This window comes from Gopherus flavomarginatus, chromosome 21, assembly GCF_025201925.1.
Source record: "Gopherus flavomarginatus isolate rGopFla2 chromosome 21, rGopFla2.mat.asm, whole genome shotgun sequence".
Taxonomy (NCBI): Eukaryota; Metazoa; Chordata; order Testudines; family Testudinidae; genus Gopherus; species Gopherus flavomarginatus.
Window position 1 is genome coordinate 21426347 of NC_066637.1, and position 122849 is coordinate 21549195.

General features: G+C 52.1%; 2 protein-coding genes across 5 annotated transcripts; both read right to left on the bottom strand.

Annotated features, from left to right (window-relative positions):
- Positions 1–16992: 16992 nt before the first annotated feature.
- LOC127038595 (uncharacterized) lies at positions 16993–40582 on the bottom strand. Of its 4 annotated transcripts, XR_007770712.1 has the most exons (5): positions 40115–40582; positions 32673–32893; positions 29123–29184; positions 20569–20735; positions 16993–17153 (listed from the first exon to the last, which is right to left on the bottom strand). XR_007770712.1 is itself a non-coding variant. In XM_050931288.1 (4 exons), exons 1-4 carry the CDS (start codon positions 37997–37999, stop codon positions 28585–28587), a joined length of 606 nt encoding a protein of 201 aa, XP_050787245.1. In that variant the 3' UTR covers positions 28557–28584. The 4 variants fall into 4 exon arrangements, 2 of the variants coding, with proteins under 2 accessions (XP_050787245.1, XP_050787246.1); XR_007770713.1 differs by lacking the exon at positions 20569–20735; XM_050931288.1 differs by lacking the exons at positions 16993–17153; positions 20569–20735; positions 40115–40582 and adding exons at positions 28557–28717; positions 37810–37999.
- A 24298-nt stretch (positions 40583–64880) lies between these two features.
- CELA3B (chymotrypsin like elastase 3B) lies at positions 64881–75004 on the bottom strand. Its single transcript, XM_050931286.1, has 8 exons — positions 74965–75004; positions 74063–74148; positions 72374–72471; positions 70188–70322; positions 68765–68901; positions 67836–67981; positions 66674–66826; positions 64881–64967 (listed from the first exon to the last, which is right to left on the bottom strand). The coding sequence occupies exons 1-8, from the start codon at positions 75002–75004 to the stop codon at positions 64947–64949; spliced, it is 816 nt and encodes a 271-aa protein (XP_050787243.1). The 3' UTR covers positions 64881–64946.
- Between the last annotated feature and the right edge of the window lie 47845 nt (positions 75005–122849).

A 122849-nucleotide genomic window follows, 5' to 3' on the forward strand; every position in this document is an offset into this window, starting at 1 on the left:
TTGCCTGATGTGAAATAAACTGGTAATCAAAACAAGCTACTTCATCTTCTTACCTGTTCCACGCTTTATGATGATGCAAGCAATCTGTTTTGTTATTCATTAGTTCCTGATGCAGTTCATCCTGGTTGTAGTTCAGTGTGTAATTAAGTCCCATACATATTTTCCTGTTTGCTGGCTATTGAGAGGGTGACATTCTTCACAGGCTAAAATTTCATTCTCATAATCATAGTTTTTGGTGAGATTATATACAACTTTCTCTTATATCCCTTTGTTTGTTTTTCTTTGTACACCAGTTTGCCAGGTTCGTCCAGCTCTTCTTCCCTGTGCTTTGTTTCATGGCCTCTCTTCATGGTTGACAAATTTTCCTGAGAAAAGCACCATCAAGACTCAGTTGTTTTCATAGAATCATAGAATATCAGGGTTGGAAGGGGCCTCAGGAGGTCATCTAGTCCAACCCCCTGCTCAAAGCAGGACCAACCCCAACTAAATCATCCCACCCAGGGCTTTGTCAAGCCTGACCTTAAAAACCTCTAAAGAAGGAGATTCCACCACCTCCCTAGGGAACCCATTCCAGTGCTTCACACCCTCCTAGTGAAAAAGATTTTCCTAATATCCAACCTAAACCTCCCCCACTGCAACTTGAGACCATTACTCCTTGTTCTGTCATCTGCCACCACTGAGAACAGTCTAGATCCATCCTCTTTGGAACCTCCTTTCACATAGTTGAAAGCAGCTATCAAATCCCACCTCATTCTTCTCTTCTGCAGACAATCCCGGTTCTCTCAGCCTCTCCTCATATGTCATGTGCTTCAGCCCCCTAATCATTTTTGTTGCTCTCCGCTGGACTCTTTCCCATTTTTCCACATCCTTCTTGTAGTGTGGGGCCCCAAACTGGACACAGTACTCCAGATGAGGCCTCACCAATGTCGAATAGAGGGGAATGATCACGTCCCTTGATCTGCTGGCAAAGCCCCTACTTCTACAGCCCAAAATGCCGTTAGCCTTCTTGGCAACAAGAGCACATTGTCGACTCACATCCAGCTTCTCATCCACTGTAACCCCTAGGGCCTTTTCTGCAGAACTGCTGCCTAGCCATTCGGTCCCTAGTCTGTAGCAGTGCATGGGATTCTTCCATCCTAACTGCTGAACTCTGCACTTGTTCTTGTGGAACCTCATCAGGTTTCTTTTGGCCCAGTCCTCTAATTTGTTTAGGTCCCTCTGTATCCTGTCCCTACCCTCCAGTGTACCTACCACTCCTCCCAGTTTAGTGTCATCTGCAAACTTGCTGAGGGTGCAGTCCACGCCATCCTCCAGATCATTAATGAAGATATTGAACAAAACCGGCCCCAGGACCGACCCTTGGGCACTCCACTTGATACCGGCTGCCAACTGGACATGGAGCCGTTGATCACTACCCGTTGAGCCCGACGATCTATCCAGCTTTCTATCCGCCTTATATTTCATTCATCCAGCCCATACGTCTTTAACTTGCTGGCAAGAATACTGTGGGAGACCGTATCAAAAGCTCATCCACAGACCCAGTTATCTCCTCATCGAAGGCAATTAGGTTAGCCAGGCATGACTTGCCCTTGGTGAATCCATGCTGACTGTTCCTGATCACTTTCCTCTCCTCTAAGTGCTTCAGAATTGATTCCTTGAGGACCTGCTCCATGATTTTTCCAGGGACTGAGGTGAGGCCGACTGGCCTGTAGTTTCCCAGATCCTCCTCCCTCCCTTTTTTTAAAGATGGGCACTACATTAGCCTTTTTCCAGTCATCCGGGACCTCCCCCGATCACCATGGGTTTTCAGAGATAATGGCCAATGGCTCTGCAATCACATCCGCCAACTCCTTTAGCATCTTTGGATGCAGCGCATCAGCCCCCATGGACTTGTGCTCGTCCAGCTTTTCTAAATAGTCCTGAACCACTTCTTTCTCCACAGAGAGCTGGTCACCTTCTCCCCATGCTGTGCTGCCAAGTGCAGCAGTCTGGGAGCTGACCTTGTTTGTGAAGACAGAGGCAGGCAGAGTACATTGGCTTTTTCCACATTATCTGTCACTAGATTGCTTCCCTCATTCAGTAAGTGTCCCACATTTTCCTTGACTTTCTTCTTGTTGCTAACATACCTGAAGAAACCCTTCTTGTTACTCTTAACATCTCTTGCTAGCTGCAACTCCAAGCATGATTTGGCCTTCCTGATTTCACTCCTGCATGCGTGAGCAATAGTTTTATACTCCTCCCTGGTCATTTGTCCAATCTTCCACTTCTTGTAAGCTTCTTTTTTGCGTTTAAGATCAGCAAGGATTTAACTGTTAAGCCAAGCTGCTCCCCTGCCATATTTACTGTTCTTTCTACATATTGGGATGTTTTTTTCCTGCAACCTCAATAAGGATTCTTTAAAATACAGCCAGCTCTCCTGGACTCCTTTCCCCCTCAGGGGATCCTGCCCATCAGCTCCCTGAGGGAGTCAAAGTCTGCTTTCCTGAAGTCCAGGGTCCGTATTCTGCTGCTCTCCTTTCTTCCTTGTGTCAGGATCCTGAACTTGACCATCTCATGGTCACTGCTTCCCAGGTTCCCATCCACTTTTGCTTCCCCTACTAATTTTTCCCGGTTTGTGAGCAGCAAGTCTAGAAGAGCTCTGCCCCTAGTTGGTTCCTCCAGCACTTCACTAGGAAATTGTCCCCTACACTTTCCAAAAACTTCCTCGATTGTCTGTGCACTGCTGTATTGCTCTCCTAGCAGATTTCAGGGTGATTAAAGTCTCCCATGAGAACCAGGGCCTGTGATCTTGTAACTTCTGCTAGCTGCCGGAAGAAAGCCTCGTCCACCGCATCCCCCTGGTCTGGTGGTCTATAGCAGACTCCCACCACAACATCACCCTTGTTCCACACTTTTGAACTTAATTCAGAGACTCTCAGGTTTTTCTGCAGTTTCATACTGGAGCTCTGAGCAGTCATGCTGCTCTTTTACATAGAGGGCAACTCCCCCACCTTTTCTGCCCTGCCTGTCCTTCCTGAACAGTTTATATCCATCCATGACAGTGCTCCAGTCAGGTGAGTTATCCCACCAAGTCTCTGTTATTCCAATCACATCATAGTTCCTTGGCTGTGCCAGGACTTCCAGTTCTCCCTGCTTGTTTCCCAGGCTTCTTGCATTTGTGTATAGGCACTTAAGATAACTTGCTGATTGTCCCACTTTCTCAGTCTGAGACAGGAGTCCTCCCCTCTTGCACTCTCCTGCTCATGCTTCTCCCGGTATCCCATTTCCCCACTTACCTCAGCGCTTTGGTTTCCTTCCCCCGGTGAACCTAGTTTAAAGCCCTCCTCACTAGGTTAGCCAGCCTACTTGCGAAGACGCTCTTCCCTCTCTTCGTTAGGTGGAGCCCATCTCTGCCTAGCACTCCTCCTTCTTGGAACACCGTCCCATGGTTGAAGAATTCAAAGCCTTCTCTCTGACACCACCTGCGTAGCCATTCGTTGACTCCCATGATTTGATGGTCTTTACCTGGGCCCTTTCCTTCCACAGGGAGGATGGACGAGAACACCACTTGCACCTCAAACTCCTTTATCCTTCTTCCCAGAGCCACGTAGTCTGCAGTGTTCCGCTCAAGGCCATTCTTGGCAGTATCATTGGTGCTCACTTGGAGAAGCAGGAAGGGGAAGCGATCCAAGGGCTTGATAAGTCTCGGCAGTCTCTCTGTTACATCGTGAATCCTAGCTCCTGGAAAGCAGCAGACCTCTCGGTTTTCTCAGTCGGGGCAGCAGATAGATGACTCATTCCCCCTGAGGAGGGAGTCCCTGACGACCACCCGCCTCCTTCTCTCAGGAGCTGTGGTCGTGGAACCCCATCCCTAGGACAGTGCATCTCATGCCTTCCAGTCAATGGAGTCTCCTTCTGCTCCCTTCCCTCAGATGTATCATCTAGTCCACTCTCTGCATTAGTATCCATGGAGAGAACATGAAAGCAGTTGCTTACCTGTATCTGCATTGCTGGTACATGGACGCTCCTCTTTCTTCTTCTGGAGGTCACATGCTGCCAAATTTCTTCACCGTCCTTCTGTCCCCACTGCGCAGCCTGCTCCGATTCTTCAGAATGTTGTGTCCTGGAAGCATATCCTGATGTCTGTCCAGGAAATCTTCATTTTCTCTTATGCAGGGTTGATACTTGTTTCTCCAGACCTTGAACCTTCTCTTCCAGTACGGAGACCAGCTTGTACTTTGTACAGACAAAATCTTCTTCCCGAACATCCCACCAGCTAGTGTAGGATCTTCTTAGCTGGTCACTTAGGGTATAGATGCCTTTTTGAAAAGAATGACCTAATTCTTCACAGTGGATTTATAGGAGTCATCAGAGGAATCAAAATGAGCTTTCTCTTAGGCCACCGTGCCCTTGGCCGGATATGAATGGTTAGGAGAGAAGAAGCTTGGTTCAGTGGAGTAGCTCGGAAGACTTGAACCCAGGTCTTTGCTCCATCATGGACTCACTGTGTGACTTTGGGCTAGCTTCTTGAAGGTGGGATCCATGACAGAACTTTGGTGTTGCAATGCTGAGCGTCACAGTGCCCTGGTAATCCCAGGAACAACACTGATTCACAAAGCCACCTAAGGACCTAGGTGCTCTGTACAGAATGATCGGTGAGAGATAGGGGCCTTAGACCAGGATGTGCAAAAGCCAGCATGCTAGGTGGGGAGCCACCTAAGCTAGGCAATGGGAAATGCTGACAAGGAGGGTGTTGTGCCTAGCTCCATGAGAAGGGTGAGGCTTTTGTCCCTGCTTGTGTTACAGGAACCAGCTGCCTGGAGTCCAGGCTTTAGGTACCTACATTGTTTCCTGCAGGAATGAGTGAGGAACCCACCTCGCTCCATACAAAACAGCTGAAGGAAAAGGGGGGGTTCCCACCTTGTCACTTTGGCCCAGTGGCTGGCACACTCACTGGGATGTGAGAGACCCCAGCAGTGGCAGATTATCCATGGGGCCCATGCCCAGGGGCCCCAGCCACTTGGGGAGCCCCAGAAAAATGGGCACCCCAGCAGAAATCTGCCGTGGGGTGGCAGAAGCCAAGAGCCCTGGCAGAAGCCATGGGGTGGGCAGGGGAAGCCCTAGCACCCCAACCCCAGCAGAACTGACAGGTGGGCAGGCCAGGGGAAGCCCCAGCTCCCTGACCCCAGTCCCCAGTAGAAGCGCTGGCAGGGGAAGCCCCAGCACCCTGGCACTGGAGGAGCTCTTGCTCCCTGCCGTGGCCCTGGGGCCATGATGCGGGGAAAGGGCTTTTCCAGTCTTGGGGCCTCAGTGGGGGGTTGCAGAAAGGAGCAAATGGGTTTGGCCACAGTAGGGGGGCAGAATGACAGAATGGGATGGGACAGTGGGTGGAATAGGGGTGGAGCTGCGGGGGAAGGGGCAGAATGATGGCAGGGCCACAGGTGGAAGAGGTGGAGCAGGGCCATGGTTCTGGCTCCATGACCCCCCCACTTACTGTGGCCACGAAAGCTTATGCCCAAATAAATGTGTTAGTCCCTAAGGTGCCACAAGGACTCCTTGTTGTTTTTGCTGATACAGACTAACCCGGCTGCCCCTCTGAAACTGTTACCTTACGCAGTTTACTTCTCAAGTAATCCCATGAATATCACCTGGACTATTTGAGAAGTTTACTACTACTCAGGATTAGTTAGAGCATCACATCCTAGCTCTCTGGGTTCAGTATTGGGAGAAATCTGTGCTGACTACTTCAGCATCATGGGACCATCATGTTAAGGTCCTTGTTTCTTCACCACCTTCTCTCACCAACACTTCATGACCTTCTGCTGCAGTCAGTTCTGCTCCCACGGAGTGCTTCAGAGGCTTGTTCTCATGGACCGCTCAACAGTAGCCTCTGTTCTGAGGTTACTATGGAGGTGTATATCCATTTTGGCTTCTCTATCTGACCTTTGGTATATGTCCATTCATATTCGACCAGCTCCTGAGCCCCTTCCTCTTTTTCATAAAGTACAATACTCCATCAGCGGTGACACGTTGGAGAGACACAAAGTGGGGCACCAGCTAAGGGGGGGGCACATGACCTGCACATTAAGGACAGCTACAGGTCAGTTGCGTCTGTCCCATTGATGATTGGAGATAATTTTCAAGTCTTCTGAAGCTGGAGAATGAGTTCAGATGGTACAGGCACAGCGAGAAGGATTCTTATACATTTGCAGTACTCTGGAAACATAGTGCTTCCAGAGTACTGAAAATGAGTCCAGGATCTCTTTCTTGATGGGTAACAGCTCATTTAGGAACCATCATTCTGTATGTATAGTTGGGATTATATTTTGCCATGTGCATTACTTTGCATTTAACATTGAATTTCATCTGCCATTTTGTTGCCAAGTCACCCAGTTTTTGTGAGATCCTTTTGTAACTCTTTTCAGTCTGTTTTTTACTTAACTATCTTGAGTAATTTTGTATCATCTGCAAACTTTACCACCTCCCTGTTTACCCCTTTTTGCAGATCATTTATGAATATGTTGAACAGCACTGGTCCCAAACCAGTATAGACCTCTGGGGACACCTCTATTTACTGAAAATTCTGAAATTGGGCCATTTATTCCTGCCCTTTGTTTCCTGTCTTTTAACTGGAGAGCCTGGTGATGCTTTCAGGATCATCGAACTATCCTTCATTTAATTTAATGACAAGCCTTTTGTTATCTTAATCACCCTGCCTCTGTTTATAAACAAACTCCCCAGCTCTGACTTCTGGGTGCTGCTGGGCCTTTGCCTGCCCCTCCCCCCCAGGCGATTGGGGAGGGGCATGTGACCCTTCGGGGGCCCCTCCACGCGTCTCCCCACATTGATAGGATTAGGATTATACAAGGCACTGGTGAGACCTCATCTGGAATACTGTGTGCAGTTCTGGTCTCCCATGTTTAAGAAGGATGAATTCAAACTGGAACAGGTTCAGAGATGGGCTACTAGGATGATCTGAGGACTGGAAAACCTGTCTTATGAAAGGAGACTCAAAGAGCTTGGCTTGTTTAGCCTAACCAAAAGAAGGCTGAGGGGGGATATGACTGCTCTCTGTAAATATATCAGAGGGATAAATACCAGGGAGGGAGAGGAATTATTTAAGCTCAGTATCAATGTGGACACAAGAACAAATGGATATAAACTGGACACTAGGAAGTTTAGACTTGAAATTAGCTGATAGAAAGCTGGCTAGGTTGTCGGGCTCAACGGGTAGTAATCAATGGCTCTGTCTAGTTGGCAGCCAGTATCAAGCGGAGTGACCCAGTGGTCAGTCCTGGGGCCGGTTTTGTTCGACATCTTCATTAATGAGCTGGATGATGGGATGAATTGCACCCTCAGCAAGTTAACGGATGACACTAAGCTGGGAGGAGAGGTAGATACACTGGAGGGTAGGGGTAGGGTCCAGAGTGACCTAGACAAATTGGAGGATTGGGCCAAAAGAAATCTCATGAGGTTCAACAAGGACAAGTGCATAGTTCTGCACTTAAGAAGGAAGAATCCCATGCACTGCTACAGGCTGGTGTCCAACTGGCTAAGCAGCAGTTCTGGAGAAAAGGACGTGGGGATTATAGTGGATGAGAAGCTGGATATGAGTCAGCAGTGTGCCCTTGTTGCCAAGAAGGCTAACGGCATATTGGGCAGCATTAATAGGAGCATTGCCAGAAGATTGACGGAAGTGATTATTCCCCTCTATTCAGCACTGGTGAGGCCACATCTGGAGTAGTAGTCCAGTTTTGGGCCCCCTACTACAGAAAGGATGTGGACAAACTGGCAGCGCAGGGCAATGAAAATGATCAGAGGGTTGGAGCACATGACTTATGAGGAGAGGCTGAGGGAACTGGGATTGTTTAGTCTGCAGAAGAGAAGAGTGAGGGGGGATTTGATAGCAGCCTTTAACTACCTGAAAGCGGGTTCCAAAGAGGATGGAGCTCGGCTGTTCTCAGTGGTGGCAGATGACAGATATTAGGAAACACTATTTCATTAGGAGGGGATGAAGCACTGGAATGGGTTACGTAGGGAGGTGGTGGAATCTCCATCCTTGGAAATTTTTAAGGTCAGGCTTGACAAAGCCCTGGCTGGGATGATTTAGTTGGGGATTGGTCCTGCTTTGAGCAGGGGATTGGACTAGATACCTCCTGAGGTCTCTTCCAACAATAATCTTCTATGATTCTATGAAATGTCTCTCTTCTTTGGCCTCTCCAACATTTTCTTGATGCTTCTCATTTTCAGTCAACACTGGTGACTGAACACCTCCATTCCCTTCCCACTAAACCTTGTCTGGCTTTTGCCAAGATGCTCTGAAGGGATCGTTGTCCCAGCATTTCAATCACCTTAATTATAAATCCATTTAAATGCCAAATTCCTGACCTCCCTGGATTCCATCACTTCCTGAGGAGACCTCACTTCCTTCTCTCTAAACCCTGTGTAACTTCTGAGATCTGGATTGGTGATGTCCGAGCCACTTCAGAAATGGAGGTGGACTTCCCAAACCATCTCCATTATTCATTCCATCCACCAGGAACAGTCAGTGATTCCATTCTTCACAGGTTTTTTTTTTATCAGCTAACATAATGTGCCTTTACCACGATGGGGAAATTTCTTTCTCTGAACCCCAAAATATCCCCAGATTGTTTTTTAAATGCACCCGGAGAGTCCTTGCCAATACAGCTAGGAAAACGAAAGTATTTTAGATTATTTAGCCATAGGGGACAACTTAGGGACCTAAGCTTCAGGTCTGAAAATACATAGACGGGCTGTTATCTGGCAGGGCTAGTGAAGCCCTTCATCTTTCTGAAGCAGAAAAACTGATTTCCATGCAATTTATTCTGTGGAGCTCTTTCGGGTGAGATCTTGAAAAACTGGCTGCTCTGCATGGATATTAAAGCTCTCCTGGCCCTTTTTGTAAGGGCATGTGTTTGCCACACTGTCCTTAGGCAAAATTTCCCCTTCTCCCATGGGGGTATGTTTTTCTGAACACAACCGTCTGCCTCGCTTAGTGCCAGCTGTCTGCTGGATGGGTGGTTCATCTTAGCAATCACTCAAGAGACCCCAGAATTTACTCTGCTTCCCAGACCCCTTTCTGTTGCAATTTTAGCAGGACAAAATGGCCCTTCCCTTGTAGAGTTCCAGTGCAAAAGAGTGCTGCTGGACCCAGATGGATCACTTGCTCTTGAGAACTGAAACAGCTAGTACAATTATTTGACTCCAAAAGGTATGTCAGCTTCAAGGGCAATGAGTCTTACTGGGAATGTCCCCATTTTGCAGGACTGCAACACCCGGCTAAGCATTCACCAGCGCACTTTACCAAACCAAACCTGTAAATAAATGGAAGCCTATTGACTCCCAGCTGGGACCATCTCCCCAGTGAGAGAATGTAAATTGACTCTGAATTGGGACCATCTGTGAGCAGCTGCCTTTTGCTGACTGTGATTGCCCGAGTACATTCCTGCTGATGGCAGGCTGAGGCCATCTGGTGAGGTTTGGGGAGTGTGTAGACATTAAACTGAGCTGGTGAGGCCTTAACTCCCTGAACACAAAAGGCTGAGGTTCTGCCACCTTGTCCTGTGTGTTTATCAAGAGCTTTACTAAATGAAGCCCAGAAGTGAGTGTATTCCTATTGATTGCTGCTTGGGATCCTTGGGTGAGTTTCTGTAACTGTAGCTATGTAATAATAATACCACCACCTAGCTCTTGTGTAGTGCTAATCACAGACCTGGAATCTCAGAGGAACCGAAAAATACCCACCAGCAGTGAACCATAGCTGACCTGGTAAACGATGGGTGAATGACAAGGAGCTTAAGGCAGTTTGGACAAAGTGTGGGACTTGCAATGTTATGCACAGGTAAGTTCATCTTGATTCCTCATTGCCTCGGGGAGCTAGCAGTCCTGGGTGAAGACAGTGCTGGTACCTGGCAACCCCTGCTACTAGATAGCTGTTGATGTGGGGCCAGTCTGAGCAGAAGCACCCGCTTAAGTAGGGGTCTAATTTGTGTGGGCCTATTTTATCAAGCATTCTTAAAACTACAATACCCACCTGGGGAAGTGAGGAAACAGACTGAGCGAGACGGGTAACCAGAAGTCACCTATTATAGGACATGCCCAACAAGGAAAATAACAGAAAACCACTGGCCGTTACATATAGCCCCCAGCTAAAGCCTCTCCATTACATCATCAACGATCTACAACCTATCCTGGAAAATGATCCCTCACTCTCACAGACCTTGGGAGACAGGCCAGTCCTCGCTTACAAACAGCTGCCCAACCTGAAGCAAATGCTCACTAGCAACTACACACCACACCACAGAAACACCAACCCAGGGAACAATCCCTGTAGCAAACCTCATTGCCTACTCTGTCCCCACATCTACTCTAGCAACACATCAGAGGACCCAACCACATGAGCCACACCATCAGGGGCTCATTCACCTGCACATCTACTAATGTGATATATGCCATCATGTGCCAGTAACACCCCTCTGCCGTGTACATCGGCCAAACCGGACAGTCTCTACATAAAAGAATAAATGGACACAAATCGGACTTCAGGAATGGTAACATACAAAAGCCAGTAGGAGAACACTTCAATCTTCCTGGACATTCTATAACAGATTTAAAAGTAGCCATATTTCAACAAAAACCCTTCAAAAACAGACTTCAAAGAGAAACTGCAGAGCTAAAATTCATTTGCAAATTTAACACCATTAATTGGGGCTTGAACAGGGACTGGGAGTGGCTGGCTCACTATAAAAGCAATTTTCCCTCTCTTGATATTGCCACCTCCTCATCAGTTATTGGGAGTGGACCACATCCACCCTGATCGAATTGGCCCTGTCAACGCAGGTTTTTCACTTGTGAGGTAACTCCCTTCTCTTCAAGTGTCAGTATATTTATGCCTGCATCTGTAATTTTCACTCCATGCATTTTTTACCCATGAAAAATTATGCCCAAATAAATCTGTTAGTCTCTAAGGTGCCACCAGCCTCCTCGTTGTTTTTGTGGATACAGACTAACACGGCTCCCCCTGATACTTTAAGATCTGCTAACAAGCTAGAGCCCTGTGCTATTTTGGCCCTTTTGGCAGAATAGAAGTGTTGACAGTGTGGTGGGGGGGCTTACAGAGCATAAGTAAAATCCAGACGTCCCGATGGTATTGCCTGTTCTTGCTTGGATGTTGTGATTTCCTTGGTCTCTCTAAGTCAATACTGGTGTGATTAGTTAGTCCTGCAGCAAAGAAGTGTGTGAGAAATGACACATGGAGCTGGAAGAGGCTAACAGAGCTAGCCAGCTGCAGTTCATTCAGTGCAGAGGATGCCCAGCTTATGGCCTCGGGTCAGAGCTAGTTGAAAACTTTTGTCAAAACATTTTCTTCCAATGCAAAATGGTTTTTGAAAGAAACAAAATTTTCAAGGACAAATTTGATGTATTTCAAGATTTTCAGTTTTTCAACTAAAGGAAAAATTTCAGATTGTTTCCTATTGAAAAATTGTGTATCACTTTGAAAACGCAGAAACATAGAATATCAGGGTTGGAAGGGACCTCAGGAGGTATCTAGTCCAACCCCCTGCTCAAAGCAGGACCAATCCCCAACTAAATCATCCCAGCCAGGGCTTTGTCAAGCCTGACCTTAAAAACCTCTAAGGAAGGTGTCATAAACAGATAGTTAAGGGTTAATAGAACAGAAGTACTTCATGTCTCTTTTGCCTGTAAAGGGTTAACAAGATCGGTGAGCCTGGCTGTCACCTGACCAGAGGACCAATCATGGGACAGGATACTTTCAAATCTTGAGGGAGGGAAGTTGGTGTGTGTGCTGTTAGAATTTGGTTGTTGTTCTCTCTGGGTTCTGACAGTGACCAGACGTTCAACCAGGTTTCTCTCCAATCTCCCTGATACTGGTTCTTATAAGTTCAGAATAGTAAGTACTAGGTGATAAGGCGAGTTAGGCTTATGTTTGTTTTCTTTATTTGCTAATGTGTATTTGGCTGGAAGGAGTTCAAATTTGTATTTTGCTGAAAGGATTTTAATTTGTACTTGTATACTTAGGCTGGGAGGGTGTTCCCAGTGTCTATAACTGAAAGACCCTGTAATATATTCCATCTTAAATTTACAAAGATAATTTTTACTGTTTTTTTCTTTCTTTAATTAAAAGCTTTTCTTGTTTAAGAACCTGATTGTTTTTTTTTATTCTGGTGAGACCCCAGGGGACTGGGTCTGGACCAACCAGGGAATTGGTGGGGAGAAAGGTTAATTTCTCTCTGTGTCAGGATTACTTTCTCTCTCAGGGAGAGTCTGGGAGGGGGATTGAGAAGAGTGGGGGAAGGTGAATATTCCTCTCTGTTTTAAGATTCAAGGAGTTTGAATCACAGTGATCTTCCAGGGTAACCCAGGGAGGGGAAGTCTGGGAGAGGCAACGGTGAGGGAAAGGGTTTACTTTCCTTGTGTTAAGATCCAGAGGGACTGGGTCTTGGGGATCCCTGGGCAAGGTTTCGAGGGGACCAGAGCATACCAGGCACTGGAATTCCTGGTTGGTGGCAGCGCTACAAGTACTAAGCTGGTAATTGAGCTTAGAGGAAATCATGCTGGTACCCCATCTTTTGGACGCTAAGGTTCAGAGTGGGGAATTATACCATGACAGAAGGAGATTCCACCACTAGGGAACCCATTCCAGTGCTTCACCACCCTCCTAGTGAAATAGTGTTTCCTAATATCCAACCTAGACCTCCCCACTGCAACTTGAGACCATTACATCTTGTTCTGTCAACATGCATAGGAATGGGCATCATTTGGATTTTTCAAACCCTTTCCCCTCCATCTCGGAAAGGGAGGGGAAGCCTCAGATAGTTGCAGACAATTTTTCAAAGGAAATTTGGAAATAAAAGTTTGAAATTTTGAAATTTCCTGGGAAAACCCCCAGCCCTACTCAGGGCAATGTGTGTGAACACCTGCCAGGAGCCAGGCAGCATCTCGGGGTGGCTCACAGCTTTGAGGGCCCCGATAAGTGCGTCAGTCTCATGGCTAAGAGCATGCAGCACATATAGAAAGCTGCACACGGGTGACTGTGAAGCTATCCTAGGGACCATGCTGGAGATAATTAGATGCTGGGAATCACTCAGACAAGGCAGGCAGGATCCTGGCTCAAGGCATCAGGAGCTGCTTCCATTAAATGGGACCCTCCTTGGAGAACTCTGGGGAGGGAGGTTTATTCACTACATACTAAGGGTGTATTAAAAAGGGACAGTGTTTGATACAGGAAATATGGGGACTTGGACTTTCCTAGGGAGTCCTAGCAGTGCAACATCAGGAGGGCCCCTTTCACCTCCTTGGCTTTGTAATCTCCCGCAGAAGGGGCAGAATCTGACAGATGAGTTGCAGGCTACCAAGAAGAGCAGCAAGGCAGCCCCGCACTGCTCTTCCAAACCCCTCTGGATGGAGTGCTCAGGCAGTAACATGAAGGCCTCATGTTCTGTTTGAGAAGTATCACAGATCGTACACACTGGCTTGGGCATTCAGGTTATGTGGGCACTTAAATCATGTCTAAAAATGGCTCCTGTTGGGTATTTACATGGCTGGGGGCTCCACCATTGACACACAGAGTCACTCCCCCGAGCTGGCTTCACAGCGTGAAATGGAGGGAGGCAGTTGTTTGCATAGTGACTGCATGAGCTCAGCGTTTGTGACGGGACTCGGGTTTCACGCTCTGTTCTGTTCTGAGCTCTCGCTCAGAGGCATGTTCTGATCACACCTACAGCTGATGACAAACTGTCCGCTTGGAGCCTGTCCGGTTTGGCCTTGGCAGCCTCCAGAAGAGGGCTGGATATCCTGACACCAGCTCGGACACTGACTCTCCCTGCAGCTTTTGCTGGGTCACATGTAGCTACATTTTCCAAAGTGGCCACGGATCTGGGGGTTTAGGGCCTAATTTTCAGAGGTGCTGAGCATAAGCAGCTGCCCTTGGCTTTAAAGGACATACAAGCTTGGGATCTGGAACAATGCCTTGTCAGTTCAGCTGCTCACTCAAGTCACAGATCCTCTGCTGTGTCTAACCTTCACATCCAGTTCCACATGGGCGGACCCGTTATCACTGGGCTGCTTCTCATCACCGTGCTCCTGTTCAGAGCTCACAGCTGTCTTCACCCACAAGCATGCCTTGACTGTGGTGGGCTTTACACTTCAAGCTCCTCTTCTTGTCCCACAACAGCTCTGACCTCTCATCTCAGAGTGAATGTACAAAGGCTTCACCCTGCCTCTTGAAACGTTGACTGTGGGCTGGCTGGGGGGCTCACTGGCTCTGGGGCTGGCCAGCTGCAATCCCTGAATGGATGGCTCAGTCCCAAGCTTCATTGGCTCCAGTGCCAGTGGCAGGATTGCCGGGTTCCAGCATGGACTGGCAGCTTCCTTTCCTGGCTCCTTCGCTGATGGCTGGGAATGCTGGCACCAGACCTGCCTGCACTGCCCCATGAAAATACTGGAGAACTAATCTGCATAAATTAAATGTTTGATATTTGCATACAATTTGCATACTTGTGGCTAATGCCCCACATCTATGCCTCTTGCCCCTTTTCCTCTCTGTCTCCTTCCCTTCACCTTGACTTTCTGAGAGCCCTTCCCTCCATCCTGAGCCACACTTTGCCTCTCCCTCCCCAGAATGCCATAATTTGTGACTAGGCTCTCCAAAAGAAAAACATCCTCATTATACCTACGATGGCACGTGGTCAGTAGCAAAAATCCCAACAGCCAGTGAGGACACTAGGTGGGGCAGGCTCTGAATTACTACAGAAAATTCTTTCCCAGGTGTCTTGCCCACATGCTTAGGGTCTAATTGATCACCATATTTAGGGTCAGGAAGGAATTTCCCTCTGGGTCAGGTTGGCAGAGATCCGGGGGGGGAGGTTTGCTTCCTCTACGGGATGGGGCACAGGTCACTTGCAGGTTTAAACTTGTGTGTCGGAGAAAAACTGAGTTTTTCTCCAACAAATGTAAATGGTGAATAGAATCCTAGAATCTCAGGTTGGAAGAGACCTCAGGAGGTATCTAGTCCAACCCCCTGCTCAAAGCAGGACCAACACCAACTAAATCCTCATGGTGGATTCTCTGTAACTTGACATCTTTAAACCACAATTTGAGGTTGTCAGTAACTCAGCCAGAGGTTAGGGGTCTATTACAGGAGTGGGTGAGTGGGGTTCTGTGGCCTGCAACATGCAGGGGGTCAGACTAGATGATCACGATGGTCCCTTCTGGCCTTACAGTCTATAATGGGGTGGCCAAACTGCAGCTCTTTGACGTCTTGTGTCTGACGAAGTGGGTATTCACCCACGAAAGCTCATGCTCCAATACGTCTGTCAGTCTATAAGGTGCCACAGGACTCTTTGTTGCTTTTTACAGTGAAACTGCGGCTCCCGGAGCCCCCCAAACACCCTCCCCCATTCTCTGCCTATCAGACTGGGCAGGGGCGGGGGGGGTAACTTGGGGCTTCTGCCCTGCAGTGGGGTGGTGGGGCTAGGGGCTTCTGCCAGAGACAACTGGTGCCTGCTAAAGTATGTAGGGGGGGCACAATTTAAAGGTTTGGGTGCCCCAATAGCTTGAATCAGGCAGGCCGGACTAACTGTTAAGGCCAAAAAGTGTCAAATAGGCCAAAACAGAGTGACTTACCTGGGACACCAGGTGGGTCGAGGAACCATAAACCCCCTACAGGCCAAGGTGGATGCTATCCAAAAGTGGCCTGTCCCAAAGTCCAAGAAACAGGTCCAATCCTTCTTAGGCTTGGCCGGGTATTACAGGCGATTTGTACCACACTACAGCCAAATCTCTGCCCCACTGACCGACCTAACCAAAAAGACCCAGCCAAATGCAGTCAAGTGGACTGATGAGTGTCAAAAGGCCTTTACCCAGCTTAAGGCGACACTCATGTCTGACCCTGTGCTCAGGGCTCAGGACTTTGACAAACCATTCCTAGTAACCACAGATGCATCTGAGCATGGTATAGGAGCAGTTCTCAGGCAGGAAGGACCGGATCACAACTTCCATCCTGTCGTGTTTCTCAGCAAGAAACTGTCTGAGAGGGAAAGTCACTGGTCAGTCAGTGAAAAGGAATGCTATGCCATTGTGTACACCCTGGAAAAGCTACGCCCAAACGTTTGGGGACGGCGGTTCCAGCTACAAACTAACCATGCTGCTCTAAAGTGGCTTCATACTGCCAAGGGAAACAACAACAAACTGCTTCGATGGAGTTTAGCTCTCCAAGATTTTGATTTTGAAATTCAACACATTTCAGGAGCTTCTAACAAAATAGCTGATGCACTCTCTCGTGAAAGTTTCCCAGAATCCACTGGTTGAAATTTGTCCTTAAAATGTAGAAAGTCTTGTAGTTTACATACTTAGTAGTATATGTAAAGGTGCATGTGTTGTATTAACCTGTTTATTCTAAAGTTATAGGAAGAAATCATCGCCAGTGAGGTTCTCCACTGTCTGCGATTTGGGGGGCGTGTCATAAAGAGATAGCTAAGGGTTAATGTCTCTTTCACCTATAAAGGGTTAACAAACAGTGACCTGCAAACACCTGACCAGAGGACCAATCAGGAGACAAGATACTTTCAAATGTCGTGGAGGGAAGCCTTTGTTTGTGGGTTTGGGGTTTGGCTTTGTTCTCTCTGGGTCCTGGACGGAACTAGAGGTGCAACCAGGTTTCTACCAATCTCCCTGCTACAGTCTCTTATCTATTCAGAATTGTAAGTAAGAAAAGGCGGTCATAGCCTTTTAATTTGTTTTTTTTTTTTCATTTACATATGTGTACTTGCTGGAAGTAGCTTAAATTGTGTTTCTGCTGGAGAAAGTTTCTTTCTATTGTTTGAAAGACCCTGTAACTGTTTACCATCTAAAGTGCAGAGATAAACCTTTTACTTTTTTCTTTCTTTTTTATTAAAAGTTTTGCTTTTTAAGACCTGTTTGATTTTTTTTTTCTCCTAGTTAAGCTTCAAGGGAATTGTGTCTGTACTCACCAGGAAATTGGTGGGGAGAAGAGAAGGATAAATTTTCTCTTTGTGTTATATTCACGCAGCTTGTATTGCCTCTGGGTGAGGGGGAAGGTAACACTCCTCTCGGTGTGGTGATTCAGGAAGTTGAATCAGGCGATCTCCTAGTGTTCCCAGGGCGGGAAGGAGCTGGGAGGAAGAAGGGAGGGGGAAGGGAATGGTTTATTTCCCTTTGTTGTGAGACTCAAGGAATCTGGGTTTTGGGGTCCCCTGGGAAGGTTTTTGGGGGGACCAGAGGGTATCAGGTCCTAAAAATTCCTGATTGGTGGCAGCACTACAGAATCTAAGCTGGTAATTAAGCTTAGAGGACTTTATGCTAGTACTCATATCCTGGACGCTAAGGTCCAGATTTGGGAATTATACTTGACACACCCCCACCCAGACACACACCCCTTCTTATCCTCAGCGGTCCCTTCCTGCGCTCCCAGGTGTTAGTTGTGTGGAGAGGCAGCAGAAAACAGCTGGGAGCAGCAGGGAGGGGGCTCTGCTTTAGCTCCTTGGGGAGAGGCAGCAGGAAAAGCAGAGGCTCTCTCTGCAGCTCCCAGCTGTTTGTCACTGTCTCCCCCAATGGCCGGCTGCAGCTCCCAGCTTGCCAGCTTTCCCGTCCACTCCTGCCCAGCAGCTTAGGACGTGAACCCTTGTGGTGGGCAGGACGTCGAGCTTGGGCAAAAATGTCTGGAAGCCACATGAAAAGCCAGGTTTGAGTAGGGATGTGGGAAGAGCTCAAGATCTGAGCCCAGAGCTACTGTCTCCATCCAAAAGCCAGGTCACTCTGGGAGGGCTGGCTGGCTGAACGACTCCCTGCTGGGTTCCTGGCCTCTCTGGCTGCTGAGCCGAATGGCTGACTTCTGAGGAAATGCTACAAGTACTAAGATGTGGCTGGCTAAATGTCTACGGGACGTTCCAGATTGGATTAACGTGCCTGGCAGCCACACACACGTTTTACACTGAATTATTTGGCGTTTTAGGTCTCAGTAATGAATCCCCTTCAGGATCAGGAGAGAAGAAACTCCCCTGCACAGGGGTTTGTTCACTGTAAAGTTTGTGTGGTGGCACTCCTATCTACTCCACTTGTGCCAAGACTAAAACAGGGTTCAAAGAAGAACTAGATAAGTTCATGGAGGACAGGTCCATCAATGGCTATTTGCCAGGCTGGCAGGGATGGTGTCCCGAGCCTCTGTTTGCCAGAAGCTGGAAATGGGGGTACAAGGGGCCTCTGGGGCACCTGGAATGGGCTACTGTCAGAAGACAGGATACTGGGCTGGACAGACCTTTGGTCTGACCCTGTATGACTGTTCTTATGTTCTTAATCCTCCCCCTGCTATCCCACCTGGGTTGGCCTGTCTGTCCAGCTGGGTGCCCTCCACAGCTTTGGGGTCATCTTGACTGGATGTCAGCTCACTGTTTAAAGGCTGACATGCAGCCATGTGTGCCCCTTTTCAATACCGGGGAATGGTTTACAGACAGCCGGAGTCATATACCCATTATAGCAGCCATCCCCACCCCACGACTGCATGGAGCCCGCTGGAGCTCCTGGACTCGAATGCCCTCTTTGGATTTCTGCCTGTCCAGTCCCACCTACCAAAGAGTCACTGAAATACTGACGTCTACAAGACACCGTGAGAGCAAATGGAGATGATGGCCACGGTCCCAGGGCCGAGGAAAATCAAAAGAGCTCCAGCAGAGGTACCTGAGGGCCTCTGGTAATGCTTCCACTGCCTCCTGCCCTTACCCTGAACACCTGGACCACACTTCAAAGGCAGTGCCATCACTACACCCAAAAATGAGGTGCTGGATGGTTTTCCACAAAGCTCCCTGCACCGCACGGCAAGGGCCATGACTTGGCACTCGGCGATTACACAAGAACCCATTGCAGACAGTCAAATGCCGTGGAGCTCTGCCTGTCAGCATGACGTGCTGTACAGCAATACAGCTGCATAGCAGGAGTCTAACAACTTTTTTCCAGGTGCTGGCTGCCTGCCGCCGTGCCAGTGGAGCCAGAAACCCCTCTCCACCTGCTCGGCTTATAACCCCCCACCTGCGCTCGTCATGCTGTGTGCACTGGTGACAGAAAACTATAAGGATTTGATTTTCCTCAAAACTCAACAACCATAGGCCACCTGTGTCACGTCCACACCCCTTTTGCAAACAGCCTGGACTGTGCCCGCCCCCCCAGACACAAGCGGAGGGCACCACAGACAGGTTGCTTGGCAAGCAGGTGTCATGCAGCAGCAGAACAGAGACAGAAAAGGGCACCTTGCGCCATAGCTGGAGCAATGTACTGAGATTCCAGCTACAATTACATTTTATGAGGTAAATTGCCAAAATTAGGCACAGGAATTGCACATGGCATTTTTAATCAGTGCTGTTAACTTTTTACTGCAAACCAGTTCCTGCAAAGATGTATTTGCTTTGCAGTGCATTGCAAGCTGATCTACAGATGAGATAAAAGAATTGCAGGCAAAGGTTGTGCTCTCTTTTCGCACACACACTGCAAGGCAATGCAGCTTCTGGGGCCATCCATATACGTGATATTTCCCTTCCACTCCTGCAGCAATGGGGGGACACTATCTGACTAAATAGCAGCCATGTTGCTTATTACCCTGCTGTGCCCACAGCCCATGCGTAAAGAGCCGTATCATCCACTGACAGGCTGGCAAAGGCCCGGAGGTAAGGGCAGGGTTACGGTCCGGTGTTAGCAGGTGGACCCCCCATGTAGGCTGGCCCTTGGTGTCTAGGTCTGGATGGGACAGTGGTAAACATGTCACGGCCCATTCTAGCTGAGTGCTCTCACATTTGGTAGCACTGGGGACCTGCACTGGCAATTATGTATGGTGGATTCTGATCCACTTGGGATTAGAGCAGGGCTGGGGGATCCAGCTAGCCCCCACCCCAGGCTGCTTCACTTCTGCTGCCTCCCAGGCTTGCGGCACCTAAGCTGGTTGGCACCGCAAGCCTGGGAGGCGGGAGAAGTGAAGCAGTGATGGCGTGCTCGGGATGCTCGTGCTCGTAGCAGGGTGAGCTGGGGTGGGAGGGTGCCTCAGGGCGGAGGGTGGGGAGCTGCTGCAGGGGGTGGCGCTTCAGGGTCGGGGCTTGGGGACAGGGGAGGGCACAAGGTGGAAGTTTTACCTAGGGTGCGAAACATCCTTGCACCAGCCCTGGAAGAGACGGCCCAGCCTGAGAGTACGTGAGCCCTGGAGCTGGGGGTGCCACTCTCATCTCACTTGCTCTACAAGTGGAAGGTAGCCATGGCAGCGTGAGTGGTAGGTGCTAGCCACCCCGAGCCAGAGGCCAAAGACACTCCTCCTGCTGCTCGCCCTGCTGTGGCTACCCCCTGGGGTTGGTGCGCGAGCTCGCTCAGAGCTGGTGTGGATGTTTCCTCGAGCTGGGACTCACAGTGCGAGCTCCAAGTGCAGACATATCCTTAGTCCCAGGCCAGCTGATTTCGCAAGGAAAGTGCCTTGCCACTTGATTTGCCTGCTTTCGGTTTAGCCTCTCTCCAGTCCCAGCATGAAGTGGCATGGTTAGCTGGATGAAACCTCACCTGAGTCACAGCCTGCTAAGATATTGCCCAGAGCAAGGGGCACTGCCTGGCAAGCACTGTCCCTGCCAGGCCTTTAACAGGAGCAGTGACATGTCTCGTTCTTGGCTGAAAAGAAGGTGGTGGCCATGAAACGTCATCACTCCAGAATCTCTTGGCACTAACAGCACCTATAAAAAGCAGATGAGTAATGGAAGTAGAGTCTTGTTTTTAAACCATGTAAGCACTTGGAATGTAAGAGGGGTTTAGAGCTCATTTTTTTCTATAGTAAGCAGTATAATGACACATAAAACAATGTTTGGGGCTGCAGACCTTTGGCCAATGAGAGAGAAAGAGGAACTGTAAAATGATTACATTAAACATCATCAGGATGAAACGCAGCCACCTGAAATTGCAAAATTGAGTAGAACAGTGACTGTTTTCTCTCTGCCTTTACAAATGTGCTGGGCCAGATTCTGATCTCATTACTCTGGTGTCAACCTGCTGAAGTAACTCAGTGATTTCAATTTCTGTAAATCTGACATAACCCCATGTAATAAGATCAGGATCTGGCCCAGTGCTACAGCAGAGTCTGTAGGCTTGTGACTGGGTGTATTGCCAAGTGATAGGGACACACAGCCTGGGTTCTTTTCCTGCCTGTGCCTCTGACTTCCTATGTGACCTTGAACTAACATTCACCTCCATGCCTCAGTTTCTCCATAAGAACAGCCATACTGGGTCAGACCAATGGTCCATCTAGCCCAGTGGCCAATGCCAGGTGCTTCTGAGAGAATGAACAAACCAGGTCATCCAGTGACCCATCTGTGTAATCTGTCTGTTTCACAAGGGACTGTGTGGCTTAATAAATTGGTAGCTGTAAATGATTTGAGCCCCCCGCCCGCTGGTGCAAACTTGTTGGTTTTAATTTTGTTCCCTTTTTAAACTGAAGCCAAAAAAACCCTTTTTTTCAGGATGGGCTAATCACAGCATAACCTGAAATGCATCTGTGGTAGAGAGCAATGGCGGAGGGTTACCGTATAACTTGTTCACTCGTTAATTTGATTTTCTGTTTTATCTTATCAGGAACCAATTCATTTCATGGTACACACCAAAACAACTGCTGCCCCTTACGCTTAAGGCTTTTGGCGAGCGTAAGTGGCTAATTTGATCAGAACCCACCATAAATAACTGGCAGGAAAATTTATTCAATATGCACTTCCACCTCTGCTATTTTGTTTATTCCATTTCAAACTCCTGGTCATGGGGTATATATTGCAAATCTCTCAGATAAGAGAGAGAGAGAATCACACTTCAGCCTTGTTTCCCACACTAAGATTAATCACCACCAGCTATGCCCTCCCTATGGAAAACGTGGGTTCTGAATTCGGGTCAGCCAGCTTGGGTTCAGATACAGTGAAAACACGGCAACTCGGCTTTACACTTGGTTTAGCAGTTCAAGTTCACCCTCAGATTTTAACTTAAGCCACTAACCCAAGTGCAAAGCCAAGTGAATGTGTCTGCACTGCTGTTTGAACCCAGCTTAGCTGACCTGAGCTAAGAACACACTTTGCATCTGCAGTGAAGACACACACGAACCCAGGACTGGCACTAGGGGTTTGAGCACCCTAGGCGCACGGCAATTTTGCTGCCCCGCGCTCTGGTCCCGCGGCTCCAGTGGAGCTGCCGCAGTGGTGCCTGCAGAGGGTCCGGTGCTCCGCGGCTCTGGTGGAGCTGCCACAGTGGTGCCTGCGGAGGGTCTGCTGGTCCGTGGCTCCAGTGGAGCTGCCGCAGTGGTGCCTGCGGAGGGTCCAGTGCTCCGCGGCTCTAGTGGAGCTGCCGCAGTGGTACCTGCGGAGGGTCTGGTGCTCTGTGGCTCCGGTGGAGCTGCCGCAGTGGTGCCTGCGGAGGGTCCGCTGGTCTGCGGCTCCAGTGGAGCTGCCACAGTCGTGCCTGTGGGAGGTCCACTGGAGCCGTGCGAGCAGCCGACCGTCCGCAGGCACGACTGCAGCAGTTCTACCAGAGCCACGGGACCAGCAGACCCTCCACAGGCACCACTGAGGCAGCTCCAATGGAGCTGCCTGCCACCCCCTCCGGCAAAACGGCACCCACCATTTATTCTGGCGCCCTCGGCGATTGCCTAGGCTGCCTAAATGGTAGCGCCGGCCCTGCACGAACCACTCCTGCTTGGCTGTTGCCTAACCCTGGAGGTGCCGAAATTCACTCGGCACCTAACTGTCCACTGTAAAAATTCCCTTGATGCCTCGGTTTTAGACCCTGGGGCATGTGCGCTGCTGCCTCCTCTGGGCGTCTGGACCTAATCTCCCAGCTGATCCTCAGAACGATTTGCAGATGAGGGTGAGATAGGTGTCTGGCCGCCTAGGTCCTCTGACCATGCCTACCAGTTTGGCTCCCACCCAGAATCCAGCTGGAGGAGGAGGAGGGGATGAGTATTTAAACAGTCATTAGGCCAGTAGAGGACTGGGAGGAGGGTGAGAGCAACTTGCAGCCTGTCACTAGGGCACCCCTGGGAGATGGGAGGCCCTGGTCCTGGTCCGCTGCTCCAGCCAGCCTGTCATGATCTATCCAGAAAGGAACAGCTTCACCAGGAGGGACTGAGCAGGCCCCACAGCAGAGGCTCTGTAGCCTGGTGGTTACCATGCCTTCCTGAGAGGTGGGAAACCCTGCTCAAATCTCTTCTCCCTGTCAGGCAGAAGGAGGGGAATGCAGCCTGGGTCTCCCACATCCTAGGAGCATGCTCTAAGCACTGTGATGCAAGTTACCAGGTGCTGTCGCTCCTCCTCCAGTCATTTTGGGTGGGGCAAGGTAGGCACAAGAAATGCCTTCGGTGCCTAAACGTCCAGACTCCAGGTAGCGGGTTTCCAAGCAGAGCTAGGTGTCTATCTCTGAGGGGGCAGGGCTTAGCAACATCCCCCCTCCCCGGCCAATCAGCATCTCTCCTTGGCTGGTGTAGGCAGCCTCTGCCTAGCTTGCTGGCTTTGGGGATCACATTCTAAGGTGCCTGTCTCTCCCCCTTCACGGTACAGAGAGCCCACGCGCCGAACTTGGCTTTGTGGCTCACGAGATGGTCCTGTGATTTTTCTAGGCACCGAAAGATCAGGCACAGTGATGCTCAGGGAATTATAGAGCAGTCACTTACCTTTGGTGCCCAAAAAGATAATAAAGCAAATAATCAAACAAAATTTGTGAGCATCTAGAAGATATTGTTATTATTGGTAGTCCATTGCTGACGATGATGACAATAGATGTTAATGGGATGAGAGTTGCGAGAAAACCTGTGTGGGAAATTATTGTGTGAGAAAGCCGTTGCACAGGGGCAGTCCCACTCTCTAGCTGTGGAAGCCAGATTCCAGCAGCACGAAGAATCTTTACGCCTGGGGATCTCCTTAGCTGCAGTGGGTGACCAGCACATCTTCCATGCACACAGCACATTGCTGAACCGCCTTCATGGCCGTTGAATCACAAATTGATTTCCTCTGCCCAGTCCACTGGAACAGTCATCATATGCTAGAGGAAGGCCATTGTGCAGGGGCACTTGTGAGACTGGTACTGAAACAGTATGGACAGTTCGGGGGGCTGCGTTTTTAAAGGGGTGTTGAAAAGTTGAGCTGGGTGCAGAAAAGAGCTGAGAAAAATGGGGGCTGGAGAAAATATCTGACAATGAGATCGAGCTTTTTAAGTCCCCGCTTAGCTTATCAAAAAGGGTATAAGGACTTTCACTGGGAAAAATTACTGAGTACTAAAGAGGTCTTTAACCAAGGGGAGGGAAGCAAAAAAAGAACGAACGGCTGAAAGCTGAAGCTAGACAAATTCAAATTAGAAATTAGGAATTAGTGTCTACCACTGAAGGTGATTAAGAGGGGTCTACAAAATTTGCAGCCATGAAAATCATGTCACAGCCCATGAAATCTGGCCTCCCCGTAAAATCTAGTCTCCGGCCCCCAGCTCTGAAGGCAGAGTGGAGAAGTAATGGTGGCATGGTATGTTATTGCCATCCCTACTTCTTTACTGCTGATGGCCATGGCTCTGCCTTCAGAGCTGGGCACCCAGCCAGCAGCCGCCGCTCTCCTGCTGCCCAGCTTCAGGAAGCACGGTTGCCAGCAGCAGCACAGAGATAAGGGCGGCAATACTGTGACCCTCCCACAATAGGCTTGCGACCCCCTTTTGGGTCAGGGCACCCAGTTTGAGAAACACTGTGGAGAAATCACACATTTTTCATGGGTTGGTCACAGCATAAATAGCAAATGTCATTGATGTGAACAGCAAAATGTGCTATTTATGCCATTCGCAACCCCTAGAAAAATGTGTATTTCTCTGTGATTTAAGCAGACCCCTAGGGATTAACCCCTGGAACAAATTCCCCAGGGAAGCAATGGATTCTCCACCTCTTGATGGCTTTCACTGCAGACTGGCTTTCTGGAATGTGCTTTAGCTGAACACAAGCTATTGGGCTCAACACCAGGGTAGCTGGGTGAAATGTAATGGCCTGCGCTATCCCTTCGATCTGTGTGGCACTAGGGAATGCTAATCATTAGGGTGCTATCCACGATGCGACATAAGAGCCTAAACTCCAGAGTTAGGTGCCCAAGTCCCCCTTTGGGGCTTTGGGCAGGTCCCTGGTTACAGTAAGTTCTAGACTATCAGAACACAGGCAATGTTTGTGCCACTAACTTCCACAGATTTGTAATTTTGCAGTCCACCACACTTTCACTTGGAGGGATTTTTGTTATAAGGCCCTTTTCACATTGCAATGTGTGAACGGCAAAAACTGCCCCAGTCTTGCAGAGTCACCCAACTGTATCCACGTTGACACCTGTGCTGAGTGTAAACTGAGTAGAAAGTGGTGCCACTGCTACTCACTTTGCGCTGGTCTCAATGACAACACTGGATGCAGGGTGTGGAGAATCAGGGCATTGATGCAAATGGTGACTATCGGTGGTTTCCTTTAGCTTTGTCTATATCAGACAGGTTTGCTGGTCCAGCTAATTAGATGCAGCTTATTCTGGGAAAAGGGTTCCCCAGATGAAATGAGCTATACTGGTAGAAAGAGTCTGTGCTCACATAACTGTGTCTACGCTAGGGATTTTGCTGATGCAGCTCTGTTGGTAAAATAATTCACACCCTGGCTAACAGCTATGCCAGCAAAAAGTGTTCAGGGTGGAGCAGCCCTTTGTCTGCACTCAGGGCTTGTATCTGTGTGGTTACAATCGTACCTGGAACTGGGGCAAAACCCCACTGTACACAGGGCTTGTAAAGCTGATAGAAAAATTGTCCTTTTTAAAAAAAATAGAAACTTGAGATTTCAACTAAATAAAAGGTCTCCTACAGACAATGTCTCCTTTCCTTTGACATTTTCATTTAAAAAAAAATACCTCAAAGCTGAAAATTTTTATCGCAAACTTGACAGTTATTCTGTTTGTGGCTCAAAAGTTGAAAAACAAAACAAAACCCACAAATGAGTCTGGGGGTTTTCAGTGGGATTCCCCCCTACTCCATTTGTCACAATTTCCCCCCAGGGGAAGAACCAAACAAAAACATTTTCCCATCAGCTCTTAAAACAGCATGGTTTTTACTGGGTGAAAAGTGTCTCGTTGCTATTCTCAAACACGACCCCAAGCAACAAAACAGCAGGGCCTTTGGGGGTTTTTTGTTTTTATTTTTAAACTGGACCAAATTTTTCAATATTAAAATAAATCATGCTGAGGCTTTTTGAACATGGTGTCAAATATCTCATGCAGTCCTGTCAGCCTCTCCAGCTGTCCCCATTCCTGCTCCCACGGCAGTCAGTGGGCCCAGTTCTGCGCCCCTGCACCTCGTGTCACACCGCTGCCAGCCTGGCAGAATGGCAGTGCTCTACATCCACTTTGTGCAGCTGCAAATGGCATAACATGGGTGGCCCAACAACAGGGAATCGGCCTAGTGTCTTGCCATGGCTTCAACAAAGCACAAGCTGGCAGGCTGCTCGCTGTACAGGACACACGTATGTACTAGATTGCTCTGGGCACTCGCTAGCCTGTCGGGGTAATAAAACTGTACCTCCAGCTCCCAGGTAAATACCATAACAATGAGTGTCCAATCCAGCCAAACCCAGCACAGATTGATTCATGGTTTATGAGGGGACTAAATGCACCAGTCATGCACATCACAACAGAACACACAGTAAATGCTCTGTCCTTGGCTTTTAAACAGCCCTGAAGCAGGAGGTTCCTGGCAGAGGACACTTGTCGATCCACCCTAGGCTGAACTTGTCGATCTGATGCTCCTCTGTGGATTTGGGCTTTAACTTGAGTGAGATACAGGGTTAGTTTGCAAAGCAGCATCTGCCCTAGCAAAGCCACTGTTCGTATTTCAGTAACTGCCACAACTATGCACTGCTCCAGTGCCAGCAACCAGTAAGCACTAGGTAGGTCCGGTGCAGGCATTGCTACCGCGGTCTCACATACAGCTACCCTGTGGTGGTAAAATGCCCAGACCCTGCCTATGCTAGCACCTAGGCCCCTGCTGCCAGCCCCTGACGCAGAGAAATAATGTTGGTGAGGCAGGCCAGGCCTGCTCTGGGAAACTGGAACCCAGAATCCTGCGGCAGCTCCCCAGTGCTAGCTACAGGGAAAGCGGTCCTCAGCGTGGCAGCTCGGGGGCAGGAAGGGTCTTTTTGTTCTGTGCTTGTACAGCCCCCAGTACAGTGGCAGCCTGGCCCATGACTGGGGCTCCTTGGTGCTACAGTAATATAAAGAATAACAGCATTAATGCCGTCATCTAACCCTGAGCCCTGGCTCCTTTAACGCTCCCACCAGGACAGTTCATCAGTGGTGAGTCATGGGCTTCGAGTGGCACCAGTGCTGACACTGTCGTAGGTGATGCCCAGGGATGTCAGCCATGGGTGGCCAGGCCCTGGCAAAGCTCCACAGGTACAACCCCCTTGTGCAGATGTTCTAAACTCAGATTAGCCCTTCTCGGACGTGGGATAAGTTGTGCAGGTGCAAATCCCAGCTCTGGAGTTTGCGCTGTCTGTGACAACGGTGAACACCAGGGGTTACAATCAAGGCAAATCCTCAGTGTAGGCTGGAGATCATGATTCAGTGTTGCTGCCTGTCACAGACAGTCTGGTCTTTTACATTAGTTGTATGACTGTTGTGTCAGTGTGCCCAAAGGCCTGGGTGATGGGCACACTCTAGAGAACGAGAGCAAGCATGGTCGCTAAGGCTGCTAAGCAGTTTTGGTTATTAACCAGCTTTAAGTCACTATGACATTCACCTTTTCAGATGACACTTTCCATGCTCCAGCTCCTCTCCTGTCCTCACTTGCTCACCAGCCCGCGTCAGGCAGTGTATGTGTCTAGCGGGCCTAACAGCAGCAGAGGAGTGGCTTGGCGTAACTACCCATCCTGGGTTCCAGCAGGCCCCATAGCAGCTGAAGTGTCACCTAGCTGTCTGCAGAGGGTCTTCCAGCAACAGGCCTGACCAGTGATGAGCTCCCAAAATCCTAATAACTGGTTCCCTTCTGGGTCCTCAGCAGCACTTCGCGGGGGGGTGTGTGTGTGTGTCTTCACTCGCTCTGGGATTTTCGGTGGCATTTTGGTGGTGAGTCCTTCACCTGGAGCAAGTGAAGACACCCCACTCACTCCCCGCCACTGAAGACCCGGTAGGGAACCGCGCGGTGAGTACAAGTCCCACGTGCCTGTCTCCCCCACATCCGACCCCAACCCACGTCCTGCCTCCGACTGCCCCCCTCAGAACCCGCAACCCATCAACCCCCCCACTCCTTGTCCCCTGACCACCACCACCCCAAGACCCCCCACCCTAACAGCCACCCAGGACCCCACCCCCCACCCAACTCGCCCTGCTACCTGTCCCCTGACTGCCCTGACCACATCCACCACCACCTTGTCAGACCCCTGGAACTCCCACACCTACCCAACCCCCCCGTTCCCCGTCCCCTGACCACCCCTCCAGAACCTTCGCCCCTTCCAACTGCTCCCTGCCCCTTATCCAACCCCTCTTCCCAGCCCCCTTACCATGCTGCTCAGGGTAGTGTATATGGATGCCGCGCGACCCGCTGGAGCTTGCAGGCACATCCCCTTTCCATGCCGCTCAAAGCGGCAGGAGCTGCAGAGCTGCCCAGAGCGCTGGCGCCGGCGGTATGGCACACTGGAGCTCTGCAAGGGGGGGAAGGGAAGTGGGGGAGAGGCCGAGGGAGCCTCTTCTGCTGGCAGCTCAGGTGGGCCGGACAGGATGGTCCTGTGGGCCGGATGTGGCCCGTAGACCGGAGTTTGCCAACCTGCCAGCCCCTTTAATAACCGGTTCTACACTAGTTTCTAAATTTAACAACCGGTTCTTGCGAACCAGTGCGAACCGGCTCCAGCTCACCACCGGGCCTGACACACTAATGCACTAATTACCAGTAATAATAGGAACAAAGGCCAGGACAAGCAGTGCACAAGAACCAGAAGACAAGTCTGGTTGGACTAACTCAGCCCTCCCAGAACAAATGCAAAGAAAAAACACGAGTAGGTAATTTATCACTTAAAAGCCATATACAGCTCTTATTAGCCCTAACTCACCTCGGGCACTGCTCATTGCTAGCACCTCTGCTTGGAAATAGCATCTTCGGGAGGTCAGAACTCTGCAAGAGGAGAGAGGGAGGGCAAAACAGTGAATTTTAAAATTACAGCGAAAATACAGGCAGCGCCATCTCCGCCATGTGGCTCCCAGTAGGAATCAGTATAGAAAAAATTCAGCATTCAAAAATCATGAGTCAGGCCCCCCAAAATCATGAGATTTTTTTAAAGAGAATCAGTGTTAGATTCTCTTTGTTTACCTTCTGGTTTTGAGTCTTTAGGAATCACATTTTCAAGCTTTCCTCGCAGCTAAGTGAGCTAGCAACTTGCTTTAAAGGAGGGGAGGGGGAGGGGCTGAGATTCTGATGTATTCACGTGACTCCTGGAGCTGGGGCTTTAAGGAAAACACCAAATATTATGCAGTGTTAAAAAAAAAAGAAAGAAAATGACAGAGCTGGGCAGTGTTGTTGATCCAGAGGATCGGTGCTACAGACCCAGCTTTGGAACAGTCTCTAGGAGGAACTGTTCAGTGGGCTAGACCCCCTCCCCCAGGGGCCTCACTCTTCCTCCAGGGCAGGGCCCGCTGCCTGACCACCTCCTAGACGGGACTTCTGGGGCTCCACTGGGAGCTCCGTGCAGCGAGTCGCACTGAGCCAGACTCCCATGGAGACTTGTGCCCTGTGCAGGGATTAATGCCCCTCAGCCAGCGCTGTCACATCCGTCGGGTTTAGTCAGCAGCTGGAGCTCAGCATAGGAAGCCCCAGGTTAGCCCAGAGACCTGAAGGTGAAAGCGCAGCCCATCCTGGTCAGTCCAGCCCAGGGCCCAGCCAGGGGAACAGTGAACCCACCGTTCAGGCTTCCGTCTCAGACCTAGTCTACACTAGCAAATTAGCTCCGTTTAAACTACATCGGTCAGAGATGTGAAAAATCCACGTCCCCCAGTAGCGTTGTTAAGCCGAGCTAAGTCCCCATATAGACAGTGCTAGATAGGAAGAATTGTAAGTACTGACATACCCCCAGGGCAAGTCTACACTACAAACTTGCACCGATTGAACTGTCAGCAGGGGGTATTGCAGGACGGCCTCTGAAAGGCAGCACCAGTCGATGTAAGCAATGCAGTGTTGACACTGAGAGCTTGTCTACACTGGCAATTAACACACACACACACCCCTGAGTGCAGCAAGCTGCAGCGCTGTAAAGCGCCAGTGTAGGGAGCTGCGCCCTTTGTTGAGGTGAGGTTTTTAGAGTGCTGGGAGAGCTCTCCCAGTGCTGCACCGCGACCACACAAGGCACATTAAAGCGCTGCCGCGGCAGCCAGTGTAGACTAGCACTGACACTGCATCAACCTCACTACATCGACCTAAGCGCTGCACCTCTCACAGAGTTGGAATTAAGTTGGTGTAGTGCGGGTGTTACATGGTGGGAGCTTCATTTTAGGGCATGTCTACAAGATGAAATTAGGTGGATTTTATAGAATTCGATCTTTAGCAACCGATTTTATACAGTCAGTTGTGCGTGTCCCCACCAAGCACACTAGGTCAGTAGCTATCCCACAGTCTCCTTGCCCCTTGGAATTCTGGGTTAAGCTCCCAATGCCTGATGGGGCAAAGACACTGTCGCGGGTGGGTTTGGGTACATGTCATCAGTTTCCCCTCCCTCCCTCCTTGAAAGCAATGGCAAACAATCGTGTTATACCTTTTTTCCTGGGTTACCCCTGCAGACGCCATAGCACGGCAAGCATGGAGCCCGCTCAGCTGCACACTGCTTTTGTGAGCATTGTCAACACCTCGCGCACTATTCTGTGCAGAGCCTAGCTAGGAGCTGGCAGCATGAGGAAGATTGTGAGGAGGACATGGACACAGATGTTCCTGAAAGCATGGCATGTAGCGACTGGGATATCATGGCGGCATTGGGGCATGTTGATACAGTGGAACACTGATTCTGGGGCTGGCAAACAAGCACAGACTGGTGGGACCGCAGAGTGTTGCAGGTCTGGGATGATTCCCAGTGGCTGTGAAACTTTCGCATGCGTAAGGCCACTTTCATGGAACTTTGTGACCTGCTGTCCCCCGCCCTGAAGCACAGGTATATCAAGTTAAGACCTGCCCTGGTGGGGGAGATGGGAAGGACAAGGCCACATTGCTTATTCTAGCCACACCACAAATCAAAGTTGTTTGAATGACACCCTTCTGTTGCTTGGGCCATCCTCTGGAGTTGAGTGGGTGGGTGCCTGGAGCCCCCCCACCCACATATACACACGTTCTTGGGCATCTGGGTGAGGAGGCTATGGAACTTGGCGAGGAGGGTAGGCAGTTACACAGTGGATGCAGCGGGGGTCTGTACTCTAGTTGCCTTTCCTGCAGCTCCACTAGATGCCTCATCATGTCCGTTTGCTTCCCCATTAACCTCAGCGTCTCCTCCTGCGTGTTCCGATCACACTCACTGGATGCTTTCCTGGCCTCTGCCACCGAATGCCTCCATGCATTCAGCTGTGCCCTATCAGTGCGGGAGGACTGCATGAGCTCTGAAAACGTCATCACGAGTGCGTTTTTTCTAATCTGCGATAACCTCAGGGATGGAGTTGATACAGGGGGCACAGAAACATTTGCAGCTGCAAGAGGGGGAACAAAGGAGAGTAGAATTTAAGATGATACATTTCTGAGAACAAAAGGGAGACTCTTTCACAGTGAAGCAAGCAATTCACAGCAGACAGCACACGTTTTAGGTACAAGGTCGCATTTTGCCTTTTATATTGAGCGCCTGCTGGTATAGTGACACATCACACATGGCTGTGCAACAGAGTTCAGTTTCCAGGCAGCCATGGTAAGCCAAAGGGTACGTGTGATTGGCCTCTGCGTTCATAACATGTGGGAATGGTTTTAAACTGCAGCACCCTCCTTTCCCATAGCAACCAATGCCACTTGGTTTTGCCATTTAAAAGGAGGGCCTGCAGTTGCCATTTAAAAGGAGGGGCTGCGGGTTTCTGGATGGATGTGCAGCACACCTCTCCCTCAACCCTCCCCTGCATGTCTGTTCTCCAGGATGATCCCTTTTAGCTAAGCACAAACAGCCCAGCATGCCCAGGGTTTAATGTGCTGGGGATCACCAAACAGAGGGGATTACTGTTCCCTTACAAAACTTCCCCTATTTCAACCAGGTGAGCATGAATGGTATCTCTCTCCTGAGGCTGACACAGAAAGATAAAGATCAAATGTTGCATGAATGTGACCAAAACCCAGGACCATTCGCTGTCATGCATTGTGCTGCAATGATTCCAGTTCACTTGCTACTGGCTTGGCATGGTAAAGTGTCCTACCGTGGAGAACGAAATAAGGCAGCCCTCCCCAGAAACCTTCTGCAAAGGCTTTCAGAGTACTTCCAGGACAGCTTCATGGAGATGTCCATGGAGAATTCCCGCTCCATCCCCAGACACGCTAACAGACTTTTCCAGTGGCTGTACTGGCCACAAATGCATCCCAGTTCTTCAGGGCAAATCAAACATTAAACACAATTGCTTTTAACCCCTGTAGTGTAGTTACAAATGGGCACTCACCAGAGATACCTTCTCCATCTTCAGGGTCCAGGAACAATTCACCCTGGGAGGGTATTGGCTCCAGGGTGATGAAAAGGTCCTGGCTGCCAGGGAGAACAGATTGTCTGCTTGCCTGCTGCACATTCTCCTCATCATCATGCACAAAATCCTCATCTGTATTGTGTGAGACTCCACCCTTGCGGGTGTCCATGGACAGTGATGAGGTAGTGGTAGGGTCCCCCCTGTGGCAAATTGCTGGCATTATTATGATGGGTCCCACACTTTCTCCTCTTGTGGGGGTTCAGGGCGCCATTTCTCACCCCTGAACTGGGGTATCAACTGTCCCACTAGTGTCCCAGAAAAGGGGAATGGAGAGGGAGGGACCCGGGCCCGCCCTCTACTCCGGGTCCCAGCCCAAGAGCCCTAGGGATAGCGATGAACTTCTTGAACTAGCAATTCCTTCCCCGGGCTACTTCCCTCTCCAGCCCTTCAGCTTGTGGGGTTTCCTAACCTCTCTCCACTTGTGTCTGTAGAGTCCCTCTGCTCTGCACAAGCCAGGTTTCCCTTTACCTACGGCCTTGGTCTTCTGGCCCGCCACAGCACTTCTCCAAACTGCTCTCCTCCAAACTGCTCTCCGCTCCAACACCAAACCACTCCGCTTCAGCTCCTCCAACTATCTGATTGAAGCGGGGGGGGGGGGGGTTAATCAGGTGACTGGCTTCAGGTGCTCTAATTGGCTTAATTGGTTTCAGGTGCTCGAATTAATCTGTAGCAGCCTCTCTTCCCTGTACAGAGAGTAAGGGTCTCATCATCCTGGGGCTTACGTATCTCCCATCGATCATTCTCCTGCTGCCCTCTGCTGTGCTATATCACACCCCCTAGAATGGCATGCAGCTGATCAGAAAAGCGTCATGTCTGAGGCTCTGAAAATAAAGGCCCTGTGTTCATTTCCCCATGACTGCCAGTGCCTGGGCTGAAGTAGAATTCATAAAAATATTGCAGAAGATTCCTACTTCAGCACAGGTAGTCATGGGGAAATGAACCCAGGGCCTTTATTCTCAGTTTTCCAGCACTTTGGCTAAAAAGGATCAACGCTGTTAGTAGTAGGCTCTTACCTTATTTTGTGGACCAGCCACTACAAGGGACAACACGCTTGGCCAGAGAGAAACATCCGCTCGACTGAACTCAAAGGATTGAGTTGAACTGGACTGAACTCCTTCCCACCCGCCTCCACCTTGCCTTCTTCCCTCTTTCACAAACCCTCTGGCCCCACCCTCCACAGACAGCAACCTCCTTTCAAGCTGTGGTTGCTGGTCCAGCTGTCAATGGAGGGGTACTTGGGGGCATTAGCCTCTTTGCTTGTGCCTGCTTGGCTGGCATGTGCTCAGGCATGGCCAACACAGCTCTGAACATAGGTGCTGTGCACTCCCACCCTGCCTGTAGGGGCACACCCCTCCTTTGAGACTGACCTTCATAAAGCACCTGGAGATCTGTAGGTGAAAAGCTATAGAATCATAGAATATCAGGGTTGGAAGGGACCTCAGGAGGTCATCTAGTCCCTACTCCTGATCAAAGCAGGACCAATTCCCACCTAAATCATCCCAGCCAGGGCTTTGTCAAGCTGGGCCTTAAAAGCCTCTAAGGAGGGAGTTTCCACCTCCTCCCTAGGGAACTCATTCCAGTGCTTCACCACCCTCCTAGTGAAATCGTTTTTCCTAATATCCAACCTAGACCTGCCCCCACTGCAACTTGAGACCATTGCTCCTTGTTCTGTCATCGGGTACCACTGAGAACAGCCTAGCTCCATCCTCTATGGAAACCCCCCTTCAGGTATTTGAAGGCTGCTATCAAATCCTGCCTCACTTTTCTCTTCTGAAGACTAAACAATCCCAGTTCCCTCAGCCTCTCCTTGTAAGTCATGTGCCCCAGCCCCCATATCATTTTTGTTGCCTTCTGCTGGACTCTTTCCAATTTGTCCACATCCTTTCTGTAGTAGGGGGACCAAAACTGGGTGCAGTACTCTAGGTGTGGCCTCACCAGTGCTGAATATAGGGGAATAATCACTTCCGTCGATCTGCAGACAATGCCCCTATTATACAGCCCAATATGCCGTTGTGCTTCTTGGTAACAAGGGCACACTGCTAACTCATATCCAGTTTCTCATCCACTATAATCCCCAGGGCCTTTTCTGCAGAACTGCTGCAGGGTTGGCTGCCACCCAAGTGCCCCCTCATGGCTAACAGTTGCTATGCAGTGCTCTGCCCCATTGTCTCCTTCACTGGAGTCCTTACACAAACTCAACAGCCCAAAGGAAGTTCAAGCAGTCCCCATGTGGGGTCCAACTCATTAATTCTTTGAGTACACACTGGCCCTCCTGAACTAGTTCAATGTCTCTCTCCCCTTAGCCGGGGAGTTCCCAGCCCTCTTCCCCAGAGCTGGACACACTGCAAAGTTTCTGCAAGAGCTACTCTTCTTCCTTCTGTCTCCAGCCAGTGTCTCAGAGCTCTGCTACTGCAGCCTCCTGCTGCTCTTTATAGGGACTAAGCTACTCTCCTTTAGGGGTACGTCTACACTACGGGATTATTCCGATTTTACATAAACCGGTTTTATAAAACAGATTGTATAAAGTCGAGTGCATGCGGCCACACTAAGCACATTAATTCGGCGGTGTGCGTCCATGGTCTGAGGCTAGCGTCGATTTCCGGAGCTTTGCACTGTGGGTAGCTATCCCATAGTTCCCACAGTCTCCCCCGGCCCTTAGAATTCTGGGTTGAGAGCCCAGTGGCTGATGGGGCAAAAATCATTGTCGCGGGTGGTTCTGGGTAAATGTCGTCACTCATTCCTTCCTCTGGGAAAGCAACGGCAGACAATCATTTCGCGCCCTTTTTCCCTGGATTGTCCTTGCAGACGCCATAGCACAGCAACCATGGAGCCCATTCAGCTTTTTTTTTTTTACAGTCACCGTATGTGTACTGGATGCCGCGCACAGAGGCAATACTCCAGCGCTACGCAGCAGCATTCATTTGCTTTTGCATGATAGCAGAGATGGTTACTAGTTGTTCTGTATTGTCTGCTGCCAGTGTAAATTGGCAATGAGATGATGGTTATCTGTCCTTCTGTGCTGTCTGCTGCTATCATGGGTGCCCCTTGCTGAGATCAGCTGGGGGCGCAAAGGCAAAACTGGGAATGACTCCCCGAGTCAATTCCTCCTTTATGGTTTCTAAAAATAGAGTCAGTCCTGCCTAGAATATGGGGCAAGTGTACTAGAGAAGCAGTGTATCAGAGAGCACAGCTGCTCCGTGTCAGATCCCGCAGAAATGATGAGCTGCATGCCATTCACAGGGGGTGCCCCTGCAACAACCCCACCCATTGCTTCCCTCCTCCCCCAACCTTCCTGGGCTACTATGGCAGTGTCCCCCCCATTTGTGTCATGACGTTATAAAGGATACAGGAATAAGAAACAGTGACTTGTTAGTGAGATAAAATGAGGGGGAGGCAGCCTCCCCGTGCTATGACAGTCCAGGCAGGACATTAAGCAGTGCGGAGGAGAGGAGCCCAGCATCCCACTGCTATGATAGTCCAGGCAGGACAGAATCTTTTCTTTACACAGGAAAGGAAGCGGTCTGATGGAGCTCAGCCGCCAGTTGCTATGATGAGGACGGTTACCAGCCGTTCTGTCCCATCTACTGGGAATGACCAGGAATCATTCCTATTTTTACCCAGGCACCCCCAGCCGACCTCACCTGAGGCCAGCCAGGAGCACTTACGGGCTGATGGTAACAATGGATATCAGTCATATTGTACCATCTGCCACCAGGGAGAGGAGAGGAGCAGAGCGGATACTGCTCTTCACGGCTGCAGCATCGCGTCTACCAGCAGCATTCAGTAGACATATGGTGACATTGAAAGAAGTCAAGAAACGATTTCTTCCCCTTTTCTTTCACGTGGGGGCGGAGGGAGTAAATTGACGAGCTATTCCCTGAACCACGCCGGACAGTGTGTTTGAACCTACAGGCATTGGGAGCTCAGCCAAGAATGCAAATACTTTTCGGAGACTGCTGGGGACTGTGGGATAGCTGGAGTCCTCAGTACCCCCTCCCTCCCTCCATGAGCGTCCATTTGAGTCTCTGGCTTCCCGTTACGCTTGTCACGCAGCACTGTGTAGCCTGTAGATTTTTTTTTTCAAATGCTTTGGCATTTCGTCTTCTGTAACGGAGCTCTGACAGAACAGATTTGTTTCCCCATACAGCGATCAGATTCAGTATCTCCCGTATGGTCCATGCTGGGGCTCTTTTTGGATTTGGGACTGCATTGCTACCTGTGCTGATCAGAGCTCCACGCTGGGCAAACAGGAAATGAAAATCAAAATTTCACGGGGCTTTTCCTGTTTACCTGGCCACTGCATCCGAGTTCAGATTGCTGTCCAGAGCAGTCACAGTGGTGCACTGTGGGATACCGCCCGGAGGCCAATACTGTCGATTTGCGGCCACACTAACTCTAATCTGATATGGTAATACCGATTTTAGCGCTACTCCTCTCGTCGGGGAGGAGTACAGAAACCGATTTAAAGAGCCCTTTATATCGATATAAAGGGCCTCGTAGTGTGGACAGGTACAGCGTTAAATCGGTTTAACGCTGCTAAAATCAGTTTAAACGCGTAGTGTAGACCAAGCCTAGGAAGCAGTCTGGGCTAGCCCTAGGCCCTCCAGCCATTAAAGGATGAGCTACCCTGTTACAGGGATAAGTTGTATATTTTCTGTAGTGCTCACTCATGCCGGATGAAATTCACCTCTGTTCAGAGAGGACTTAGTCTGCACAAGGGTTCATTCCATCTTTGGCGTGCAATTAGCCACCCACCCATACCTCCTGCTTGTGCCATGGAATAACCACACCCCTGGGAACAGGAGCGCCTCCAAGCTCGAAAGCCCCTATTGCTTTATACAGTATGTCACTCAGTGCTGGAATTGTATGTGATCTCAGCCCTTAAACCAGTCATGCCTATACCTGGTCCCCAGGTTTCCTGTATTGTTCTGGCACTGGTCCAGCTCTTAGTATATCAAGTCTTGGACCTCAATCAAAGGTAATTTTCAAAGCCTGATAAAGAAAGGAATCCACATTACCCTCCCTTAGCTCCTCTCACATGCTTCATAGCACTTACAGGGTAAGTGAGGCAAAAGCCAAGGATAAACACATGACCAATTGTGCCAGCTGGATGGCCTCCGCCTCCTGAGGTGAGGGAAATGCTCTGCTTCCATTGCACTAGGCGCTGTGGCTATTGCACATCCAGTATGTCCATGGGGTGGCATTTCAGCTGGCAGGTCTTGCATAGCGGCAGATCCACCATTCATGCCCCCATCAATCTGCTGAGCTCTGCTGCCCCAAACTCCCCCAGAACTGCCATGGAAGAAGCATGCTCATCCTCCCGCTAGGTGCAGATTTTCTGCCTTTTCCCCTCCTCACTTCAATGGAACGGCACTATTCCTGCTGCCAGTTGGGCCTTAAATCCCCACACAATGGGTAGCCTGTGTTCCTCTGGTGTTCTGCTGTGCCCAGAGGAGCAGAGTCTAAGTAGTATAAGCCAGTGGCGTGCATTGTGGCTGTGCTGGGAGGACCCAGGCCAGCGACTGAGCCTGCAATAGAACCACCCCTTCCTCAGTCCTATTCCAGTCACTCTCCTCTAGCAGATGCTGTTTGCTACATCCCTCCTGAGAAACAACTGGTTTAATTACTACGTGAGCTGCATCCACTCACAGAGGAAGGCGATGGGGTGTTTGGCTCAGTGCCACTGCAGCTGGCTCAAGGTAAACAGACTTGCTCTCCTGTGTGCCGGTAATGTCCTCGGAGAGATGCCTCTGGTGGGAAAGGAGCAGAGATGGAACCAGAGCAAGATTCTACTCTCCATGAGGCTTTTGAAAGAGGCAAGGCCCTTGACTCAAGTCTAGCACCTGTGAGGCTGGCTTGGTTTGTCTGGTGCCATCCACCCTCTATTTGTAGTCAATACCTAATGAGTCAGCGGAAGGCAAACCACTAAATCATCCTTCGAGTGCCCCTAGGGATTATGCAACAAGCAACTGCAGGGGAAAGATTTCTGATTTTCCTTTCTGGCCTTGGCTGATAAGCAATTTATTTCCCAGACCAGGAGCTTTCATTCTCTTTATCTCCGCTTGCATAACTGCCACACCTAAAAACAATAAATGTGATCCACGTGTGGAGAACGTGGGACATACCCGCATTCATTTTATCAGCGTTACCCTGAGCAGCTAGCCAAAGCCTGGGGCCCTGCCAGCTGTTTCTGTTAAGATGAGAAATTGACGATGGGGCCAGTTATCTCTCTTACAAAGAATGTACCAAGTCCTGCTCCCCTGAGCACAAGAGGAACCAAGCAACAGAGACAGTTTCTTTGCTCACAATTTCAAGCTCTTTTCAGCAAGCCGTCTGCCCAAAAGATCCCTCTCTAACTTCTTATTAGGGTCATGCTTTCTGTGCATGTTCAGCTGTGTCTGGCTTTCTGCTGTCACTCTTGTGTTTCTTCCCTTCTCACACACACAGACGCTACTGAGGCAATGCCACCTGCACACAGACTCAGATGTGCCTTTGTTTTGGGTAGTGACTTGCCTGTGTTTTGGATTGAGGCCCATGTTGTTTCTTACCTTTGTCCCAAATGAAAGGGGCCCTACACTCAGGGGCGGCTCTAGACATTTCGCCGCCCCAAGCACGGCGTCATGCTGGGGGGGCGCTCTGCCGGTCACCGATCCCACACCTCTGATGGACCTCCCGCAGGCGTGCCTGCGGAGGGTCAGCTGGTCCCGCGACTTCGGTGGACCTTCCACAGGTGTGTCTGTGGAGGATCCACTGGTCCCACGGCTCCACCGAAGCCGCAGGACCAGCGGACCCTCCACAGGCATGCCGCCGAAGGCTGCCTGCCTGCCACCCTCCCAGCGACCGGCAGAGCGCCCCCCGTGGCATGCCGCCCCAAGCACGCGCTTGGCATGCTGGGGCCTGGAGCTGCCCCTGCCTACACACACAAATATCAGTGACATTTTGCCAGCCCACAGCAATATATCTCTGGGATTTGGTGTTTCTTGTAGTGCTGGCTAAAAGACAACAGAGTTAAGTCTGACCTAGTTAGCTTTGGTCAGCAGGTACCAAAAGACAGTGGCTGTTGACAGCCCCAGTTGCAGATACTCTAACTGACACTATAGGGCAGTGCTCTTCGCTCTTTTTGAAGTAGGGCCACTTTGGCAAAAAACTTTCAGTGTGAGAGCCACACCAGCTACTAAATTAACCCAGTGCGTACAACTCCTTAATGATGTAATGTTACAGAGCCACTCGTATAACTAAAACAGTCTACTTGTACAATAAGACAATACTCCTTTTATACAATAATAACCAGGAGAATATATGGAATTAAAAAGGCACCTCTGCGAAGAAACATTTTAAGAGCAGAAGAATGCAAAACGTACTTTAAAAACTGGATGAGCGGAAGTGTGCCTGTTCCTCCTTGACTTTGTTCACGCAGTATTCGTAATCTGTCATCGCAAGCCCAGTAAGGCAGTTCAAATGTTCGCTGGTCAATTTGTTCCTCTGTTTTCTTTTCATCTCTCTGACAGGGGTGAGGACTCTAGGGTGGAGCTGGGGATGAGGGGTTTGGGAGGGGGCTAAGGGTTGGGAAGAGGGTTGGGATGCGGGGAGGGGGTAAAGGCACTGGCTGGGGGTGTGGGCTCTGGGGTGGGTCAGGGGATGAGGAGTTTGGGGTGCAGGCTACCCCAGGGCTGTAGCCAGAGGACTTCCCCTAGCCCTCTCCCTGCCAGCAGCAGCTAGCTCTGGGGAAGGTGCTTGTCTCTTCCTGCCGGCAGGCAGCACAGAGCTCTGGGGGAGGGGCCCCTCCCTCCCCTCCGGCAGCAGGGAGCTCTGGGGCCAGGGGAGAAGCCCCCAGAACCCTGCATGCCCCAACTTGCTCCCCTCCCCAGTTCCCACCCCGCCTCCCCCCCCAAGTCCCTGCTGCGGGGCTCTTTAGAGCTGCTGCACTGCTATTTGTAGCCTGCCACGCGGCCGCATAGCTGAGGGAAGGTAGCGAGCCGCACTTTGGGTCGACGGGAGCTGCCATGGCTTGTGGGCCCTGCACCGATGTAGGTGCTCATTCCTCTAACCACTAACGTAGGGGCAGGAATCTGACTGGTCCTATGGTGAGCGGGGGAAGACACCAGCTTGAAACCTTGGCCTTTTAGGCAAGAACTGTCATAAACAAAGAGCTGGAAATCAGTTAAAAGCCGAGACTCTGACTGGAGGGCCAGAGATTGAGAGGCACTGACTGCAGCTGCAGCCAGCTCAGTACTGTGGGGACGTGACTGAGGCAAAGTGAGGTTTACCTAAACTTGCGAGGAAAGGCCAATGCACGGGGATGAGAATGAGTGTACAGACCCTTTGTTGTTTTAACCCATTTCCTCCCTGTTGTATTCCTCAGGATAAATAAATCGGACTTGGTTTGGAACAAGTTCTTTGTCCGGCACTGCACTTTCATACTGGTCATGGTCAGTCAGAGGGAAATCTAAGCAGGAGCCAAAACCCAGGTGGAGCTGATGAGTTACTAGGATAGCGAACAAGTGTTCTTTGACCTGGCAGCCCTGTGTGAAAGGGGGGATTGTGGGATTCCACCCTAAGAGAAGTACAGGCATGGACCCGTCATTTGGCACGGGGATTTAATGAGAGGTCAAAGACACAGCTTGTCCTCAAGTGTAACAACTGGTTATAAAATTATATAGCCCTAGTGTTTGCTTGCATGATCTCTGGCTGTAAATTTCCACCAAGGGAATAATATGCAACATGGCCCATTGTTTATCTTGGTCCTGCTTTTCCTGCCCTCTAATCAAACACACTCCCACCTTGATCAGATGTCAGGGCACAGAACAAACAGGAGGGACTCATCAGCATTCTCAAATGTGGAATAACTCAATCGATTCCCCTTTAACACTGTTCCTTTCCCAGAGTGTAGAATCATAGGGCCAGATTGTCGGCTGTGCCATTCCTGGAGCAGGGATTGGGTGGGGCTGGGAAAGATAGCCTTAAAACACCTTTGCACTTCGCCTCGTCTGGGACCTGCCCCCCCATGTAAATTGGAGAAATCTCAGAGTTATTCTAATTTATGGTCCCACGTGCTGCAAACCAGAGAACATCTAGAGTGCAGTGCATTCTGGCCACACCCCTCCTACGCAGCAGAGCAGCCCTTTCGCCAGTCAGCGAGGTATTCCCAGGACGTGTTATTGCCCTGGTTCAGATCCTCTGGATAGACAGTCACTAGGCCACTGTGTTGGGTCCCACATGCTGGGCCCCTGTGCTTTAAGCTTCCCTGAGTCTGAGCAGAATCCAGGCTCTGGATTCTTAGGCACACATTTGGATGCAGATTCTCTTTCTAGCACCCCGTTTGAAGAGCTAAGACCCCAGAGTTCAATTGCTTAGGTCCTGAAATCTCTTCTGGCTCCCCCAGACTCCCCAGTTGCTTAAGCAAACCCTCCCCCAGAGCTCCCGCCTGGGGGGCACTCTGGCTCTTGGTTCACTGCTTCAGGAACACACGCTAGGTGAAGCAAACAGATGCAGGCTTTGCAGAGAGTAACTATAAGTGATCACTAGTTTAGACAGCACAAGAGATATACAGATCCATACAAAATAAGAAACACCTGTACCCCCATTCACTGCATCTGCTTCCTCACCACTCTGAGCATTCTTAAGGGGTTGGTAAGAGTCAGGGAGCCCCACCCCTGCATATGACGTCTCCAAATCATGGAGTCTCTCTCTGACCTCTGCTGTCAGTTTCCTTCAGCTTGGCTGGGCCTGTAGACTTCCTCCTAAGTGCCTCCTTTTGTTTCCCCTTCTCTCTCCCTCCCTCCACGTTTTTAAAGGGATGGCCCACCACCTCAGCCTCTGAGGAAATTCCATTTCTCCAGAAACCCCTTCCTGCAGACCACCTGGTGTAACTGGATCCTTCCCGCTCAGGCATTCCCCATTCTCCTGCCAAAGCAGAGTCACTACAATATTCACGACTCCGTTTGTTTGTTCTGTAGCCTCTCCAGGCAGCAGGGTGTGTGGCAGGTGATAGGGCCCTGGTCAGCCCATGGCTGGTTAATACCCAGAGAGGGCTGCAGCTGGACACAGAGTTCATAAAATGCATCAGAATTCATAAGGTGTCATGTCCATAGAAAAATCATCATAGGACGCCATTTCCACCCATGCTGAGGCCTCTGCAGGCTGCCGTGTAAGTGAGCCGTAGGCCCTACGTCGGCAATCTCTTCTCACTGTGTCCCTCACCCATTCTCCTAACCCTCTTTGGACTCTTATACCACGGCCGCCCATCGTGTGGCATCCGAGCACCGTGTGCAATTAGGAAATTAACATTTCTGCAGCATTGCCAACCCCAAGAACTCAAAAATCAGGAGTGGACCCCCCCAACCCCCCTAGCTCATCAGACTGGCTTAAAATCAGGAGATCTGAAAAATACTTAATTCCAGGTTCTTTCCTTGCCTGTCTGTGGTGGAGCGCTGGGGGGGAGGAGCTGGGGTGTCAGGGTTTCAAGTTTTTCTCCACAACCAGCAGGGCTAGAAATGTTTTTCTTTATGAAGTGAAAGCTGGTATTTTCAGGTAATCAGATGACTCCAGGGGATGGCGCTATACATAGGTGCTAGAACGAGGGATGCTGGGGGCAGGGGGCTGCTGCACCCTCTGGCCTGAAGTGGTTTTCATTATATAGTTTATAGTTTGGTTCAATGGCTCTCAGCACCCCCACTATACACGTTGTTCCAGCATCCTTGGGGCTCTAAGGGATATCTTAAGAATTGGCTACATTGTTTCTGGACATTTTTGATCTTACCTAAAAGACAAGACAACCACAACTGGACAGATCACAGGCAGGAATGGTGCATCTGGCAGGGGATGTCTCCCTCCAGCCTCCACATCTCAAAGAAACTCCCAAGTCTCTGTCCCTTTTTGACCATGTGCTCCAGCTGGGCGATTCTAGAACCTCCTCCCAGCCAGGCTTCTGTGTAGAGAGTCCATTGTTACAGGGGCTGGGCTGGTAGCTGAGAGAGATGCAAAGCTGCTGGCACTAGATTGCTCTGCACTGGCTTCTGAGCCATCATCAGGTCATTCAGCTCCAGGCCAAACTCCTGCTATCGCAGGGAGGTTCCACCATGAGATGAAGGTCACAATCCAAATTGGAGTTCACAGCTGGGTACAGGCATATCCCGTTCTCTCACATCCTTATTCAAGCAAACTGTGGTATTTTGCAGACTGTGTTGAAACTGCAAGTTGTCATCTTGATAGTGTATATAGGGGTGGGAGGTAGGGGGTAGTTTGTGTCCTGCTTTCAGGCCAAGGGGCACTGTAGCAAAGCCTGCGGTCAGACCCAGCCTGGAAAGAACGATCCTTTAAAGCAGGGTGGGGTAAGTTGTGTCATGCTGCCTCAGGGAGCAGCCTGTTTTCTCTCTCCCTGTGTATTTGGGTTCTTATGCGTTCTGAATTCTATGAAATACAGTTGTGTTAGGTTGTAACCTTCCAGCAAGAGTATTTATGTGTTTATCTAACTTCTCGGTATGTATGTCATGAACACAGCATAAACTCCTCATTCTCTACTGCTTTGCCCCTCATAGAGAAAGAGGGAAAGGTCAGGGTGTGCTGGTGAAGGGAAGGGGAAATGCGGGGACAAGCGAGAGAGAGAGAGCAGGTCAGCTGGTAGAGAAAGAGGAGGCAAGGTATCCTGTGTAGCTTAAACCAGAGGGATGGGGAGAAGGCATGGGGGACCTGGTACATTCACTAGCACATATGCTACTAGCCTGGAGAAAAGGTGATCGGACCTGCAGTCCAAGTGCAGTCAGATGTTAGAGGGTTTCCCTTCACCCCCTCCCTGGTCCTTGTTATGCACACAGAAAGCAGAAGACCAGAAGTATGAAGTGCAGGCAATGCGATGTTTATTGGGGTTAGTTCCAAGCAAACATCTCTATAGCTCTACACACCAGCAGAGTCTGTTTCCCAGAGTTACGTTCCCAGCTCTGATGCTACAGAGCATTGCCTGTGTCCCTATTTCCCAGCTCCTCCATACCTGCAATGCACATGCCTCGTCACACACGTTACAACTTATGGTCATGTTCCGTTCTGGAGGGTTGTGAGTCTGGATTCTTCATCCCACCTCTTTTGTATTCCATGGGAGGGGTAAGCAGTGAGGTAGTGCCAGGCTTTTCTTTCACTTTTAGTGTGTCTTATGCCTCCCCCCCAACCACCTTGCCCCTCCTAATTGGTCACTTGACCTTGGCTTGAGAGAGGAGCCAGGCAGCCTTCCACTGTATGCTTCTATATAAACATTTTATAAAGATGATGTTTAAATAATAAAAAAATGGTACAGAGTTTAAGTGTAAATGTTTCTGGTTATAAGGGAATAATGTACAGATTATCAGGGGTGCGAAGTTCGGTTTAAGATCGGATCGTGCAAGGAATACATAATCTGCAATATCCCCAATTGGGGGTAAAAGGTTAATGGGTCAAAGTACAGACACTGAGATAAGAGGGTATGTTGTTCATATAATGGCTATATTCAGGTGTGGAGTATAGTGAGTGGATATGATGATGAGGATGGCTTGACCCTCATTTGGGTAGATTTAACGTTCAGTGAGTTTATGGTTCTAGTTCATATGGTCCAAAGTATAAAGTCTCTCGGTCCCTTTCTCGTAGTTGATGCAGGATGTTGCTCCGGTTCACGCCTCCTGGTACTATTGGTGGCCGGTGATGTGTTTGGTGTAGATGTCCCTGGACCATCGGATGGTTTCTGAGACCATGAGGTGCCTCATGAGCCGTGCATAGGATCGACCGATCCCGCAGGTCCATAGCACACACTCGTTGCAGGGGTCCCAGGCGCCCAGGGCTCCGGTGATCAAGGCGTCCATCTGCACCTCGTAGCCCTTCGCTCTCAGGGTGTTGGCCAAGGGAGCGTACTTTTCCAGCGTACAAGCTCAGGCTTCACAAAAGGCCAGGGTCCTGTTCTGGGCCTCATCGGTGATGATGACGTCAGGTTGCAGCTGGCTTTCGGTACCTGGGATGGCGCAGTTCATGGCGACCTCCCCCAGGGGCAGTGAGATGGCTTTCACCAGGAAGTTCTGGATGGCGTTGTGGCACAGCTGCCAGGCTCTGGAGTGGGGCTTGCAGCTGCACAGGATGTCGGGCAGGATCTCGTTGGAGTAGCTGCACTTCCTGCAGCGCTTGTCTTGGTTCTCGTGGCGGAAGGTTCTGTTGAGCAGGACGCAGTTGCGCTGGGCACGGTGGATGAACCACTAGTTGGCGAAATGGGTGAAGCCACCCCTGGAGAGGAAGTGGTTGCTGGCATCCCACTTGCTGGTCAGCTCGAAGACTTTGCCCTGGTCTGGTTTATGCTTCAGGGTTTCCACATACAGCACACTCCTACCATACCCTGTAACACTTTTAATTGTTCTTACCTGTTCCCATTATACTAACAAACCCGTCTGGCCAGGCAGAAGCAACAACACGTAGTGTCTTTGTCCTTCACACATGTTAATATAAGAGAGAAAAAATCAAACCCCAAATTCTATCTCAGGCTGACAAACAGGCCTAGATACTAACACTGGGGGCAACATGGAGTGTGAGCAGAGGGGAGTGCGGCTGGGAAGCACTGCAGGCCCAGGGGAAGGGGGACACCTGACCTGGCCTGACCCCATTCACTGCCCTGGGAAGGGCCAGCCCACGTGCCCTAGTGAGACCTCTTTCTTCCCGAGCCTGGGAGAGTGAGCAGCATGGGCTAAGTGCTGCTCTCCCTCAATCCAGCAGTGAAAACCTGAAGTAACTCCATCCCCACCAGGAGGGCTGACCGGGGTGGGGCAAGTGAGGCAATTTGCCCCAGGCCTCGGGCCCTGCAGGGGCCCCACAAGCCCTGGCCCGGTGGTGGTCCAGGTCTTCGGTGGCATTTCGGCGGCGGGGTGCCCTTCAGTCGCTCTGGGTCTTCGCCAGGTGAGTACAAGTGCTGCAGCTCCCCTGCTTTGCCCCAGGCCCCCTGAATCCTCTGCGGGGCCCTGCCCACCAGCTGTATGTGGGTGTAGCTGAGAGTGAGGTAAGGCCCTGGGAACACATGCAGTGACAATAACCTCACTCCCCTAGAAGTTCACTGCGGGGGAGGGATAGCTCAGTGGTTTGAGCATTGGCCTACTAAACCTAGGGTTGTGAGTTCAATCCTTGAGGGGGCCATTTAGGGATTTGGGGCAAAAATCTGTCTGGGGATTGGTCCTGCTTTGAGCAGGGGGTTGAACTAGATACCTCCTGAGGTCCCTTCCAACTCTGGTATTCTATGATTAACAGGGTGATGACCTGAGCTCCAGTGCATTGTTGGCTGGGGAGATCCATGGTCAGTTTTGCTCCCCTTGCCCAGACGAGTGACAGTGAGCAGCAGCAACCTGAACTCCACAGCCTTTTGCTGGGCCAGCAGCCCTTCCATCCTCCTGCCAAAGGGCCTGCATTTCATGAACAGCTCGTCACTCTGGGGCCTGCACCTGCCCATGTCAGCCCCATGTGCCATCAGCCACGGACACTTGGGGCCAGAGCATCATCGAGACTCGAGAAAGGAGCCTTTGTTCTCCCGTCATGCATAAGAATCCCAGCGCAGGTTGCATGGAGATGCACAGGGAGAGATTAAAATTAAAGGAGAAACAAAAGAAAGAGACATTTGAGAAGCACTCAGACCTCCCAGCAAGGCTGGCTCTCTCCCAGCAGGGAGGGTGGTAATTTTCCACTCCATGTTATGAGCAGGGAGTGAGGATCTACAAGTGCCCAAGGACAACCTCAGTGTTCCTCCAAAGCCAGTGCAGCTCTACCTGGGGACCCTTCCCACACACCGGTGAGGTTCCGATTATTACGGTTATTTCTGTTATGGCAGCACCTCGGGGCTGGATCCAGGCCCCGCTGGGCTAGGCACAGGTCCCTGCTATGGAGAGCTCACCCCAACACACAGGACCCTGCAGGGGGGTGAAGCAGGCAAACCAGGTGGGTGTGGGTTGGAAGAACAATAGCACAAAATGAGATTTGCAAGCAAATGTCTGGTGTGCAGGAGCTGTCCCGATGAGTCAGTGAGCAGGGGCGCCATTTAGAGGGGGCCAGCCCTCCGCCCACAAGTTTCGTACGGGAGGTCTAATCACCCTAGCCCCAGACTGAGCTCTTCACTGCAAGACAACTTGAGGGTGATATGTGATGAGTTCTGAAGCTGGGAGTGATTATAAACAGAGGCAGGGTGATTCCAGTAACAAAAGGCTTGTCATTTGAAATAAAGGATCATTAGATGATAATGAAAGCACTGGCAGGCACTCCCGTTAAACCATAGGAAACAAAGCGTAGGGACAAGTGGCGAGACTGGAGAGAGATAAATAGTGGTGTCCCCCAGGGTCCGTACTGGGCCTAGGACAGTTCAACATATTCATAAATGATCTGGAAAAAGGGGTAACAGTGAGGTGGCAAAATTTGCAGATGATACAAAATTACCCAAGATAGTTAATTTCCAGGCAGACTCAAAGAGCTACAAAAGGATCTCTCAGAACTGAGTGACTGGGCAACAAAATGGCAGATGAAATTCAATGTTGATAAATGCAAAGTGATGCATATTGGAAAACAGAATCCCAATTCTACTACTCCTGGGGGAATTCTGCGCCCCGGCAAGGGGGCAACCTTCTGCAGACTTCTTGGCTCCCCCAGAGAAAACTGGGGGGCAAAGAAATCTGTGGGGAACACATGCCCCCTTCCCTGGCAGCCCAGGAGCATCTGCTGGGAGCAGCGGGCAGCAGAGAGCAGATCACCGCGGGGGGATGAGGGAGGCTGGGCGTGTGTCTGTGGAGAGACGTTAAGAGGATGGGGCTGGGCACGTGTCTGTGTGCGAACCAGTGAGAGAGATTTAGGGCTTGTCTACACTGGCACTTAACAGCGCAGCAACTTTCTCGCACAGGGGTGTGAAAAAACACCTCCCTGAGCACTGCAAGTTTCAGCTGTAAAGCGCCAGTGTAGACAGTGCACCAGCGCTGGGAGCTGCACCCCTCATGGAGGTGGGTTTTTTAGAGCCTGCTCTCCCAGCACTCGGCCGCGACCACACAAGCCGCTCCTCGCTGTTGCACATCCTGGGCTTAGAGGCGTGGGGCTGTGTGAAGCAGGATCTGTCCCTGAGGCAGAACAGAACTGTAACAACTAATCAGGCAGGCTGCTAATGTTCCCATTGGTAGTGAATTGTTCCCACTCTTAGGGCATGGCTACACTTGCAAATGCAGAGCGCTGTGAGTTAAGCCCACCTTCAGAGAGCGCAGTAGGGAAAGCGCTGCAGTCTGTCCACACTGACAGCTGCCAGCGCACTGGCGTGGCCACATTAGCAGCTCTTGCAACAGCCACAGAGAGCAGTGCATTGTGGTAGCTACCCCAGCATGCGAGCGGATGGGGGGTGGGATGAGGTGGAGTGTGACAGGGAGTGTGTTGTGTGTATGTAGGGGGAGAAAGAGTGGGTTTTGGGGGGGGGGCTGAGAGCATGTCAGCATGCTGTCTTGTTAGTTCAGACAGCAGCAGATCCCTCCTCTCCCCACCTCTCTCTCTCACAGTATTCCACAGTAACAGCTTGCATGGCGGCTGTCAGAAACAGAACTTTGACAGGGCATTTCCACATTCCTACTGGAGTTCAAAACAATGACAAGAGTGGCCACTTGACTTAAGGGGATTATGGGACGTTTCCGGGGGCCATCAGAGTGCAGTAACGCAACACCTCGTTCACATTGATGCCCGGGTGTTGGAGCCAAGGTGCAGCAAAGGTTATTCCTCTCGCCGAGGTGGAGAACCAGCCGCGGAGTCAGAGCGCTCTGCAGGCCTCGTCATTGTGGCCAGGGAGTGAGCTAGGGCACCCGGGGCTCCTTTATTGTGCTGTAACTCGCAAGTGTAGCCAAGCCCTTAGTCAATTAAGGCTCCTTTACCTTGCCAGAGTGGTGTAAAGGACAGTAAGAGAATCCTCAGCTAGAAGGTCTCTGTGTTTTCTTGCTTTTTTTCCTGTGCCAGAGAGGCAGGATGGGGTTAGGTGACAGCTCAGATCTATTTTGCTTACCCATTAAAAAAAGAAATGCAGGGCAACGATTAGCAAAAGCATCTGACTTTCATATGTGAAAGGCTGAGCAATTTAAAGCAGCATTCTACATTACAGAACACCAAACACCAAAATAAAAGTAATGTAATTTAAATGAAAATCCAGTGTAATAACTGGAATGCAGGGTCTTGGTTACCAAGTATTTGTAACTTAACTTTCACGTTTTTAGGAAATGCTGAAGAGTTACTGTGATTTTTTTTCCTGTGTGTTAGTTTAAATAAATTACCAAAATAAGTGAAACCGGTGATTATATTGCATTATTTTGACAAATAAAATATGCAGAATTTTGGTGCAAAATTTTAGATTTTTTGGCACAGAATTCCCCCAGGAGTACTATTCATACAAAAATGAAAGGGTCTAAATTAGCTGAACCCACCAATAAAGAGATCTTGGAGTCATTGGAGATAGTTCTCTGGAAGCATCTGCTCAATCAAAAAAGCTAACAGAATATTGGGAATCATTAGGAAAGGGATAGATAATAAGATAGAAAATATCATATTGCCTCTCTATAAATCCATGGTGCACCCACCTCTTGAACACTGCATGCAGATGTAGTCGTCCCATCTCAAAAAAGATCTGTCTGACTTGGAAAAGGTACTGAGAAGGGCAACAGAAGTGATTAGGGTCTGGAACAGCTTCCATATGAGGAGAGATTAAAAAGACTGGGACTTTTCAGATTGGAAAAGAGACAACTAATGGGGGATAGGATAGAGGTCTATAAAATCATGGCTGATGTGGAAAAATTGAATAAGGAAGTGTTATTTACTCCTTCACATAACACAAGAGCCAGGGTCACCCAATTAAATTAATAGGCAGCAGATTTCAAATAAAGAAAAGAAGGTATTTCTTCACAGTCAGTCTGTGGAACTCTCTGCCAGGGGATGTTGTAAAGGACAAAACTATAACAGGGTTTCAGTAAGAACTAGATAAATGTATGGAGAATAGGTCCATCAGTGGCTATCAGACAGGTTGGGCAGGAATCCAACGCCATGTTCTCAGGTCCAGCTCCAGCCTTTTTGCTGCCCCAAGTGGCGAAGCAAGAAAAAAAAAAAGTTAAACCGCGATCAGCGGCACTTCGGCGGCAGCTCTGCTGTGCCACTTCATTCTTCGGCGGCAATTTGGCGGCAGGTCCTTCCCTCCAAGAGGGACCGAGGGACTCGCCGCCAAAGACCCGGACATGCCGCCCCTTTCCATTGGCCGCCCAAGCACCTGCTTCGTTCACTGGTGCCTGGAGCCGGCCCTGCATGTTCTGCATGTCCCTCACCTCTGTTTGCCAGCAGCTGGGAATAGGCGACAGGGGATGGATCACTCCATGACTGCCTGTTCTGTGCATTCCCTCTGAGACACCTGGTATTGGCCACTGTCGGAAGACAGGGTACTGGGCCTGATCCCGGATACCTTTGGTCTGACCCACTCTGGCCATTCTGATGCTCTTGACTTAGCCCCTTTTGAAATATTTCCCCTCCAGTCTTATTGCCAATGCTCCAGCGAGGGGGCTCCGATCTCTTGCTTCAGAAAAGAAGTTCACGGCTTGATGCATCTCACTGCCAGGATGTTTTTCATTCTAAATGTTCTCTTTTTTAATTCGTTCCTCCCCCCGGAGACCAGCCTCAGTAACTCCTCTCCAGTCTCGAGGCCTACACCTTGCCGATATTGGCAGCCTGTCCCCCTGTGCCTCTTTAGCCCAGCTAAGCAGATTTAGCTCATTTATCTTTCCACACAAGCCAGCCCCCTCCTGACCCTGGATTAGGTTTAGGTTTGTGGTCTGAACTCCCATGGTAACACAGGCTGATCACGTTGGTTCCCTTCCACCGTGGGGGCAATGCCACTGAAGTCAGTGGTGTTGCACCAGGGACGAATCTGGCCCAATGTTCAGAGCCACACTGGGGGATTCTGGCCTCACTCTCTGTGAGCCCTCTCCAGATAACCCCAAGCGTGCACTGCCATATTGTACTGCACGTAACTCCATGCTGAGACACCTGAATACATGGTTGGATCTCCACCAGGGCCGACGAGAGCGGGGGGGAAGCCGGTATAAATTACCGGGGCCCAGCGGTCTGGAAGGGAGCCCGGGGCCTGGGGCCTGGCTTCGTCGGCCCTCTTTAGCTGGTTTGCCCTTGGTGGGGGGCCTGAAAAATTGTTTTCACCGGGGCTCGAACCCGCTCTCAGTGGCCCTGATCTCCACAGGGGCTGTGCTGTGATCAGCGGGGTCCTACCAGAGCTGCACGCGGCCAGTAGCAGGTGCATTCCTTACAGCAGCTGCTTTTCTTCCCCAGGCTGCCTTTGCAACAGCTTGTGCCGTCAGTCACAGACCTAAGAAAACCAATTCCTTCCTACATCAGCAAGTCCTTGGGCTGGAGCGATAGCCACACACTGAGTTCAGTGGGTTGCTGGGTCACTGAGTGCAGAGCTCAGCTCTCAACTAGCTGGATTTAGCACAGCAAAACAATGCCACGTGGCACGCTCCCTGCCCAGCTAGCGGGGGCTCCTTAAGTGAAGGTATCTCCTTTTTGTGCATGGGGATTTCGGTTCAGGATGTTCTTTGCCCATTAGCACCACGTTAGCATAAACAGGATTCTCAGGAGCTGAGATCATCAGAGCCCCTCTGAAAGGGGCCATGCAGTAAGGTTAGCCTTGCCTAATGAGCGCCCCCAGTGACCCTGATGAACAAATACATGTTCCCTCCGCTGAAAGAAATACCAGAGCAGGACATTCTCCACTGGGAATACGGGTTAGTCATAATGATTTGTATGTGCTCTTCACAGGCATTGCTAGGCCAAGACATTTGCTGCAGGTTAACATTGGGTTCTTCCTAGATGTCCCTTTTGAACAGGGTCCCAGCTTAGGCCAGTTCTGAACAGATCATTAATGAGCCCAGCAGGTGGTTCACAGCGTTGTTTCTCTCTGCCAAAGGCCCCTTATAGGGACTTACATTCGGGGACCTAAGACTCTAGCTAGGTTCCTATATTGTGCCTATCAAGAGGGCACCTCCCATTATATTCTCTGGTGTTCCATGTCTCCCAGGAGGACCTGCAGGCCCCACTGAGGTCAGACCCCAGCGTGCTAGGTGCTGTACAAGCATAGAGAGAGAGCATCCCATCCAAACAGACACACAAAGGAAACAGCCTACAGAGCTGGACCTAGAACCCAAACCACTGACTCAGGCCAGAGCTTTAACTACAAGGCCGCCCTGCCTCCCCGAATGCCTATGAGTGCAAACACCCTTCTCTTGCACTTGCCCAAGTTATGAGTTGTTAGCCTAAAGGCCCCATGCTAACACTGTGGCGGTTCTCAGCAACTGCATATACCTCTGTGCCTAGGGCAGAGACAGCCTGACCTCCCAGAGATCTAGCGCCTTGGCATCGCTTCCACCTGGGCAGGTGGGGGTCAAATGCTACCACTTCGAGTTGTCAATGAATATTCCACTCTGGCTCAAAAAATCAAAGAGCGATTGGAACTAAAAGCCAGGGTTAAAGCAGGAAGATGAAAGGCTGGGCAGAGGGGTTAATAAATAACCCTGTGTGGCCAAGTCCTCTCCCGCTGCCAAAGCCCTCAGTACCAAGCTGCAGGCACTACCTGTGTTGCTGTGACTGAGTCAAAGGCCTTGCTGCAGATCTGAACCTAGATGAATATGACAGGCCCCGCCGGGAAGCAGCCGAGCGGGCACTGGACAGACTCTGAGGTGTTCTGGGCAGAGCGCTCACTGCTGACTCCTGAGAATATGTCTCTGAGGCAGTGATGTTTGAGTGCTGCTCCTGGCATGTGCCCCCCTCTGCTCTTCACCCACCCCAACATGCTCTGGGGGGTCCCACAGCTGCAGACTGGGAAGAGGACTCATCGTTTGTCAAAGTCAGGTGGGTCTCTCCTGCCACATAGCAAAGGCAAAAAGCAGAGAGGCACCCGATCGCCGGGAGTACCAATGGCCTCCTAAAGGGGGCCTGATTCCCAGCCCCAGAATACAGGTAAATCCCATTGGAGTCCGTGGGGAGCCAGCCACTAATGGGGTGGGAGAGTCAGATCCCTCTCCCTGATTCCTCTCCATTTGCTCTCCTCCCTTGTTGGTCAGTGCTGGAGTCTAGGCTGCAAGCCACATGTCACATGCTGACACAAGAGTGAGGGGGGATTTGATAGCAGCCTTCAACTCCCTGCAGGGGGTAGGGTGACCAGATGTTCCGATTTTATAGGGACAGTCCTGATATTTGGGGCTTTTTCTTATTTAGGCATCGATTACCCCCCACTCCCTGTCCTGATTTTTCACATTTGCCATCTGGTCATCCTAGAAGGTCAGAACCCCCTCCCACAGCCTAATTCCATCCCAGCGCCTGCACCCCTCACCCACTCCCACACCCCAACCCCCTGTCCCAGCCCTGATCTCCCCCTCTTGGAGCCCGCAGTCTGCACCCTCTACCCCACCTCAACCCCCTACCCCAGGCCCAAAGCCTCTTCTGCACACAAATTTCCTCCTGGAGCCTGCACCCCCCCAAACCCCAAACCTGTCATCCCTGGCCCCACCCCAGAGCCAGCCCCCGCCAGCTGGAGCCCTCACCCCCTCCTGCATCGCACCCCCCCAGCCCCAGCCCAGTGAAAGTGAGTGAGGAGAGAGGGGGGATGGAATGAGTGGGGGCGGGGCCTCAGAGAAGGGGTGGGGGAGGAGATGTGTGGTTTTGTGCAATTAGAGAGTTGGCAACCCTACCACATGGGGGGATCCAAAGCCCCACCCTGACATGCCCCTCCCCTTGGGGTGTCGGCCAGGCAGGCTGGAGGCTCCCTCCTGGTCCTTCCTGACCTGCAGCCAGTCTCTGACCAGGCCAGCCGTCTGCTGGCGCCATCTGCTGGCGAACAGGGCACTGTGTTGAACAGGCCACGGCTTCCCACTGTGCTTGGGACAGGAAATGAATGTTGGGAGTCTGCTGGCAAATGCCTCTCGCAGGGTGACCCTGTGAGCTGCTGGAGGAGCTGTGCTCCCTTGGACACAACAGCAGACTGGCTCCACCCGCCAGGCCTTCACAGCAACATCATTAGACATCTAGATGGGTGTTTGCAGGGGCGGCGAGTAGTATGGGCCTGTGGCGCCTGGGATCTATGAATATTTAGGGCCTGGGGGCCCGGCTCCACCAATGTTCGGGGCCAGATCTCTCCTCCGGCCCCGTCTGCTGCCCCCGCATGGCTCCCGGCACCTCCTGCTGCCCTGGAGGCCTTCAGCCGCTGCCACCACCACTGGCCGCGCAGCGGGACTGCCCGTGTGGGCAGTGTAGACGCACTTTATCGCTGGGGAGAGCTCTCCTAGCGATGAAAAGTAACTGCCCTGAATGAGGGGTGGCAGCTTGAAGGCCGGGAGCATGGCTCCTGGTGAGACAGTGCTGTCTATACTGGTGCTTTTCAGTGCTAAAACTTTTGGCGCTTGGGGGGGGGGGTGTTTTTTCACACCCCTGAATGACTAAAGTTTTAGCACTGAAAGTGGCAGTGTAGACACAGCCTAAGGTGACTTCCTGCCCACCTGCTCTGCAGCCCCAGGGGCATGGGGGGTGGGGGAGTCTCCACACTTTGCCCCCACCCCGAGCGCCAAGCTGCTGCCAGAGGGGTGTGTGGGTCACTTTTGGGAGCTGGTGCTGCCCGAGGTAAGTGCCGACCCCTGACCTCCTCCTGCACCCCACCCTGCCCCCCCTGAGCCCACACTCTACATCCAAAGTCCCTCCCAGAGCCTGACCCCTCACCCCTCCCACACACAAACTCCTCACAGAGCCCAAATCCCCTCCTGAACCCCAACCGTCTGCCCCCCCAAGGGCACACCCCGCACCCAAAGTCTCTTCCAGAGCCTGGCCCCTCACCCCTCCCACACACAAACTCCCTCACAGAGCCTTAGGTGGAGGAAGAGGGGGGACTTGGACCCATTCTGGGCACCATCAAAAATTATCCAAACCTGCTGCCTCTGGGTGTTTGCGATGACCAGGTGAACTGCGTGGTGAATTGCTTGCTGGCCAGGTGTAACAGTTGCAGATCTCTCGAGATATCTAGACAGGCTTATGTGCAGGGCTGGGGAGGAGCTGGTGGTCATGGTACATGTAGGTGCCAATGACATAAGAAAAAGTAGGCAAGAGATCTTGGAGGCCAAATTTAGGCTGCTAGGTAAGAGATTGAAATCCAGGACCTCCATGGTTGCATTCTCTGAGATGCTTCCAGTTCTACCTGCAGGGCCAATTAGACAGGCAGAACTGCAGTGTCTCAATGCCTGGATGAGATGATTGTATAGGGAGAAGGGGGTTAGATTTATTAGGAATTGGGGAACATTTTGGCAAAAGAGGAGCCTGTACAGGATGGGCTCCACCTAAACCAACACGGAACCACGTTTCTGGCATGTAAAATTAAAAAGGTCATAGAGGAGTTTTTAAACTAAATGTTAGGGGGAAACGGAGGAGCACGTGGTTCAGACAGAGACATCCCTTAGGGGAGTATCTAGTAATCAATTAATGGACATTCTCTGTATCCTAGTGAGAAGGAGAGGATTAAAATACAGGCAGGATCTGATGAGAAACAGTCAAATGAAAAAAAGTCCCATTCAATTACATTATGTGATGGCAGACAGCTGAAAAGTGACCAATTGTATAAGTGCTTATGTACAAATGCTAGAAGTCTAAATACTAAGATGGGTGAACTTGAATGCCTAGTATTAAAGGAGGATATTAATAAAATAGGCATCACAGAAACTTGGTGGAATGAGGATATTCAATGGGACATGGTAATACCAGGATACAAAATATAGCGGAAGGACAGAACAGGTCGTGCTGGTGGGGGAGTGGCACTATGTGAAACAAAGCAGAAAGTCAAATACCTGTGTAGTAAAAATCTTAAATAAACCAAATTGTACCATAGAATCTCTATAGATAGTAATTCCATGCTTGAATAATAAGAATATAGCAATAGGGATATACTACCGACCAGTTGACCAGGATGGTGATAGTGACTGTGAAATGCTGGGGGAGATTAGAGAGGCTATAAAGATAGAAAAGTTAATAATGGGGGATTTCAACTATCCCCCATATTGACTTGGTCCATGTCATCTCAGGACAGAATGCAGCGATAAAGTTTCTTGACATCATAAAATACTCCTTCTTGAAGCAGCTAATTCTGGAACCCACAAGGAGAGAGGCAATTCTTGATTTAGTCCTAAGTAGAACACAGGATCTGGTCCAAGAGGTGAGTATAGCTGAACTGCTTGGTAATAGCAACCATAATGCAATTAAATGTAACATCCCTGGTGGGGAGACACACCAAAGAAGCCCACCAAAGTAGCCTGTAACTTCAGAAAGGGGAACTACACAAAAATTAAGAAGTTAGTTCAACAGAAATTAAATGGTACAGTCCCAAAAGTGAAATGCCTGAAAGCTGCATGGAAACTTTTGAAAGACATCATTATAAAGGCTCAAATTAAATGTATACCCCAAATTAAAAAGCATAGTAAGAGAACCAAAAAAGTACCACCATGGCTAAACAGCAGAGTAAAAGAAGCAGTTACAGGCAAAAAGGCATCCTTTAAAAATTGGAAGTTACATTCTACTGAGGAAAATAGAAAGGAGCATAAATTTGGCAAGTCACGTGTAAAAGTATAATTAGGCAGACCAAAAAAGAGCAGCTAGCCAAATACTCAAAAACTAATAAAAAAAATATTTAAGTACTTCAGAAGCAGGAAGCCTGCTAAGCAATCAGTGGGGCCACTGGATGATCGAGATGCTAAAGAAGCACTCAAGGATGATAAGACGATTGCAGAGAAACTAAATGAATTCTTTGCATCGATCTTCATAGCTGAGGAATAAGGATGTGAGAGAGATTCCCAAACCCAAGCCATTCTTTTTAGATTACAAATCTGAGGAACTGTCCCAGATTGAGCTGTCATTAGAGGAGGTTTTGGAACAAATTGATAAATTAAACAGTAATAAGTCACTAGGATCAGATGGGATTCACCCAAGAGTTCTGAAGGAACTCAAATGTGAAATTGCAGAACTGCTAACTGCGGTATGTTACCTATCATTTAAATCAGTCTCTGTACCAGATGACTGGAGGATAGCTAGTGTGACAATTAAAAAAGGCTCTAAAGGCAATCCCAGCAATTAAAGGCCTGACTTCAGTACTGGGCAAACTGGTTGAAACTACAGTAAAGAACAGAATTACAGATGAACAAGATTTGTTGGGGATGAGTCAACATGGTTTTATTAAAGGGAAATCATGCCTCACCAATCTACTAGAATTCTCTGAGGGTGTCAACAAGCATGTGGACTAGGGAGATCCAGTGGATATAGTATGCTTTGACTTTCAGAAAGCCTTTGACAAGGTCCCTCACCAAAGGCTCTTCAGCAAAGTAAGCAGTAATGGCATAAGAGGGAAAGTCCTCAGCAACTGGTTAGAAGATAGGAAACAAAGGGTAGGAATAAATGGACCGTTTTCAGAATGAAGAATTAGATGGTGTCCCCCTGTGCTGTTCAATATATTCATAAATGATCTGGAAAAAGGGGTAACAGTGAGGCGGCAAAATTTGCAGATGATACAAAATTACTCAAGATAGTTCAGTCCAAAGCAGACTGTGAAGACTTACAAAGGGATCTCACAAAACTGGGTGACTGGGCAACAAAATGGCAGATGAAATTCAATGTAGATAAATGCAAAGTAATGCACATTGGAAAACATCATCCCAACTATATATGTAAAATGATGGGGTCTAAATTAACTGTTACCACTCAAGAAAGAGTTATTGTGGATAGTTCTCTGAAAACATCTGCTCAATGGACAGTGGCAGTCGAAAAAACCAATAGAATGTTATACATCATTAGGAAAGGGATAGATAATAAGACAGAAAATATCATATTGCCTCTGTAGAGATCCATAGTACGCCCACATCTTGAATACTGTGTGCAGATGTGGTTGCCCCATCCCATAAAAGATATATCAGAATTCCAAAAGGTACAGAAAAGGGCAACAAAAATTATTAGGGGTATGGAATAGCTTTTATATAGGAGAGATTAAAAAAGACTAAGACTTTTCATCTTGGAAAAGAGATGACTAATGTGATATGATAGGTCTATTAAATCTTGACAGGTGTGGAGAAAGTGAAGAGGGAAATGTTATTAACTCCTTCCCATAACACAAGAACAAGGGGTCACCCAATGAAATTAATAGGCAGCAGGTTTAAAACAAACAGAAGGAAATATTTCTTCATACAACACACAGTCATCCTGTGGACCTCGTTGCCAGGGGATGTTCTGAAGGCCAAAACTATAATGGGGTTCAAAACAGAACTAGATAAATTCATGGAGGATAGGTCCATCAATGGCTATTCACCAAGATGGACAGGGACACCACCCCATGCTCTGGGTGTCACTGTCCCAAGCCTCTGCCAGAAGCTGGTACTGAACAACAGAGGATGGATCACTCAATTGCCTGCTCTGTTCATTCCCTCTAAAGCACCTGACACCGGTCACTTTCGGAAGACAGGAGAGTGGGTAGATGGACCATTGGTCTGACCCAGTGTGGCCATTCCTGTGTAACACCCATGGGCCATGGCTGACACAGGACAGAGCATTAACAGCTCTTTCCCCACAATGACTGGGAGCCTGGGCTGGCCAGAGAAAAATCCCATTGGGAAACCTGTCTGGTGGGCAAAGGGGCTTCCCCACCAGTGAGAACTCCAGCAGAAATGCAAATCTATTTTAGCTCCTTCTATGGCTCCCTCTATTGGGACAGTCCCAATTTTATCAAAGCCCCCTGGCTCCCCAAAAGGTGGAGCCCAAGGTGGTTGCCCCGATTCGCCTGACCCAAGGGACAGCTCTGCCCGCTGGGCGAGGCACTTTGTGGCCCGTAACACAGCATTCGTGGTTTTACCCCATGCTGCGGGCCAGTATGATTGCATATGAGCTGGGGATTAATATGTCCATTGCACAGAGCACATCCCAAGTTCACATGATTCACCAAAGGAATCGGTGACAGGCAAGAGTGAAAACTGACCCCAGCTTTCCTGTGTCCTAGGCAGGGCCTGAGCCACACAACCATCCTGCAACTGGCCACAATGGAAAATGCTGTGGTGTTCACAGGGCTGGAACTCCTTCTCAGCAGCCTCTAAGTCCGTACTAATTTCCTTCACTACCTCCAGAGATCCTATCCACACAGAGCTTGTGGAAACATCACAAGCACAGATTTCCCTGAGAGGGGTCACATCCTCCACTGCACTCTAGCTACAGCCAACCGATGTATCCAAAGTCCCATGCTGTGAGTAAGGGTGGTAAGATTTTGCCTGAGAATTCCATCCTTTGGGGCATTGGGCTGGGGGGAGGGGGCAGGAGTGAGCTATGAAACTGCCGTCATCATCTCATCTCTGGATCTTTCAGCATCTAAAAACATGCCCCACTTACGGAGTTCAGAAGCCATTGGGTTCTCCAAGTAGCTGCTTAGAATTATAAAAGATTAGGGTTGGAAGAGACCTCAGGAGGTATCTAGTCCAACCCCCTGCTCAAAGCAGGACCAATCCCCAACTAAATCATCCCAGCCAGGGTTTTGTCAAGCCTGACCTTAAAAATCTCTAAGGAAGGAGATTCCCCCACCTCCCTAGGAAACCCGTTCCAGTGCTTCACCACCCTCCTAATGAAAAAGTTTTTCCTAATAGCCAACCTAAACCTCCCCCACTGCAACTTGAGACCATTGCTCCTTGTTCTGTCATCTGCCACCACTGAGAACAGTCTAAATCCATCCACTTTGGAACCCCCTTTCAGGTAGTTGAAGGCTGCTATCAAATCCCCCCTCATTCTTCTCTTCTGCAGACTAAATAACTCCAGTTCCCTCAGCCTCTCCTCGTAAGTCATGTGCCCCAGCCACCAAATCATTTTTGTTGCCCTCCGCTGGACTCTTTCCAGTTTTTCCACATCCTTCTTGTAGTGTGGGGCCCAAAACTGGACACAGTACTCCAGATGAGGCCTCACCAATGTCGAATAGAGGGGAATGATCACGTCCCTCGATCTGCTGCCAATGCCCCTACTTATATAGGCCAAAATGATGTTAGTCTTCTTGGCAATAAGGGCACACTGTTGACTGATATCCAGCTTCTCGTCCACTGTAACCCCTAGGTCCTTTTCTGCAGAACTGCTGCCTAGCCATTTGGTCCCTAGTTTGTAGCAGTGCATAGGATTCTTCCATCCTAAGTACAGGACTCTGCACTTGTCCTTGTGGAACCTCATCAGATTTCTTTTGGTCCAATCCTCTAATCTGTCTAGGTCCCTCAGTATCCTATCCCTACCCTCCAGCGTATCTACCACTTCTCCCAGTTTAGTGTCATCCGCAAACTTGCTGAGGGTGCAGTCCACGCCATCCTCCAGATCAGGGGTCGGCAACCTATGGCACGCTTGCCAAAGATGGCACACAAGTCGATTTTTAATGCCACGCTGGAGCCTGCCGGGACTCCAGTGTGCCATTAAACATCCTGCCAACGCGGCAAGCTGCAAGGTCCACGCTGCCTGGTCATAGCGTGGACAGAGCGCAGCAAGCCTCCGGCCCCTCCCCCGCTTTCCCCCCCTTCCCCTGGAGCCCTGCTGCCACACATGCAGCGCCCTGGGGGCAGGGGCTGCGTGCACCCGCGGGGCAACATTTGGCTCCATGGGGAGGGAAAACCGCTCCCCGCTCCCCGCTCATCCAGAGCCCTGCCGCCACGCGCAAGTGGGGAGCCGCATGGTAAGGAGTCTGGGGCTGGAGGGGGATTGAGTAAGGGGTGGGGGCAGTCAGGGGACAGGGAGCAGGGTCGGTTGGATGGGGGGGTAGGATCCCATGGGGGTGGTTAGGGGAGGGAGGTCTCTGGAGGGGGCAGTTAGGGAGCAGGAGAGGTGCATGGGGCATGGGAGTCCTGGGGTCTGTTGGTGGTGAGGGGTGGATAAGGGTCAGGGCAGTCAGGGGACAAGGAGGGTGCTGGAGGGCAGTTAGGGTGGGGGAGGTCTCTGGAGGGGGTGGTCAAGGGACAAGGAGCTGTGGGGGGTTGGATGAGTCAGGAGTTCTGGGGAGGGCTGTCAGGAGGTAGGGGTTTGGAGAGGGATTGGGGCAGGCAGGGAGCAGGGGGGTCGTATGGGTCCAGAGTTCTAGGGGTCCTGTCAGGGGGCGGGGAGCGGTTAGATAGACATGAGAGTCCAGGGGGTTCTGTCTGGGGGCGGGGGTGTGGATAAGGGTTGGGGCAGTCAGGGGATAGGTAGGGGGTAGGGTCCTAGGGGGGCAGTCAGGGGACAAGGGGCAGGGAGGCTTAGATAGGGGGTGGGGTCCCAGGAGAGGGTAGTCGGGACAAAGCGCAGGGGGGTTTGGGAGGGGCAGTCACTCAGCCCTCTGCCCTGAGCCCTAACCCCCCACACACACACACACACCCAGCCCTCTGCCCTGAGCCCTGCACCCCCACACAACCCAGGCCCCTGCCCTGAGCCCTGTACCACTCAGCCCTCTGACTCCTTCACCCCATGACCCCAGCCCTGACTCTTGCACCCCCCACATCTCCAGCCCCCCCAGATCCCATGCATTCTGCACATCCCCACCCCCACTGTGAGCACCAAATGGGAGCTCCTGCACCCTCACTCACATTCCCATCTGTACCCCTCACACCAAATGGGAGCTGCCCAGGTAAGTGCTTCACACCCAAACCTCCTGCCTGCCCCAACCCTGAGCTCCCTCTCTCATTCTAACTCCTGGCAGACCCTTCTCCCCCAGCCCTGTGCTCAGTGCACTCCCACCCTCAGCTCAGTGCAGAGAGAGGAAGAGAATGGGCCAGAACCAGGGAGAAGGTAGGTACCCACTGTATGTGGGCAGGGCCGGGACCCCAGACCGGCAGCGGGCTGAGCGGGTCCGGCAGCCAGGATTCTGGCTGGCAGGGGCTGGCAGATGGAACCCCTGAGCGGCAGTGGGCTGAGCAGCTCAGCCCACTGCTGGTGTGGTGTCCCGGCCGCCGGCCCTGCACAGCCCGCTGCCGGTCTGGGGTTCTGGCTGCCAGACCCTTCCCAGCTGGGGTCCCGGCCACCAGCCCCGCACAGCCCGCTGCCGGCCTAGGTGAACAGAACCGCAGACAAGCAGCGAGCTGAGCAGGCTGGCGGCGTAAGATTAACATTTTAATTTAATTTTAAATGAAGCTTCTTAAATATTTTGAAAACCTTGGTTAATTTACAATACAACACTAGTTTAGTTACATAATATATAGACTTGTAGAGAGACACCTTCTAAAAAACATTAAAATGTATTACCGGCACGCGAAACGTGAAATTAGAGTGAATAAATGAAGACTCGGTACACCACTTCTGAAAGGTTGCCGACCCCTGCTCCAGATCATTAATGAAGTTATTGAACAAAACTGGCCCCAAGAGCAGCCCTTGGGGCACTCCACTTGATACCGGCTGCCAACTAGATATGGAGCTGTTGATCACTACCCGTTGAGCCCGACAATCTAGCCAGCTTTCTATCCACCTTATAGTCCATTCATCCAGCCCATACTTCTTTAACTTGCCGGCAAGAATACAAGAATACTGTGGGAGACCGTATCAAAAGCTTTGCTAAAGTCAAGGAGTAACACATCCACTGCTTTCCCTTCATCCACAGAGCCAGTTATCTCCTCATAGAAGGCAATTAGGTTAGTCAGGCATGACTTGCCCTTGGTGAATCCATGCTGACTGTTCCTGATCACTTTCCTCTCCTCTAAGTGCTTCAGAATTGATTCCTTGAGGACCTGCTTCATGATTTTTCCAGGGACTGAGGTGAGGCTGATTGGCCTGTAGTTCCCCGGATCCTCCTTCTTCCCTTTTCTAAAGATGGGCACTACATTAGCCTTTTTCCAGTCATCCGGGACTTCCCCCAATCGCCATGAGTTTTCAAAGATAATGGCCAATGGCTCTGCAATCACATCCGCCAACTGCTTTAGCAACCTTGGATGCAGCGCATCCGGCCTCATGGACTTGTGCTCGTCCAGGTTTTCTAAATAGTCCTGAAACACTTCTTTCTCCACAGAGGGCTGGTCACCTTCTCCCCATACTGTGCTGCCCAGTGCAGCAGTCTGGGAGCTGACCTTGTTCGTGAAGACAGAGGCAAAAAAATAATTGAGTACATCAACTTTTTCCACATCCTCTGTCACTAGGTTGCCTCCCTTATTCAGTAAGGGGCCCACACTTTCCTTGACTTTCTTCTTGTTGCTAACATACCTGAAGAAACCCTTCTTGTTACTCTTACCATCTCTTGCTAGCTGCAACTCCAAGTGTGATTTGGCCTTCCTGATTTCACTCCTGCATGCCTGAGCAATAGTTTTATACTCCTCCCTGGTCATTTGTCCAACCTTCCACTTCCTGTAAGCTGCTTTTCTGTGTTTAAGATCAGCGAGGATTTCACTTTTAAGCCAAGCCGGTCGCCTGCCCTATTTACTGTCCTTTCCCGTTACTGAGGAGATGCACACACTGTGCTTTCCCCTCCTAGAGACTGTGAGACCAGTAATATGAGACCAGGGGAAATGACACTGACAAAATAAAATTAGGTTAAAGTTCTGAGTAAGAGACTGGGTCTCTTCTGCAGCAGCTCAGCTACCCCTCTTGCGTTCCACAGCCCCGCAAATGTCTGACCTCACACTCTAGGCTGAGCTTTTGATAATCGGATACGTAGCAGTGTAGGGCCTGCTTTGTGCTTGTCTCCAATAGAAGGCTAGATTTCAATAAGAGCTCAGCATCCCCCAGATTCCCATCCTGCTGAGTTCTTTGGAAAATTCTGACCTGCGTGTCACTTCCATAAGTGCACTGTGGGTATGAAGGTGGACTCCTCCACTCAGTCATTCTACACCTGCCCAGCCTGAGTGTCAGTGACAACCCCGTATGCAATGCAGAGCAGCATCGGACCCACTAGGTATATGTGAAGGGCTTCAAAGAACAGTTTCAAAGCTACAGGAACGCCAGAGCAGAGCATGAAATCCCAGAAGAAAGAATTCCTCATTTTACACAACCTTCCCTCCACCATGCTGCCCAATTGCAAGGAGCCCTGGGGTTATCGGCGCTGCATTAACCCCAGCAAAGAGAACCCCCTACCCCCCAAGAAATACACCCACAATGGGATTTCTACAATTGTTTTATTATCTGCCCAGGAAAGTTTCTCCGAGATGTGGCTCTTTCAGCTTATCATGCATTATTAGCGATGGTCTGAAAGAAAAGCAACCCAAAGTATATCAGGGCAGGATACAATAAACTACGGCACAAATCGTATTCTCAGGGCTTCTGACGCCCTTTGCATATGTAACATGATGCCCCTGAATGGCTCGAACCTGGGAATCATAACTAACTCAGCAACCTCTAGTGCCTGAGCTGAAAAAGCTGCTTCCCTTAGCCAAGGCTGGAGCAGGCTCATCAGCCTCCGCCTCTAGGCCAGCAGCTCCCAGACTTTTTACTAAGACAACCGACAACCGCATTTTGTCACCATTGCCCCAGTGCAGCTCGCCCTCCCCTGCCCAGTCCTCCAGCCCCTGTTCTCCCCTCCCCTCCCCAGCCCTTCAGACTCCTGCTCCCCTTTCTCTCCCCAGCCCCCCAGCTCTCGCTCTCCCAGTCCTGCAGACCCCGTCAAACCCCTGTAGCCAGGCCACAAATCACTATCCCACTGCTGACTGTCCATTCGCTGGCTCCAGCAGCTTCCTCCATGCTGCTGCCACCGCCCAGGGGAAGTGAGACCGCGGGGGGCCCGGACCCTTGCTACGACCCACTGGCCAGGACCTGCCATTTGGGGTGGGGGTGTCCAGTGCCACAGCACATGGGCATGGCTCACACTCCCCGCCATGCGTCAGAGGTTACCCAGGTCCAGGCCCTTGCCCGACACAATCTGCCCTTCTCGCTGCACTCAAACAAGGCAGGGGAAACAGTTGCCCCCAAATCATCTGTTAGGAAAACTGAGGCTCCCAAGGCCCAGGCCTGCTCTCAGTGACGCTGGTTTGACACTTGTGGAGTTTGTCTGGGCCAGTTTGTGCCCTGAGTTACACAGGTGTAAATCCAGAGCGTCATGCCCCCCACCCTGGTGTAACTGAGAGGGGAGCCTGGCCCTGACACCAGAATAACTCTGCCTCTGGGAGCAGTGAGATCCAAATCCAGCCCCAAGGGGTCAGCCAGAGCACAGGGCAGCAGAGCTGGGAGTACAGCACAGAAATTCCAGTTTGCAGGTGCGTGCTTCAGCCACTAGGCCATGCTGCCCCCCCAACACCTCCCTCTGCCTGCCTCCAGCCCCTGCTCACTGCAGGACAGAGCTCACAGCCACAGCCAAGCCAGATGTTCTGTCTCAAACTATCCCTAGAGCTGGGTGGTGCTGCAGGCCGCTGAGCATCCTGCTTGTGGCTCTGGGCCGTGTGCCCAAAATGCCGGCTCCCAGCAGACTCCAGGGTCATCACGCGCGTGCCAGCGGAGAAGCACATCCGAGCTAGTTTGCCTCCAGTATCTGCTGTGCTGAGACCAGCTCTTCCAGGCTCCAGATCTTACAGAAACCACTTTGCAGGCCAGACTCAGCTGTTCCTTATTTTGCTCTGCAGTGACTTGGGCTACCGGAAGAAGTGAGGCACAAGGGGGACCAAAGGTGACGTCACATGATGGGTCCCGCTTGCTCAGTGCTGTGTGCAGCACAGCTGGCTGTGATCTCCGCATGGGGCCCGTGGCACTGAGCTTGACTCACAGCCCCAGGAGGACACCACACTCAAGGGGCCCTCACCAGATTCAAATTCTGTTCCTGGAGAGAGCCCCCAAATATTGTCCATCTGGGGCCCCCTGTCCTGTCCCAGGACCCCCTGCCTGGCCTTCTGATTTCTCCCTGACCCTCCCCAGGAGCAGATTTCCCTCCCGCTGCCGTGCACTAACATGGCTGGGGGTCTCACCTCTGCAATCCAGTCATCGAAGGCGGAAACGCGGGTGAAGACGGTGGGTTTCTTTAAGGTGTTGCACCCACGGGAAGAGACAAAGCTGGCGATGCCTTGCACCTGCCATCTCCCATCAGAGGCCTGGCAGTTAAGGGGGCCACCAGAGTCACCCTGGAAGACAGACAGCCCCCATGGGTGAGGGCGAGTCAGATCCCCGATCCCTCACTCGCCGCCTGCTACAGCTGCGCACCAGGCTCTGGGGGCAAAGTCCAGGCAACTGGGGCCATCTCCACGGCTGTCACCGCAAGGAGGCCTAACCAGTGCCTTGAACTCTCTCACCCAGAGCTGGCTGTGAATTGGTCAGGCTGAGAGGAGGAAAACATTCCAGTGCAGCTGAGTCTGACCTCTTCGCCCCATGGGATTAGGCAAACAAAGACAAGGCTTTGGCATCAGCCCTGCAGGAATGTCTGAGCAGGAGTGTTACCTACGCCTGGGCGGGTGAATGGGAGCTCTTCACTCAGATGCTCCTATTCACCCAAAGCAAATTTCCAGCCTGATATTTGTACCATTTACAAATCACATAGCGCTGGTGTTACAGCCTCACTGCTCTGGCTTCTCCTCCCTGACTGGCTGACATGTAACTAACTAACAGACCACACGCTGTCAGTTTTACAGTCAATCTGTGCTGTGCTGGCAGTGCCAGCTGCCTGTTGTGTGTCCGGGTGTGATAGCTACAGCCCAAACTGCAGGCACCAGCTGATTTCCGGGAGAAAGAGTGAAATTACTATGAATCACACTTCAGAATTTCCCAACCTGGCAACTGATGAGCAGAGAAACGTGGATAAAACATTCCCTGAACGTTCCTTGCTGAGCTATTCTAATGGGCTTTGCCTGGGGGGAAGGGCAGCAAGCTGGGCACCTGCCAGCCTTTCAAAGCTGCGTGCAGGCTGCACAGCTACGTGGAGATGAGTTTCTGCTTCCTGTAACCTTCCTGTACATCTTTGGTGGGTGCAGTGAGTGCGGCCTACAACAGCAACAGAGCATGTGACACCCCCCTTAACAGCTGAGTCACCACTATATGTTTGACTAGTGGGTGCCTGCAGTAATTTGATCAGACAGATCATATGCACACACGAGACAGCACTGCACCCAAATTCTCCGCCACTCTCTTTCTACTCACGTTGCAGCCTGATCTGATGTCCCCGCCCGCGCAGACCATGCTCTCTCTGATAGAGATGCTGCCCCACCAGTCACTCTGGGTGCAGTGTGCGTAGTCCACCACCGGGAGCAGAGCCTGCTGCAGCTTCTCAGGGAGGGACCCGCCAGCTGCAAAGGGACGATGCAGCCTTCCTCAGTGACACCAAGCCCGGGCACTGGGTTCGAGTTCTACCTCTCCTGTCTCATTCGGAGCTCAATCCCATGCAGCACTGAGCACCCCTGGGAGCTGCTGATCACCTTCAGCTCCAATGCTGCTTTTACAGATCCAGACTAACACGGCTACCCCTCTGATACTCCTTCAGCTCCAATGGAAGTCAGTGGGTGCTGGGGGCACTCAGCACCTTGCAGGAGAAAGCCCTAGGTGATGTTTGGCTCCTGCTGCTCCTGACTTTCCCACAGAACCAGAGAGAGCCTGGGCTGGTTGGAGGAGCTGATGATGAGCTAGGGAACCTGTTACCCCTTCCTCCCCAGCTTGACACCCTCCTACACGAGTACCAGTCAACGCTCACTGCTGTCCGATGGCTACTTGATGGAGAGGTGGGTGCCCATCCAGCTCATAGGGGGAAGGTGACCATGTCCGAGAATAATTAGTTCTGGTGACACAAATTGGCAGCTTCCCTGGTGCCCCTGGAGGAGGCCTCCAGGTCAGGATCGAGGCACATTGGCAAGGGGCAATGCATGTGGAAGAAACCCTGAGCTACCCATGCTGCACTTCATTTGTGGAGACTAGTCTCCGGGGCTGGATCTCTGAGGCCTCTCAATGCTAGCGGAGAAGGAACCGCCCCAGAGGGACAATGAACTAATGCGTCCCGAGCCGATGCACCCCAGCATGGCTGCCCTTGCGCTTCCCCATGAGAGAGCTCCCCAGCGCAGAGCCCCCCAGGCACGTACTGGAGAGGCGTCCCCAGCCAGTGATGTAGCAGGGATAATCGTTGGGCAGGATCTCGCCTGCGGGCGGGAGGCAGCCCAGCTGCACTGCGTCGTTCAGCTCGGCACTCCGGGACAGCTTGAGCAGGGCGATGTCATTGCTGCAAAAGGAGGACTCAGAGCTCACTGGAAGGGCGGGCGGCTCGGGGGTCTGGCCATGGAGCCGTCCACCAGCAGACCAAGCGAGAAGCCAAGGATGTCACAGGGCAGCAGCTCTTATTGGCTCGGGGCTCAGTCCAGGTCTCTGGGGGACAGGTGTCCACAGCATGACAGACCCCCCTTGCGGGCAGCCTGACCAGAGAGGCCTGGAGACTGTGCTCGAGGTGTCCCCCCAGGGCAGGGAGGGGGCAGCAGGAGGGGGCCATGGGTGGGCTGCTCTCTTGCTCCATGGATTGAAGACATCACTGCCCAGGGCTAAAAACCCACCCTTTGCACCAAAGGGGGACGATATGTCCCGTAGAGACTAACACGTTTATTTAAGCATAAGCTTCCGTGGGCTACAGCCCACTTCATCGGGAATCATAACATTCAAAAAGCAGTGGGAGAACACTTCAGCCTCTCTAACCACTCAGGGACAGGCTTGAAGGTGGCACTTAGGTTTGAACAGGGACTGGGAATGATTGGGTTATTACACTAATTGAATCTATTTCCCTATGTTAAGTATCCTCACACCTCCTATGGGTCATCTTGATTGTCACTTCAAAAGTTTTTTTTCTCCTGCTGATGATAGCTCATCTCAATTGATTAGACTCTTCCAGTTGGTCTGGCTACTTCCACCTTTTCATGTTCTCTCTATGTATAAATATCTCCTGTCTGTGTGTTCCAGTCTATGCATCCCATGGAGTGGGCTGTAGCCCACGAAAGCTCATGCTGAAATAAATGTATTAGTCTCTGAGGTGCCACAAGTCCTCCTGTGCTTTTTGCAGATACAGACTAACACGGCTGCTACTCTGCAATATGTTCCTGGCAAAGAGCTTGGCACAGACAGCCTGCAGCCCCCTCACCGGTCCCTTCCCAAAGGAAGGGCAGTGTGTGCTGATCAGGACGTAGACCCCAGCCCGGTTGGGTCACAGGCCGGCCCAGGGCCTGCTCTGCTATGAGCGGAGCCCATGGCCATGGAGCCAGTGTGGCAGATAAACCCACACTATTCCCCTGCTGGCTTCTGCAGCCCCTCAGCACCCGCCAGCCTGAAGGGTGCTGTCCAGGGCACCAGCGACAGGCCCAGGGTCCTTACATGGGAACAGCTCTGTGTGTGTCTTTCCCTCCCCAGCCGTTTGGATAACAGACTGATCCCCATCTGCCACTGCCCTCCCTGGGAGCCCTGCCGCCCCCAGACAGCGCAGAAGGGCGGGCAGCTGCAGCCTGGCACGTGCCTGCATTGCCTTACCCGCAGGCCACGCAGATGGAGTTCCAGCGAGGGTGGACGAAGATGTCCTCAGGATTCACCGGGATGTGCTGCTCAGAGCCCTCTGCTACGCTCCTGTCGTACTCCCCCAGCACCACCTCGTAGGTGCGGGATGTACTGGAAGGAAACCCCCAAGAGCCTGTGAGGGGACAGCCGAGGGATTGCAGCGGGGGGCAGCCTGCAGTGCCCCCTTGGGACTCAGAGGGGTCTGAGTCCTACACACCATGCAGGAGACATCATCCTACTCCCTGTGTTGGCCTCTAGCCCTGATCATCATCATCATCAGCAGCAGCAGCACACACACACCCCCAGCTGGCCTGGCCCGGCCTGGGCACTCGGGGCCCAACCAGCCCCTCACGCAGGGACACACAGAGCAGAGACACTGTCGTGGCCGGACTGGCCCCTCGAAGGAGAGTCAGGGCCATGATGGGCTTCTGTAAAGAGACTGAACCTATCCTGAACCCCCTCCCCCCAGTAGTTAGGTGCTCAGCAGCTAATTGGTTAACGAGCATTAGGCCAGTTAAGGGGCTCCCAGAGCTCAGCTGAAGGAGGAACTCCTGGAGGGAGGGGCTGGGAGGCTTTTAGCAGGTCCACAGCCTCACTAAGTGGATGAACTAAAGGAATCAGGTCTCAGGAAAAGGGAAATGTCTCTGAAAGACTCTGCTTGGGTGGGAAACCCAGAATGGGGGCTGACATACGTGTAGTTTGACTACATTTGGGGCGGGTGGCTCCAGTCAGGCCAATGGGGCCGTGCATGGCGGAGGGGGACACAGGGGCACCATTTCAGATGGAGGGGGGGCACAACTTTAACTGTGATTCCAGGGGGTACTTAGGCAACTGTAAACTCCAGTGTTTTTGTAGATAATAACTTAGAAACTATCAGACAGGAGCATGGTACCTAATTCCTATATCAAGAAGGAAAATTAAATAAATATTAGACCCACTCAGCTCTAATCGTAACATGCTCTGACACCATGTGGGAAGTCACTTAAGGGACACTGGCTAGGTTTAGAGTGGTCATGTATATTCTTACTTAGATATGCTTACTGAAGTCAGAAGGGACCAGCGTGATCAGCTAGTCTGATCATGCACCTTGCAGGCCACAGAACCTCACCCACCCACTCCTGTAATAGATCCCTAAGCTCTGGCTGAGTTACTAACATCCTCAAATCGTGGTTTAAAGATTTCAAGTTACAGAGAATCCACCATTTACACTAGTTTAAACCTGCAAGTGACCTTATGCCCCATGCTGCAGAGGAAGGTGAAAACCTCTCCCAAGGTCTCTGCCAACCTGACCCAGGGAAAATTCTTTCTCAACCCCAAATATGGTGATCAGTTAGACCTTGAGCATGTGGGCAAGACCCACCAGGCAGACACCTGGGAAAGCATTATCTGTCGTAACGCAGAGCCCTCCCCACCTAGTGTCCCATCTCCAGCACCTGGGGATTTTTGCTATTGGCCGTTGCCTATGGGCCACATGCCGTTGCAGGCAGTCCTGTCATACCAGCCCATTCATAAGTTTATCAGACTCAGTCTTGAAGCCAGTCAGGTTTTTTGCCCCCACTCCTCCCCTTGAAAGGTTGTTCCAGAACTTAATTCCTCTGATGGTTAGAAACCTTCATCTAATTTCAAGCCTAAACTTGTTGATGGCCAGTTTCTATCCATTTGTTCTGGGGTCCACGTTGATGCCTAACTTAAATAACTCCTCTCCCTCCCCGATATTTATCCCTCTGATGTATTTATAGAGAGCAATCGTATCTCCCCTCAGCCTTCTATTGGTTAGGCTAAACAAGCCAAGCTCTGTGAGTCTCCTCTCCTAAGGTAGGTTTTCCATTCTTCAGATCATCCTAGTAGCCCTTCTCCGCACATGTTCAGTTTGAATTCATCTGTCTTAAACATGGGAGACCAGAATTGCACACAATACTCAAGATGAGGTCTCACCAGTGCCCTGTATAATGGTACTAACACTTCTCTGTCTCTAGTGGAAATACCTCGCCTGATGCACCCCAGGACTTGTTAGCCTTTTCATGGAGGGATGTGCCCCAGGCTGCAGAGTGTGTCAGTTACAGGGATCCATGGCAGACCAAGGCCCTGTGGCTCCTGCCCCAAGACCCCATGGTGCATTGGCCGCATTAAATTTTAGGCAATCGTAAAAGGAGGAGGCTTACGAGATGCAGTGCGCAGCCGTCATGACCCATGTGGGAGCAATGAGGGTTCCCCCGCAGGTGTGATAGAAAGCACCATCCCTCTCGTACTGCAGGGAGATCTGCCAGGAGACAAGACAGGGCAGTGGGGACCTGCTGTGGAGCTCCAGGGCTCCCTGTCTTCTGGCTCCACTGTGGGGCGGCTCTGAACAGTGGGAGCTTTTGGGTTAGCCCCAGTAACATCCCATGGAACCCACCCAAAACAGCCAGAGACCATGGCCCATCAGAGTGCTAGCATGGCCTGGCCCAGCTGTGGAGGCAGGCTGCTCTCTGGGGGACTGTGGTTACACACGGCGGAGTTACCATGGCACGCAGTCTGCCGGGGCAAGCCCTCTCCCTGCTCACACAACACAGAGGGCAGCAGGCACTGAGGGGCTGACCCGCGCGGATTGTCACTCAGAAATGCCCTGGGAGTTGAGGGGAGCAGCTAGTCTCTGGCTCACACTGGAACTCTCTCATGCCCACCGCCTGGCAGGGCCCTGCTGCCCCTTCCCAGTGAATTGTAGGGCTTTTTTGCTTCTCCCTGTGCCCATCAGTTCCGTGGGTTGGAACATGGGCACAGACACAGAACTGCTAAGAAACTCAAAGGCAAGGAATCCACCGTGTCCTCCGCAGACTGCTGCGAGCTGGAGCCCAACGTCTGATGCTTGACAGGGCCCTGATTTCAGAGGGTGGGGGCTCAGCTATGTCTGAAAGCATAGCCGGAAGCTTGTGCCAATCCTGGCCTTGGGCTGCCCAGTCTGTCGGTAGGGGCCATGGAATGCACACGGCAGGACCCGCAATAGGCACAAACTGGGATCCGGATAAAACAGCTGCTAGAATTTCATGCACATCAGAGGTGGGACTTGTTCTCTCGGACCGTAAGGTCAGCGGCGGGTTGCCTAAGGATGCAGGGCGGGGCGTTAAACCAAGGGCGAGTTTTGCTTCCTCAATACAGCCATGAGGAGAAGGGATGAAGAAGATGGCGTTTCCTGTCCCTTTAGCTCTCCTTTGCTCTGTAAACAGGGCACCATTCAATCCGTCCCCCCACCCCCTTTGCTTAGCCTGTCCATCACCACAAGAGCTTGGTGTAGTCAGAGCAACTCTGCAGGTCTAACCCCCGCAACCCCCAGTCCTGGGGAGATTACAGCAGGGTGAATAAGGGAGTTTTTTAGCTGCTCCAAAATTTGGGGGTAGGGGGAATTTCGTATCCACCCAAAGTGATTTTTTTTTCAGATTTTTAGGAAACATAAACAATTGAAGAAGAAATTGATAACGCTACAGCCATGTCAGGGCAGGCCCATGTACCCGTGACGGGTCAAACGAAACATTTCATTTTGCTTTTCAGTGTTTTAAAATGTTTTTAATTTTTTTTAATAACTGGACTTACTTTTGAAAGATTCACTTTGAACTGAGAAATCGAAACATTAAGCTTCACAAAGAAATATTGGGGAGGGCTCCAAAAAATGTTTCAATCTTCTTCTCACCAATCAAATGCAATGAACTCAGGGCAAACACAGGTAAGGTTTCAGCCAACCTAAATCTGGATTTTTCAGTGGGGAAAAAAAAGTTTGCTGTGAACCCTAACACCCTGCGCTAGTGCAGATGGTGCGATCGCATCGAGCCTCGGTGCTGATTGGCTGTCACCGCGGACAATGGCTGGATTCCACTCACCTGCCAGGGCCAGCTGTACGGCACGGCATCATCTCCGTTCACCACCCTTGTGTGGGGGGAGTAGATGGGTGTCCCACACCCACGGGCTGGAAGGGGAGAGGACTGTGCATTAAACAGATAGCAAAGGCACCAGACCTTTCTGCTGAGCAGAGGAGGCTGGACAATGGGGAAGCAAGACACGTGGTCATGGCAGCTCACCCTCTCCAACCGAACCCTGGATGTCCCCAGTCACGCCCCAGTCCTCAGGTGGAGGGGCACTCCCCTGGCCCAGGCTCTCCATGGGATGGTTACAGGGCCGCCTGGCGGGGGGGGGGGCAAGTGGGGCAATTTGCCCCAGGCCCCGGGCCTCGCAGGGCCCCCCACGAGAGTTTTTCGGGGCCCCAGGAACAGGGTCCTTCACTTGTTCCGGGTGCCCCGGAAAGCTCTCATGGGGCCCTGGCCCCAGGAGCTTTTTCTGCTTTGAGTCTTCAGTGGCAATTCAGTGGTGGGGAGTCCTTCCGCTCTGGGACCCGCTGTTGAAGTGTCGGGTCTTTGGCGGCAATTCGGCAGTGGGGGCCCCCCATTGCCTAAGACCCCAGGCCCCCTGAATCCTCTGGGCAGCCCTGGATGATTACCTTGCCCAATGTAGGCCTACCCAGGGTTTCATCCCCTCCTGAGCCAACCTGTCTCCACATTTACAACTGAGGCAGGCACCAGGGCCCATTCCCCTGACAGCACCTTGCACAACCTCCATGAGATTGAAGGGCAACCGGGGGGCTAGGCACAAGAGGACCAAGGAGAGCTCTGTGTGTCTGGGGGCTGCAGATGGCATGAAGGGCCTTCTTCCTTAAGTATGTGCTCTATGCAGGGGCACTGGGGCAGAGGAAAGAGTCTTATCTCTAGCCCTCTAGCCTGTTTCTTACCACCAGCCACAAGCAGAACGGGGATCAGCAGCCTCAGCATCTTGGCCAGAGGGACCACAAGGACCAAGGGCCCTTTAATACTCCCCTTTATCAGAGGCTGCAGGGAAGGGAGGTGCCTAGCAGCTCTGGGAGCAGGTGTTGGAATATCCTGTGCCCTGACGCAAGGTCACTGTGAGGAAACAGGGCCCTGCCCGGCCTTGGGCAGATTGGGATGTGGCCAACTGGCTGGGTCACTAATTTTTCCCACCCATGTGCAGAATGACTTTTGTTATGTGCGCCAATATGGAGGTGATGTGTCCACCTTGGGGCACATAACAAAGTGTATATGGTGGGGATGGGGCCGAAGAGTTTGGAGTGGGGGATGGGGCTCAGGGCTGGGGCAGAGGGGTGAGGGCTCCAGCCCGGGGTGCAGGCTGTGGGGCGGGGCAGAGGGTTGTGATGTGGGAGGGGAACAGTGGGGGGTGAGGTTTCCGGCTGGGAGTGCAGGCTCTGGGGTGGGGCTGGGGATGAGGGGCTCAGGACTGTGGCAGAGGGTTGGGCTGTAGGGGGGCTGAGGGTTCTAGCAGGGGGTGTGGGCTCTGGGGTGAGGTCGGGGATGAGGGGTTTGGTGTGCAGGCTGCCCCAGGTCTATGGCGGGGAGAGAGCTCTCTCTCCCCACAGCAGCACTTGAGCTGATGGGGGAGAGGTGCCTCTCCCTGCCATGGCAGCTCCAGGGCTGGGTTGGGTTGAGGCCAGGTGCCTCTTCCCCATCTGCGGGAGGTTCAGGCCGGACTGGGTCAGGACTCGGCTGTGGCAGATCCAGGGCTGGGCTGTGGCCAGCAGGGGAGAGGCGCCTCTCCCCGCCGCAGCAGGTCCAGGGCTGGGGGAGAGGTGCGTCTCCCTGCTGCAGCCCTGAGGCCTGCACAGTTCTTAATAGGCTGCTGCATGGCCACACAGCTTAGACAGAATGTAGGTCACAGCACTGGAAAGGGAGTGGGGCCACCCCAGGCCTGGGCACTGGCATGGGTACCAGGGGGCTAGAGGAATGGAGTCCATCCCCCACTGCAGCCCCCTGCTGTGGGGAGGGGAATGAGCAGAAGATCTACACAGACATAGGCCAGCTGGCCTGGTCCCTCTCCCTGCACTGGGGTAAGGACTCAGGGCCTGATCGAAGTCCCACTGAAATCACGGGAGACGTGACTTCACTGGAAGCTGGAGCAGGCCCCTCATAAGGTCCCTTACGGGGCGAAGGGGACATAGGAGCAGCCTGTGCCTCGTGCTGCCATTCTGCACAGGGGTCACTTGCAGCGAATGGTGCTATTAACAATGCGGCTGCCTCAGGGCAGGACAATGAACCTGTGAGAGGCCAGAACCCACATGGGACGGTGTTAAGCTGCAGATGTTAAATGCAGGAAATTTGGTCACACTTTATAGGTAGGTGCTGTTAATAGATGGCTTGTATGGGATTACTAAAGTCTGTTATAAACATGTCCCAGAGGTGAACAGCGTGTATTAGAGGTGGTTATTAGCCCATCAGCAGCCGGGGTTATGGATGGCTGTTGGCCAGGAGTACAAGCCACCCACTCATCTATTGGTCTCTATAACAATCTACAGCAACCGATTAACAGTTCTTAAAATATCTACTTAGCCTTCGTTAGCCCTCTATAAACCGCTTCCAAATGGAACCTTTATGCAAAGTGTGCACCTAAAGTTGATTCAGATTCAGGGTTCCCTTCAGACCACGGAGGGTTTTGTACTGCTTTCTGTGGGACTCGTTTTAATGCCTTATTGACACAAGGGGCTGGCCCCTTTGAGGGGAATCAGGGCCCAGTCTATCCACAACAGGCTTCGTTAAGGAGAACAAGCCCTTTTCAGCTCACCTGTAAGTAATTAACTGCCTGGGTGGCTGGTTGGCAGCTAACTGACTAAGGAGCACCTGGACTGCATAAATTGCTACCAGGGTGCTCTTAGCAAGAGAAGATCCCAGAGAGACTCTAGGAGGAGAAGGTGGCTTAGCTTATAGTACACAGGGCCCAGGAGTAGGGCAGAGGGATTCTCAGCACAAGGAGGGAGCCTGCCTGAATTCTTACACAGAGCCAGGAGGAGGCTGTGGGCGCCTGAATTTCAGAGAGGACCCAGGCTCCAAGGGTGGATGTGGGGCTAAAGAAGCTATACTCTGTACAGGAGTGAATAAATAAGACTTAAAGAGGGAACCTTGGTTGAAGTACTCTGGGCTGGGAATCAATCATTGCAAGAGGAAGAAAGTGCAGCAGGCCTGCCGGGCTACGTGGTACCACAAGGCAGTGTGCGTGAGGGTGGCACCCTGTCACTCTTACCTGGTGCTTGCACTCCGCTCGGGTTCTCTCTGCTGAGGGAATGCTCATTTAGCTTTCCTGATGTGTGCGTGGGGCGTGCTGCGTTGCACCTCTTGCATTTAATTTCCCTGAGTTATTGTAATTGTTGGATTTAGAAGAAATGAGAAGGGCAGAGTATTGATCTCCCATTCAGAAAGACATGGGGCCCCAGACTCCATGGCAGGGGGAACTGCAGTGTTTTCTGCAGAGTCTCCTGGGGCTGGATTTGGCTTGTGTCCATTGTCTGAATGTACAAGATCAAAGTCAAATAATCGCACCCAGTTCACTTCCAACTGACCCCACAAGGCATTTCCCACTAATGGTCCTTTTCCCTCTCTCTGGGTCTCTGGCACAATGGCAGTTGTGACTATGGGCATCTTTTTCTACAGGGTGGTTTGACCCAGGTAACGGGTAACCTCAGCTGCTGGGTGAGCCTCCCAGGCCTGCCCATCCCTGGCTGTCCTCTGCTTCCCAACCAGCCTTTCCAGATGCTGAACCCCTTCGTGGTGTCAGCATTTGTGCTTTTCCTGAAGCTCCACTCCCAGGGGAATAAGGCTTCTCTAAACAGGATCAAAATTAGTCTGGGAACAAGAACAGGTGGCATGAAATGAGTGTTAACAATTAACAAGTGACCCTGGTTGAGCAGGGGATTTTTACCTTTCTCCCCCACAAGGTGATGTCAGATCTGCTGTCAGACTCCAGAGGGAGATGATAAAGGCAGAGGTGAAGGACAGAGAGCAGCAGACTTGCTTACACAAGGCTTAGTCGCTTTACCATCAAGGTGTCAGGGGCTAGGCCAACACAACACAGTTTCTCCGAGCTTCAGCTAACCTGGGCAGAGAGTGACAGAGATGAAAAACCTCTGATGTTCTCACCAGAATGGTCAAAAATTTCCAGTCAGACTGGTTTTTCCCAGGATGGGGCCATGGGCAGAGGGTGAAATTGCAGATTCCACCCCCCTCGTTCAGAACTCCTAGGCCAGGCCCCCTCTACACATCACGAGATTTAAAAACTAATAAAATTTGCTGGATGATTATTGAGCTTTCTAGGGGTCACATTTCTGTGCCACTGCCAGAGCTAGAAAATACTTCCCCAGCTACTGCTTGGTGTTTGAAAAAGAAGCTGGTTGTCTCTCAGAATCACATGACTCCAGGAACTGGAGGCTTTCTGAAAAACACCGACTCGTGCTACAGCCAGGAGAGTTGCCAGCACTGGAACATTGTGGAGTGTGCTGCCCCCTTCCCTGCACGCTTGCCTTCTGTCTCCAGCCTGGTTAAGCTCAAATCAGCCATGGCTGCCAGAACTAGAGCAGAGTCTGAGCGTGATCTTCATGCATCAGGAGCAGGTGGTGTGATGGTTGCGCTCCTCTGCCATGGCGTTAGCAGCAGAACCCTCATGCAGGTCATTAGATCCCACATCCCTTAAAGCCAGGAAAATGGGGGCATTGCTCGCTGTATGGCCATGCAGCACAGCCTGGTGCACTCTAATCTGTTATAGATAGGCATGTATGTAGCATGCTCCTGCACTCTGATCTTTGTCTGCCCCAAGGGGAAGATGCTGCTGTCCCTTTCCTAGGTGTGTGAGCCCCAATTCTCCTCTCTCTCTCGTGACTGGAGTAATTGCAACATACAATTACAGCAGGGGAGTGGAGAGCAGAGCCAGGCCTGGACCCAGCCAATAGCACTGTACCGAGGGCCTTGCCAGAGTTAAACTGCACCTCTGGGTGGCTCTTTGGCACCTCGTCACGACCTGCCCTTAGCATGAGATGCCTCTGCCTGCTGTGGAGCAGCAACCTGCAACATCTGGAAGCACCGGCCCTGCCTTCCAGGCCTGCACAGACTTCACCCTCTCTGTGCAGGCAGTGACAGGTGCACAGTAAGCCCCGAGTGACCTGTGGCATCCAGCCCCTTAGCCACTGAACACTCTCAGAATTACCAGGCCTGCTGTTCCCAAGGGAGCAGCTTGTGCTAGTCAGCTCAGGCCAGCACCAAGCACCACAGCACCAAGATATATGTGACGGGTTGGACCCCACCTCTGGGATGTCACCTGATGTGCTGGGGTCTTGACGAACCCACCCTTTCCACCAGCCTGGGTGTCCTCACCCTGTTCTGCTGAGCCAGGCCCTCAAGCCTCCTTCAGCACACACAAGTAGGGCCACACCCAGCTGCAAATGGACACAGAAACACTGAGATCAGCTCAGTGTGGGAGGAGTCAGCTCGGGGATTGCCCAGCACTCACATGCACACCTCCTTTGGGGGATAAACCCCAAATAATATTGTTTTGCGCTGTTTCACTGCAAGCTTATGAAAATTCACCCTCTCCCTCAATGTGGAGAGAGATATGCCCAGCTTCTTGCCCCTCTCAGATATGAATTGCACAAACTGGGATCTGAAATAAACAAGAAATAAGTTTATTAATTATAAAAGATAAATGTTAAGTGATTTTAAGGGACAGCAAACAGAACAAAGCAGATTACTGAGCAAATAAAATAAAACACGCAAACTAAGCTTAATGCCAAGTATCAGGGGGTAGCTGTGTTAGTCTGTATCCATAAAAAACAACGAGGAGGCGCTTTTTTACTCACAAAAGCTTATGCCCAAATAAATCTGTTAGTCTTTAAGGTGCCACCGGACTCCTTGTTGAAAGTAAGCTTAATACACTCAAGAAACAGGTCACAAAATATAATTTCTCACCCTAAATGTTGTTTTAGGCAGGTTGCAGAGTTTCTGTAGCTTAAAAGTTTCAGTTATTTCTCTTTACAGACTGGACTCCTGTCTCAGCCTGGACTCAGCCTCTGCCCCTGGATGTTTTTAGCTATCTTCCTTCTTGGACAGGGAAGCAATGGAGAAGAGTCCTGATTGAATTACTCCCCAGCCTTAAATAGAATTTACATAAGGCAGGAGCCCTTTGTTTCCAGTGGAAAAATACTAGCAGAATTCAAGGTGGTCCTCCGTACTAGGTGACATCATCAATGATCCTGCAGTGTCAAAGCAACAACCCAGGAAGCTCCTCAGGATGGTGGGAGGTTAGTACATTCAAAGTTCTATTGTCCTTTTTAAATGGCTCATTCAGGCTGATTGCCTACTGTCCTTCCCCCAAATACACACATAGCTGTAATTGTTACATAGTCAATATTTCTAACCTCAGATACAGAAATGATACTTGTATACAAATTGGATAACCACATCCAGCAAACCATAACCTTTCCTGTGATACCTTACACGGCCCATCTTGCATGAAGCATATCTTAGTTATGCCATATTCATATCATAACAATATTTCTGTAACAAATATGGGGTGTAACGTCACAATATATTTATAGTGAAAACAAGGATATGTTAATACCACAGAACATTCAGGTGACAGTGAGTAAGAATATTGCAAACAAATGGTTCCACATGAAACAAAATCATAACATGCCTTTTTGAGTCTAAACCTAACTAACGAGTTACCCTCTCATCTAAAGAAACCATCTCACCCAAAGATCTCTCCAGTGCTCTCAGCCAAGCCTGGTTGAGATCCCACTTTCAAGAAGCAAATTTGCTGTCCATTTACCGCCTAGATGAGGGATGCCAGAGTGTTGTCTTTATCCCCCCAAAATAGTAGAGCAAACCTGTGATGTGCACTTCATGTATAAGCAGGGGCATTGCCAGCAGATCGAGAGACATGATCATTCCCCTCTATTTGACATTGGTGAGGCCTCATCTGGAGTACTGTGTCCAGTTTTGGGCCCCACACTACAAGAAGGATGTGGAAAAATTGGAAAGAGTCCAGCGGAGGGCAACAAAAATGATTAGGGGGCTGGAGCACATGACTTGTGAGGAGAAGCTGAGGGAACTGGGATTGTTTAGTCTGCAGAAGAGAAGAATGAGGGGAGATTTGATAGCTGCTTTCAACTACCTGAGGGAGGCTTCCAAAGAGGATGGAGCTAGGCTGTTCTCAGTGGTACCAGATGACAGAATAAGGAGCAATGGTCTCAAGTTGCAGTGCGGGAGGTTTAGGTTGGATATTAGGAAAAACTTTTTCATTAGGAGGGTGGTGAAGCACTGGAATGGGTTACCTAGGGAGGTGGTGGAATCTCCTTCCTTAGAGGTTTTTAAAGTCAGGCTTGATAAAGCCCTGGCTGGGATGATTTAGTTGGGAATTGGTCCTGCTTTGAGCAGGGGATTGGACTAGATGACCTCCTGAGGTCCCTTCCAACCCTGATATTCTATGATTCTATGATTCATGGAGGATAGGTCCAACAGTGTCTATTAGCCAGGATGGGCAGGGATGGTGTCCCTGGCCTCTGTTTGCCAGAAACTGGGAATGGGCGACACGGGATGGATCACTTGATGATTACCCTATTCTCGTCATTCCCTCTGGGGCACCTGGCATTGGCTGCTCTCAGAGGACAGGATACTGGGCTAGATGGACTATTGGTCTGATCCAGTGTGGCCATTCTTAAGTTTTTATGAGCAAAGCTCCCTCAAAAACTGACTCTAGTTTAATAGATTCTAAGGCCAGAGGTGAACACTGTGGCAGGGGCGCCCACAGGATTCAGGGGGCCTAGGGCAAAGTGGAGGAGCTGCAGCGCTTGTACTCACCCGGCGGCAGTCTGGGTTTTCGGTGGCATTTCGGTGGCGGGGGGCCCGTCAGTTGCTCCGCATCTTCAGCAGCATTGAAGGGCCCCCTGCAGCCAAAATGCTGCTGAAGACCACGGCCTGGGGCAAATTGCCCCACTTGCCCTCCCGCCTCCCCCCGGGCGGCCCTGCACTGTAATCATAGAATCATAGAATATCAGGGTTGGAAGGGACCTCAGGAGGTATCTAGTCCAACCCCCTGCTCAAAGCAGGACCAATTCCCAACTAAATCCCCAAATCACCCCCTCAAAGATTGAACTCACAGCAGGCCAGAGACCTGCCCTGAATTAATCCATGTTTGAATTAGAGCAGAGCTCTTCTGAAAACACTCGGTCTTGATCTAAAAATGGCCAGTGATAGAGAATCCACTGGGACCCTTAAATTGTTCTAAAGGTTAATTACCTTCATTGTTACAAAAATTATGCCTTAATGCCAGTCTTAATTTGTCTCACTTCAACTTGCAGCCATTGCATCTCCAATCTTTGTCTGTTCAACCGAAGCATAGGCGCCAACTCCACGGGTGATCCAGGGGTAGGAGTGGAACTAGGCAGGAAGAGGCGGGACGGGGTGCGGACTTGTGGGAAGAGGTGGGAAGGGCCGGTGTAACCACTAGGCGAACTAGGTGGCCGCTTAGGTCGCCAAGATTTGAGGGCGCCAAAAAGCAGTGTTTGGCATCACGGGAGTCAGCTGAGCGGGGCAGGGCGGGGAGCCCCCACAGCGAGGGGCTCCACACAGGACAGTCAGTGGGATCCTGCGGCAGAGCAAGGAGGAGACAGCCGGCCGGGTGCAGCGACCAGCACGGCCGAGGGATGGAGCCATTGGGGGAGGCAGGACGTGGTCCTGAGCTCAGATGAGCTTCGCCCTCCAACGCGCTGCACCTGGGGCCGAGCACAGCTGCCTCCCGGGGCGAGGGAAAGTGAAATTAAACCCCGCACTGCAACGGAGGGGAAAGGGCTGGCACAGGTGCTGCTTCCAAACACCCTGGTGGCACTGTGCCAATGCAGGGAGCCAGCCCTGAACCCCAGGGAAATCCTCACCTGCTCCCAGGAGAGCCCGGCTCTGCCCTCCTTGCCCCTGGGTCCGCCCTGGAGGGCGAAGTACTCAGAGCCTGGGAACGCTGAGACCCTGCAAGCTGGGGGCATCGTCAGCCTACTCCTTGCTCACAGGTTCCCCTGGGGCCAGAAGGGGAATATCCTCTGACCCCCCTGTATTAATGCTAATGAACAATGCCATTATGCAGGATTCATTTTTGAAAGTTTATAATAAGTGATGCTCTGGAGGGATGGGTGGGGGAGGAGAAGTCAAGGTGGAAGTTTCATCTAGAGCACAAAATATCCTTGCACCGGCCCTGGGGGTGGGGTGGATGGGGATGGGGCCCAGGGCGGAGCAGGGTGGGAAGAGGTGGGACAGGGTGGGGGCTTGGGGAAGGGGGGCAGGTGGAGGTGGGGCCCAGGGCAGAGTGGGGGGTTGAGCAACCCCCACACCCAGAGGAAGCCAGCGCCCATAGACTGAGGAGCCCATTATTAAATATTTGTTCCCCGTGTAGGTACTTACAGACTGGGATCAAGTCATCCCTGAACCCTCTCTTTGTTCAAGTGAGCAGTTTGAACTCCGTGAGTCTAGTGGGAGAGATTAAGGCAGAGAAAACCCCTGATACTGGCAGCAACTTCCCCTGAAAAGAAAGAGCATCACGAACCAGTGGCCATGCAGCACTTCACAGTCTTTCAGGCTGGGACAGGGACTCTTCAAGGCATAACTGCATCTTCCATGGAACACTGCAGAGGACGCATTTTTCAGCACCATCCAGGCAGGGCCGGCTCCAGGCACCAGCCGAGCAAGCTCGTGCCTGGGGTGGCAGATTCCCAGGGGCAGCATTCTGGCCGTCCTTTTTTTTTTCTTTTTCTTTTTGATTTGCCGCTCTGGCAGCCCTGTAGGGGGCAGCGGCGCGGAGGAGGGGAGCGCCCAGCAGCAAATTCGGCAGGGCAGCCCCCGTCCTTCCCTCCCAGCTGACTGGAGCAGTGCAGAGCCCTCCCGGCAGGCGGCGCGGCGGGAGGGGCTGCGTGGCAAGAGCCCCGCTGAAGTGCTGGCTGCCTCCCTTCTCTCTCTCCCCTCTGCTCCCTCCCCCTTCCCCTCTCCCCACTAGACCAGGTGTGCACTCTGCTGCACGTCTGCAGCACAGGGAGTCCCCCTGCACCCTGGCTCCGGCTGCCCCACAGGTGGTTCTTTTTAGCTTCACGACTTTGACCCCCCCCCTGAATTTTTTTTTTTTTTGCTTGGGGTGGCAAAAAAGCCAGAGCCGGCCCTGCCTCCTACTGAGATAGTTTTTCCTGATATCCAACCTAGACCTCCCACTGCAACTTGAGACCATTGCTCCTTGTTCTGTCATCTGCCACCACTGAGAACAGCCGAGCTTAGGGGTCAGCAACCTTTCAGAAGCGCTGCGCTGAGTCTTCATTTATTCACTCTAATCTAAGGTTTCACGTGCCAGTCATACATTTTAACATTTTTAGAAGGTCTCTTTTTATACGTCTAAAATATATAACTAAACTATGGTTGTATATAAAGTAAATAAGGCTTCAAAATGTTTAAGAAGCTTAATTTAAAATTAAATTAAAATGAAGAGCCCGCTGGACCAGTGGCCAGGACCCAGGCAATGTGAGTGCCACTGAAAATCAGCTTGTGTGCTGCCTTCGGCAAGCATGCCATAGGTTGCCTATCCCTGGTCTAGAGCCATCCTCTTTGGAACCCCCCTTCAGGTAGTTGAAAGCAGCTATCAAATCCCCCCTCATTCTTCTCTTCTGCAGACTAAACAATCCCAATTCCCTCAGCCTCTCCTCATAAGTCATGGGCCCCAGCCAGTAGCATAGCTGGAGGGCATGGGACAGCGGCGGCTGCCCCACCTGGGGCTGCCCCACTGAGCACAAATGGCATCTTGTCAATTTCTTGGCGCCTTTTCAATTTTTACTCACCCAGAAGCGCTCTGGGTATTCGGCGGCACTTCAGCGGTGGGCCCTACTCATTCTGGGTGTCTTGGGCAGCACTGAAGGACCCGCTGCCGAAATGCTGCCAAAGACCCGCGGAGCGAGTGAAGATCCCACCGTTGAGGTACTGCCGAAGCACCACCCTCTCTGTAAAAGCGCCGCAGCGGGAGGCACTTTTTTTTTTTGTCGCTCTCCCTATTCCCTCTGCCTAGCTACGCCACTGGCCCCAGCCCCTTGATCATTTTCGTCTGGACTGTCTCCAATTTGTCCACATCTTTTCTGTAGTGGGGGAACCAGTACTGGATGCAGTACTCCAGGTGTGGCCTCACCAGTGACGAATATAGAGGAATAATCACTTCTCTTGTTCTGCTGGCAATGCTTCTATTAATGCAGCCCAATATACCGTTAGCCTACTTGGCAACAAGGGCACACTGCTGACTCATATCCAGCTTCTTGTCCACTGAAACCCCCAGGTCCTTTTCTGCAGAACTGCTGCCTAGCCATTCAGTCCCTAGTCTGTAACAGTGAATGGGATTCTTCCGTCCTAAGTGCAGAACTCTGCACTTGTCCTTGTGGAATCTCATCAGGTTTCTTTTGGCCCAGTCCTCTAATTTGTTTAGGTCCCTCTGTATCCTATTCCTACCCTCCAGCGTATCTACCACTCCTCTCAGTTTAGTGTCATCTGCAAACTTGCAGAGATTCCAATCCAACCCATCATCCAGATCCTTAATGAAGAAGTTGAACAAAATTAGCCCCAGGACCGACCCCTGGGACACTCCACTTGATATCGGCTGCAACTAGACGTGGAGCCGTTGATCACTGCCCATTGAGCCCGACGATCTAACCAGCGTTCTATCCACCTTACAGTCCATTCATCCAATCCAGACGTTTTTAACTTGCTGGCAAGAATACTGTGGAAGACCTTATCAAAAGCTTTGCTAAAGTCAAGATATATCACTGCCACCCCTTTCCCCATATCCACAGAGCCAGTTATCTCATCATAGAAGGCAATTGGGTTGGTCAGGCACGACTTGCCCTTGGTGAATCCATGTTGACTGTTCCTGATCAGCTTCCTCTCCTCCAAGTGTTTCAAATGGATTTCTTGAGGACCAGCGTTCGTCAGATAAGTTGTTCACTGAACATAATGGTAATTTCTTCAGTTTGGTAGAGCGCCTTGGGAAATACAATGATGTCAAGCCTGAACACCTACGTCGAGTAGTTCATAAAGAAGTTATGGAACATTACTTATGGCAAGGAAGGTGCTTGATAATATATTGATGTGGCTTGGCAAAGTGAAATACTGTGCCATAATAATGGCCTGCACTCCTGACATTAGTCACAGTGAAATGACGTCATTTACAGTAAGACTTGCTGACGACACGGACGGCTGTACCCAAGTAACGGAACACTTTGTTCCCAGTCTGTGGATGACTCTGCTGGAAAAGGTCTAACTGAACTGCTTATGAATGTTTTGAATGAGACTAAAATAAAGCTTTAGGACTGCTGCCGCCAAGGCTACAACAACAGTGTGAACATGAAGGGCAGTGACAGTGATCTCAGGCAAGGATTCTTGTGTTGAATCCAAGAGCTTTTTTCATGCCTTGTGGCTGCCAATCCCTCAACCTGGTTGTGCCAGATGCAGGATCATCTTCTTTAGATTCAGTATCTCTCTCTGAGTACTGCAAAGGACATACGTCCTGTTTTCAGCACCAGCTATTAGGTGGAAGATTCTTACGGACATTACAAATCTGACATGAAGCCGCTAAGTGACACTCACTGGGAAAGTCGCATTGACCGCGTAAGGCCAGTTGTAGAACTGATAAATGAAATTGTTTTTAATTGCTCACTTTATTAATGTAACTTCTGTTCACCATTCACTGCACTTGCCTACAGTGTAACTTCTGTTCACTGTTTGCCATATTGTAACTCAAACCCCATTTTAAAACACTCACTCCATTTTCTAAAAGCTTCCTCCAACCTTCATTTTTGCAAACTGCTGTAATCTTATTAGTTTAGTTTAGATGTGTGAATGAGGCATGTATGGATGATGAAATCAACCTCCAGCCCCAGGCTGTTCTGATGAAATAGAGTTCAAACCCCACCGGCTGAAGATGCAGACAAGAGCCCTAACAAAGTAAATGTCCACCCTAAAAAGAAAAGGTACAATAGAAGAAAGATCAAAGCCAGGTCAGAGGCTGAAAGTCACACCTGCAATTGACAGGTGATCAACCACCAAACCCAGAGGCAACCTGACACAGCAAGACCTATAGACTCTGGATTCAAACTGAAGCCTACAAAAAGGATGAGTGAGATGGGAGACTTTGGAGGGTAACATTCTGCTGCCAACATGAAAGGACTTCGGCGCAGGCCCAACAGAGACCCAGCTCATCCTCGTGCCTGGCTTTCCTGGCCAGTTACTGCCACAAGCTATGAACCCAAGCTGCAAAATCAAGCCACAAACTCAAGCTGTGTCCAGGACTGGTAACTATGCAGCAGCTGCAGAACATGTGGTGTGTGTGTGTGTAGGTATTAGGTATAATGTGTATGTATAAGGATTAAAATATTAGTTATTGGTCATAAATCACATTATCATAATAAATGTGGCATCTTCGTCTTGCCCCCTGAAAAGATCCTGTGTAGTTTTTTCTGTACAACACAGTGAAGCACCGAGTGACTGTGGTTTACAATGCCCGGATGGAACTGGTGCAGTCAAGTAAAGCCAAGGCCAGAATCCAACAGGAGGTGCAAAGCCTGGCAAACCAGATCACTGACTTCACATTTCTTGTCTCAATTGTGCTTTGGAATGATATCCTGTTTCAAGTAAATGTTGTACACAAGGCATTACAAACGCAGTCTATGAACATCGCGACCACTACTACTTTGATGAGAAGCTGCCTTAATTACATTGTGGCCTACAGAGACAACTGATTTGAAGATGCCATCACTGCTGCCAAAGAAATGGTGGAAAACTTAGGAGTTGAGCCTGTCTTCAAGGAAACTCATATTCATCAGAAGAAAAGACAGTTTGGTTACAAGGACAGAGATGGGGTGCTGGGAAGCTCAGAAGAATAATTCAAGGGTGAGATTTTTTGCCTGCTCGCTGAAACTGCTCAAGGGTCCATCAAAGAAACGTTTGGACAAATGAAGCAGCACGAAAAGACCTGGGGGTGTTTATATGACCATAGTAAGCTGACGGCAGACAGGAAAACAATTGTATGAACCTTCACCAGATGCTGATACATGGAGAATGTTTGGACATCAATGATAACGACCTCTATGCCAAATTGGACTACATCTGTCACATTTTGCCACAAGGGAAGTGCTCTCCACTCCACAAATGGTAAGCCCAGGTTTTCAAAGCTCAGGCTCATTAAAACATCTTCAATCAACAATGGCCAACAAGAGACTGATGTTGCTGGCTATTTTATTGCTTGAAAATGCCACTGGTCAGTCTGTGCTTCAGTTCACGAGGGCAAATGGGGGAGTGGCTGCTGGTGCAGATGTCAGTCAACTCACCCTCAATGCCCTCTTGTAGTTGCCTCTGCTGTCTCCCAGAGGAGAGCTCTTCCCCTTGCTCCCTGCATCAGCCCTCAGCTCCCGAGGCAGGTTCTCAGTAACATCTTGCACTGGTGCCCCCAGCCAGTGATGGAGTAGGAGTCCATGCCACACCCCTTCTCTGAGGCCCCGCCCTGTCCCTTCTCTGGGGCCCCGCCCCCACTCACTCCATCCCCCCTCCCTCTGTTGCTCTCTCTCCCCACCCTCACTCGCTCACTCATTTTCACCGGGCTGGGTGTGACATTATTGATATAATCTGGGACTATATAGAACATGGTTGCAACCAAGGTCCTGTAGTGGCACCAAATCTTATGTAAAGGGGGTCATATAAGGTGTCTAAAACCAGGTTATGGGTTGCTTGTTATGATTATGCTGTCTGTATGCATGTGTCATTTTGTAGTTGAAGTTAGGAATATTGGCTCTATATTGGCTGTACTTCAAACTTAAGCTATGCTTCTGGGAGACATCCCAGACAAGTTGGTGTTAGCTCTGCCTAGCCTGTTTGATGGCCCATTAAGGACCATCAGCTACACAACTGACCCATTGAGAGAAGGCAGATACACCTTGTAACTCAGCAAAGTATGCAGGGACTTGCCCATGTGACCACAGTAAGAACAAAGAGGTATTCTTACACCTGGAAAAGCCTATAAAAGGCTGATGCCTCATCTCCATCTGGTCTTCAGTCCTGCTTCTTACCGCTGGAGGGACTTTGCTACAAACTGAAGCTCTGAACAAAGGACTGAGTGACCCATCCCAGCGGGGGATGTACTCCAGAGACTTGATTTGAACCTGCGGTTTACTCCATCACTGCTACAAGCCTGAACTAAGAACTTTGCCATTACTGATTCCATTTAACCAATTCTAGCTCTCCTCTCTATCTTTTTCCTTTAATGAATAAACCTTTAGATTTTAGATTCTAAAGGATTGGCAACAGCGTAATTTGTGTGACCTGAGTCTAGGGCTTGATTCTTTGGGATCGGGAGAACCTTTTTCTTTTATTGGGGTGTTGGTTTTCATAACCATTCATCCCCTTGACGAGTGGCACTGGTGGTGATACTGGAAAACTGGAGTGTCTAAGGGAATTGCTTGTGTGACTTGTGGTTAGCCAGTGGGGTGAAACCAAAGTCCCCTCTGTCTGGCTGGTTTGGTTTGCCTTAGAGGTGGAAAACCCCCAGCCTTGGGCTGTAACTGTCCTGTTTTAAGAGATTTGTCCTGAATTGGCACTCTCAGCTGGGTCCCGCCAGAACCGCATCGTTACACTGGGGCAGGGGATTGGAGTGCGGGGTGTGTGAGGGCTCTGGCAGGGGATGCAGGCTCTGGGGTGGGGCCAGGGGTGAGGGGTTTGGGGTGTAGGAGGATGCTCCGGACTGGGACTGAGGGGTTCGGATGGTAGGAGAGGGATCAGGGCTGGGGCAAGGGATTGGGGCTCAGGGTGAGGGGCTCGGGTGCAGGTTACCTCAAGCAGCTCACACAAACAGTGGTACGACCCACTGTGTGACCTGGGGCTCCATCTCCTACGCAGAGGCAAGACCAGGAGGCTCTGCACGTTGCCTCATCTGCAGGCACCGCCCCCTCAGTTTCCATTGGCTGCAGTTCCCACCCAATGGGAGCTGCGGGGGAGGCGCTTTGGGTGGGGGCAGCATGCAGGGAACCCCTGGCTGCTCCTATGTGTAGGAGCCAGAGGAGGGACATGCTGGCTGCTTCTTGGGAGCTGCGCGATCCGGAGGCTGGCAGGGAGCCTGCCTTAGCCTCGCTGCATCATGCCGCCAACCAGACAGTCAACACTCCGGACAGTGGTGCCGATCGGAGCCGCTAGGATCCCTTTTCGACTAGGTGTTCTGGTCGAAAACCGGACATCTGGTCATCCTAGGGCAGAGTCTGTGCTGAAGGCAGACCCTGCTCCAGCCGGCGAGATGGGCACTGGGCCAGCTCCTCTCTTCACTGCACCAGGGGCAGCCACTCCCCTGAGACCAGTGGGTGAGAGCAGCATGAGTGAGAGCAGAACCACCACAAGTCACTGGTCCTCTGCAGGGGATCTCTGTAGAACTGATAAATGAAATTGTTTTTAATTGTTCACTTTATTAATGTAACTTCTGTTTGCCATCCACTACACTTGCCTACATTATAACTTCTGTTCCATATTGTAATTCAAACCCCATTTTAAAACAGTCACTCCATTTTGTAAAAGCTTCCTCCAACCTTCATTTTTGCAAACCCTGCTGTAATCTTATTAGTTTAGTTTAGATGTGTGACTGAGGTATGCATGGATGGTGGAATCAACCTCCAGCCCCAGGCCATGGCTACACTGGCACTTTACAGCGCTGCAACTTTCGCGCTCAGAGGTGTGAAAAAACACCCCCCTGAGCGCTGCAAGATACAGCGCTGTAAAGCCGCAGTGTAAACAGTGCTGCAGCGCTGGGAGCGCGGCTCCCAGCGCTGCAAGCTACACCCCATGAGGATGTGGAGCACGTGCAGCGCTGGCGCTGTGACCACACTCACACTTCAAAGCACTGCCGCGGCTTTGTAGCCATACCCCTTGTGTAGCCATACCGCTTGGCTGTCCTGATGAAATAGAGTTCAAACCTGTCACGGAGTGTGGGGGAGTCTGGCCCTGCACCCCTCTTCCTGGGACCCACAGTGACTCTCAGCCAGCCAGTAAAACAGAAGGTTTATTGGACAACAGGAACACAGGTTACAGCAGAGCTTGCAGGCACAGTCAGGACCCCTCCATCGAGTCCTTCTGGGCTTTCAGGGTGCTTGAATCCTAGCTAGGATACCCTGAATTCCGCCCACCCAGCCCCAAGCCCAAACTCAAACTGCTTCCCTCCTGCCACTCCCTTCCTTTGTCCCCCTTCCCGGGCAAAGGTGTTGACCTTTCCCCTCCCTTACCTAGCTCAGGTTACAGGCTCCGGTATAGTCCATCCCCTAAAGTCCTCCCCTGCTCTCCCATTCCCCACACAGACAGCCCCTACTCCATCACAAAACCCCACAGGCTGAAGATGCAGACAAGAGCCCTAACAAAGTAAGTGTCCACCCTAAAGAGAAAAGGTACAATAGAAGAAAGATCAAAGCCAGGTCCGAGGCTGAAAGTCACGTCTGCAATTGACGGGTGTTCAATCACCAACCCCAGAGGCAGTGACACAGCAAGACCTATAGACTCTGGATTCAAACTGAAGCCTACAAAAAGGATGGGAGACTTTGGAGGGCAACAGTCTGCTGCCAACATGGAAGGGCATCAGTGCAGGCCCAACAGAGACCCAGCTTGTCCTCGTGCCTGGCTTCCCTGGCCAGTTACCCCCACAAGCTACGAACCCAAGCTGCAAAATCAAGCCACGAACTCAAGCTGTGTCCAGGACTGGTAACTATGCAGCAGCTGCAGAACATCTGGTGTGTGTGTGTGTAGGTATTAGGTATAATGTGTGTGTATAAGAATTAAAATATTAGTTATTGGTCATAAATCAAATTATCATAATAAATGTGGCATCTTTGTCTTGCCTCCTGAAAAAGGACCCCTCCCCTGGAAGCTGTTATCTACCACCAGCTGCCGGCTGAATGGCCATCAGCAGCCTCAGCATCATGGCCAGAGTCACCTAGCAGAGTCCGTCTGGGCCCTTACTGGCCCCTTTATCAGCAGGGCCTTGGAGCAGGTGTCAGAACATCCTGGCTTATCGCAGGGAGACCCAAGGCCGCTTTGTTTACCTGGCTGGGGGCTGGTTCCCAGCCTTGTTTATATGGCCTTGGGGGAGCCTGTGATTGATTCCCCTGCAGTAAGAGCTGATCCCCATCATGGCTAGGAAGCCGGCCTGTGGGAGAGGAAGGGGCAGGGCCCTGAACGCACACCTGGCCACGCAGCTCAGGTGCCTCTGCTTTGGGGAGCTCAGATGGGGACACTGGGGCCTGCCTGTGGGGTGCTGAATCCTGCAGCTTTAGGGGATGCTCAGTGGTGCTGGGAATCCAGCCCAAGTTGTCTAAAGTTGCATCCTAAAATTGTCACCCCAAATCAGTGGCCCCCATGTGCCAGTCTGTGCCGAAGGCAGCGCTGCCAATGTGAGGAGCTGGCAGCCAGTGGGGGGAGACTGACGGGGGCTGGATGATGTGATGAGACGGGGGCTGCTCTAGCAGCTTGACCTGAAGCCCCTGGACCCTGTTGTTAAGTGTCTGGCCAGTGCAGCTCTCCTGGAGCAGCTGGAGCCTGGAGCTCGAGGGAGTCTGCAGAGAGGGGCTCAGGCTGTATCTTCTTCTGGCCCCTGGAGGGCACCCTACGCACACAAGTGCTCTCTTCTCTCCAGCGCCATGGCACCAACCCGCTGCACCCAGACACACGCCCCACGGGGCTCCCCAGCATGGAACTCCTGAAGCCAAAGGTGGGGCTTGGAGCAGCATGAATGGCTTGGCAGCTGCTGATCCCTCCTCTGGGACTTGCAGCTCAGCCCCTATGGGCGCAACCAGCTTCCTCTGCCTGCCCCCCAATCCAGGGAGACTGGCTACAGCCATGTCCTGTCCAGCTGCTGTGTTCTGGGGCCCTCCCGGCCCTGGGTGTCACACGGCACCACACAGCCAGCAGGGGGGCAGTCCCAGGATGCCATCAGCTCACACCCTGCACCCCGGGGCTGCATGGAACAGCACTCAGACCAAGGCTGATTTTTAACATGAGCAGACCCCTCCCCTTCGCTCTGCTCTCTCGTGCATCTGCTTGGGCACAGCGTTGATCTCACAGCGACACCTGCACTGCCAGCTACCAAACTGATGGGAGATCAGAATCAGGCCCATATTGAGAGGAAGGCAGGGTGGCTGAATGGTTAGGGCCTAGCCTGGGACTCAAGAGTGCAGCCTTTGATCCCTTGCTGGGCCCCAGTCCCCTGCGTGACCTGGGGCAAGTTGCTCAGTCTCTCTCGTGCCCAGCTGTCCAATGGGGATGTCGAGGTAGCGAGGGGAGATGCCGTGTGGATTGGGCGATGCTCGGGAAATGGACATGGGGCATCTTGTGCAGCCTGGCATGCAGGGTACTCGCGGGTGAGTCTCATTCACCACTTGTGTGGCCAGCCCCATTCAGGGGGTCTGCCCCCAGCCATGGCTCTCCGGCTGTTCTCCAGGACACCAGGAATCAGACAAAGGCCGCTCCCCCCACACCTCCTCCTTTACCTTCTGCTGACAGTGCCCCACCTCCGCCTGTAGCTGGCTCAGCTGATGCCCTGGCCCTGCTCAGCTGCTCTGAACACCCCGTGGCAGCTCTCTGGCGTGGCATCAGAAAGCCTTGGGCTTAGGTGACATGCCTGGCCCAGCCCTCAGCATCCAGGCTGTCTGGGGCAAGGAAGCCTCAGCCATGCCAGGGAGCTGGGTACGGGGGCCAGGACTCTTGTAAAGAGACAGGCCTCCCTCTGGGGGACAGGACTATCGCAGATCAAGGCAACGGCCTCTGCCTTTCCCCTCAGCTGCCCAGCAAGGCGCCCACTCCCCAGCCACTGCCTTTCTTGAGTGGAGACCCGCGTCTCACTCCCTTTGCCCTGGGGCATGTCCAGGTGGCACGGTCCCCTGGCTAGATGGCGTTAGCCCTGGCAGAGACAGGCTGCCCATGCACACCTGCTTATGGCATCCTCTCATAGTGACTGCCGCAGGTACAGCTCCCGCAGCTCATCCTAGGCCAGCCTGTCGGATTCTTAAGGTGAAAGCATTGCCGAGAAAACGTGCCAAGCAAAAGAAGCCACCTGCATTCGAATAAACTCACTAGCGACCCCACTCCCGTCCTGACATGGGCGCTGGCTGGAGCAGTCCTTCCAACTCCCCCCAAGGGCTTCTCTTATGGTTTTGGTTCGTCGCAGCTTCAGCTCAGAGCAAGCACCAGTAGGCCCAGTCCTCCCAACCCTCCCTAAGGACGTGGGCCCTGCATGGACCTCGAGTCCTGGCCATTTGCTGTGCAAACCCTGGCTCTTTAGCCAAGTCCTTTCTCTGGCTGTTTGTCCCTGGAGACCCCAGGGTGAGCCAGCCCAGGCCCGGGGGTGCTCACAGGAATCCGTTTAGCATCCCCCCCCCCAGAGATACATGCACTGCCCCAAGGCAGGACCCCTCTGAATTCCACAGTATTGTCAGTCTGTTGTAAGGCAGCTGGGGCACCCGCAGTGACTCCCTGCTCTGTCTTGTGCCTCCTTCCCCCTGGCTGACTGGGGATGTTGGGTGGGGCTGAAACAGACTTGACCCCCTGCCCAGCATGTCTGGGAACCCCCCCCCCCCCCGCCGATATCCTGACTGCCAACAGGGCACAGGACGCTGCTGAGTCTGACATGAAAGGTGGGTGCCTCCTGCTGGCAGCATGGCAAGATGGGAGGCCAAGGGGGGCTGGGAACACCATGGCAGAGTCTGCACGAGGGGGGGTGAGTTCTGTCACGGAGTGTGGGGGAGTCCGGCCCTGCACCCCTCTTCCTGGGACCCACAGTGACTCTCAGCCAGCCAATAAAACAGAAGGTTTATTGGACAACAGGAACACAGGTTACAGCAGAGCTTGCAGGCACAGTCAGGACCCCTCCACCGAGTCCTTCTGGGCTTTCAGGGTGCTTGGATCCTAGCTAGGATACCCTGAATTCCACCCACACAGCCCCAAGCCCAAACTCAAACTGCTTCCCTCCTGCCACTCCCTTCCTTTGTTCCCTTCCCGGGTAAAGGTGTTGACCTTTCCCCTCCCTTACCTAGCTCAGGTTACAGGCCCTGCCATCGTCCATCCCCTAAAGTCCTCCCCTGCTCTCCCGCTCCCCACACAGACAGTCCCTACTGCATCACATCTCTCCCCCCTTCGAGACTGAACTGAGCGAGGTCACTCTGCCCAGTGACCTGGGGAAGTTCAGGGTCCCCTCTCCGGGACAACGCATCCGCTGTCAAGTTGGCACTTCCCTTCACATGGACCACGTCCATGTCATACTCCTGCAGGAGCAGGCTCCACCTCAGGAGCTTGGCCAGTCTTTCCCGGAAGGTCAGGACATACTCCACCACTGACTCTCCCTCGGGAGAGGCCTTCCCCTCCCATTCGTCCCTCATCAGGTCTAGGGGCCCCCTCACCCGCCTTCCATACAACAGTTCGAAAGGTGAAAACCCGGTAGATTCCTGGGGTACCTCCCTGTACGCAAACAGCAGGTGAGGTAAGTACTTGTCCCAATCTTGCGGATGCTGGTTCATAAATGTTTTTAGCATCATCTTCAGCGTCCCGTTGAACCTTTCCACCGGCCCGTTGGACTGGGGGTGATACGCTGAGGCCCAGTTGTGCTGGACCCCACATTTCTGCCATAAGGACCGGAGCAGGGCCGACATGAAGTTGGACCCCTGGTCCGTTAAGACCTCCTTGGGGAACCCCACCCGGCTGAAAATTGTCAGCAGCGCATCTGCCACTGTGTCTGCTTCGATAGAGGACAAGGCCACCACCTCGGGGTAGCGAGTGGCAAAATCCACCACCACCAGGATGTATTTCTTCCCTGACCGGGTCATCTTGCTGAGAGGTCCCATTATGTCCATGGCCACCTTCTGGAAAGGTTCTTCTATGATGGGTAAAGGCCTCAACGCCGCTTTCCCCTTGTCCCGGGCCTTCCCCACCCTCTGGCAGGGGTCACAGGATTGGCAGTACTGTCGGACATGAGTAAAGACCCCAGGCCAGTAAAAGTTCTGTAGCAGCCTCTGCCTGGTGCGCCGGATTCCCTGGTGCCCTGCGAGAGGGATGTCATGGGCCAGGTACAACAGCTTGTGACGGAACTTCTGGGGAACCACCAGCTGCCTCCTGATCCCCCATGACTCTACTTCCCCTGGGAGAGCCCATTCTCGGTACAGGAACCCCTTCTCCCACAGGAACCTCTCCTTGCAACTTCTCCTCATGGTCTGTACCACACTGAGGTCAGCCCGGTCCCTGTGCTTCCGCAAGGAGGGATCTTTCTGCAACTCGGCCTGGAACTCAGCAGCTGGGACAGGAATGGGGACCGGCTCTCTCTTGCTGGCTGGGTCTGAGGGCGCAGCCTCTCTGCACCGTGCCCCTGGGCGTTCCCCGCTCCCTGAGTTAGGGTCCTGCACCTCAGGTCGAGTACCTTCCCCGTTGTCGGGGAGCAGTGCCATTTGCCGACTCTGACTACGAGTCACGACCAGGGCACTCTGGGTGTTACTAGGCCAGTCCTCAAGGTCCCCTCCCATTAACACGTCAGTGGGCAAATATTGGTGTACCCCCACATCCTTGGGGCCCTCCTTGGCCCCCCATTTCAGGTGTACCCTTGCCACGGGTACCTTGAATGGGGTCCCGCCCACGCCCATCAGGGTCAGGTAGGTGTCGGGCACCATCCGATCTGAGGCCACCACCTCGGGCCGGGCCAGCGTCACCTCTGCGCCCGTGTCCCAGTACCCAGTGACCTTCCTCCCATCCACTTCCAGGGAAACAATGCACTCTTTCCGGAGGGGCAGCCCCGCGCCCACCCGGTAAACCAAAAACCCGGAACCGGGAGCATCCATAGGTGGTATGTTGCCAACCCCCCTTTCCTGGGAATGTAGCCCCTCCTCCGATTGGGTTTTTACCCAGTCCACCCTCTGCGGGTTGGGTCTGCTTGGTCTGTCCCTGAGCTTGGGGCACTGGGCCCGTATGTGACCTCGTTGGCCACAGCAATAGCAGCCCATATCTCGTGGGTCCCCTTGAGTGGGTCGGAGGGACCTGCCGCTGGATGTTCCCCTTTTGGGGGGGTTCTCCATAGGCCCCCTTTGGAAGGTCCCATGATGACTCTCTCTCTGCGTTGAGGCAGGCCTGCTCCTTCGAGACTCCTCCCTGCCATCTCCTGCCTGACTGTCCACAAATTGGTCGGCCAGCTGGCCTGCGTGCTGCGGGTTCTCCGGCTTCTGGTCCATCAACCACAGCCTCAGGTCGGACGGGCACTGCTCGTACAGGTGCTCCAGTATGAATAGGTCAAGCAGGTCCTCTTTAGTTTGGGCCCCAGCTGTCCACTTGCGAGCATACCCCTGCGCCCGGTTGACCAGTTGTAGGTATGTGACCTCACAGGTTTTACGCTGGCTCCGGAACTTTTTCCGGTACATCTCAGGAGTCAGCCCAAACTCGCGGAGCAGGGCCTGTTTGAACAGTTCGTAGTCCCCTGCCTCTGCCCCTTTCAGTCGGCTGTACACCTCCACGGCTGTGGAGTCCAGTAAGGGGGTGAGAACTGCGATCCTCTCTGCAGGGTCAACCCTGTGCAGCTCGCAGGCATTCTCAAAGGCCGTCAGGAAGGTATCTATGTCCTCCCCCTCCTTACGCCGGGGCAGCAAGTGCTTATCAAAGCTCTTTGCAGGCTTGGGTCCCCCCTCACTCACTGCAGCCGGGGCCTCACTGCTCCTCAGCTGGGCCAGGTCCAGCTCATGTTCACGCTGTTTCGCCTTCTCCTCCAGCTCTCGCCTCTTTAACTCGAGCTCCTCCCGTCTCAGCTCCCTTTCATATTCCAGCCGCATCCGCTCCACGGATGCCGAGCGTTGCCGGGAGGATCCCCTGCTGGGGGGTGAGCTTCGCCGTGAGGCTCCCCTGCTGGCCGGGGGGGTCACGGTGCCCTCGGTATACACTGGGCTCCTCCCCGCCCTTCCCCTACGCCTAGGAAGGGGGGGGGTCTCGGGAAGCCCTCGTCCGCCGGCTGACCACTCCCAACTGGGACTGACACTGGTGCCTGCGCTGCATCTTCCCGGCTGCTTCCCTCAGAGACAGGGCTCCGTTCATTCATGCGGTCTCCCTGCTCCAGCTGGGCAATCAGCTGGTCCTTGCTGAGCCTCCCTGGGTGCAGCCCCCTCTGCTTACACAGCTCCACCAGGTCACACTTGCGCCGCTTGGCATACATCTTCCTGCTGGCCACTCACAGGCCGGGGTGCTCGCCGCTCCCCACAGTTTCCAGGGGGACCCCTAGTGCACCAGCCCTTCTTGAGGTCACCACCTCTCTGCCAGGGTCGAGCTGCAGACTCCTCCGCCCCTGGGACCGCTCGCTGCAATCCCCCGGGGGACCCTGTTACTGCAAAGTCCTTCTCACTGGGCACACACTCCCAGGGGTTAACCACCCCTTCGTTTTACTGCTCCCCAGTCACTTACTGCAGGAAGCGCCGTCCACGGGGTGCAGTAGATCCCACCGCTGCCACCAGTTGTCACGGAGTGTGGGGAGTCCGGCCCTGCACCCCTCTTCCTGGGACCCACAGTGACTCTTAGCCAGCCAGTAAAACAGAAGGTTTATTGGACAACAGGAACACCGGTTACAGCAGGGCTTGCAGGCACAGCCAGGACCCCTCCACCGAGTCCTTCTGGGCTTTCAGGGTGCTTGGATCCTAGCTAGGATACCCTGAATTCCGCCCACACAACCCCAAGCCCAAACTCAAAACGCTTCCCTCCTGCCACTCCCTTCCTTTGTCCCCCTTCCCGGGCAAAGGTGTTGACCTTTCCCCTCCCTTACCTAGCTCAGGTTACAGGCCCTGGCATCGTCCATCCCCTAAAGTCCTCCCCTGCTCTCCCGCTCCCCACACAGACAGTCTCTACTGCATCACAAGTTCTCCACACATTTGCACAGTGAAATGCAGGGGATGGCCCTGCCATAGCTGTGTCTCCAGCTCCTCATGGATTCAAGGGGCCATGGGGCAGAGCGTGCTCGTGGGCCCTGAGTGCGAGCTCGGAGACCAGTGGGAAGCAGGGTCAGAGATCAGACAGAGCTGAGGGAAGTGACCCGGTGAATGGGGACAGAGTCCCGTGCCAGTGATGGACGGGGAAGGCTGGCTGCAATAGCCGAGCTCCACCAGGCTCAGGCCTGGCCTGCTAAGGGGAGGCAGGAAGAGATCCAGGCCGTCCCACTGAGCGATGTACCAAGCCCCCTGTTCACCCAGTCTAGGCTCTCAGTGCAGCTCCCCCAGCCCCCAGGAGCCCTGCTTAGCAGGGCCAAGCTGTAGCGAATGCAGACAAAATGGACAGCAACCAGGGCTGATGTCCCCGCCTCTTGGTTCTGCATCCTGCTCGGCCCAGCTCTGGGCTTGGGGCCTCGGCGCCATGGCGAGGCCCTGGGCAATGGATCAGTGTTTGATCTTTCCCGAGTCAATGCATCCCAATGATGCCTCAGGCCTGTTCCTTAGCTGCTGCGTGGGATGACTGCAGCAGCTCCTGCATCAGCCATCTCTGGCGCCTGCTCTGTTTGCAGCGCAGATAAGGGGGGGGAGTTGAGCAACACGTTAAACTGAGTCGTGCGGGAAACTAGTGAGAGCAAACAGCTGGATCCAAATCTGCAGGGCGCTCTCGGCCCGACCAGCGTGGGCTGTAATGGCTTGGTGAATCCCCTCCCCCTCACACACACACATTCCAAGCTTTGTAACCCACCCATTGGGAGTGCACAATCCCACATACAGGAGTGTGCAATCACAATCACGCCCCCGTAGTACAAGCACTGGCTCGCTCACACTCATGCTGTACAACTGCCTTCGCTCGCCTTTTGGGAGGAATGCAAATGAGGAAACCACTGAAATAGCTGGGATCTTGGCAGGCATAAATAACATGCTGCTCTCACTCCCCCTGCCCTGCAGACAGCCAGGGCCTTATTCCACCTGTGCAGCCCCACTGAACTCACGGGGGAAGGGGGAGCTTGTTTAGCCCCGTCCCGCCCTCTCCTGATCCCCTGACAAAGTGGGGTGTGAAATACCAGCCAGAGCTGCGCTCTCTGGGCCTGGCTCTGCGCTCCGCAGCGCCAGCTCCACCCATGGGAGGGGTGTGGAGGAGCAGCGAGTGGGCTGGCTGGAGCTGGCGGGCAGATAGTGCCAATGGACTAGCCCTGGAAGCAGCTGGAGGTGATGGGGCTACGAGGGGCACTTTGAAGCCATCCCAAGTTATCCCCCAGCTCGCCTGGGCAGCAGGGAGCAGGGCCGGCTCCTGGGGATGGTTTGAGGGAGAGAGCTAAGAGGCCGAGTCATACGCTCAGCTGGTGCATGCAGCAACCCGAGCAGGGGGCGGGAGGGGGCCACCAGGCCATGCGAGACCACGAGCCAGGCCACGGCTACCTGTAGCTGCCCGGTGAGCCGCAAGATTTGCCTTCCAAGGACAGTGTCTAGGGGATCCCCAGGCACCCACAGGACATCAAGCAGTGGCTACGCCTGGTGCCAGTGTGCGGTGCAGGGTCAAGGTCTAGGCCAGCAGCTTTAGGGGCCAGGACTCCTCTTGGTTCTGCAGGGTGAAGATCCGCCTGTCTCTGGCTGGGGCAGCCTCAGTCTTGTCTGTCCGCAGGCTCGGCCGGGCAGGGGCTATGTTGGGAGAGCCCCAGGCTGAAAGTAGACAAGCCGCAAGGCTGCTGAGTCCTGGTGCTCCCTTGATTCTGCTGACTAAAGCTTCGTCACTCCCGTTCCTGTTGCCCATATTCCAGCATCCTCCACACCTGCACCCACTTCTGTCCCCCCTGCAGCTCCCCCGTCTATGTGCACCTGGTCACCCCCATCTCAGACAGTGGGCAATGAATGTATTTGCCCCGGTTCTTGCCAAGCGTTTCCTTCTGCCCCTTTTCCCGCTCTGCGCCCCATGGGCTGGGCGGGCAGTGGCCATGGGGCAGGACTGTGCCAGCTGGGGACCCAGAGCTGAGACTTCCAGCCTGAAGCCCCCTTTCCTCTCCCACAGGGGAGTCCAACTCCCTGCTGCATTTTTCTACCTCTCCATCAATATCTGCTCCATCCTTGGCCCCCACCCTGAGCAGAACATGTTCTGCCCTGTGTTACGCAGCTCAGGACGGGCCCTCGGCGCAAAAGGACAAGTGAGTGAATAGCCAGCAGGCAAAGCAAGGATTCGATGGGGGTAACGAGCAGGGTGGAAGCCCCTGGTCCATGCAGCGGTTGGTTTCTCTGCACAGGCCCCCATTGCCAGGCTGGGGCTGTGACATGGCTCGGGGTGGCAGGGGCCAGAGTCCGAGAGCTGTTTGATTCCTGGGCCCATCGTTCCAATCAGGGAGCTCTGAAGCAGCCGGTACACGTGCAGCGCCTGGCACCAGCAGCCTGATCCCCGGTGGAGCCCTTAGGCTTGCCCTGAGAGAAATAACTAACCAGTAATGACTCAACCGCGATCTGGTCTTGCTTTGTCACAGTTCAGCTGTTCAGTGACTCACAGCTATTTGCTAGGCCCCGCTCCCTGTGCTTGGGTTGCCGCCATGGCTCCTGACTGAAGTGACCCAGCAAGGCCCAGCCATGGGGCAGGATGCACCGGGCTCTGTGCCAACAGGCTCTGTGCCGACAGGCTCTGTGCAGGTTATGCCCTGGCGTCTGGAGTTTGCAGCTGTTTGCCCCAGGCACACAGGGCAGGTAATCAGGTTTCTGTCTGAGCAGGGAGGGAGTCACTAAGGGGGAGGGGAGGCTGCATCTTTAACCCCTTTGAGCCCTGGGCTCAGGTCTCCTAATTGGAGCAAGGTCAATGCTTTCCTCACAGCACCAAGAGGAGCAGCTAGTCCTTGCCCTCTGGGAGGGGTTCAGCAGTGCTCCAGCAATGCGAGGGTTAATGGGGGAGTGCCAGGTGAGCTGTGTGCGAGGAGAGGACCCACGCAGGGCACAGAGGTGTGGGCATTGGGCAGGCTCAGCCCCTGCCTCTGGAGAGTTGAGTGCAAATCCTGTGAGAGGTCCCAGAAGCAGAAATGAGTTTCTCTCAACCTCGTTCCCGTTTCCCCAATCAAACCCCACACCCAGGGATTTGAGAGGACTCAGGAGAATCCCAGGGCTGGGATAGCAGGGGCTGTGGGTCAGGAGTGAGGAGCACTGGCAGAGCTGTGTGTGGGAAGCCCAGGGCCGGGAGCAGGGTCTGCGGGTTGGGAGTGAGGGGCACCGACAGAGCTGTGTGTGGGGAACCAAGGGCCAGGAGCAGGGGCTGCGGGTCGGGAGTGAGGGGCACCGACAGAGTTGTGTGTGGGGAGCCCAGGGCCGGGAGCAGGGGCTGTGGGTCAGGATTGAGGGGCACCGGCAGAGTTGTGTGGGGAGCCCAGGTCTGGGAGCAGGGTCTGTGGGTTGGGAGTGAGGGGCACCGGCAGAGCTGTATGTGGGGATCCCAGGGCTGGGATAGCAGGGGCTGTGGGTGGGGATTTAGGGGCACTGGCAGAGCTGTGTGTGGGGAGCCCAGGGCTGGGATAGCAGGGGCTGCGGGTCGGGAGTGAGGGGCACCGGCAGAGCTGTGTGTAGGGAGCCCAGGGCCGGGAGCAGGGGCTGCGGGTCGAGAGTGAGGGGCACCAGCAGAGTTGTGTGGGGAGCCCAGGGCCGGGAGCAGGGGTTGCGGGTCGGGATTTAGGGGCACCGGCGGAGCCCTGTGTGGGGAGCTCAGCACTGGGGTACAGGGAGGCTGTTGGTTAGGATCAGGGGGCACTGGTAGAGCTGTGTGTGGTGCCCATTCCCAGCTCTGCTCCGGGGCCCTGGCGAGGACCCCAGTCCACAGAAGGCCCATCTCAGGGAGCCTGAGCTAGGGAGATCTGCCCCTGTTTCCTGGCCAAGGGGAGCTGGAGGTGCTGGGGGATTGTCCTGCCCTGTGTCAGGGGGCTGCAGAGATACGGGCCTGTGCTGGGGGTGGCAGCCCATGGGGATAAATCTCGAGGCACCAGTCAGCCTCAGGAGACTGCGGGGAAAGGAAGCCCCAGGCACTGTTCCTTCGGGGGAGGCTGCTCCCGCTCTGCATCCAGCCAGCTCCACTAGAGCAGGGCCGTGACCCCGCCTCAGCCCCTTTGGAGGGCAACACAAACACCCCACAGAAAAGGCTCCTGCACCCAGCAGCTACAGCAAGCAGTGCAGAGCCAGTGCTCAGTCCCATGGGGAGCAGGCTCCATTTCCCCACGAGTTGCCTGTTCTCCGCTCATGCAGTGGGATGCAGACCAGGCCCCATGTTAGGTGCATTTCTCTAGAGCATGGATCCATCCTGGTCTCCCCCCACGGACGGTCGAGACCCCCACTGCTGCACTAGGGACTCAAGGCCACGCAGGCAGCGCCCAGCACAGTGAACTGGCCAGTCCCTGCTTCTCCCCAATCCCTGGCCCAGACGGCAGATGGGTTTGTTCCCCTGATCTCCACACGGGCTGGGGGCTGATGACACAGTGGGCAGCGGAAGGCCCAGCCAAGAACCAGCGAACCTCTGAATCCCTCCCGGAAAGAGGCCTTGGGGAGTGCACTGAGCAGCAGCGGAACAAACAGGCAGGGCTATTCCTGTCGCTCGCACAGACACTTCCTCTGATACGGCCCTGACTGCAGCAGGAGTGCTCCTTGCCTGGGCCTGCCCTGGCCGCCTACTGCAGGAACCCTCGTCCTGAGTGTGTTGGGTCCAGGGGCTCCTGGCACACACCAGTCCCATGGCCTGTTGGGGAAAGCTTAGCCCATCTCCCTACCTCCCATTTATTTAGATGTCTCAATAGACCTACTTACAATAGACAGATTAACGAACTCCATCCTGGGATGGACCCTGAGACCCTTGGTGCTAAAGCACAGGTGTCTACTGCTTGTCTAAAGGAGGAACTCTGTTAGCTGGTAGATGTAGTTGGCTTTTATCCACTGCTGGGCCTAACCACTGGGGCCAGAGACACACCAAGCTTAATCAGAGCATCACATGTCCTTGGAAGGCTTCAGGACTGGTCAGTCAATGTCAGGAATCGTCAGTTAAGCCCAACCAGACATTTGTAGCAGAGGCCATGGAAACACCCAGTGTGTCGCTGCAAGGGGGCGTGTGAGTCCCACACTGGCAATGCCAGGGTTCAGGGGAGTGGGCCAGCCTGGTTAGCCCATTCTGGGGCCCAGGCAATGGAGGCTCAGCGCTGGCTGGGAGGTTCCAACGGAGGAAGGACTGTGGGGCAATGGGAGCAAAGCCTGCTTGAAAGTGTCCTCTCTTTGGGAAGGAATGAGAGGGGCTTGCAGGAAGCAGCTTGTCCTTTGGGACTGTCCCTGAAGCAGGGAGAGGGCAGCTGGGGAGAAGGAGGCCCCTAAAGCAAGCCAAGGAGAAGAGAGCCTCCAGGGAAGATGCCCTGAAGATCAGCGGCTTGGGAGAAGCCCCGGGCCTCCTGGAAGAAAGCTCTGTGACCGAGGGAGGAGGAATGCAGTAGAGCCCAGGAGAGGAGATTGAACTTGGGAAAGGGGGAAGCATTTTAGTCCTTGGCGCTGGGCGTTGCCCCAGAAGGGCTGGGCTGGTGAGTGTCACCGCACAGCAGGAGGGTGAGGCTGAGGGAAGCAATATGAGGTCTTGCCATAAGCAGGCGCCCTGGCAGGGTGAGTGTTTGACACTCACCCTCCCAGATGGGATGATGCCCCTGCTCAGGTGGCCTGTGAGGACTGAATACCAGACCTCTGGGACTCAAGTCCCAAACGGCGGCTGCTGGAGCTCCGGGAGCAGCAGACTCGCAGGCGTCCGGGCACGTCGCAGCCACGAGATGAGGCCGAGGAGCCACCTGGGCTAGCACAGGCGAGACTGGCACCTGGCCCCTGGCGGGTCAGTTCGTAGGGAAGGAATGACAGTAAAGGTGAGGCTCGGGCGTCTGGGTTGTTTCTGCATTTCAGCATCTACAGGCAGCAACTGATGGTGAGGGGCTCCTGCCCCGGGGGTCCAAACAGCGTTTCTGGGTGCCCAGCTTCGGAGTTGTAGAAGTTAAGCACCCATTTTGGAAGGGCCGTGCCGAGCCAAGGGGCCCAGGGCCACCTGGGTGCCCACAGCCTTCACTGCATGGGGCTGCCGGGGGGGGGGGGGTTTGTTTATTCTGTGGGCTTGGTTTTGTTTTCATTTCCAGCAAGTGCAAAAACTGAAGTTGATGGAAAGTCAGGAGCAAAACTAACCTGGGTATAACCTGGATTTTATGGGGTTCCTGATGCTTCGCTAGCACCTGGCGCAGCCAGGGCCAGGACAGGGTTGTACTGAGCTCTGAGCTCTGCAGAAGAATGCAGCCTTCAAACAGAAAAATCAGATAAGCATTCGCCTCTCTAGTGTAGATGCCAAGCCAGAGTGCTTATGTTCCAGCAAAATCAGTCAAACAGCCTCAAATGGCACGCACACCTTTGTGCACGTGTGCCACGCACACGACTGCACGTGGAAGCGTGAATCTGATGTGCACACACTGTGACTAGCCAGGTGCCTGCCTGGCAGAGCCCTGGTTTACACACCTTTGTGCACGCGTGGCACGCACACGACTGCACGTGGAAGCATGAATCTGATGTGCACACACTGTGACTAGCCAGGCGCCTGCCTGGCAGAGCTCTGGTTTACACACCTTTGTGCACGCGTGGCACGCACACGACTGCACGTGGAAGCATGAATCTGATGTGCACACGCTGTGACTAGCCAGGCGCCCGCCTGGCAGAGCCCTGGTTTACACACCTGGCGGGCGAGCGGCAAGGCACGCAGCTTCCAGCTGAGCAATGAGTCCCAGAAGTCTGCCCCGCCCCTGCAAACACTGGCCCTGGTGAGTGTGTTTGTTGGCTGGCTGTGTGTGTTCATTCACCTCGCTGCCCTGCCCCGGGCCAGCCCTGGAAAATCCTGCTTAGACAGGAAAGAGAAGACAAGGCTGAGAGAAAACAAGGGGCTGCTCTGACCTCTGAGGCTCAGCAAAGCATTCCTCTCTCCTGCTAACCTCCCCAGGCCTCGCAGGCTGGGCCGGGTGGCTCTGGAGCCTCTCAGCTCCTGGGAGGAGCCGGCTGCAGCCTCCCCATCCCCAGCCATGAGATGGGAGGCTGGCAGGGCAGGACGCGGCTGCCCCTTTGTCCCCAGCCAGGGCTTCTGGCTGCAAAAGCCAGCGAGGAGCTGGAAGAAGCCAGATGCTGCTGGGTGCCGGGGCTGAGACAGTCACTGGTGCTGTAGGGTCCATCTGCTGCCAGCCTCCTGTCCCGGCAGCTGGGACTGACCGGGTGGGACGCTGACCCTGCCAAGATGGAAGGTGCAGAGAGGGGCAGCACCTTCCCCTTAGCCAGCCTGAGCTGCACTGGAGCTGAGCACCTGCACCCAGGGTGCCCAGCCCGCACCCCCCTGCAGCTCCCTGGGGGTGATGGGAATGCTGCTGGCCCATGAGTGGTAAGCAGGGAACCCAGCCCTGTGGTGACTCCTCCCCGTGATGCAGCCGAGCCTGGTAACTCGCGGTTGCCTTCCCTTTCCAGGCCCTTTGCCATCACTCCCCACCCTGCCTCTCATCTCTCACCCGCTGCCAAGCCGGCCACACGTGCTGGGTTCTGCTGCCCGCTTGTTACATTTGCAAACGAGACCCTTATTCTTTCTCCCAGGTGACCCTGCCCACAAAGCTACTGCCTTGTCCTCTTCAAATCGCTCCCTAGCGCTGCCCATTGCCGGCCCGGGACGCCTGCAGCCGAGGTTCACCTGTGGGTGTGCTGACCCCACCACTGTCCCCTTGTTCTGGGGCTCTCCCCGCTGTCAGTCTGTCTCCACCTGTCATTGCCCCGGCACTTGGTGAGCTCGCTGGGACTGGCACCTGGCACCTCATGCACTGGGGCATGGGCCCCAGAACGGTACCACTTGTGTGCAGGGGACACTAGAAATGGGCCCAAACTGCCCACTTCAGAGCTGGATCTCAACTCTCCCGGAGCGCAGGGAGCAGGGAGCAGGGGCTATCCCCTTGTCTGCATTAGGAACAAAGGTGCGTTCCTAACACGAGTGAACTAAGCAGCGACACCCCAGCAGCACGTGGCGAGAGCAGGACCAGGGCAAACCTGTGGAGGAGATGGGCTCATCTCGTCCCATGAAAGTTCCCAGCTGCCTTGGCTTCCCAGCTCATGCCAGTCAGTCTCCCCATGTCGGCTCACAGGTGGAAGCAGATGAGAACCGGAGTCGGGCAGGAAACGGCTCTCAAACCCTTGAACTTTTCCAGATTTCCATGGTGAGAGCAGCCCCCTCACTAGCCACCAGTGGGTTGGGGCTTACGTGGGCTATGGGGGAGCCAGGTTCAAGGCCTGCTCTGCCTAGTTCATAGACGCTCTAGCCTGGCTCTCATCCAGCCCAGCTCAGTGCCCTGGCCAGGGCATCTCGCTCTCCATCCAGGAGCTGAGAAACCTTCTCCACAAAGCACCATTTTCCCACAAGAAAAGTTTGTCAAAATATTCCCAGCCAGCTCTGGCAGGACGCACGTTGGTGAACGTTGGGAACACACATTATCTCCTCATGAGCGCAGGGTCTACCCGGCTCAGTCCCCACTGGAGGTGATGGGGCAAAACTCCCCAGTTCACAGCCAGCACGGCCAGCAGAGCCTGCAGATATCCCAGGGTCTGGGGCTGGCTTCCCTCACTGCTCAGCAGTTCATTACCCTGGACCCCCAGCTGGGCAAATCCAGAGCTCACGGCTCATATGCTACGCTAGGCTCTCTCCTCTCCCTGCAACGGCAGCCCAGCCTTTGCCAACCAGCCGAGAGAAGCGATGGCAACTTGCCAGGAGCACGTGGCTGCCCGCTCATATGCACGAAACAGAAACGATTGCACCTGCCCTCATCTGACAGCCCAAGTGGGGCCTGCAGGAACATGCAGGAACGGCACCAGGGTTTTTGGCACTCTAGGCGGGGGTCTTTCCGTGCTCCTGGTCGGTGGCAATTCGGTGGTGGTGGGGGGTCCTTCCGCGCTCCCGGTCTTCGGGGCACTTCAGTGGAGGGTCCTGGAGCGAGTGAAGGACCTGCCGCAGAATTGCTGCTGAAGACCCAGAGCGCGGAAGGACCCTCCACCGCCGAATTGTTGCCAAGGGCCACAAAATGCCGCCCTCCCAAATCCTGGCACCCTAGGCGACCGCTTAGGTCGCCTAAATGGAAGCGCCGGTCCTGGGAACATGGCTCTGCAGCCTGCTTCACTCGGGGCACAGCATTGGCAGGGGCCTTGTGTGATCGAACCCTAAACTGTGTTATGCTGTTCAGTCACTAAGGGACACTATGCATAAAATACCTTATTTCCTCAAACCTCGGCCGTACCTGGCAGAGCATTAAAGGCTCTAGTGATGAACCCAGCTGGGGTATAAGCACGCTCTGTGCCCAGCCCACATCTAATGCAGAAGTACATGACATGGTGTCAGCAGTAATCTAAGAACAGAAACAGAGGGAACAGCAACAAAGGTTGCAGGATCTCATCAACATGCCACTGTTCAGTGCCCCAGAGAAGTGAAACAGAAATCAAACGGCCCAGGCCCAAAAGTGAAATCCTTGCAAGCTGCATGGAAACTCTTTAAAGACACCATAACAGAGGCACAACTTCAATGTTCACCTCAAATTAAAAAACACAGTAAGAGAACCAAAGTGCCACCCTGGCTAAACAACAGAGTGCAGGAAGCAGTGAGAGGGGAAAAGGCACCTTTAAAAAGTGCAAGTTAAACCCTACTGAGGAAAATAAAAAAGAACATACACTCCGGGAAATCAAGTGTAAAAGTATCATTAGGGGAGGCCAAAGAAGTGTCTGAAGAGCAACTAGCCAAGACTCCAAAAGTAACAGGATTTTTTAAAGTACATTGGAAGCAGGAAGCTGCCAACCAACCAACCAACCAGTGGGGTCACTGGACGATGGAGATGCTAAAGGAGCACTCAAGGACGACAAGGCCATTGCAGAGAAACTAAATGAATTCTTTGCATTAGTCTTCATGGCTGCAGATATGAGGGAGATTTCCACACCTGAGCCATTACTTTTAGGTGACAAATCTGAGGAACTGTCCCACACTGAGGTGTCACTAAAGGAGGTTTTGGAGCAAACTGATCAGTTAAACAGTAACAAGTGACTGGGCCCAGAGGGCATTTACCTCAGAGTTCTGAAGGATCTCAAACATGAAATTGCAGAAATTAGTCCTGCTTTGAGCAGGGGGTTGGACTAGATGACCTCCTGAGGTCCCTTCCAACCCTGATATTCTATGAGTCTATGAACTACTATCTGTACTCTGTAATCTATCATTTCAATCAGCTTCTCTACCAGATGACTGGAGATATCTAATTTGATGCCAATTTATAAAAAGGGCTCTAGAGGTGATCCTGGCAATTACAGGCTTGTAAGCCCTTCAGTACCAGGAAAACTGCTTGAAATTATAGTAAAGAACAGAATTGTCAGAGACTAACACATTTATTTGAGCATAAGCTTTTGTGGGCTAAAACCCACTTCATCAGATGCATGCAGTGGAAAATACAGTAGGAAGATATATATATACACAGAGAACATGGGAAAAATGGGCTTTGCCATACTAATCAGTAATCAGTTAAGGTGGGCTATTATCAGCAGGAGAAAAAAAACTTTTGTAGTGATAATCAAGATGGCCCATTTCGAACAGTCAACAAAAAGGTGTGAGTAACAGTAGGAAGGAAATTAGCATAGGGAAATAGGTTTTACTTTGTGTAATGACTCATCCACTCCAAGTCTTTATTCAAGCCTAATTTAATGGTGTCAAGTTTGCAAATTAATTCCAAGTCTGCAGTTTCTCATTGGAGTCTGTTTTCGAAGTTTTTTTGTTGGAATATTCATAGAATATTAGGGTTGGAAAGGACCTCAGGAGGTATCTAGTCCAACCCCCTGCTCAAAGCAGGACCAATCCCCTGACAGATTTTTGCCCCAGATCCCTAAATAGCCCCCTCAAGGATTGAATTTACAACCCTGGGTTTAGCAGGCCAATGCTCAAACCACTAAGCTATCAGTCTGTAATCAAGTAACTAGGGAGTTTGAAGTGTTCTTTGACTGGTTTTTTAATGTTATAATTGTTGACGTCTGATTTGTGTCCATTTATTCTTTTGCATAGAGACTGTCTGGTTTGGCCAATGTACATGGCAGAGAGGCATTGCTGGCACATGATGACATATATCACATTGGTAGATGTGTAGGTGAATGAGCTTCAGATAGTGTGGCTGATGTGATTAGGTCCTATGATGGTGTCACTTGAATAGATATGTGGACAGAGTTGGCAACAGGCTTTGTTGCAAGGATTGATTTCTAGGTTAGTATTTTTGTTATATGGTGTGTGGTTGCTGGTGAGTATTTGCTTCAGGTTGGGGGTTGTCTATAAGTGAGGACAGGTCTGTCTCCCAAGATCTGGGAGAGTGAGGGATCGTCCTTCAGGATAAGTTGTAGATCTTTGATGATGCACTGGAGAGGTTTTGGTTGGGGCTGAAGGTGACGGCTAGTGGCGTTCTGTTACTTTCTTTGTTGGGCCTGTCCTGTAGTAGGTGACTTCTGGGTACTCTTCTGGCTCTATCAATCTGTTTCTTCACTTCAGCAAGTGGGTATTGTAGTTTTAAGAATGCTTGATAGAGATCTTGTAGATGTTTGTCTCTGTCTGAGGGATTGGAGCAAATGCGATTGTATCTTAGAGCTTGGCTGTAGACAATGGATCATGTGGTGTGTCCTGGATGGAAGCTGGAGGCATGTAGGTAAGTATAGTGGTCAGTGGGTTTCCGGCATAGGGTGGTGTTTATGTGACCGTCGCTTATTAGCACAGTAGTGTCCAGGAAATGGACCCTTTGTGTGGACTGGTCTAGGCAGAGGTTGATGGTGGGATGGAAATTGTTGAAATCATGATAGAATTCCTCAAGAGCTCAAGTAGAGTAGGGTCATTAGGAGATGAGAGCTGAGGAAGCGTTGTTCTAAGTCAGCCATAAAAACGTTGGCATACTGTGGGGCCATGCCACAAGGACTCCTTGTTCTTTTTGCTGATACAGACTAACACAGCTACTGCTCTGAGAATTGTCAGAGACAGAGATGAACATAATTTGTTGGGGCAGAATCAACATGGTTTTCATAAAGGGAAATCGTGTCTCACCAATCTACTAGAATTTTTAAGGGGGGGTCAACAAACACGTGGACAAGGGGGATCCAGTGGATATAGTATGCTTGGCCTTTCAGAAAGCCTTTTACAAGATCCTTTACGAAAGGCTCTTAGGCAAAATAAACTGTCATTAGCATAGGCGCCAACTTTCCCCGGCACCGGTGGGTGCTCTGGCTCCCCTGCCCCTGGCCCAATCTCGACTCCACCCTTTCCCTGCCCAACCCATCCCCATTCCAACCCCTTCCCCAAAGTCTCTGCCCCAACTCCACCCCCTCCCTGCCCCTGTTGGACCCCTGCCCCAAATCTCCGCCCAGGACCCACCTCTTCCCCGAGTGTGCTGCATTCCACCTCCCCCAGTGCTTGCTGCATGAAACAGCTGTTATTTCGTGGCGCACGTGCTGGGAGCTAGGGGGAAAAAGCAGGCATGCAGCGCGCTCAGGGGAGGAGGTAGAGGCAGAGTGGAGATGGTGGTGAGCTGGGGCGAGGTGGTGGGGCGGGGAGCTGCCAGTGGGTGCTAAACGCCCACCAATTTTTCCCCATGGGTGCTCCAGCCCCAGAGCACCCGCGGAGTCAGCGCCTATGGGCATGGGATAAGAGGGAAGGTCCTCTCATGGATCAGTAATTAATTAAAAAACAGGAAAAAAAGGGTAGGAATAAATGGTCAGTTTTCAGAATGGAGAGAGGTAAATAGCGGTGTCCCGTAGGGCCCTGTACTAGGGCCAGTGCTGTTCAACATATTCCTAAATGATCTGGAAAAAGGTGTAAACAGTGAGGTGGCAAAATTAGCAAATGATACAAAATTATTCAAGATAGTTCAGTCCAATGCAGACTGCGAAGAGTTACAAAGGGATCTCACAAAACTGGATGACTGGGCAACAAAATGGCAGATGAAATTCAATGTAGATAAATGCAAAGTAATGCACATTGGAAAACATCATTCCAACTATGCATATAAAATAATGAGGTATAAATTAGCTGTTACCACTCAAGAAGGAGATCTTTGGGTCACAGTGGATAGATATGGCCATTCTTATATTCTTATGTTCTTAACTTCAGCTTTGACAAACCTTCCCAATGGACAGATTGGAAAGAATATTTTGCAAGACTTTGGATTGCAAACCAACTCCACAAAGAAACTTGAGATATTCAGGTATTGTCTCTAATTTATGCTATAGGGAAAGAGGCAAAGGATATTTTAAATCCGTTGACTTTACTGAAGACAGTCATAAGGATGACCAGGGCTGGATCTACCATTTTTGCTGCCTCAAGCAAAAAAAAAAAGCTTCCCGGACTGTGCCGCCCCAAGAATGGATGGAGTGCCGCCCCTTAGCATGTGCCACCCCAGGCACGTTCTTCCTCCGCTGGTGCCTGGAGCCAGCCCTAAGGATGACTATGAAAGGGTTCTGACTATGTTGATGCATATTTTATACCGTAGAGAAATGTGGTTTATGAAAGACCATGTTTTCACCAGAGAATTAGAAAACCAGAGGAAAACGTTGACTGTTTGATAAGAGGTCTGCATACACTGGCATAGGCGCCAGATTTGCATAATTTTTGATAGTGCCCAGAATGAGTCCAAGCAGAGCCCTCCCGTCCATAGGAATGACCGGAGCACTTTGGGGAGCTCCATGCTTCAGGGGGACGTGGGGTCCAGGGCAGCCTGAGGGGTTAGTGGGGGGCCTGGTGCCAGCAGCAGCGAGCGACCTGGCCCCAGCCCACTGTTCTGGCCCCTCCCTGCCCCCATTCCACCCCTTCCCCAAAGCCCTGCCCTGCCTCTTTCCAGCTTCCATTTCCTCCCCTGAGCGATGCCAGGAACAGGTGGGGCGGGGTGGGGCAGGCTCGGGCCAGGTCACTCACTGCTGCCAGTGCCAGGACCCCCACTAACCCCCCAGGCTGCCCTGGACCCCACATCCCCCTGAAGTGTGTGGTCCCCAATGTGCAGTAAGCCCAAACATTGGTGGAGCCAGGCCCAAGTTCCTAAAAATTGGTTGAGCATGGGCACCACAGGCCCATAGAACTCACCGCCTATGTAAACTGGCCAAAAACTGTGATTTGGAGAATGAAAACATCAGAGTCAGGCTGGTTATTGGGTTAACAGATAAAAGCTTTTCACAGCAGCTACAGCTGAAGAGATTTAATGCCAGCCACAGCTATACAGAGAGCAAAGCAATTAGAAATAGTAAAACAACAGGCCAAATGGTGAGAGGAACTTTGAAAAACCTGAAACTAGCTTAGAAGCTGCAAACGGACACTTGGGTGTTATCATAAACCCCTGAGGCCAGGAGAGAGAACTCACAGGCTAAGAGCGACAAATTCCAGCCTAGTGCCCAAGGTGTGGAAAAAGTCATGTCCCAAGAGATGATTCATGTCCAGCCAGAGGCGCATGGTGTAATATGTGCATGAAACATGGACATTTTGTGGCTGTTTGCTGCACCAAAGCAGTCAGGGAGTTGACTCATATTACAGACGATCAAGACAAGCCGTTGTTCTGGGATCTATCACTTGTGATGACACAGAACGTGCCTGGAGAGTGAAACGGACTATTCATGGTGAGACTATTGACTCTAAAATTGACTCAGAGCTGACATCATCTCATTTCAGAAGAGGCGGCTCTGAGTAGCCCTGGAGGGATTCTGAGCTGCATAGGCCAGCTCACCACAGAATAACTTACTAAGACAAGAGCTTTGTGTATGTGATCCAAGGACACAGACCAACAGCCTTCCCAGCCGCAGCGGGGCAGCCATGATGGGCCTAGTGAGAAAGGTGGACGAACTCAATGGAATATTTGATGATATGGGACTTTTGAAAGGCGATCCAGTGAAAATCAACCTAAAGAGAGACTGGTGAGCCATAGAGCATGCAACCCCCGCAGCAGACAGTCCTGGGAAGAGACTAGCTGCAGATTTATGCACATTCAGAGGACAAAATTACCTGGTCATTCTGGATTATTTTTCCAGATATGTAGAAATAATGTACTTGAACGACATAATGTGCCGCAATGTCACGGAGAACCTGAAGTGCACTTTTGCTCACTTTGGGATTCCAGAACAATTAGTGATGGACAATGGACCACAATTCACAGCAGCAGAATTTGTCATTCCAAATGAAATATGATTTTGATCATATTACTAGCTGCTCAGAGTACCCACGAGCTAATGGAGAGGCTGAGAGAGATGTACAGACAGCAGTGAGAGCCAATCCTTGCTCTTTTGAGTTACAGATCAATGCCAAGAGCGGCTACTGGATCTAGTCCAGCATGACTCCTGAGGGGAAGACAGCTCCGAACATGAAGCAAGTAGCCAAATCAGATAAAAGAAGCTAGAAGAGCTTATGAACATTTTTGCAACAGACATCATTCAGCTAGAGAACTGCCAGGTCTAGAATGTCCTGTGTTCATATCGAATTGAATGGAGGAAAAGGATGGACAATTCCAACTGTTGTAAAGAAAAAGAATTCCACCCCCAGATCATATGGGGTCGAGCTGACCACAGAGAGTTCAACAGAAGCCATTGACATCTACATTTTGTTCATCAGAGAGAACAATCAACAGGGCAAACTCAGCATCTGCCAGCTGCAGAACAAGAAGATGAGGACACAAGGATTCCAACATAACCAGTCATTGCAGCTAATGGACAGCCAGATGTGTAATTAGAAACCAGTACAATTCAGAGACGCTGAACAGACTGATCCGTGCTGAACATCAAAGACAGCGCGGCAGTGTGAATACTGTAGCTGGTAGGAATGTAGAACTTAAAGGGGGAGATGTGATGGAACACTAAACCAAATCACACTATTCAGCCACTAGGTGATTGTCACGGAGTCCCCGGGCAATGCTCTGGAACTGCTCCCTACAAAGCCAGTCAGGACTCTGGTGAAGTCTCCTCTCTGTGAGCAGACTGTCTCCAGGGCAAGAAACTCACACAACTTCCACCTTCCCGGGTCTGACCTTTGGAGCATTCAGCATCCTCTGTCCCTCTGTGCGCTTCCCACAGTGAGTCCGCCCACGCAGGGTCCTCAGCACCCCCACTTTGCAGTCAGACCTGACTCTTAGACAGCCAGTAAAACAGAGGTTTATTAGGTGACAGGAACATGGTCTAAAACAGAGCTTCTAGGTACAGAGAACCAGACTCTTTTCTTTAGACATGAAAGGGTGGGGGCTGATGGAGTTCAGCCCTCAGTTGCTGTGATGAGGACAGTTACCAGCCGTTCTGTACCATCTGCTGGGAGTAACTGGGAGTCATTCCTATTTTTACCCAGGCACCCCTGGCCAACCTCACCTGAGGCCAGCCAGGAGCACTCACAGGCTGATGACAAGGACAGCTACCAGTCCTACTGCACTGTACCGTCTGCCACTGGGGAAGGGAGGGGAGAGGATGCTGCTGTTCATTGCCCCAGCACTGCGTCTACCAGCAGCATGCAGTAGACATACGGTGACATATAAAAAAGGCAAGAAACGATTTTTTTCCCATTTCTTTCACGGGGGAGGAGGGGTAAATTGACGACATATACCCTGAACCACCCTGGACAATGTGTTTGACCCTACAGGCATTGGGAGCTCAGCCAAGAATGCAAATGCTTTTCAGAGACTGCGGGGACTGTAGCATAGCTGGAGTCCTCGGTACCCCCCCCCCTCCATGAGCGTCCATTTGATTCTTTGGCTTTCCGTTACACTTCTCACACAGCACTGTGCTGTGGACTCTGTATCATAGCCTGGAGATTTTTTTCAAATGCTTTGGCATTTCGTCTTCTGTAACGGAGCTCTGATAGAACAGATTTGTCTCCCCATACAGTGGTCAGACACAGTATCTCCCGTACGGTCCATGCTGGAGCTCTTTTTGGATTTGGGACTGCACGGCCACCCGTGCTGATCAGAGCTCCACGCTGGGCAAACAGGAAATGCAATTCAAAAGTTCGCGGGGCTTTTCCTGTCTACCTGGTCAGTGCGTCCGAGTTCAGATTGCTGTCCAGTGGGGCACTGTGGGATACCGCCCAGAGGCCAATACCGTCGATTTGCGGCCACATTAACTCTAATCCAATATGGTAATACCGATTTCAGCGCTACTCCTCTCGTCGGGGAGGAGTACAGAAACCGGTTTAAAGAGCCCTTTATATCGATATAAAGGGCCTCGTTGTGTGGACGGGTACAGCATTAAATCGGTTTAACGCTGCTAAAATTGGTTTAAACACGTAGTGTAGACCAGGCTTCAGTGTGCAGAATAAGGACGGCCACAGGCAACATGGAGGACTTGGCAGACCTGCTTTGCCAGTCCTGGGGACCAGTGCCCCAGCTCTGCTAATGCCCCTCAGACCAGACCCACAGCGTCTCTGCTGTTCCAGTCTGGGCCTCCATACAGCTTGTTAATGCACTTTGTCTCTACCTGCTACCACAGCACAAATGAAGAATAACCTCAATCCTGGCCTGCTGCACCTTGGCCATTGCAGCCGTGGGCTCCCACACAGCACTGCTGCTGCATCTCCGTGCCACCCACAGCCCCCGCTGCTACGAGTCCAGTCCTGGGATCCCTAAGCACAGCGCTGCTGCTGCCACTCAGTCCTGGCCAATGGCACCTCCAGTCTTGGACCTTTCAGGGATGAAGATCCCCAGTCACCATGAATGGTTGAGGGGGAATAGGGGCAGCGTGTGCATGTCCGTGGGCAGGGATGTGCATGTAGAAATGAGACAGGAAGGATGAGACACATTGGTTCTTATTGTCTAGCTCATTTTCCCAGCTCATTGTCTCCTCTGACTCTCTGGGGTGCAGCTGCCCCATATCCCCCCATATTTCACTGTGATGATGGACTCCCTCCAAGCTCAGTAACTTCCCAGGCTCTCCCTGCTCAGACATGTGTCACTCAGCCAGGAGACAGCGTCCCTGGTTACGGGAGTTAGATGAGATGCCACCTCCTGCAGATCAGTGCCACGCGGTGTTGGCGCCGCTCTTCACTGTCTGGGAGATGCCGTGATCCCAATATAACCCTAAATCATGCTGCCCGGGTTTATATTTCCCCTCTGCGTGCTAGTCAGGGGGGGAGATTGGCCCATGCTGGGATCATGCAGTTAGATCAGCTAATTATAAAGTAGCCTGTTCTCTCCAGTCTGGCATCTCTGCACTCCCCATGCACAGAGACAGGCTCTGATAGCAGCTAACTACTCACACCTGAGAGGTTCCCAGCTTCCTCCCCCCACCCCCCTCACCACATGGTCAATTGCAGGGGGCTGTTAACCCCTCCCCGCCACGCTGGGCACAGAGCCTATCTGGCAGTCTCTGCAGGAAGAAGTGACTCACCCACTTGGCATCTCCCAGTGCAGTCAGCCCCAGTCTATTTAAAACGGCAAGTTGCAGTTTGCTGTCTGAGCTGCCATCCCGCCTCTGGCTCCATGCCAGGCCCAGCTCCTGGCCCCACATGGCTGCTGCTGCTGGTTATTATAGCAAGGCAGAGATTTTGCTAGCCACAGGCAGGAAGGGACAAGATTCAGGCCAGGCGTGGTCAGGCGAGATCGTGGCCATGCGCATGAAGCCAGCATGGAGCACTCGAGCTCGCCAGCTGCTAACAAACACCCGCTTGCCTCTGATACTAGGAGACCCCTGGTCAGGTGAGCATCAAGGGACAGTACTGCAGTGCCAGGGTACCGGTGGGGGCACATTGCAGTAAGCTGCCCCAGCCAGGTCAGGGCCTGGCCAGTGGTTTGACAGGGCAGGATTCCATCAGCCAGAAAGTGGCCTTGATTTTCACTCAGAGAGGTCAACCAGGCCAATCAGCGGACCAGGTGGCTGTAGCTCAGGATGCTGAGCTGGGACACAGCAGCTAATTTCTGGCTCCGTCATTGACTCCCTGTGCTCCAGTTCTCTCTGCAGCATGGAGATGGTAATGCTCCCTCTCTGCCTTGCCTGTTGAGGTGAGTCTCTCTGCGGCATGGCCTGGGTCTCGCCCACTGTGCAAAGTGGCTGTGGAACATCAGAGCACCAGGGCTGCACACACAGACTGCACCCGGCTGGCTAACAGGAACACAGGGCCGGCTCCAAGCTGTGTTTGTCCAGCCTGGGGAATGCCGCAGTGCAGGTAAGGAATATTGATGCCACCTGGGACACCATGTCCAGGTGAGTTTCTGGGCACCGCATGGCACAGCATTGCCAACCGCAGTGTTCAGACTCCAGGTGTCAGACCACCACCACCAGGAAACTGTCTTCAAAACCATGACATTAAAATCAAGAGTCTCCATTTTGCTGTGTGTGACGAGGCAGTTCTGGCGGGACCCAACTGAGAGTGCCAATTCAGGACAAAGTGCTCAAACAGGGCAGTTACAGCCCAAGGCTGGGGGTTTTCCACCTCTAAGGCAAACCAAACCAGCCAGACAAAAAGGACTTTGGTCTCACCCCACTGACTAACCACAAGTCACACAAGCAATTTCCTTAGACACTCCAGTCTCCCAGTATCACTACCAGTGCCACTCGTTCTGGGGGTGAATGGTTATGAAAACCAACACCCCAGTAAAAGAAAAAGGTTCTCTTGATCCCAAAGGACCAAGCCCCAGATCCAGGTCAATATACACATCAGATCTTACCCACAAATCATGCTGTTGCCAATCCTTTAGAATCTAAAATCTAAAGGTTTATTCATAAAGGGAAAAAGATAGAGATGAGAGCTAGAATTGGTTAAATAGAATCAATTCCATACAGTGATGGCAAAGTTCTTAGTTCAGGCTTGTCACAGTGATGGAGTAAACTGCAGGTTCAGATCAAATCTCTGGAGAACATATCCCGCTGGGATGGGTCATCAGTCCTTTGTTCAGAGTTTCAGTTTGTAGCAAAGTCCCTCCAGAGGTAAGAAGCAGGATTGAAGACCAGATGGAGATGAGGCATCAGCCTTTTATAGGCTTTTCCAGGTGTAAGAACCTCTCTGTTCTTACTGTGGAAAATTACAGAAAAATGGAGTCTGGAGTCACATGGGCAAGTCCCTGCATACTTTGCTGAGTTACAAGGCGTATCTGTCTCCTCTCAATGGGTCAATTGTGTAGCTGATAGTCTTTAATGGGCCATCAAACAGGCTAGGCAGAGCTAACACCAACTTGTCTGGGATGTTTCCCAGAAACACAGCACTAATTTGAAATACAGACAGTATAGGGCCAATACTCATAACTTCAACTACAAAATGATACATACGTATAGACACCATAATCATAACCAGCAACCCATAACGTGGTCTCAGACACCTCATATGATCCCCTTTACATAATATGTGGTGCCACTATAGGACCTTGGTTGCAACCGTGTTCTATATGGTCCCAGATTATTTCAATAATGTCACACCGTGGTTGGGTTGGTTGGCCTGAAGTCTGCTCTAAATAGCCCCTGGGGTAACCCGAGCTGCACCCCTCTGCTCCTGGCCATGCCCTCTCGGCCTGCAGCAGGGAGATGAGTGGTACAGGAGCCAGCTGAGATTTCCACCGTGCTGGGGGCTGGATCTGCAGCTCCATGCACAGCCCTGAGCAGAGGGGCGGAGGTGGAGCACCGGAGGCCTGGAATCTGCGTCCATTTCCCATTGGGTGTAAAGCAAGTAACACACACGGTCAGCTGGAGGCTGTGCCCAGGGTCCCAGGAAGCAGCTTGCCGTGCACATGTAACATCCCTCCCCCGCTTCTGGTAGGTGCTTTGTGATCAGCCCTAGCACCCGGGCCGGTGGCATAGAGATCATTCCCATCTGGCATAGCAGCTGCAGGCGAAAGGGTGGATCTGTCCCCTCAGGCAGGTGGAGAGCAAGGGGGTTTACACTGCAGCAAGGCCTGTTGCCCCATTCCCCACCCTGACAGTTCTGGCATCTGGAGGATGGCACCCAGCACCTCCATCATGATCTCCCCTGCCTTCTGCGCTGGGCACCGCCAGCACCTGCCTGCAGTGAGCAGGAAGCACACTGCCTGACCTGGCCTGAGTGCAAGGGTTTCCACTGTTTGCAGGTGGGAAAGCATCCAACTGGGTCCTGACCTGCTACCAGCCAGCCAGGGGGCCGCTGCATTCTCCTAGCTCCCTGGCTGGGCTAGAGCAGAGAGCGGCTGAAGGACAGGAGTCCCGGGGACAGAGTCTCCTGTCATGGCCCAGGAGTGACTCCAGCTATTCCCACAGGCTTACACTGGGAACCAGGCTGCTACAGGGAACTGGGGCTGGATCACCCAACCTCATTCAGCCAGGGGCAAAGGGGGGACCCAACTCTATTCCCAGGGGGTCATACGAACCCCACTAGCGGTGCCAGTGAATTGGGCTGGATTCCCCCACTGCGCTCTGCTGTGGTTGTCACTGACCCTGGTGCAGGGTGGCTCTAGCTGCTGCTATTCCCTGTGATCGGCTATTGCCTCCCCCGCACTTTGTTCCAGTGGAAGTGATGCCATGTGGTGCAGGGCAGCCAGGAATTGGGCTCAAGCTATCATGTGCAATCAGCAAGGGTGTTGGCCAAAGCCACCAGCAAGGATCTGGCTGTTCCCGAGTCCAACCTAAGCCCTTCGGCTGGAGTCAGGCCTCTGCGTGGCCGTGCCCATAGTGGGTCCGGAGAGGCCAGGGGCAAGGCACCCGAGAGATGGAGCAATGCCTGCACAGCAGCTTCCAGGGTACGGCCTTCACATAGACCCATCCTCCAGGCAGCTCAGAGCCTGGCCCACACCAGTCCCTGCGAGTGCGTCTCCCAGTGCAGGCCTGGGCCGACAGTGATGTGACTGCATAGCCCAGGCCAGGCAGGGTGCAGCCCCAGGGCTGGTGCGGGAGTGAAGGTGCAGCAGGACATGGCCAGGGCTCCGGCAGGGCCCCTGAGCACCCAGGGGAGCAGCAGAGGCGGGTTGCAGCTGCCTCTCGGTACCAGAGAGAGCTGGCCGAGGCCTGTGGAGGTGGAGAGGCCTGGCTGCTTAAAATATTTGGAACATTCTGTTAATGAACCAAAGCCCAAGGAGGGCTGTTGTTGTGGGATTCATGAAAGCTTGAGGTGAGTTACTGAGGGGTTCAAGAGGGGAATCTGACGCAAGGTGCTGCAGAGACTCCCCTGGCCACAAAGCCGCGTTCAGGAGGCGGCTGACCTCTTATATAGTCACTGGGCGGGGTGGAGGAGGGCAGGGCAGCACCCTCTTCTAGAAGCCTGGCTGAGGCCTAGTGTGTGCCCTGCATGCTGCACCGATATCAGCCCCGTGTGTCGACTGGCTGAGCTGCAGCAAGCTGTGACTGCACTGGTGTAGCCTCGCTCTGCCTGAACCCAGCCCTGCTTGTCTTTAAGGGGGGGTTGCACTGGCACAGTGGCTGAAATTGAGGCACATCCCCCCCACAAGCAGGCCCAGAGGCACTGAGGAGCAACTATCCTTGCAGCCTTTGGCCTTTGTGCAAGTTGTGTGCCCTGGGGAAACAGCCTCCAACGTAGATGGAGGTGGCAGGTACCCGCTTTTGGTGTGGCGGTTGTGATGGGCTTGGTCACAGAAACCCCCTTGGGACTGTCACCTGATGTGACAGATCTTGGAGTCATTGTGGATAGTTCTCTGAAGACGTCCACGCAGTGCGCAGAGGTGGTCAAAAAAGCAAACAGGATGTTAGGAATCATTAAAAAGGGGATAGAGAATAAGACTGAGAATATCTTATTGCCCTTATATAAATCCATGGTACGCCCACATCTTGAATACTGTGTACAGATGTGGTCTCCTTATCTCAGAAAAGATATACTGGCACTAGAAAAGGTTCAGAGAAGGGCAACTAAAATGATTAGGGGTTTGGAGATGGTCCTATATGAGGAAAGATTAAAGAGGCTAGGTCTCTTCAGCTTGGAAAAGAGGAGACTAAGGGGGGTATGATAGAGGTATATAAAATCATGAGTGATGTTGAGAAAGTGAATAAGGAAAAGTTTATTTACTTGTTTCCATAATACAAGAACTAGGGGTCATCAAATGAAATTAATAGGCAGCAGGTTTAAAACAAATAAAAGGAAGTTCTTCATGCAGCACACAGTCAACTTGTGGAACTCCTTGCCTGAGGAGATTGTGAAGGCTAGGACTATAACAGTGTTTAAAAGAGAACTGGATAAATTCATAGTGGTTAAGTCCATAAATAGCTCTTAGCCAGGATGGGTAAGGAACAGTGTCCCTAGCCTCTGTTTGTCAGAGGATGGAGATAGATGGCAGGAGAGAGATCACCTGATCATTACCAGTTAGGTCCACTCCCTCTGGGGCACCTGGCACTGGCCACTGTTGGTAGACAGATACTGGGCTAGATGGACCTTTGGTCTGACCCAGTATGGCCGTTCTTACGTGCTGAAATTACCTCTCAGCCCATTTTCCACTGCCAGCTTGGCACTCCAGAACCCTGCCTTGTTGAGCCAGACACGCTAGCCTGCTGCAACACAGACCCAGGTCTGGTCCAAGCCCCCAAAGCTGCAGACTTAACTGAAAACAGCTCAGCAAGTCACCTATCTCCAGCACCCAGACACTCAGCTCCCAACAGGATCCAAACCTCAAATAAATCCATTTTACTCTGTATGAAGCCTGTACAGGATAAATTCATAAATTGGCCGCCCTCTGTAACACTGATAGAGAGATGCGCAGCTGTTTGCTCCCCCAGCTATTAATCACTTACTCTGGGTTCAATCATAAACAAAAGTGATTTTATTAAGTATAAAAAGTAGGATGTAAGTGCTTTCAAGTAATAACAGACAGAGCAAAGTAAGT

Bases quoted from the DNA above. Each gene is read 5' to 3' on its own strand.
- LOC127038595 (XM_050931288.1), bottom strand. From the start codon at position 37,999: ATGAATGGTGGATCTGCCGCTATGCAAGACCTGCCAGCTGAAATGCCA. The intron at 32,894-37,809 runs GTAAGTGCTATG...AATTTGCCACAG, and splicing joins GCTTTTGCCTCACTTACCCT to GGGGGACCCTACCACTACCT. The intron at 28,718-29,122 runs GTGAGTTAGGGC...CCCCCCTTGCAG, and splicing joins AGCAATGAGCAGTGCCCGAG to AGCTCCAGTGTGCCATACCG.
- CELA3B (XM_050931286.1), bottom strand. From the start codon at position 75,004: ATGCTGAGGCTGCTGATCCCCGTTCTGCTTGTGGCTGGTG. The intron at 74,149-74,964 runs GTAAGAAACAGG...CTCCCCTTCCAG, and splicing joins CGTTCTGCTTGTGGCTGGTG to CCCGTGGGTGTGGGACACCC. The intron at 66,827-67,835 runs GTGAGTAGAAAG...TCTGTCTTCCAG, and splicing joins ACATCAGATCAGGCTGCAAC to GGTGACTCTGGTGGCCCCCT.